The 110,038-nt window shown below is 35.0% G+C and overlaps 9 protein-coding genes, 2 long non-coding RNA genes and 1 other non-coding gene across 17 annotated transcripts; 6 read left to right on the forward strand and 6 right to left on the reverse strand.

Annotated features, from left to right (window-relative positions):
- The first annotated feature begins 891 nt into the window (after positions 1-891).
- On the forward strand, positions 892-2,382 carry LOC133882095 (uncharacterized). Its single transcript, XM_062321199.1, has one exon. It carries the CDS (start codon positions 1,027-1,029, stop codon positions 2,152-2,154), a length of 1,128 nt encoding a protein of 375 aa, XP_062177183.1. The 5' UTR covers positions 892-1,026; the 3' UTR covers positions 2,155-2,382.
- Positions 2,383-11,934: 9,552 nt separating this feature from the next.
- Positions 11,935-13,806, forward strand: LOC133881335 (uncharacterized). Its single transcript, XM_062320258.1, has 2 exons — positions 11,935-12,730; positions 12,878-13,806. Exons 1-2 carry the CDS (start codon positions 12,010-12,012, stop codon positions 13,804-13,806), a joined length of 1,650 nt encoding a protein of 549 aa, XP_062176242.1. The 5' UTR covers positions 11,935-12,009.
- A 13-nt stretch (positions 13,807-13,819) lies between these two features.
- LOC133881865 (uncharacterized) lies at positions 13,820-23,069 on the forward strand. 5 transcript variants are annotated; one of them, XM_062320912.1, is made up of 3 exons: positions 13,825-15,810; positions 19,974-20,500; positions 22,282-23,069. In XM_062320912.1, exons 2-3 carry the CDS (start codon positions 20,342-20,344, stop codon positions 22,630-22,632), a joined length of 510 nt encoding a protein of 169 aa, XP_062176896.1. In that variant the 5' UTR covers positions 13,825-15,810; positions 19,974-20,341; the 3' UTR covers positions 22,633-23,069. The 5 variants fall into 5 exon arrangements, with proteins under 5 accessions (XP_062176900.1, XP_062176896.1, XP_062176897.1 ...); XM_062320913.1 differs by lacking the exon at positions 13,825-15,810 and adding an exon at positions 15,883-16,454; XM_062320914.1 differs by lacking the exon at positions 13,825-15,810 and adding an exon at positions 17,933-18,454.
- A 6,297-nt stretch (positions 23,070-29,366) lies between these two features.
- On the reverse strand, positions 29,367-31,293 carry LOC133880921 (uncharacterized). Its single transcript, XR_009902465.1, has 3 exons — positions 30,912-31,293; positions 30,728-30,778; positions 29,367-29,897 (listed from the first exon to the last, which is right to left on the reverse strand). It is a non-coding gene; the product is annotated as an uncharacterized LOC133880921 (long non-coding RNA).
- On the forward strand, positions 29,472-99,980 carry LOC133880920 (uncharacterized). Of its 2 annotated transcripts, none has more exons than XR_009902464.1 (3): positions 29,472-29,481; positions 98,300-98,397; positions 99,695-99,980. It is a non-coding gene; the product is annotated as an uncharacterized LOC133880920 (long non-coding RNA). The 2 variants fall into 2 exon arrangements; XR_009902463.1 differs by lacking the exon at positions 29,472-29,481 and adding an exon at positions 96,690-96,864.
- Positions 31,135-31,235, reverse strand: LOC133882960 (U6 spliceosomal RNA). Its single transcript, XR_009902776.1, has one exon. It is a non-coding gene; the product is annotated as a U6 spliceosomal RNA (small nuclear RNA).
- LOC133880919 (shaggy-related protein kinase kappa) lies at positions 33,901-41,409 on the reverse strand. Its single transcript, XM_062319882.1, has 13 exons — positions 41,209-41,409; positions 39,600-39,839; positions 39,225-39,317; positions 39,059-39,118; positions 38,692-38,964; positions 37,968-38,042; positions 37,578-37,634; positions 37,355-37,495; positions 37,206-37,256; positions 36,590-36,686; positions 35,600-35,682; positions 35,416-35,518; positions 33,901-34,331 (listed from the first exon to the last, which is right to left on the reverse strand). Exons 2-13 carry the CDS (start codon positions 39,744-39,746, stop codon positions 34,243-34,245), a joined length of 1,269 nt encoding a protein of 422 aa, XP_062175866.1. The 5' UTR covers positions 39,747-39,839; positions 41,209-41,409; the 3' UTR covers positions 33,901-34,242.
- On the reverse strand, positions 51,805-60,710 carry LOC133882449 (prolycopene isomerase, chloroplastic). The gene is made up of 9 exons (XM_062321634.1): positions 60,426-60,710; positions 59,445-59,668; positions 57,833-57,943; positions 56,457-56,510; positions 55,790-56,077; positions 54,863-55,054; positions 54,614-54,772; positions 53,739-53,975; positions 51,805-52,236 (listed from the first exon to the last, which is right to left on the reverse strand). The coding sequence occupies exons 1-9, from the start codon at positions 60,592-60,594 to the stop codon at positions 51,922-51,924; spliced, it is 1,749 nt and encodes a 582-aa protein (XP_062177618.1). The 5' UTR covers positions 60,595-60,710; the 3' UTR covers positions 51,805-51,921.
- LOC133881613 (regulator of nonsense transcripts UPF3-like) lies at positions 62,324-73,424 on the reverse strand. Its single transcript, XM_062320575.1, has 13 exons — positions 73,057-73,424; positions 71,759-71,865; positions 71,375-71,470; positions 71,103-71,201; positions 70,850-70,929; positions 70,278-70,391; positions 69,083-69,230; positions 68,033-68,106; positions 64,400-64,856; positions 64,054-64,152; positions 63,818-63,936; positions 63,665-63,716; positions 62,324-62,905 (listed from the first exon to the last, which is right to left on the reverse strand). The coding sequence occupies exons 1-12, from the start codon at positions 73,197-73,199 to the stop codon at positions 63,678-63,680; spliced, it is 1,575 nt and encodes a 524-aa protein (XP_062176559.1). The 5' UTR covers positions 73,200-73,424; the 3' UTR covers positions 62,324-62,905; positions 63,665-63,677.
- LOC133882219 (KH domain-containing protein At1g09660/At1g09670) lies at positions 79,337-85,258 on the forward strand. The gene is made up of 8 exons (XM_062321338.1): positions 79,337-79,510; positions 79,895-80,009; positions 81,348-81,433; positions 81,781-81,920; positions 82,562-82,696; positions 82,777-82,893; positions 84,482-84,625; positions 84,747-85,258. The coding sequence occupies exons 2-8, from the start codon at positions 79,909-79,911 to the stop codon at positions 84,903-84,905; spliced, it is 882 nt and encodes a 293-aa protein (XP_062177322.1). The 5' UTR covers positions 79,337-79,510; positions 79,895-79,908; the 3' UTR covers positions 84,906-85,258.
- A 2,944-nt stretch (positions 99,981-102,924) lies between the features above and the next one.
- LOC133881336 (G-type lectin S-receptor-like serine/threonine-protein kinase LECRK3) lies at positions 102,925-105,442 on the forward strand. The gene has a single exon (XM_062320259.1). The coding sequence runs from the start codon at positions 102,933-102,935 to the stop codon at positions 105,372-105,374; it is 2,442 nt and encodes an 813-aa protein (XP_062176243.1). The 5' UTR covers positions 102,925-102,932; the 3' UTR covers positions 105,375-105,442.
- Positions 105,443-105,799: 357 nt separating this feature from the next.
- LOC133882482 (probable ribosome biogenesis protein RLP24) lies at positions 105,800-106,585 on the reverse strand. Its single transcript, XM_062321669.1, has 3 exons — positions 106,448-106,585; positions 106,178-106,314; positions 105,800-106,089 (listed from the first exon to the last, which is right to left on the reverse strand). The coding sequence occupies exons 1-3, from the start codon at positions 106,517-106,519 to the stop codon at positions 105,921-105,923; spliced, it is 378 nt and encodes a 125-aa protein (XP_062177653.1). The 5' UTR covers positions 106,520-106,585; the 3' UTR covers positions 105,800-105,920.
- Between the last annotated feature and the right edge of the window lie 3,453 nt (positions 106,586-110,038).

The raw sequence follows: 110,038 nt of genomic DNA on the forward strand, positions 1-110,038 counted from the left end.
CAGAGTACAGTTGCTTGAGTGTGAATATATATAGCACAGTATAGAAGAACTACAAGTACTGCTCATCTCTAACAACAGTGTCGCTGTATGTAGTATTAAAATTTCACCATTTATTTGATGGCGTGAAGCTTTCGGTAAAGGTTTTTGAGGTTTGGCAAACCTCAAAACACAGCTGTTTTGTTTCTATCAAATTCAAATAAAAATCCTAATCGGTTAAGGGATTGATACATGGGGCTTATACATGCAAATCTCTTAATATACTTAATATACATTTGTTGTAATTTTAGCATTTTTCATCAGTTAAACGGGACCCATATCTCAATCGACAATCGTGAAGTGATGCGCGTACACGTCAGAGTTTAGTAGCCGTTGCTCGGGGGCCATGACTGGCGAGTCAGAAATGAAAGCGACAAATTACTCGTCGCGCTATCAGCAGCGTGTATCTAAAAGAGGAAAAGGCCCACGCGATTTCTCAGAAAGAAAAGTGTTTAGTTTACTATTATTTTACCTAATCAGGCAAGAATATCATGATTAATTATACAAACATCATTTGGAGTAATCTTCTGCACATTTTTCACTGCCCATTTTTGAAGGGTATTGATGTGTATTTAGCTTCTGCACATTTTTCCTTTTTAATTTTTGTAAGTAATCTTCTGGAATCTGGCTATGCGTAATTGTAATGATAAAATAAATCTGATTTCCTTGCTACGTGGATTTCATAGCGGCATCAAGGCTATTTATTGGTGGGGCGGCTGTCGGCAACCGACCTAGCGAATCTGATCGATTCGCGTGCAGACCACGGATGACTTTTTTTCTTTTCTTTTTTTAATTTTTAATTTTTATAAATATAAGTCAGATTACAACAAAAGAGAAAAAAATATATGACAGTTTTTGTGCAGAACAAAAACAGCTGGCATGCACTACTTAATTCGTAGAATATTTCATAGTGCGTGAACACACTCTCTCTTTCTCTATCTCTCTTTCTCTCCAGCAGTTCAACTATTCATTAACAACAAAAATTCAGCCATGGCTGAGCAAGTCCAAGAAACATCGCTACAAGTGGTGAACAAGAATACGAGATTGGGAGAGACGGACGTCCAAGATTGCAGGCTATGGCATCACTTGATCTTCTGCCAAGAGATCGAAAACGATGACCAGAAACAAGCTCTTTGCTGGCTGTGCAACGAACCAGCATCGGGAAGTCCCGCCTACAAATGCTTGAAATGCAACTTCCGCCAACATAAATCATGCATTGACAGACCACACGGCGTAGATCTTGAAATCGAACATAAATATTGGTGGAAACGACATCACTTGATGTTCATAGCCATAGACATCACAATTCACGTTGTTTGCTCAGGATGCAAGGAACCAGTATTCGGTCCCGCGTATAAATGCTCCATACCCGAATGCGCCTTCCTTCTCCACAAATCGTGCGGCGAACTATCCAACGCGATCCAGCACCCTATCCACCCAGACCACACCCTTCTTCTCCAAGAGCCATCAGCGGGTGATGACTGTTCTCTTTGCCACAAAAATTGCAGCGGGTCCTTCTTTTACCGTTGCCGCCTCTGTTCTTTCAACCTCGACGTCGTATGTGCTTCGCGCTGGAGAACCAACGCCGACGATTGCCTCAAACACGCACTTGTCCCCTTGCGGAAGGGGATACAGTTCACTTGCGAATCTTGTGGCGAGAAAGCCATGGATGGCGGCTACATGTGTAGCGAATGTCGAGTCTTGATTCATGGTAAGTGTGATCTATTTCCACACACCATCAACACTAAGACACATGATCACTCTCTCGTTCGCACCTATTCTCTAGTTTGTCAAGTCGAGAAACAGGACAACGTGTTCTGTAAACTGTGTTATAAAAAGGTGAAAACAAAGTATGCAGCTTACTTTTGCCGGGATTGTGGCTATGTTGCACATTTGGAATGTGCAAAACAGCACCAAAGCTCTAGTGGAGCCAGTAATTCCGTTGACTACTTAACTCATTTGGTTCATTTGGTTGAGGGAATCAGTCTAGTGGAAGACCAAAAGGTTAGTCTTCAGGAGATCAATCATTTCAGTCATCCACAACATAACTTAATCCTCGGCGATGAAAAGCTCTTAGACGACATGCGTTGTGAGGGGGTGCATGCATATGATCTTTGACGCCCCGTTTTATGTATGTGTCCGATGCAATTTCTTTCTTCATAATAGATGTGCTAAACTACCCTTAAAGATTAAGCGAGGGCTATTCCATGAACATTCACTCACCCTGGCCTCCTCTCTCAGGCACCATACAAGGGTGGATTGTTATGGTGTAATGCTTGTAATCGTGGTCGGCATGGCATCACCAATATATGTGATGAATGTGAATGGTACAACTTAGACATTTAATGCTGTTTAATTCCGGAAACCCTTAAACATGAAGATCACCAACTTACTTGCAATTCCTAGACCGGTGGTATTAATTGGGCAAATACTTACAATTTCAGCAACATATTGGTAAACTGACAAACTAAGCTGATCACATAAGATGTCTAAGCAAAACAAGGAGATCGTAGTTGTTGAAACATATTATCGATCTACTACTCAAAATTTTAGATTTATAGGTGAAGATCAAAGAAAATTATTTGTTCGTTATATATGCCTTTTCTTTTTTAGCTTGTTTCCTTTCACAGTTTAATAGGAGTGTTATTGTTTAAGCTTTTTTTAAAAAAAATAAAAAATAAAAATTATCAGAGATCAAGCCTGTATACAATCCTTGGCAAAGGCAAAACTAATTTCATTACATTCTTGATTCGGACGCATCAAATCAACATAAAATAAAAATAGAAAACCCTTAATTTAAAGGCTAATGGAGTCTATTTTATATGTATAAGACACAAGATATTTATGCTCCGTTTGTTTCGACGTAAAATGATTTCGACGAAATTATTTTCAGAAAAAATAATTTTCTTGAAAATATTTTTCGGTGTTTGGTTCGCACGAAAAAATTACGAAATGAAAAAATCAGAGTTTGGCAAATGTCGCCAGAATCCGGCAACGTCCGGTCGCCGTCGCCGGATTCCGGCGAAAAATTAACCGGATTTCGGCCGTAATCTTTCGGATCCGGTCATGTCCGGCCGGATCCCGGCCATTTTGGCCAGATCCGGCCGGATCAATGGCCGGATCCAGGCCGTTTTGGCCAGATCCGGCTGGCTTGGCCGGAAACCGGTAAATTCCGGCCGGAATTTGGTCATCCCGTGGCCGGATTCCGGCGCCGGCACATTTCCAGCAACCGGATGTTCTCGGACTCCGGCGCCGACTGGATTCCGACGACCGGATGTTGTCGGACTCCGACACCGACCGAATTCCGACGACCGATAATTGTTAAATTCTGACGATCGGATATCAAACATGCGTGTAAGGACGAAGAGTTTCATTTCGGAAAACGATTTACAGTTTTAAAAATCGTAAATCGTTTTTCGAAAATTAAAGAAGCTTTTATGGTCAAACCGAAAATAATTTTCGTTGACCATTATTTTCGCCCCTATCAAATACCGGAAAATGCCGAAATCGTTTTCCAAAAATCATTTTACGCCGAAACAAACGGAGCATTAATTTTGTACCCATATGGATTGGGTAAATTGTTGCCGTTGTATTAGATCAAAAAATACTTCTCAGTCAGACAAATCTAAAAATAACAGGAAAACTAACTATAATGAGTTATATACTGGAACAGATCCTCTCTAATTAAAACTAGCTGAAGAGGGAGTCGATCCTTTATAAGTAGAGGGCAAAATTATCTTTTTACGTTTTATTTAACAATTTTGTCATTCACTTATAAAGGATCGGCTCTTCTCCCGTTGGTTTCAACCAGAGAGGATCCAAATCTTTATATACCAAGAGGTAGTTTCATTTTTCTTTTGTCGGAGTTTTATTTATTTATTTATTTATTTTTTTGGCAAAAGTTACAGGTATAGTGTCTTTTATTTTATTAGAAAAACTTCACTTCCTCTGATTTTTCATCACTTTTGTAATTATACTCTTAAACGTTAAGTGTCAATGCACCGAAGAATTGTGTGACATAATGCTGATGTGGATTTCAACTATAGGGAAAATTGTAACAGTGCAGAGTAACTTGTTTCAAATGCTTTCTTGATAAAATACAAGTCCGTGTGTGTTTAATTGGTAAATAGTTTTGAGAGGAGAAATAAGAGAAGTGTTACACTTTTAAAAAAAATTCTTTCAAATTTACTTCCAAAATGATGTAAGATTGTGATATATCATTTGAGAAGGAAGTTTGGGAGATAAATTTTGAGTTAAAATCTACGATGGGTCTCAGTCTAGCAATCTCGATCCAATAAACTAATAGTACATATTCCAAGGTCTCTTAATTCTAAGGGGAATGCTAGGCTTACAAAATATTTTACCCAAAAAACTCTTCCAAAGTGATGTGGCACCACATGATTGAGTTTTTCAAAATTTGAATTCATCTCCTTGTCAATCATGTTGGGCCACATCACTTTGGAAGAGTTTTTTTGGTAAAATATTTTGTAAGCCTAGCATTCCTCTAATTCTAATACTCAAACTCAGATTTTCTCTCTCCCACTGAATGAAACATGCCAAATCTTTAGGAAGAGCAATTACAGACAACATAAAATAGATCATATGACAAAGTCAACGAAGACCGTGGTCTCCCAAAAATCCTACCTTATTTTATAAATACACTTCGTTGACTCTAAATATTATGCTAACTTCAGCATTAGAGTTTCTCCGATCCTTTTGATAACCGGCGGATTAAATGATAATTTTCTCTATTTTTCAAGTAGCCCATTGCTGGTTCAACCGTAAGAAAAATTGCATCGACAAATAAAATCCTTGTGTATTTTTTTTCTTCAATTTTTTACATGTCTTGTATAAATTTGGAACTGTTTCTTCTATATATATATATATATATATATATATATTATTTGCTTTCTTTCTTCTTAATCTTAATCCTACATCGTGCCCATCATGGGCATTAATAATGATTTCTATAGGGTCCTTAAAATAACAGGATTATTGTACTGTTGGTCCCTGTAGTATGCCATAATTATTTTTCACTCCCTATGGTTTAAAAAGTTCATGGGAGGTCCTTGTGATAAGCAATAATTACAAATCGACCCCTAGCGTCAAATTCTATTAAATTTTTTAACAGATTCCGTCAAATGCCACGCCAGCGCCACGTGTCGCCAATAAGATGGCGACACGTGTCCATCTTAATAAAAAAAATTATTAAAAAATAAATAAAAATACTTAATTTTTTTTAAAAAAAAAAAAAAAAAGAAAAGAAAGAAAGAAAAACGGGAAGCAAAGAGGTGGCTGGGGGGTGGCCGCGCGCCACCCCCAATGGCCGGGGGTGGCCATCGGGCCACCCCTTGCTTCCCGTTTTTCTTTTTTCTTTTTCTTTTTTTTTTTTAAAAAAAAAGTATTTTTATTTATTTTTTAATAAATTTTTATTTTTTTATTAATATGGACACGTGCCACCATTTTATTGGCAACGGAATTTGACGTTAGGGATCGATTTGTAATTATTGCTTACCACAAGGACTTCTCATGAACTTTTTAAACCATAGGGAGTGAAAAATAATTATGGCATACCACAGGGACCAACGGTGTAATTTTTCCTAAAATAACATCATTTGGTGATGAAGTGGCGGGTGAGTGAAAATGTTGTTTGAAATTCCTAGCTTGATGAACATAAAACACCATCGTGACTGGTCAGGATCATCCTAGTGTTACAAAATTGTGAAACTTTGGATAGACATCCTAATATATATTATTAAATTGAGATTAAAAAATATTTCAGAATGAAAGACAAAAGTGCTAATTACAAGATGAAAAATTCAATAATTCATAACAACAAGATTAAAAGAACAGAATATAAAAATAACAACGTTACCATTAATTATAAAATTAATTTAAAAATTGATCACAACCAGAATAGGACAACCAACAATAAAGAAAAGATAGGCAATTTACCTGATCAGAACTTATCGCCCTAATAAAAAAAATACTCCTGTAATAGGTCATGTTTCTAGTAAAAAAATAGCGACGTCACATTTCTTAATCTTTTCCCAAACCCCGCTACTAAAAAAGATGTTTAATTCTTACCCTTCACATCCTAAGACTATCGACAACTTGATGAATTTGCCCAATATACCCCCGTGGTAAACTGATCACATAAGCTGTCAAAGCAAAACAAGGAGATAATAGTAGTTGAAACAAATGATCATACGACTCAATTTTTTTAGATTTATAGCTGAAGATCAAAGAAAATGATTAGTTGGTTATATTATATGCCTTTTCTTTTTTAGTTTAACCTTTTTTTTCTTCCAAATCTTTATACAATCCTTGAAATAGGCAAAACCAACATAAAGTAGAAAAGAGGAGGAAAAAAACGTAATTTAAGGGGTAAGAGCACTTCCGATTAATGGATTATCTATTTGTAACTTTAAGCTAAAATAGATAATAAAAGTGCTAAAAAGAGACTCTATCAACTTATGTATTCCAACTCTAGAATATAATTTTCGTAATTCCATAAATAGTGCAATTCTATAAGTAGAGTTATACTATTCACTTATCTATTTTTTTTTTTTTAATTTTTTATCTCCACCTTTTTAGCTTTGTTTTTTTCCTTTTTCCCTCCTCCACCCCACGTTCTTCATTTTTTTTCTTTCTTTCTTTATAGTGGAGATCTAAGGGAAAGTGTGTAAAGTAGTGGAATTATCAAGCGGGACCCATGTGAAAAAAAAAATACTATAATGAAAAAAATTAATGAAAAATAATATAGAGTTAAGAATAGATAATATGATGTATAATGCATTTTAAAACTTATTAGCTAAACTAGATAAAATAGATTTTGATTAGCTATTCTAGATTGAAAAATGAGAAATGTTTGGTTGTACACTTTTATCCTACTCCTATCCCACCCTTGTCTACGTGGACCAATAATGTGAGTCATAGTAGAGAGAGTGTAGTGGGACCCTGCATTTTTTAACAGGGAAATGCTACAATTCCCACCACTATCCCACCCCAATCCCATCACTCCTAAGTGTATGAAGTTGAAAATTGATTTATTAAATAAAAAAGTAAAATCACTTTAGTGTTGGTGGGATTGGGGTGGGATGGTGGTGGGAATTGTAGCATTTCCCTTTTTAACAACATTATTGGTCCACGAAGACAAGGGTGGGATAAGAGTGGGATGAGAGTGTACAACCAAGCATTTCTCAAATTTTAAGAAAGTTACAAAAACCCCTCCACAACAACTTTCCTAAAATTTTCATTTCCTTAAGAAGTGAATAATACTTCCGAATATATTTAGAAAGCGCTAAGAACATTCATAGCAGCTTCTCTATAACGGTCATATTCCCTAAATTTTATTTTTTTTAAAAAAAAAAGTCATAAAAACCAACAGCTGCTTTCCTAAAAATTTTTATTTCTTGAAAAATGAACGGTGCTTTCTGGTGCAATGGAAGATTGGGAAGCACCGTTTATTTACCAACCATTATTATAATCATAATAAAAAGTCATCTCTCTCCTCTCACATCCTTCCAGAGTTCCAGTTGCTTTCATCTCCTTTCTTCTTCTTCATTTGTTTTTCTTCATCCAAACCCACATGACCGTTTCTTCTTTTTCTCCACGAGATTGATGAATGAGGAAGCCTGGTTGCTGGAAAAACGAATCAGGAGTTCTCTCCGTGTCGCCTCAACTGAAATACGAGTTACACATGACTCGTACCCCTCTGTTTTACTATTTCATCGAGAAAGAGGGGGACCCCATAGACGACCCTGTTTTGCTCTGGTATAGTGGTGGCCATGGTTGCTCTGCTTTCAAAGGTCTTATTTATGAAAATGGTACATTTTCCATTCCTGATGCTAAACTCAAAAATATGTTTGAGAGAGTGAGAGGAGGACGATATGTCCACGACGGCACCACCAGGCCCACCCCTTTCGTCCTTCCCAAGAAATCTGCTGGCAAATATCATTGAGTTTCATCGTAGCCATGGCCACTGGAGAAGACTAAGTGAGCTGGGAAGAAGAGAGAAGAAAAGAAATTAAAAAAAAAAAAAAAAAAGTATAAATTAAGATTTTAACGATATAGGGGACAGTGAAGGAAAGCTGCTGGAGTTTTTTTAATTGGGAAATAAAAAAGTGCTTTTTATACCTATACATAGAGGAAAAAAAGGTGGAAAAGCAACACAAGCCACTAGAAATGCCCTAATAGAGGTTTTTTTTTTTTTTTTTAATAACATCTTTAATGAAATAAAAAAGAAGAAACCTTATTTTAGAAAAAGAAACACCATTTAAAAAGTGTCAATCCACCGAAGAATTGCATGATACTGATGTGAACTTTAACTATAGGGGAAATTGTAACAGTCCATAGTAACTTGTTTCAAACCCTTTTCTAACAAAATACAAGTCTCAAATTTGAAATAAAAGAAGAAGAAGAAAAAAACCTAGCCACCTCTCTTTGAAGCACTTGTTCTCTCATTCATATAGAGTCGGTTTCTTTCAAAAAATTTCGTTGGGGGAGGGAGGTTTCATGCCTCCCTCCTCCCCATGGTGGTTACCTCCTAGCTTTTTTAAGGCTATGGAGTGTTTTTTGTCCCTCTCTGGTGTAAACTAGTGATGGTTAAGTCTCTCCCAACCATTAGGGCTGTGAAGTTTTGTTCTCCCAGTAGATCCGGTAGTAGTTGATCTTCCCCTAGCCCTCTCAAGACTATGGTGGTTTATGTTTGTTTGCTTTTCGTTGTATTTTCTTTTGTTCAGATAGGAAGCTTCAAGACAACTTGTAGGGGAGAGGCTGATCTGGTCTGTGTCGTTGGCGGAATGCATGGCCGAACTTTCACCTTCATTTATAATTTTGATGCCAAATCTACTGATGTCCGTCGTCTTCTGAGAGACACGCGTCAATTTTTTGGCTAAGACAGTCCCTGCAACCGACTGAAATTGGGTTCTTCTATTTGTTTTGTGTTTTTCTTTTGTTTCTTGTCACAGTCTGCTTTGTATTGCTCAAATTTTACTGAAATATTTGTTGGCTTATAGCTAGATTATCCCTCTTTTTCTTTTAGAGTGTGCGTTATTGTAAAGAGAGGCTCAAATGTTATTCTTGTAGGGTTTGTGTTTCTGCCTAAGCAGCTATTTTTTAAGTCAAATCTTTTTTGCTTAGAGTGTAGGGGGGTCTTGTCCCTCTGTTCTCAAGATGTATGTCTTCGGACTTTTTCAGTATTAATAATAATAGCACATGCTATTTGTTCAAAAAAAAAAAAAAAAAAAAACAAAACAAAAACAAAATACAAGTCTCGGTGTGTTTAATTGGTAAATAGTTTTGAGATGAGAAATAAGGGAAATGTTACACTTTTCAAAAAGATTCTCTTAAACTTGCATCCTAAATGATATGTTATCATCTTATGTAATTTATTATTTTAAAAAATGTATTATTATTTCATAAGATTGTGTTACATCATTTGAGAAATAAGTTTGAGAGATAAATTTTGAAAAACATTGCATTTTTCAAGAAAGAATGAAAGAGTTAATTAACCTGATATAAAGTATAAATAAATTTTTAGGTTTTTTTTAGGGAAAATTATAGTTTAACTCTCCAAATTACCACTCATTTTGCGCTTAGCCCCACAAACTGCCAACACTCCAACTCTGGCCTACCAAACTACCAAAACCTTTGAAAAATGCTCATTTGGCGAAATATCTCCATATTACTCCTGCTACGTGTTATTTTTCAATTAAAAATAAAAAATAAAAACTAAAAAAAAATAAAAACTAAAATCTAAAAAAACTAAATTTTTATTTATTTTTTTCTTTTTTAAAAAAGAAAAGAAAATGTGGGGTGGCTGCCGAGCCACCCCCTTGGGGAGTGGGGTGGCCTGCGAGCCACCCCAGAGGTGGTGCCGGCCACCCCCGAGCCCTAGGGGTGGCTTACGGGCCACCCCGAAGTCCATTTGGTTTTTAGGTTTTTTTTTAATTGAAAAATGACACGTGGCAGGAGTAATATGGAGATATTTCGCCAAATGGGACCTTTTTCAAAGGTTTGGTAGGCTGGAGTCGGAGTGTTGACAGTTTGTGGGGCTAAGCGCAAAACGAATGGTAAAAAAACGGATGGTAATTTGGGAGGCTAAACTATAATTTTTCCTTTGTTTTAGAAAAAAGTGGAGAGTTCTTAAATTAGAATATTTTTAAATTATTTGACAAAATTTAAAAAAATTTAAGCAAGTGATGATAAAAAAAACTACTTATAAAATTTACCTACCCAAAATAAAATTAATTAAGCTGTAGAATAATTTATATGATCAAGTAAATTTTATAGTATAATCACATTAAATTCTCGAATATTTGGAGGAATCCTCGTCCAAATTTGTTTATCAAACATAGCACAATATTTTGTCTTTTTTTTTTTTTTTTTCCCCAATATTTAATCAGATCATACAGCTGGCGCCAACGGAAACTTGGTGCAGTATTTGATGGCGTGAAGCTTTCCGTACAGGTTTTGAAAGTTTGGCTACCCTCGTGCAGACAAAAAAACAGCTGGCACGCACCACTTCGTACCATATTTCATTGGTTTTGAGGTTTGTCTATCCTAGCTCGTGCAGAACAAAAATTCAGCCATGGCTGAGCAAATCCAAGAAACATCGCCAAAAGGGGTGAACAAGAACAAGAGATTGGGAGAGACGGACGTCCACGATTGCAGTCTATCGCATCGCTTGATCTTCCTCCAAGAGCCGGAAATTGACGACCATAAAGATATTCTTTGCTGGCTGTGCAATTGCTGGCTGTGCAACGAACCAGCGTCGGGAAGTCCCGCCTACAAATGCTTAAAATGCAACTTCACAGTTCACAGTTCACACACTGACGATGACTCATCTCGTTGGAAGAGCCATCTTTTACGCTTTTCAAGTACCATCTTCTTCTTTTCGCCAACCGTTCGATCTCTCAGCCACTTCTTCGTGCCAACCAAAGCCTGATTCATTTTGAAATTATTTGACAGAATTTTATATATATACCATCTACGATCACAAAAACAGAATTTTATTCACCATTACAACAACCCACGTACAACTTCTTACAAACCAAACCAGAAACTTTTTTTTAGATGCAAAAAAAAAAAAAAAAAAAAACAGAAACTTCGATAACAAAGTTAACAACAAACGGAGTACAGTTGCTTGAGTGTATATATAGCACAGTATAGAAGAACTACAAGTACTGCTCATCTCTAACAACAGTGTCGTTGTATGTAGTATTAAAATTTCACCATTTATTTGATGGCGTGAAGCTTTCGGTAAAGGTTTTTGAGGTTAGCCAAACCTCAAAACACAGCTGATTTGTTTCTATCAATTTCAAATAAAAATCCTAATCGGTTAATGGATTGATGCATGCAATATAAGTGTACAATTTCAAAGCAAATTAGAATGGGGCTCATATATGCAAATCTTTTATTATATTTTAGAATACATTTATTGTAATTTTAGCATTTTTCATCGGTTAAACGGGATCCGTATCTCAATCGACAATCGTTCAGTGATGCGCTTACACGTCAGAATTTAGTAGCCGTTGCTCGGGGGCCATGACTGGCTGGTGAGTCAGAAATGAAAGCGACAATTTACTCATCGCGCAATCAGCAGCGTGTATCTAAAAGAGGAAAAGGCCCACGGGATTTCTCAGAAAGTAAAGTGTTTAGTTTACTATTCTTTTACCTAATCAGGCAATTATTGGTGGGGCGGCTGTCGGCAACCGCTCTAGCGAATCTGATCGCCTCACGTGCAGACCACGTATGACTTTTTTTCTTTTCTTTTTTTAATTTTTAATTTTTATAAATATAAGTCAGATTACTACAAAAGATATGACTGTTTTTGTGAAGAACAAAAACAGCTGGCACGCACTCTACTTAATTCGTAGCATATTTCATAGTGCGTGAACACACTCTCTCTTTCTCTATCTCTCTTTCTCTCTAGCAGTTCAACTATTCATTAGCAACAAAAATTCAGCCATGGCTGAGCAAGTCCAAGAAACATCGCTACAAGTGGTGAACAAGAATACGAGATTGGGAGAGACGGACGTCCAAGATTGCAGTCTATGGCATCACTTGATCTTCCGCCAAGAGCTGGAAATCGATGACCAGAAACAAGATCTTTGCTGGCTGTGCAACGAACCAGCATCGGGAAGTCCCGCCTACAAATGCTTGAAATGCAACTTCCGCCAACATAAATCATGCATTGACAGACCACACGGCGTAGATCTTGAAATAGAACATAAATATTGGTGGAAACGACATCACTTGATGCTCATAGCCATAGACATCACTATTAACGTTGTTTGCTCGGGATGCAAGGAACCAGTATTCGGTCCCGCCTATAAATGCTCCATACCCGAATGCGCCTTCCTTCTCCACAAATCGTGCGGCGAACTATCCAACGCGATCCACCACCCTATCCACCCAGACCACACCCTTCTTCTCCAAGAGCCATCAGCGGGTGATGACTGTTCTGTTTGCCACAAAAATTGCAGCGGGTCCTTCTTTTACCGTTGCCGCCTCTGTTCTTTCAACCTCGACGTCGTATGTGCTTCGCGCTGGAGAACCAACGCCGACGATTGCCTCAAACACGCACTTGTCCCCTTGCGGAAGGGGATACAGTTCACTTGCGAATCTTGTGGCGAGGAAGCCATGGATGGCGGCTACATGTGTAGCGAATGTCGAGTCTTGATTCATGGTAAGTGCGATCTATTTCCACACACCATTAACACTAAGACACATGATCACTCTCTGGTTCGCACCTATTCTCTAATTTGTCAAGTCGAGAAACAGGACAACGTGTTCTGTAAACTCTGTTATAACAAGGTGAAAACAAAATATGCAGTTTACTTTTGCCGGGAATGTGGCTATGTTGCCCACTTGCAATGTGCAAAGGAGCACCAAAGCTCTAGTGGAGCCACTAATTCCGTTGACTACTTAACTCATTTGGTTCATTTGGTCGAGGGAATCAGTCTAATGGAAGACCAAAAGGTTGGTCCAATGGAAATTAATCATTTCAGTCATCCCCAACATAATTTAATTCTCACCCATGAAAAGCTCATGGATGACATGCGTTGTGAGGCGTGCATGCATTTAATCTTTGGCGCCCCGTTTTACGGATGTGTCCAATGTAATTTCTTTCTTCATAATAAATGTGCTAAACTACCCTTAAAGATTAAGCGAGGCATATTTCATGAACATTCACTCACCCTCCTCTCTCAGACACCATACAAGGATGGATTGTTTTGGTGTGATGCCTGTAATCGTGGTCGCCACGGCTTCACCTATATATGTGACGAATGTGAATGGTACAATTTGGACGTTCAATGTTGTTTAATTCCGGAAACTCTTAAACATGAAGGTCATCAACACTCTCTCTTCCTTGCTATAAGATCTTTTGAAACTTGCAATGCTTGTGGTGAAAAGAGTGATAGTAATGTGATCTTTGTGTGCACAGATTGCAAGTTCACATTGTGTATTAGATGTACAACTCTTCCACTTGTAGGTAAATATCTATATGATACACATCTCCTAAAACTTTCTTATAGACGTGAAGGCAATTCTGAAGAGTATTATTGTTTGATTTGTGAAGAAGAAAGAGATCATCCAAATTACTGGTTCTATTACTGTGATAAATGTAAGTTTACTGCTCATCCCCGATGTATTATTGAAGATTATCCGTGCATGAAGTTTGGAAGTATTTACATAAATAAAGATCACCAACATCCTCTCACTTACAATATATGGGACGAGGGTGGTATCTCTAACAAGTGAACACTTGGTGTAAAGACCAAGAAAAATTAATAAGAATTTAACATTTAATAAATTGTATTTATTAAATGATGGGACTAATAATTATGTTTTAGGCGATAGTATCTATGTTAAGAAAATAAAATAAGTTTAAAATAAATAGTAGAATTATAATAATTATTATAGTGGGTCCTAGTTGCATAAATATTCAATTACATTAATTAAAGTGTGGTTTAAATATATGTAGGGTCAAATGTTAATTGTTAAATGATAGAGTTTTAATAAAATGATGTCCTATTGTAATTTTTATAAGCCAGTGGTTTTTAAAATAGAGGTAATCTCTTATGAGTGCCAAATATTGCATATGTGGACCCCTTAATTTGCGTTTACTAAACCTTTAGCTTTATTATTTTCTAATATTTTTGGTTAGTTTTGATATTTTAGTATTTTGCAGGTCATTGAGAGAAAATAATAGCTTTAAGGTGAAAAATGCAAAGTTTGTAATAAAGCATACTTTGAGAAGACCTAAATGATGTGGTTATGTTCAACCAAATCAAGAAGATGACTAAATTGGAATTTCTCTAATTGAAGTCCAAATCGGATTGAATTAAATTTCAGATTTTGCACATGTCATAGTTTTTTTGCTATAACTTTCTGCTCAAGAATCGGATTAAAGTGAAACCAACAGCATTGGAAAGCTAACTCAAAGTACTACAAATCAATGTGAAATAGAATTTTTTCACTTCGGACGTTTGCTATGCCAAACGTGTCCCGCAATAAAAAATCGTCAATCTGAACGAATTTGGAATCATTTTCCTTCTTGGATGGAGTTTTCAGTCTCCTACTCAAACTAGAAGACTAACCTCCGATTTTTCTAGAATATCTAGGACTTATAGGGCTTGTTTTGTCCCTATAAATAAACCTCTAAGCCTCAAGAAAGAAGGGGAGAAGCTAGAAGCCAAATATATTTTCTTCTTTTTAGTTTAGTTTTTCTTTAGGGTAGGTTTTTATTTTCAATAATCATATGTAGTTGGATTTTCAACTAAGGTTGAGGATGAAACCTCACCATTGAAGAACAACAATATTTTTATGTAAGTTTATATTATCCGATTTTATGAGTTTTTTATTTTTAATTGTTCTACTTCAATTCAATTATTGAGATGATTCTTGGATATATATTGTGATTTACGGATACATGTAATGATTTGAGATAGTTTCATTTAATTGATTGCTTGGGTTTTTATTTATCAAAATGTTGGATATTCATTGTGTTTCGTTCTTCGGGAACATTTGATGATTTGATTTAAATCGGATATCTTTTGTAATTTATACAAAGAATTGATTCATAAATTTTAGTGAGTTTTTGAAGCATAGTAGAACATTGTTGGAGAAATAATCAGCTCCAAAGACACGTGGGCCTATGGTAGTATCGGGGGCCGAGCCCATCGGGTTGGCCCGGCCAGATCAGACCTAAGTACAAGACCATTCGTTATCTCCAAAAAGACGGATATTCAGAATATATCAAAATAGGCTTCTATCCCATCAAATATGGGATAAAGGTACCTAATAGAATGACATTAGCTAAAGGGGTAATGTCCTATCCAGTTTGGACTCTACTACCCAATTCAAATTCTATGAAGATAAAATTAAAGACTATGTGATCTAGGACTCAGACTCCAAATCAGATTATGCTCCAAGTATTTTAGCAGTTTTATAACTGTGAGCCTATAAATAAGACTACTACGCCAGGTATTAAAAAACAGATTCTCTGAACTCTTGAGATTACTGATATTCTTCAGAAAATAAGTTTGAACTGACTTAGGCATCGGAGTGGGGGTCCGGTCGGCACCCCCGACGAGCCGTTTGTTATTTTGCAGATTACGAGGAGAACGAACATCGAGGAAGGCAACGAATCACAAGGCAACACGTCACCGTACCGGAAACTGTACCAACAAACATACATAAGATTTGTGTGGTGAGAACTTCGAATGTGTATTGATGAACATGAGAATATGTTGCTATGATTTGGTGAGTATGGATTTCAAAACCTTAGTATATTTTCTTTTGTTTTATTTTACTTTATTTAGTTTATGTTTCTTTTTTTTTTTTATCAAAAATCAAATTTTCAAGTTTTTTGGAACTAGGTTAAGATTTAATTAGTTTTAAAAAAAAATTGTTCTTAAAAAACACAATTCCCTGGGAGATCAACCTCGCACTTACAATCCATTAACTGCGAACGATTTGTGTACTTGCGAGTATAATTAAAATCTACATCAATCTCCATTTGACACGTGTTGCTACTCGATTGGCCGTAGTGGATTTCATTATCTCCTCCCAACCACTCATCTTGTGCTACGTGTCCCTCACATTATCCATTTTCTTTCTTTTTCTCACTCCCCCTCACCTGCACGTCACTCCTCTCTTCTTCTTTCTTTTCTTTACATCTTTCTCCCTCACGCCCGACACAGGCCCCCCTCTCTCGGCTTCTCTTCTCACACGAACCCCTCTCCCCCCTTCTTTATTTCTTCTTTCTCCACAGCAACCCAATGCCTTTTTCTCATCCCTTTCCTTTTCTTCTCTTTGATTTGCATCTGCTGGCCGTGTGTGAGCTGCTGCCGAGAGTGGGATTTCTGCATAAAGTTATTGTTGGCCGAAAATGCTTAGAAGCCAAGGTGAGATTTTCTCTTCTCTCTTGCATTTGATTTCACTTTTATCCCTTTGAATTTCTGGAAAAACTGAGTGGGTCACTTTGGGGTTTGATCTAGGTTTAATCCTAGGGTTTTCTTTTTATGGGTGATTGTTTGTATTCATATTTTAGGATTTATGCTAGATGAAAATAGAGTTTGATTTGAGTTTTATTTAAGAAGAAAACTTCGGATTTCCTAGATATTCTCTGTTGATGGCCGGATGATGGGTTCCTTGCTTGGGTTTCGGTTTTGGTGGGTGTATTGTGGTGAAATATGGGGCTTGTTTGGCAAAGACATGTACAGAACAGAACAGAACAGAGTAGTGGGTTGTTAATTTTAGAATTAGTAAAAGTTGATGATGTGATATAAAAAGGTGAAAAAGTTTTGTTTTGTAGTGAATTTTTTTATTTGAATAGTAATAAAAAATTATTTATGTGATATAAAAAGTGAAAAAAGTGAGAATGTTTTGATGTTGATTGGTAGTAAGAAATATAAAAAAGTAAAAAAAAAGTGCATAAACAGTACACGCATTACTGTGTACTGTTCTGTAACTTAACAAACAAGGCCATGAAATTGGGGATGTTTGTGGTGGATGATTCCATGTTTTTGGAGGTTATGGCCGAATGGGTATTGTTTTTATTTGGGTTTTGAGATTTTGGTATTTACTGTTTTGGCTTCAAATTGGGGTTGTGTATTGGAATAAATTGGCATTTGTTGGTGATGGATTTTGATGGGTGTTTTACAAGGATTTGGATTGGTGATTCTTGATTGGAATGGGTTGTGTGATTCTTGGATGTGGATGGCCGAATGGGGTGATTGTTAAGCTAGGTTTCAGAATGTTTTTGAGAATGTTTTTGAGTGTGATTTTGAGTTATGGTTAGAGTGATTGATGATGTTGGTTGAAATTATGGAATTGAGTTCTTGATGGAATCCAAAATTAGAATTGATTTTGGGGTTCCTTTCTTTTGTAGCCGTATATGTGTATTGAAATGGTGGATTTATGGTGTTTTTAGTTGTTTGATTTCCATTGAATATTTGAGGTTGCTTAGATTGGTTGGATTCTTGTGTTGTTTCACTTTTAGTCTTTGGGTTAATTTTCTATTGTGATTGATGTTTGTGGTTAGTTGATTGGCATTTTGATGTTTATTTTGGGTGACTCTTAAGTGCTATAGCCATATGATATTTGGGTTGGAGTTTTTGGGCTTTGCTTGGTAGATGCTAGGTTAAGGTCTTGGAATGTGTCTTTGGAAACTGGATGGGCTAATTTGGGGAGATTACGATGGTGTTGAATTGTTGAATGTTGTTTATATGCTAGTTAGAAATTCTGGATTTTTGAAGTTAAAACTAATTAGGTTTGTTTTGCATAGAAATTTTCTATGACCAAATGGATGAATATTATTTGTCGGTTGGCCTGGTTGATTAAACTATGGTTTGTGGATTTTATAAAGAGCTGAATATGGTAAGGTTATGTTGGGGTGAATGTCAATAACAAAATGCACAGCGGAAATTATCTACCCCTCTTTGTGCAAATTAAATAGTCAATCTAACTAGCACCATAATATCAACTCATCCAAAAACAATGCAGAAAAATAAATCCAGCAACCACCACAAGCAAGACACCAAAATTTTTACGTGGAAAACCCTCCGGTGTGAAGGAAAAAACCACGGGACCTAATCCAGTTAAAACTTCCACTATCAACAATAATGGGCTTACAAATTGTCTTCTCTAGAACAATATCTAGAGGTTATCACCACATCAAGAATACACACATTCTTGGATTAAAACATAAATTCATCACTTCAAAAGTGAATTCCAATCAACAACAAAGAAAGGTCTCACCAAGTGGGGATGAACAACCAAGCAACTGGAGAGGAAGTCCAACGATCGACACCAGTCAATGCGTAGCCCTCGTTGTCAGGAACAACATATTGAAATTTCATCAAGATCGGACCATAAATGACCCTCTAATCTCTGACGGAAATGGGTATGTGTAAAACACTATTTTTCTCTCCTCCCTCACTGTTTGCTCGAGCTTGTTTTCAAAAACGAAGTGCTTCCCTCTCTGTTTTAGGCTTGAAAAAAACTGCAAGCCTTTTTTTCTTTTTCTTTCTTCTTCTTCTTTGGTCGCAAGTCACACACTGTGCGTGACTTGCTTGCTGCCAATAGAAACAAGGGTTGTCTCCCCTGTTTCTTTGGCCTGGGTTGGTCCCCCTCGTAGGAGGGACCACCCAACAGGTTAGAATATGAGCTTAGGTGTTTGATTTACTATAATGATTGAGTCTTTAGATAATATAGTTTTAGGTATATTGACTTGTCATGGGTTATTGTTTCAATGTCGATTGTAAGACTAATAGAGGAGTTGATTTTAATATGAAAATTAGGATTTCAAAGTATTTGTGGGAGTAAAGTTGAGTTGATTCTAGAATGGATGTAAAAAGTATTTCTATGTGATTTTGCGGAAAGTCTATGGGTGTCCCCTTAAGAACAATGAGTTCATTTGGATGTCTAGGAAATGGATTGTGAATTAATGGTTTTATCCCTCATTATGATTTCATTGGTATGTTGACTATGAAATTGTATTAGGTTATGGTGATAAATGATAAGCTTTTAGTTTTGTACTAATTTGGCGATAAGAAACAAAGTAATAAAGTTTAGGGGCCTAAAATGTATACCAAGTGAACAAGTAATTAAACAACCAATGCATTTATTCTTATTGAGTAAAGTAGTTGTGTATTAATGGATTAGGCTTAAGTGTTGCATGTGTATACATATACATGTATATAGTTTAAGTACAAATATTGTTAACTTAGTAAGTAAATGACAAGCTATAAAAGGATTAACAGTAATTTTGTAATACAACAATAATAGATAAGTAAATGGAAATAGTAAATACATCTTTGTATTAATAAACAAAGATCATATGACCCTAAACCTAAATGATATCCTAATAATAGTTTAGGATACCTAACTATCTTTAGAAGCGTGTAATGCAACGTGTGAGCAAGTAGATAATTTATGTGTCATAGAGTATAGAGTTCAATAGCAGAGTCTAACATTATAATTGTTTGCAGTGTCATGTCATAATTGGAGACTTTAATGGGTTCTTCATTGTTGAGTTCGAGTCGTGAGTCTAATGCAGCCAATGTGATATTTTACTCACTGAAAAACTATTATTTTCATATATTATAGAATTGCAAAATATATATATTGTTTTGTAAATCCGAACCAACTGTATGTTAAATATATCTGTTTTGTTTGATTTGAGTACTTTAGAGTATGTTCAAATATATCAATGATAGTTTCAAAATATAGTATAGTGTGTTGCATGTTTTGAATGAAATATTAAAATGTTTAGAAATGTATTATTTATCAGCATAATAGTAAGGCAATACTTACTAGTCAAGCACATAACTTTTTTTCCCGCTAATTTTTTTTTTTCCTACCGCTAAGCATATTTTCACTCAGTTTGAAAGTCTAACGTGCGCTTCACATGACCATGACAGAAGGAGCCGTTCTTCACGCCATCAACCAAAATCCTCACCGATCTCACTCATCTCCAGTCTGTTCTTCTTCTCTCTTATGATCTCTCATCTCCTTTCTCTCTAGTCGGTTTTGTCGCAGGCAAATAAAGGAAAAGGCTATAAGAGATTTTTTCGAACCAAGGAACATCATCTCGCCATGCCCAGAGTTTCAGACAAGGGGCAGACATTTTTGTATAGTTACCCATCAATTTTTCCCCTCCTTTCTTACCTCTCTCCATTATTACCCCAACCACCAACTGTATCGTCCCCTTCACTTAATTCGACAAAAATCCAAGAAGGATCTCCCCCATCACTTCTCTCTATTTTTCTTAACCAACTTTCAACCATCCATGAGCAAGCAAAGGGGTTGGAAATCTACATCCGTTTGCAAGAGAGAGGATGCACTAAGAAGTTGTTGCCATCTAGGACGAGTAACCAATGTGAGGCAAGGGCAACATTGGCTAGAGACTGTGCACTTCACAGGTCCACTAACTAGATCAAAGAGCAAGGTTAGTTGCCTTATTATGTAGGGGTTATGTTCCTAGATTTATGCTACCGTTGAAATTTGTGTATGGTTGATGCATTAGCTGAATTTGAGTGTTTTATGCAACCTATTTGGCGTGATATGTGAAGTTTTGTTGGTGTAATGATGGGTAATTTAGGGTGAATGGGTAATTTTGATCATGCATCATCTTGCTAATTTGAGGTAGTATTTCAAACTCAATCAAGGTGAAGAAAAATGGCCTTAAACTTCTTGTAGAAACTAGATCATATTATTTGGTCTGGGTTATCAAAAGTTTAACCTACATATTAAGCTTAAAGGTCATATTATTTCAATTCTAGGAGCTTGATTCTGTTTATTTTGGAACATCCCTCTCTTTCAATATTAATTCTAGGTTTTCATTCCATTTTAAGAAGAGTCGTATATCAGATATAGCAACAAATTTAGGATTATATGAGGAATAGTTTTCGAAGCTCTTACGTAGATCTTGATGCCTTATTTCAAGAATTTGGACCATCGTTTTACAATGATTCTTTACGAAATTGGATAGTTCTGAAAGTTGTCAGAATATTAGTCCTGACATGCATTTAAAAAGCTTGTTTGAGTTCATTGTTTCAATATGGACGTGCTTATTAAAAAGTATTAGTCCTAAATGGTGCTCGTCTAGGCTTTTTATTTCTCTTCGTTACAAATATTGCTTTATTGGCATGGGCTGACAAGATTAGAATTTTGTAACTGGCATCCATTCTTATTTTGATAGCAATTTATAATAGAGAGATTTATGCTTTTACATGGACTTTGTAAAAGAGGATGAAACATGTGAATGTATGATTTCAACTTGAAAGTTACCCATATGTTCTTTATGGTAAACTGTATGTCATGTATGCCCTCATAATTCTATCCTCGGTCTCATCTTCATGGGCAAAGAATATTAGTGATGGGTGGTGGAAGAGCAGTAGGTTTTTCTACAATTCAGATTTCTATAGCTTGGAAAACTGAGTCCAAAAATTAGATATTGATGCCAAAATTAGTCTTTTAAGGTTAGTAATTATTTAGAGGTAACAAAATTAACCACAATAGATACATTTTAGACTAAGTAGTTGATTTGTGCACTATAGCATCCGGACATGTATGTGCAACATCCTAGGGTTAGATCATATAGCCTATGCTTTGCTATAACTTAGAAAGATTGTACTGTTTGTTAAGTCTAAAATCATTATGTTTGTCTTGCTATTAAGTTAATACATATTTATGCCTTCTTACATTTAATAATAAGTACAAGTGTTAAGTGCTATATATAGGTTAGACTTTATTTAGATGTACAATATCGGGACACCTAAGAAATCGCCAAGGAAGCAACCTAATAGTGGTGCGGACAAGAACAAGGCTCCCACCGCAAGTTGGCCCCTAGCAAATGAAGAACACTTGGTCTTCACTTCGCTTTCGCTGGTCCAAAAAGGGGTTACATCCCCATTTGGCCCTCACTTGCAGAAAATTACTAATGAATTGTATGGTCATATTGGTCGGATACAATACACCAAACTTCAAGTGAAACCTAAAATAGATCACTTGAAAGTCAACTATAAAGATTTTACTATGCTACTAAGCAGTAAGGTGGGTACTAGCTTCGGATGGGACCACACCACAAACACGGTCACGAATAGTGATGACAACTGGGAGTAGCTAAAAAATTTAAGCAACAATTCAAAATCTTATTCTTCTTATAATTTTAGTAATCCTTATTTCTAGCTAACTTACATTGTTTATTGTTTTATATTTTTTTGGTAGAACTTTGGGCTTCACAAATATTACAGATTCAAGTCTGGTCTGCCATCCCACTTCCCACTGCTATCCATCATATTCATCGATACCTATGCTACGGGTGACATGGCCGACGCTAGCACACAAGACCTGCTAGACACCCCTCCAAAAGAGCGTGGCATTGAGGACCCTTACATTGACTTGAACTCGCCATGCAACATCATTGAAGTGGAAGAGAGCGAAAATCTTAGTCCTTCGAGACAGATTCCACAAGGTAAGGGTAAGAGGTGTGCCACACCGATGCAATCCTCCTGGAGCAGCAAGTGGACTGCCACTGGTGATGCAGCAGCTGAAATTGACCGAATGACGGGCGAATAGTCCGAAATGAAGATGGTTTGGGAGCAGAAGCAGCGCAAAGAGGTGGCTTCAAGTTGTGGACCAGATACGGTGCTTGATGCGATGGTGGTCCTCAACGAAGTTGCCGCGGAGCATCCTGTGATGGAAGTCAACTATTGGAAGGCTGCCATACATTCCAAGACCGAGCTAAAGCCAAGATCTTCATTGGGATGGAGCCTAGTAAGAGGGAGGGATGGCTGCTTAGAGGGATTAACATGGACTGGTGATTTTCGGTTGTACTATTTAGGAAGGTGGGATGGTACTATTTTCGGTCTTACCATTTAGGAGCTGAGTTTGGGCAGCCAATTTTCCCAGTTTAAGTATCTCAGTAGGAGAAGTACTATGGTTGTTTGAATTATTGAACTTGTTTATTTCTAACATTTATTTCCCAATTTAATATTACTAAGTGTTGCTTCTAATTTACATGGTTTACTAACTTTGATTGTTTTAATTATTAAACTTGTTTATTTCTAACATTTATTTCTCAGTTCAATATTATAATGCCTTAATTAGTATTCACTAATGATGAGTTCATAGGTCACATAAAATGGCTGCTGCTAGACCGTCAACTACAGCCTCTGAAAACTGGGAGGATGAACTGGAGGCATGTTCGGATTCCGAAACCTCATGGGGAGACGAGGATGATTTTGACAAAGAATCCATTGCATCGTCGCTTGCCAACGACGACGTGTTCAGCAAACCAAACGTTGCAGAGGTTGAATTAGACCTTATGCGAATGTACATTACACTAAAGGAGTAGAAGCACCAAATTATAAAAATACGACAGGACCCTATACCCTAGAGAACATCAAAATTAACGAGCCCTATGTGGCTTCACTGGGTGTTATACAATCCCAATCCTAATACATGCTACGTGCACTTTTGTATGTGGCCTGATGCTCTTATTGCTCTTTGTGACACTTTGATGAAGAATGGCTTCCTACGTAGCAATCGTTACGTGACGATAACGGAGTAGGTGGCCGTATTTTGCCTACTAATGGTCCACAATTGGTCGCAGAGAGACGTGGTTGACAAGCTCCAACGATCACTACATACTGTCAGTGTATACTGTAAAAGGGCGTGCAAAGCCATTTGTCGGTTGGTTAAAACCATCATCCAACCCACTCAGACGCAGATGCCACACCCATTCGTCGCTCGAAATGGCAACTATTACCCGTGGTTTACAATGAGCATCGCTTTCCTAATTAAAATATTACAATGTGTTCCAAACTATAGTTGTTTACAGTACGTATCGTTCTATACTTTTAACACATTATTGAATCGCAGCAATGTATTGATGCTATTGATGGGACACACATCCATGTGAAGGTGCCCGGGGCGAATAACATGAAGTACCGAGGTAGGAAGCAAACAACCACTCAATACGTAATGTGTATAACGGACATGGATCTATGCTTAACTTTTGTATATGCTTGTTGGGAGGGAAGTGCACACGACTCCAGCATTTTTGCAATGTGTGTTAATGATCCAACACTATACTTTCCAATGCCTAAAGAAGGTATTATAACAAAAAAATAATTTATGTGTAGTGTAGGCTGTGTCATCCTCGTTATTTTAGTTTGCTTAAATTGTTTTTTCAATTTTTACTTGCGATGTAGGATTCTTCTACCTCGTGGATTCCGGATATGGTTGCTATGGGGCTTCTTACCACCATTCCGTCGTGAATGGTACCACTTGCAAACCTTTCAACATGGACAAGAACTTCCAAGGACACTGAGGGAGCTGTTTAACTATAGGCACTCATCTCTACGGTCCGTGGTTGAACACTCTTTTGTGGTATTGAAGAATCGATTTCCAGTTTTATACAAAATGCCCCCGTACCCACTACGGTACCAGCGGCTCTTTGTCATTGCATGTTGTACTTTACACAACTTCATCAGGAAGTTTTCCGGGACGGAGGATCCATTTTTTAAAGAGGCATTGAAGAGACTAAACCCTTGGGTTAATCAAGATGATTGGCTGGAACAAGACATGGCCTCAAACGTGTCACCAAATGAGCGACCAGACCAATCAAAAGTAGTTCGGTCTTTATGGGGCAAGTAAGGGAAGCAATGGCCATCAGTATGTGGAATCTTTCAAATGGGACGTAAAGCAAGACTTTTTGTGGAATACCAATCACTAACGAATTGCATGGTCATATTCTTGGCCGTTTTAGCATTGTAATTTTCATTTAAGTGTATTTTCATTTAACTCTTCTAATCCTTGTAGCATCATAACATTTTGATGGTGATGGATCAAATACAACATTTTATCTCCAATGTGTAGTAATTATGAGCATAAATAATGTTTGCATAGTTCTAAATGTAAAGGATTTGGCCTCATTTTTTTCTTTCTTTTAATTTGTTGGCAGAACTTGAAAACCTTTCCATTCAAGAGAGCAGATTAGATGAGCAAATAAGGTTACTTAGCTATGCTTTTCCTAGTGTTGCTCTATTACACTGTTTTGTTTATTTTTTAACCGTTGATGTGCTGAGGCTTCTAATCTGTTGCAGGGAAATGCTACAAAATGATTAATAATAAGGTATTATACAAAATTCAAAGTGCCCTAGAGCCGATAACTAATAGGGTAGCATTCTTTGATTAACACATCAAGGTGCTATAAGAATACAAATCAATATGACCACAAGTCCCACGCATAAGGCCCATAACGCTTTCAGTTCCAAATGTAACCGACTATCGTTTGAGGCTTTAGTACGCAGTTCGGTTTCCAACCGGATATTCCTTGCCCACAAGTCCGGTATGACTTGGCGGCTACGTGCATCTACTTTTCCTTTGTCAACCCATTCAAAGAACTTGCAGTGGGTTCTATATCTAAAGTTTGGGCAGCCAAAGTACCTTCTGTCAAGGTTTTTCTCTGTCCATGAGGTCTTCATGTAAGACGTCAACCCACAGTAACATGTGCGGGTCAAACCATAATTTGGAGTGGAGGAGGATGTCGAAATCTCTGACATTTATGATGGACGAGGACGGGGCAAACGGGCAAAACATTAAATATCATAAATAGAAGCATGAATATCAAACTGTAAAAAAGGCCGAAATTGATAAAGCAGGCATTATAATTATTCAAATTCTGATCCAAAAATATTTCTTTACCCATGAATAATTACTACTAGTGCATAAGCCTTTATTCCTAGCTATTAATTACTCATGCTACTACATCTAAAAGAAATAGGCATGCATCTAACTTATGTCCCTACAATCTTCAAACTAAAGCTTATGTAGTAGGAAAGTGACCCTCTCACATCAAACAACATATTAGTTTATTTGATTTCAATCACAACTTGACTAGGTTGAGAGATAAACAGATTTGTCTTGCTTACTTTCCTGATCAACCAACCAAGCCACATGATCTACTCTTACAAGGGCCAGTATTCAGTGACTTATGACCATGAGCTCTAAACAAGTGGTATGTAGTTTTGTCAATTTGTTGTGTTTGCCTGTAATCTAATCCTCCATTAATTGCACACTACATATCAATGTCACATGATTCATACCATGAACTAAATTGTTAGAACGCTCAAGTATGAAACTGAAAGAACACCCAAACAGACTTAATGGCTTGCCAAATAGACTCTTAATATACCCCTCCAGTCGGCCAACAACAACCAACAAAGTCAACCCAAATCTTCGAACAACAATTTAAGGTACTGAATTTCCAAACAACAAACTCAATCCAAATATCAAAAAGCACATCAAAAACCCCTCTTAAATTTCGGCCTCCAACATATACATCAAACGAAATCAATACCCAAGTTCCACTAAAATTCAAAATCAATAGTATCGACCCATCATAACAAAAATTTCACTAGCTATAAACCGATTGGGTACCTCAAGAACACAAGGGAAGAAAAACAAAGAGTCTTTCCTCATTTTGTCATCTCTCTAGGCCACATCCCGAGTTGAAGACACCCACTCCTTTCACCTCCTCCTCCTTCTTCTTCTCCTGCTTCTTCTTCTTAGACTCTTGGCTCTCTCCCTTGTGCTCTCTCTCTCTCTCTCTGGTGCAATGGGACGCAGAGGCCGGGAGGGGGATGGGTTGTGCGACTAAGAACTAGGTTCACTTGAAGAGAGAGGGTTGATGGCGTGTCGGTGAGGAGGTGGATTGATGGCATGAAGAAGCTTAAATCCAAATGGTTGAAGTGCGCGTTAAAGATATGGTGAAGTGTACATGATATGCTGCATATAGTTTCCTTTTCCTTTATTCGCTTGCTACAGAACCGACTGGAGAGAAAGGTGATGAGAGATCAGAAGAGAGAAGAAGAATAGACTGGAGAGAGAGAATCAATCGAAGAGTGGAGATGGGAGATCTGTGGAGATGCGTGCGATCAGTGAGGGTTTTGGTTGATGGCGTGAAGAACGGCTCCTTCTATCATGGTCATGTGAGGCGCATGTTAGACTTTCAAACTGAGTGAAAATATGCTGAACGGCAGGAACAAAAAATCAACAGGAAAAAAAGTTCAAACTGAGCATGGCGTGAGACTTTAATAGAGATGTCACATGGATTTATTGTAGATGATAGCAAAAAAGGCGATGAAGGGTGCTAGGAATTGCTTGGCAAACAGGCTAACCTTCTTTCTTGGCAGAGAGGAGCTGGAAAAAATGTTTGCTGCCATGCTTGCAGTATGCCAGTATTTACAAGGATGCTTGGAAAAAATGCCTGCATTATTTAATGTTATAAAATGAAGCATAGCACCATGTAAAAAGGGACTCTAGGTCTCTTTTACTGATAGTCCATCATCGATCCAGTCGTATGAAAAATTGAATCAACAGTTTGACGGCGTATGTGAAAACCAATAGTTCCTTAATTATTTTTTTTGAAGGTGAGGCTAAGACTGATTGATGAGTTTCCTTCTCCAAGTTTTTGAACATCTGTAGATCTATTGAATCAACAATTTGTCGAGATATGTATCTTTTTGAAGGTGAGGCTAAGACTGATTGATGAGTTTTCTTCTCTAGATTTTTGATTGTCTGCAGATCTATAGAATCAACAGTTTGACGACGTATGTGAAAACCGATAGTTCCTTATCTTTTTGAAGGTGAGGCTAAGACTGATTGATGAGTTTTCTTCTCCAAATTTTTGAATCTACATATCCATTGAATCAATAGTTTGATGGCGTATGTGAAAACTGATAGTTCCTTATCTTTTTGAAGGTGAGGCTAGAACTGATTGATGAGTTTCCTTCTCTAAATTTTTGAACGTATGCAGATCCACAGTCGTCTATAGCAGATCTGCATAGACTTATATTCCTACGTGTTTTCCTTCCTAAACAAATGCATTTGGCAATTTTTATTCATATCTACTCTTGGCGACATCCAATATCCTTTTTGTTTAATAAAATGGATATTGAGGAGTTGTTGTCAGATTTTGTGAGTTTTAAATTCATTGCTTTTGCAATCTCGAAAATAGTAAGAAATCTATACAAGAATACAAGTCTGTCTGAACAGGAGAGTTGAACTTTTGAATTGATATTTTATTTTTTTATTTAGAAGTTGTTAAAAGTGATTAATGTCATATATATATATATATATATAAAATTGACATATATATAAAAAAATAATAATAATAAAAAAAAAAATGATGAAAAGCATGCATATGGGAAAATGTGGCTATAGTGGCATTCTTCTTCCCCGCTTTTCTAACATCATGATTAATAGTGTTCATCCACAATAGAAAGGCATGTACTTGGCTTTAAACATACAACGAGGGCTATAATTGTGCCAAACCGAATATTTAAGTTTGGTTTGTTTATTTATTTTTTATTTTTTAACACGAGTTGAGCTTAAGGTTATTATTGAACTAAATAATCTATTCAAATTCTGTTCATTTATTTTTAAAACGAACTCGACATTGTTTCACGAGTTAATTAATTTAGTCATTTCATATATAAAATAAATGTCGTTGACAAATAACAATTCTCATTTGAATAAGGAAGCAAAAAATAATTTAGCTCATTAAATTTAAATAAAAATAAATAAAAACTGTTGCGAGTGGGTACGCAGGTGATTTTGTGGAGATTTTATATATATATATATATATATAGGTAAAGGGACAGATTTAGCTTAACGTGAGAATTGGAAGACACCTCGTGTCCGCCTTTCCTTTTTGTATTTGGCCACCATACTCAAAAGTAGGGCGTCAAATTAAAATACTAGTACCAGCTTCCCTTTGAATTTTCCTAAATTTAGGGAACAAAACTACTTTTTAATTCTTATCCAAATACACTTCAAAATTACCTGTTTTTTTTCTTTCTTTTTTTCTTTTTTCTTTTTGTGTACCGTTAAAATATTATTTCTTTACAAAAAACAACTTTTCTACCTATCTTCACATTTTTTACAAAAACCTAACACAATCCCAAATGAAAGGTAAAAATATGAGAGATGAGAGAGACGATATATATTTTATGTTAAAATAATATATCGGGAAGTATTCTAACATTCTCAATGTTTAGGGAAACTGCTGAGTAACAAACACGTGTCTGAGGCTACCTTTTCAGAGTTCAAATTGTTTTTCAAGTTAATATGTAGAACGTGCAAGGAAAAGGAAGAAAAAAAGGGCAGAGGATGGAGATAAACAATAAAAAAAAAAAAATAATAATAATAATAATAATAATAATAATAATAAGATATGTGAACAGTATAACGCTACATGTAGAGTTGCACTGTTCACAAATCTAAGAAAAATATATTCTAGCTTTTGTTTACTTAATTTAATGGAGTATGTTTTTAACCTTTTGTTTACCTACTTTAGCCTAAAGTTGCAAATAGCTAATCCATTGGGAAAACTCTAACTTAAGCATCAGGATATCTCCGGTCCTCTCGGAGACCGGCAAACCAGATGACAATTTTCTCTATTTTCCAGGTAGCCCATTGCCGGTTCAGTCGTACGAAAAATTGTATTGACAAATAAAATTCTTGTGTATTTTTTTTTTTTTTCAATTTTTTACATGTCTTGTATAAATTTGGAACTATTTCTTCTATACATATTATTTGCACTAGTTTCTATGTCTACCTTTGAACATTTTTAGAGAAATCTTGCTTCACCTTTCCAAGCATTCCTGCTAGTTGTTTTGGCTTGGCAGATCAAAATAGCTTTTGCTTTCTTTCTTCTTAATCTTCATCTTACAACTTGACCATCATGGGCATCAAGGACTTCTATGGGGTCCTTAAAATAACATCCATCATCTGGTGATGAAGTGGTGGGTGACTGAATATGTGGTTTGAAATTCCTAGCATGATGAACATAAAACATCATGGTGACTGGTCAGGATCATCCTAGTGTTACAAAATTGTGAAACTTGGATAGACAGCCCAATATATATTATGAATTGAGATTAAAAAATACTTCAGAATGAAAGACAAAAGTGCTAATTACAAGATGAAATTCATAACAACAAGATTAAAAGAACAGAATATAAAATAACAACATTACCAATAATTATAAAATTAATTTGAAAATGATCACAATTAGAATAGGACAACCAACCATAAAGAAAAGATAAGCAATCTGTCTTTTCAAAACTTTCGCCCTAATTAAAAAAATATTCTTGTAATAGGTCATGTTCCTGGTCAAAAATATAGTCAAATCACCTTTCCTATTCTTTCCCCAAATCCCACTACTAAGAAAGATGTTCAATTCTTACCCTTCACATCCTAAGACTATCGACAACTTCATGAATTTGCCCAATATTTCCCCTTGGTAAACTGATCACATAAGCTGCCTAAGCAAAACAAGGAGATAATAGTAGTTGAAACAAATGATCATACTACCCAATTTTTTTAGATTTATAGCTGAAGATCAAAGAAAATGATTAGTTGGTTATATTATATGCCTTTTCTTTCTTAGTTTAACCTTTTTTTCTTCCTAATCTTTATATATATATATATATCAGAGATCATAAATTAGAAAAGAGGAGGAAAAACTTAATTTAAGGGCTAATAGAGTCTTTTTTTCTAAATAACATCTTTAATGAAATAAAAAAGAAGAAACATTATTTTAAAAAAAGAAACTCAGTTGGACGATGCTGAAAAAGAAGTGAGTTTTTACCAGGAAACTCACCTTGATGATCTCAACTAGTTGGTCAACTCCACTTTCACTAGCAAACAAAGGCTGAAAGAGAGAAGTTGGATGAAAAACATGAGTGACAGAATATACAAAGCAACAGTTAAAACAGGTCTAAGTATCCATATAAATTCGAATAATGGCTTGAACAGATATAAGAAACGTTGTGTTCTGTTTTCACCTGATAAAATGCAAACCCAGTTCAGTAGAAATAAGATTCGAGATTCTCACACCCATTTCGTCAAACAGGTGCTATGTTTGCCATGGGTTCCAAATAAGCAAGAGTTGCAGGCAGTCACAGTGCCATCAGGGCTCAAAATTGGACAGAAACCTCGCAAAACAACGAAAATTTTGATCGAGAAAACAAAACCCAGAACCATACCTTGGTTGATTTTGAAGGAAAAAAAAATTTGGACCATTTCTCGATTTATGCGTGTCATCCTTGCGCAGGGGCCATGCTAATCTTCTCTGTATCGTTCCAATTTTATCGGATGTCCCGAAGGACGATCTCCTCTGCTCTGCTTCGCTATATAAATTCGTCTCTAGTCTTGCAACTGAACGATGTGGTACTAGCGGGTTCAGAACTAAAAGGGTACTTCTTACTTGGGCCGGTATAAGCCTTAAATTAGGCCTGGCTCAAGTATTCAAGATTTGGGCCTCTATAGCTTCATTCAAATTACTCTTCAGGATATATCCATTAAGATATAAATTTTCTGGGTCTTTATTTTATTTTATATTTTGATATTTGTAGTGATACTAATTTATCATTCCCAAAACTACTAATCACTCCCAACAGCCTCACCGCTTTAACCAAAAAAAAAAATTTCCTTTTTTCTTTCATTTTCTTCTCTCATCTCCCATCTTTCTCACACGATGTCCTTATTTTATGGACATGAAGGTTTCTTTGTCCCTGACATAAATTTTGTGGTTCTTTCATTTATCTTTTCTTTCTCTCTTTCTTGAATTTAGTTGAGAAGCAAATGAAAACTTATGTGAATTTCTTAGCAATGATTTAATTTCAAGATGAAGGTGTATGGTAGCTTGTTGTATAAAAAAATTAAATAGAAAAATAATAAAGAAATCTGAAAATATATTATTTCAAAAGGAATAATATTATTTAATGAATTTCTTTCTTTCTTTCTTTATTGAATTTAGTTGAGAAGTAAATAAAAACTTCTTTGAATTTCTTAGCAATAATCTAATCTCAAGATGAAGGTGTATGGTTGCTTGTTGTATAAAAAAATTAAATAGAATAGTGATAGTGAATAATTAAAATGATGAGGCTGCTGGGAGAATTTTAAAAAAGTAGCTCACTAGAATAGAGAAAAGTGATTTTTAGTTACTTTGGTGAGTAAAATTTAATGAGGCTACTAGGAATGCTCTAATATGAGTTATAGTTTAACCCTTTTTTCTTCCAAATCTTTTTTCTTTTTTCTTTTTTTAAAAAAAATTAGAGATCAAGCCTATATACAATGACTAAAGCTGTAATTTTTAACATAATTTGCGAATTCGATACAAACTCAACATAAAATTAATGTGTTAAAGTTGAAGGGTCTAACACGTTTAATTAAATAGGTCAAATTAAGGTTGAGCTATAATGCTATATAATTTTATACTCATACTTCAATACAATCTAAATTCAACACGTGACATTTACGACTGATAGTTTTTTACACGACGTAACACCCAATTGACAATGCCCCCAAACTTTCAATTGCGACAATGTCTTCCCATACTATAATAAAAAATAAAAAAATGATTAATGTTCGTCAAGTAATAAAAATACTCATAATGAAATAAAAATATTTTTGAAAAAAACAAAAATCCGAAGGGTTGCCGAACCACCGTGGCCACATCCTCTCCATCACAAATCAGCACCATTTCCTGGCCCCATGCTCAACTTCCATTTTCTATTCCTCTGTCAATGGAAAAGAAAGTATATCTACCAAGTTAGTCATGTGGAGTGCACATCAGAAGTGCCGCTGGATTGAAAAACAAGTATCCTGACGTTGAATTGCAGCAATAAGAACCCCATTAAACAAACATGAGCAGCGAGCTCATGGTGAAAACAGGGATTGCAACCCCATTCGCCCGAGGTGCCATCAGTTGCTTGCAATCCCATTTGGGACCGGTCTCTTTTATATAAAATATATATATGTGGTTTTTTTTTTCTCAAATTAATGGGGGTATTTTAGTCTTATCTTTGAGGGGGACATTGATAATTTTTTAGTAGTTTGAACAGGAAATTGTCGTAATTGAAACTTTGGAAAAAACATTATCAATTGGATAATAGTTTGAAGAGAGTATGATTTGACTTTTTTTTTTTTCTTTAAGAAAAAAAAAAAAAAAAAAAAAAAAAAAAAAAAAAACTCTCTTCTATGATAATTTTCATAAATAGCCTATTTTATGAAATAAAAATGAAACTCTTTTGGACAATGATAAAAAAGAACAGAATAACCTGACTAAAGAGTTATATACCGAGAGAGTTTCTTTTGGTCATAATTTTCTTTATTTTTTGGCAAAAATTGCAGGTATAATGCCTTTATTTAATATGATTCTTTTGTTAAGTTTCAAGATCAATTGTCCTAATCACATGCAATTTGAGCAGTCCCACACAGAGGGGTTGCGAGGCCCGAGGCAAGCAGGTCATGCAACCGAACAGGGATTGGCTACAATTCTCAAATTGCAGCCAATCTCTATAGTTAATAAAAGCAATCCATGATTGGGTCTACCTGCCAAAGGAAGTGAGCCCCATACCTTGGGATATTCGGGTACATGTCGGACAAGTGGATCCCATTAAGGCCCTCTCTCATGAAAAATGCTACACCATACACTTTTACCCCTCTTCGATCACACCCATCCCGCGTGGGATAGGCAAGGAATAAAAGGGGATGGTGTAGCATTTCTCCACTCTCATTAGCCGCCTGAATTGGCTAACTACAATCGAGTTGGTGAATTGCAGCCGGTCCCGATTCCCTGCACCACTCTGTGGAGACTACCCGAATTGCATGGAATTTAGGCAACCAACTAAGTGCAAGGGATCTTTATTCCAAGTTTCATGCCCACGTAGGACTTCAAGATTAGATGCAGCCAACCAAAACTATAATTTTTCATATCCAAATCTTTGTCTGTCTCTAAGAACAGACAAAGGTAAGAACGCTCATGAGAAGAGAAGCTAAAAAGAAAAATACTTTTTAACATAGGGTATACATACATATATGCTGATACCTTTAACCTTACTAAAATCCCCTGCAATAGGGGTCACAAAAAATATACAAGGAGTTATAGGGGTCTAGGAATAAAACTTCAAAAGCACCTCCTAAAGCAAGCAAACTCAAAGCCTCAGGTTTCCTATATTAATTGTCCTAGCAATTCCTTGTACAACACTCTTTCTCACAGGACGCAAGAGATGGTGATTAACAGGAAAGGCGAGGGACTCTGATAGATGCCAACACATGACCAAATGTGGCGTGGGGATGGCAACCAGAAGTAAAAGAGATTCATAACAGTTGCTAAGTGTGCAAAGCCATAAACAAGTTCTGCTTCCGAGCATGTTCTGGAATAAGTTTATTGATGATATCGGGTGGAATGCCGGAGAGCTCTGTCAATAAGAATAAAATATAAACATTGGGAGGCATGAGAAGCCAGGGCAAAACCAAATTGAAATAACTTCAACAGGTTAAAGAATGCATACATGAGCACTACAACATCAAAGAACAGATTGTTAAAAATTGAAAGTGCCAATATGCTTCCTACCATCAATGACATTAAGATGAAAAAATCATAAGCACTCTTGTAAAAGTTCATTCCTACAACATGATTTTATAAAAATGCTTCAGGTGATGATGATGAAAGATGTAGTAGAATAAGAGTGGGATAGGTGAACTTCTACTAAAACCCTTTCTTTTTATGAGTAAGAAATTTTCATTAAAAGCGTAAGGCGCCCTTAACTACACAGGAGCAACTCAGCTAGCCCACATGAAAAACCCATGAAAACCCACAAGAAACTACATACCCACAACACCCAAAACCCACATGAAACCCAAAATACAAAAGAAGCCCCCAACAAACACCCAAGATACAATAGAAACCCCCCATCAAACACCCAAGACACAAAGTAACCCCCATAATACAATAAAACCCAAGATACAATAATAACCCCCCCATCAAACACCCAAGATACAAAGTAACCCCCTATAATACAATAAAACCCAAGATTCAATAGAAACCCCCCATCAAACACCCAAGATACATAGAACCCCCCATAGTACAAGAAAAACCCCCCAAGAATCTACTAAAACCCTAATGAATACACAAAAGGGAAAAAGGATTAGCCAATGCAAGATCAGAAAGTATAAGGTTATATACTGTCTGCATTTCTGTACTACTTGACTTCTCTTTTTCTCTTAAGTGATCTTTTTTTTTTGTCCCTTTGCTTTCTGTTATATTCATAAATTATGTTCATGCTATTTCGAGGCTTATATGTTGGTGAATTTCAAATAAAGCTTTTCCCACAATCAAGCCACTTTTATATTTTTTTCTTCAATTTTTTTTTTTTTAAAAAAAAATCATAAAAAAAAGTGAAATTCAGAGAATTAACCACCCAAAGGAGGCAATTTTATTTTCGTTCAAAGAAAGCACCAGCACTATGATGGTGTGATATGCTTATTTTATTTGGTATTTACCCGGTGGTTTAAAATTAAACAGAGGAGGAAGAGGGCGGCCATTAGGAAGTCGACTGTTTGGGTCCCTCAGTTCATCGAAGAAGGGGTGAATGCAAGCTTCCAACTGCAGTACCACAACAGAAAAAAGGGTGAGATTGAGTAATACTTCTGGCCATGGGCAAATAAAACAATGAAATTTACTTACCGCAGTGCATCGCAAATTGGGAGAGTACTGAAAAAACCTACAAACAAGGTCCACTGCTTCTGGGGGCAAACGTTTTTGGAAGACCTGTTGGATGAGAATGATGTCAGTCCCACAGAAACGAACTTCCATGTTGTAAAGATCCGTTGTTAGCAAATGCTAATTACTAACTAGATGCATATTATAAGTTCAAAAGACAATACAAAAGAACAAAAAAAAAAACAACTTTACATATGCATATACATGAATAAACAGTGGGACTCCGTGAAAGGTTTCACTAAGTTTTGCATGAGAAAAAGAACAAATTTAGATAAAGAAGAAAATAAGGGAACAGGCTCATTCTTCAATTAAATGAAGCAGATAATACGTATGGGTTAACATGAGCATCCATAGAAATCAAACGCTATCTTTAATTAATCATCAAATTTCTTCCAGGAGAACAACCCATAAGAATCCCCTAGACTAGCTACAGCAAGCCTTGCCCTATGCAAAACTGATTCAACCTTTGAAGTTAAATGTTATGACCCACAAAAAATATATACTATCTGCTTCTCTCCCCATGCCGATGGCCAAGCCCCATTATGCATTTAAGATGCCTCCTAGACTTCTTAACAGTCTCAACCCATCGCACTCTACACCTGCTCTTTTTTCTTTTTAAAGTGCACTGCACCTGATTACCTGCGAATGCACAGGCAATTCAGGAGAGTTGAAACTGAGGCCTCTGATTCCCGAGCCAGCACCTTCCACAACTGTTCTACCAGTAAAATTTTCCTATGCACTTATTATACATGTGGGATCTTGGTCATACAAAATGTCCTCAACTCCTCAGACCACGCCAGTCCAATATATTATGTCTGATCTTAACACTTTAACCACTTAAGCATCCTCCAACAACTGAGCAACTTAGACAGTCCACTAAAAAAAGCACCAAGAAACAAAGGAAACTGATGACATTGTGAACATGCTATGAACAAGGAAAAGGAAAGAGGCATTCCTTGTGCCATGGATGAGGCTTTATCTGTGGGAATTTAAATTCAGTATAATTTGGATTCATGCACTTTATCTCCTCTCTGGTTGGAGTTCCCAAAACCTGCACAAAAGTTTAAATTTCATGAGATAATAATTTAGGACATTCTTAGGGCCTAAATACTTGTCTGCAAAACTTTTCAAAAAGAGAAATAATATATGACGTATCATAAGGAAAACAGGTGATTTGGATCTTTTTTTTAACAATAAAAGTGTATTTTATAGTTTCATAATGGAGAAAGCACTTGTAATCCTTTGTTTCCTGTTTCCATATGCCATAAACATAAAGCCTTTAGCTAAAATTACAAGAGTTGGATCAGCAAACACCAATCATCTCTATTTTTGTTAAAACAAAAATTTATCTACATAAAACATTAGACTTCCTGAATCAATGGATCCCAGGATGGCCCAATTCAACAGAAATATAAAGTCTAAGAATTAGTTCAAAACCAAGTGCTTATATTTTTGTTTGACAAGTTTGGAATTTTTATATCAAAGAGTAGCCAAAATCAGAATTCCAACATGTGCATAGTAAATAGTATATTCACAAAGACAGGTGGAAAAATAATAAAATTAATCTCACCTTTATGATCTCAACTAGTTGGTCAACTCCACTTTCACCAGGAAACAAAGGCTGAAAGAGAAGTCGGATTTAAAACATTAGTGACAGAATATACAAGGAAACAGAAAAAACCGGTCTACGTATCCATATAAATTCGAGTATCAACCCACCTGTCCAAGAAGTAATTCAGCCATCACACAACCTGTAGACCATATATCTATTGCAGTTGTGTATTCAGTGGCACCAAATATGAGCTCTGGAGCGCGATAATATCTTGAACAGATGTAAGAAACGTTGGGTTCTCCTTTCACCTAATAAAATGCAAACAGGACTCGGCAAATGCAAATAAACAAGTCGCAGCCATCGATAACCAGAGTGGCATGAAAAGCTTACCAATACTTTTGCACTCCCAAAATCACAAAGTTTCAGCTGATGAGTATGGGGATTAACCTGAGCAATGAACAATTAGCATTGAAGCAGGGACAATGAAAGGAAAAGAAATATCTTGAATGTATGTAAACAAAGTCATCAAGAAAGACAACTAAGTCTATATCATCAACATATAAGTGGAATTCATCGTTGGGATGATAGCAAACAACAATCTTCTTATAAGCCAATTTTTCAAAGATGGTTCAGAGCCATCAAAGCCCCAGAAGTAAGTTAAAAAGAGAGAACTCTATTGTGCATGCATTTCCACTTTATTATAAATAATCGAATTTTAGCCATGAGATTATCAAATATTTGGAGAGAACAAAACTTTTAAACCATAACATAGGCTCTTACTAGTAAGTTTTGAGGCTTGATGTCACGGTGACAGATACCAATACAGTTATGTATATAGGCAAGTGCCCTGCAGATCTGCACCCAGAACAGTTAAATAATATTAGCAACAACCAAAAAGCCCAATAAATGAGAAACCGATAAAAATTTTAGCTTTTAGCTTATACAGTTTTCTTTTTTATAATTTTTGAGTATTTTTGCAGTCTTTAATGGCAAGACTCCATTAAGAATTCTCGCAGGTGAGACTTCTAAAAGGCTTTTGTGAAATTCTGAGACTTGCTTCTTCCTTATTTTATTCCCAAACTGCTGGGTAAGCTTTATAAGCACAGCACATCCATCAGTTAGACCAATCTCATTCTTGAAACCCTTTGCCTTTAGTTAAAACCTCAACCAATTCAGTAGAGAATAAACAGTCATAAAATCATAATAAGAATGCTTGCTTATGGCATTGCAAAGTTAGATAGGCACTGTTTAGTAAGCATCCCAAAATGTGCCACTCCCAATTGCACATACAGACGTACACTGTAAAAGATTATGCTTTCTATGTAATGACTTATAATTCCTTCAAATCATAAAATTGCAGTTGCCATATCCCATATATTCAATAATGAAGGCATGATCCATGCAACAGAATTTTATTGTTGAAAAAAATACCAATGTAGTTAAAGATCAAAAGAAATACACCAAAACAGAAAGAACTATGGAATCCAGACAAGTTCTTACAAACCTGGTAGGTATAAAGTTTAACATATATTAAGGGCATTCGCTGGTTGATCCTGCTATAATTTCTTGCAATACGGTTAACAGTTTCAGGGACAAACTCAAGTACAAGATTCAGGTAAAGCTCTTCTTTGTCTGTAGTTGAATAGAAATAATGTTTAAGGGCAACAATATTTGGGTGATCCAACATCTGCATTATCTGCAATTCCCGATTCTTATAACGCTTGTCTTGGAGAACCTTCTTTATAGCAACAATCTCTCCAGTTTCTCTACACTTTGCCTGCATAAAGACAACATAATTATTTCAAAAAAGTGAAACAATGTTAAAATAAGTAGAACGTAGATTAACAGCAATATAATAGCGTACAACTTACTTGGAAAACAACACCAAAAGAACCAGTCCCAACCACATGTTCTGCAATATAACTCACCGTCTGTCAACCCAAACACAACACGTGTTGTGAAAAATGTAAGATACTCAATGACTTATCACATCATCACATGAAACTTTCATATTCAACAATTAGATTTACTTCCAACCTGCCTAGATTGACCATTTCGACCACCAATAGTGGTTCGTATTACATGTCCCGTTTCAGCACCAACACCATCAATTACATCTGGTTCACTATCCTGCAACAGATTAAAAAGTAAGGAATAGCACTAGGTAGAGCAAAAAAAAATACTAAATACAAAGGTCTCAAAACATTTTCATAGCTTGAAGAAAGGATCCAATCATGCAGTGTCCCCTTGCAAATATCAAACCATTTCAGTACCACTTTTCCGACATGCTGCTAATTGTAGTGGATACTTAAAAGGACTAGAAGCGAACCATTGGATATTTGCAATAATTGACAGGGAACAGAAGACTTTTAAACATCAAAAGATAAAGAACTCTAATTTATAGAAGCTTACTCTGTCCTCATCATGGTCCACTTTATCCCTCAGTCTCATCTCAAGCATCTCTCTCCCCAGCCAGTCAACTGAACTAGATGAACCCTTGAAGCCATTAACAGACCTGGAACTGCCCACTCCACCATTTCCTAGGCTGGCAGAAGCCATAAATGCGCCTGGCGAATGTTAAAGATGCTAGTATGTGCTAATCTCGTGATACTTGGTAATTTTGCCTCCCACACCATCCAAGAACCTATCTTCCTAAAAGAATTAATTGCACAATCTTAAAGCCAGAAACGAATATTAAACATACAAAACATGATAGATACGTGTAATCGTGTTGATTTTAGAAAGCTTTAAATGTCTAATTGAATGTTGTCATCAAGCACTTCATCTAAATTACAAATTTCTAACCAATATGTTTTTTTGCTCTGATAAGTGAGCACATGGTCATGCCATTGTAAAAAAAAATTCCCTAAAAGAAACATTTAGGGATTCACCATCAAGCATTAAGATGAAAAACAAAAGAAACATTTACAATGATTTTAAAGGGATTCAACAATCGCGCAATCATGTAAACAGATAGCATTATTATAGAAGTGTCTTAGAATGACTATAGAAAATTATAGCATTATCATTCTGAACTAAATGTACATTCAATGATCACTATAAAGCATGACGAAGGAGAAAAACACAAAAACGACTGCAGAGAAATCATTTTTCCTCTCCTCTTTACACATATCATGATGAAGGTTCTGCATCAATTGCAGCCAAACCTCGACGACAAAAAAAGAGGATGAAACCAAGTAAGAAATGTATAATAGGAGAAGTTTTGCACATGCAACAAAATCACAGCAATTGAAGCACCAATTAGGTCGAAAATTAAAAAGGAAAAAAAAAAAAAAAAAACCTTTGGTTGAACCCTTATTATGAAAACACATTCTTTGATTTTCCATGTTAAAATTGCAGAGCTCCTAAACCAACATACCCAAGCAGGGTAAAGAATTAAAAGGCAATGTAAACAAAATGCTGCGCCGGCTCAATGATATACCCCAACAGCACCCCCAGCTCTAAGCATGAAGCACATGGATATCTAAAACAGTGTGTAAAGAAAGTAAGTCAAGAAATTGATTTGTTCAAATGCTTACGTACATGTGCTGGAAGATTAGCAGATTAAATTACATTAATATATAATACCCTATTTACAAGCATTTAAAGAATAACCCCACTTTGTTCTTACAATTTTGCATTACCACAAATCACCAATTTGTGCCAAAAGCAAGGAAACAAACAAGCTCCGGCTCAATTCCTATCGGTTTTGCACTGAGATAGTGAGATTCATTGCAAAATCTACCAAGAGCATTTCAAAGCAAAATTAAACATATAAATTGCCCCACAAAATTTACAAATCCAACAAACAAAATCAATCAGATCTAGACCTAAATCGCACCAATCATTCGAGGCCACAAAAAATCCACAACACAACCAAAATCAACAAAGAATTTTCCCAAGAAAAAAGCATCAAGCTGTCAAAAACCATAACATATTCACAGAAATCCACAAAAAGTCTCATGTTTCCAGAGAACCAAACAGATCGTCGAGAATTCTCTTCTTTCTGTCACAAACTCACCTGCAAGTGTCTCGAAGCGAAGAATTCGAATCGGAGCTTGAGCATTTTACTCAGATTTTTCGACTTCGAACTAATTCTGAATATATTTTTTTTCTTTTTCAGTTTCTCTCTCTCTCTCTCTCTCTCTCTCTCTCTCCGGTGTGAGAAGTAACAGTGGAGTGGATTGCTCTTCCCAATGACTTTTCTGTCAGTTTTTCTGACAAGCTTCATTCACATACATATATCTCCTTCCTTATTTGGCTTTGTATTCTCTACTGTAGACAAGGTACATACACTCCCGTGTATTTTGGAAATATTTTCTGAAAAATCCCAATCAATATTATTTTTAAATTATATATTGATATTCAATTTTGAAATAATGAGTTGATAAATAAATACAAATATATTACTATTAATAATAGAAAATGCTTCGGATACTTAACTTTGATGGTTAGAATATTAATTCATAATTAAATCATTCATTTTTTATCCGCTTACATTTTTTAATAAATGACGATTTAACATGGTATTAGAACTAATATCCTTAATTTGAACTTGTTTTTATCATTTACCTCTCATTTTCATTAAGTATTATCAGGTATTGGGCTTTACTTATTAACGAGTGATTTAACATGGTATTAAACCAAATGTCTTGAATTCGAATATCATTAACCTTCCATTTCAATTAAATATTTTCACATGTTAGGCCTCACTTATTAAAAGGTAATTTTTTGTTTAGGTAATTAAGGGGTGATTGAAGCCGGCCTACACGTGACGGAGAATACACAAATATTAATTAAATTATTAGATTCATCACTTTCTATTTGCCTTTGAGATAAATGGTAATTAATTTAACATGGTATATGAACAACGATCATGAGTTCGAACTTTGTCTATGTAATTTCATTTTCCATTTCAATTCAATTAAATATGAGATAACTTTACAAAAGAGTATTGAATTATACGTCGTTTTGAGATAAGAGTACTAAACTTGGAAACATCTCAAACTAGTGTATCCAGGTTTCCAAACGTCTCACTTAAGGGTACTCCATTATGATTTGTTGTTAAATTCTAGCGGAGTAGCCAAAATACCCCTATTTTTTTAGGAAAAAACAAAATAAAAAAAATGCTAAGATCTAGGTGTTGGTCAGAATTTAACGGAATTTGCAAAAATACTCATACCTGAATCTTTGAAAAAATTTATAATTTTTTTTAAAAAAATAAATACAAGGGTATTTTGAGAATGTTCGCAATATTTAACAGCAAATCATAACGGAGTACCCTTAAGTAAGACGTTTGAAAACTTTGATATCATAATTTGAGACGTTTGTTATTTCAGTACCCTTATCTCAAAACGGCGTATAATTAGATATCCTTTTATGAAGTTATCTCATTAAATATTCTACGTGCCACTTGAACAGTGTAAGAGAATTATAGAAAAAAGTTGTGGTGACTCAGACAACACTCCTTAATAAATGTTAATATGATAAAATCTCAATCATTTTAACTTAGAATGAATGATTAAGATTTAAAAAATATATACATAACAGAATATTTTTAAAAAAATATATAGATGATTCTATTCTTTGGACCTACCTTTATTATTCGTGGTAGTAAATACTTTATTGTTTAAGAGATCTCTTTGTTGATTCCATGCATGCATGGTTGGCAAGACATTGAATGGATTAGGTCATATCACATCTTAGTTTAATGCAAGACCATGCATGTTAATTATAAACAAATTCATAAAATAATTATGAGAAGAGTTTATTCATTATTAAATTAAGTAGTAGATTAGCTACTATTATCTCCAATAATGGATAACTTAAATCACTTGTTAATCTATGAATCAAAAAACCCATATAATTAAGCGTTTTTTTGCTGAAATTCTCACCATAAAATTGCAATAAATAAGATGTGGAGCAACTGAATAGCTTATAGTCACAAACCTTTGAAATCTTTGAGTTTTTCTTTGCAGCCAAAGATAATTTCTAATAGAGTTTATTGGAGGTATTTAAATTACTCATATGAACCCCATTATTAATTTTTTTTTTTTCCCATTTGTTACACTCATTTGATGTTAAGGGTCTAACTATTGATCAAAAAGCTATAAGACTATTAGATATTAATTTGGTTAAACCCTTAACCTTTATAATTATAATATTACACCATGCTTTCGAATATAACATCCACGGCAGCCCACTCTATGGGCACTGATATGATAATAACCATTTTTTTTTAACAACTCCACTCACCTATCAGTACCCAATAACTTAAATATATAATATTAAAACACTTTAATCCAACCTATAGTATGAAGTAGTGTTTACTCTTTATACTAATTATTAAAAGGCATAACCATATATTGATCCAAAAGCCTTAAATCTTAACCCTGAAAATCGATCATAACATTCACAAATGAGAGGACTCTCATTCCATTTAAATATCTTATATTTTGTTCATTGGAGTTTAGGGTTTAGACTATTATAAATGAACAGGAACGAGTGCAATACAAACAAATAATGTAAGAAAACAAGTGATCAGCTCTATTTGCTCGGACATGTGTTCGAGCAATGAAGCACACATGCATATCTCTCACACGAATTGTTTGTAGTATATATAATACGGAAAGCTCATTGCACTCAATTTAAATCGACCCTATTTAAATCGACCGCAAACAACAATAAATTGTTATGAATTAATTCTCTCAAAATTAATTCCCAAGAATATAAAAAAGGATGATGTGAACCAAAACCTACTTTAGTAGGAAAGAGAAAAAGGAAGCATTGATTAAGGATGAACCAAGAGGCAAGTGAAAGGGAAATTTGGGGCATATAAATGGGGGATAAGGGTGAGGGTAGGGCTCAACAGCTACAGAATCATGAGGGTGACATTTTTATTCTCTTGTGTGGAGTCTTTTCCAGAGTTTGAAAACACAGGGCCGGGTTGATTAAGGCATGTATGGTGACCTCTCGTCATCATCCCTAACAAAACAATCATGCATGAGTTTCCATGCCATGGAGTCGACATGTGGCAGACGAATATATCGTAGAGGACCACTTCAACATGTACGTAATGGGACAAAATCTATACCATTCTTGACCTTTTCTCACTTAAACCATCCATTCCTAGCTATCTTTCTTAGCTAGAGCCTAGACTATTATTATTAATATTATTGGTTTTTTTTTAAAATAAAAAAAAAATTATAATGGATGCATCCAATTATTAGATGAAGAAGTGCATGGATCAAATACTCTAATAATTGGGTTCATGCATTAGATTTAGGATTTGTTTTACACTGCGATTTGTAGATAAAAATTAGAATCATAAAAGATAAATCGTTTGAAATTGCATTTTTAAAAAATTGTGATTTGAAAAACTCATAAAATATATTTTTTCAAATCGTAGCCAATGGATATTTTTTTAAAGAGTAATGATTCAATACCACCTAAATATACAACTTTTCACCACCTTTCCTATGTGGCAAGGTGGTCCCCACCTTAATTTATTTTTAAAAAATAAAAAAACTCAAAAAGTAATGAGGGACGACCTTGCCACATAGGCAAGATGGTGAAAAGTTGTATCTTTAGGTGGCATTGAATCATTACTCTTTTTTAAAACACATAATTCTAAAGGCAAACTGCGATTTTGCCAAACGCTTAATTGCGTTTTTAAAAATTAAGTTTTCAAGTCACATTTTTTAAAATCGCAAACCCAAAAGAACCTTTAGGAAAAAAGTTCTAAACCTTCCAAAATTTGTGCTTAAAATGAATCCTACTTTAAAGAGTAATATTGCTATATAATACTTACCATACTTTTATCCTACTTTTATTTTACGTTGCTAATATTGTCAATAAGCCATTAGATTCTTTTTTTCTTTTTTCTTTTTTTTAACAGTGGACAATGCCACACCTGCAAAGTGAGATAAAAATATGGTTTATAGCGTTTCTCTAATTTAAATATAGGTTAATGATATAAACTATATTTTTATCTCATCAGTATCCCACCCTACTAATGTAGCAGTGTTATTAAGCTTTTAGATCAACCATTGTTAAGATAAGTGGAAAAAAGAAAAAAGAAAAACAATGCATGATTGATACTGCCAGGTCAACATAGTGAGGTAATCGAATAATAAAAGTATGGTTTCTAGCAGAGTAATTCTAAATGTACATTAAAGGTCCATCAAAAAATGAAATAGCTTTTAAAATAATCATTTGATCAAAATCATCATTTGATTAATCACGCGCCCAGTGATAATTTCAAAAGCTATATCATTTTTTTTATGAACACTTAATGTACATGTAAAATTACTCGTTTTAACATTACTCTTAAATCTAAGATTCGACACTAACTAATATATTTCACAATGTTTTTTCTTTTATACTATTATGTCCAAAAACTCATAATAAAACACACAAAAAATAAAAAAAAAATAAAAAAAAAAATTAAAAGGAAGAAGAAGAAGAAGTTGGTTTGCATAAATAAAGATGATTTGAATGGATAAAGTTTTCCGTCATGCATGTTAATAATGTAAAGGAGAACCACATACATTCTGTAATCCTATAAAAAATGCATATGAAAATTACATATTCTAACGACCGATGTAGTTTAATAACCCGAATTGAAGAAATTTTCTCCTATTATCTGTTTTGAATTGAATTAGATTTCAATTTAATTCTTACTTTGTAGATAACCCTTTTGCATTGTTACCCATATTCCATAACATGAGATTTATGTATCTTGAAGTTTGAACCGACAAACCAAATCCTAAAATTGGATTATGATTGATCCAAGGACGGCATGATTCTTGAGATGTCTCACCAAATATTGGGTCCATGTATCATGTTATTCTTGTAATGACAAATGTAAGTATTGTACTAATTTAATAAATAAGTTTTTCATATAAAGTGATTTAAAAGTTTTTGAAATAAATGACGATTTGTTTGATTAAAGATTGTTAAATGAATTATCCTATGTCGCTAATACTATATTAAATTACTAATTATTTCAAAAGCTTGTTTGATTAAAGTTTTTTTTTTTTTTTGTTAGATTTAGTATTTGTGTTATAATCAGAGATAGCAAATGTGAGGTTCTAGTAACCTTTTTTGAACATAAGGATCATATCATTGCACTTGAGATTGCAAAGGTAATGGCAGCTTTAAGGGTTGTAAACTTTAATCACAAATTGAGTTTCTATAAGGTTATTTTGGAAGGTGATGCTCTCCGAATAGTACAGGCATTGAGAAAAGAGGGTAGTAATTGGTGCATATATGACCATCTAATTGAGGAAACAATGGGGGCATTGCACAGTATGCAGAGCTGGAAGGTCCATCATCTTAGGCATAATCTAAATGATGCAGCTCATCGACTTGTAAATGTAGCTTTATCTCTGAGTGAGGCTCATGTTTGTCTTTAGGAAACTCCCCACTGTATTTTTGATATTATTGTTGTTAAGCGATGTACTTAATCTGTCTATTTATACGACATGCTTGATTCCATCCAAAAAAGAAGCTTAATTTTTTTTTTTTCTCATAATAACATGTTAAATCACAACTTATTTTAAAAAGCTTAAGTTTATAGGAAATAGCGAATTTAATCATTAAATTTTCTATAAACTTAAACTTTTAAAAATAAATAAATTTAATTATTTAATTAATATTATAAGAAATACAACATACATCTATATTTGAATTGCACAAATAGTTGTTAAATGAATTATCATGTGTCTCAATTTGAGACCATGTAAATTACTAATTATTTTAAAAGCTTACGTTTTTTCTGATTACATGTTAAATCACCGTTTATTTTAAAAGCTTAAGCTTATAAGAATGAGTGAATTTAATCATTTAATTTTTTATGAATTTAAATTTTTAAAAATAAATAAATTTAATTATTTAATTAATATTTTTACAAAAAATAGACAGTAGCATGTTACATGGCCCGGCATGCTGCAGCTGGTTGGCCCCTTGAAATTTTGAAACCTTCCCTTAATAATTAATATCGATGGTTTTCTTTATTCCACTCCCACAAAACTATGGATGGCCCATTGGGATTTTTTAATTTGTTTTCTTATTCATAATATCATTTATTTGCAATATTTCTTTTTATAATTTAAAAATATAATTTTTCCTAATCAAAGTATATAACCTTGTATTTTAAATTAAGCATATTTTTAAATTTACTCCTTTTTTTTTTTTTTTCTCTCAAACTATTGATATCATTTTTATTTATTCTATTTAAACATTATATTATGTCCTTAAAACCGTTATATCAATATAAAATGATAGTCAATTACTAATCAAATTAGTATATAGTGCTGATCACTTTCAAACTTATGAGACCATTATCTAAATATATGCCCTGGCCCTCCCTAATTTATTATTATTATTATAATTTTCTGGTCCTACCAGTGCCATGAGAAGTCTAACAAAAAGCTCCCATAGTAATCAATAATACACTGAAGGATAGATACAGGGAGAGAAAAATGGCTTATCTTTGATCTTATAGTCAGCGAGTTTGCCTTACAACCGAACCCATTGAGATTAGGACATGTATCGCATAATATGACACAAGAAAAACAATTAGAATTAGACCCGAGCCAAATTCAGTGTAACATTAGACATGTTAATCGTTTTAATTAAAAAAAACTCTTTCAAACGCTATATGCACTTTACATCGAGAGTAATTTTAACTGTCACATGAAAAAACGTGCACTTGAAAGTAAGCACTCGAAAATACATTTAGTTTTTCTCGGAATAAAAATACTCGGAAACACATTAACAAACAATAAATGCATTCAAAAATATATTTGGACCAAAAAAAAAAAAAAAGTTGATTTTAGGCATATGTATTTGGACCCATGTGAAGTTCAGTTGAGCCATCATATACTTGGACCAAAAAAAAGTTGATTTTGTCTAGACGCTTCATGGGTACATTTTTGCAGAGGGCTTGCTAAGTATCGTGTCATAATTATGGCGATTAGGTGGACCTCCGCTTGATTGGTCTCAATCAATACTAGTGCTCAACAATTTTAGTTTCACAAAATTCAAGGCCTGCTGGGCTGGTACCATATTTAGTGGGATCCCCTTTTCTTTTTCTCTTTCTTTTTTTTCTTTTTTTTTTTTTTTTTTTTTTTTTTTTTTTTTTATGAATATATGAGAGCTAAACAAGGGTCTTTTTGATAAGACCGACTTTTGTCTTATTTTTATTTGGTTAGATAAATTTTATAAGTAATTTTTTATAATTATTTATTCAAATTCTCTTACATTTAAGCAGATAATTTAAGAGAATAAGTATCTTTTATTGTATATAGTGGTCCACCGACGAGACAAAAGAATTTGATATTGAAAAATGGGGAAAAAGAGAAGGATAAGATAAAAGAAAAGGTGGTACAAATGATTGTAAAGCTAAAAAAGCATATGATCAAAATCCGAGAGTGCATTTCAAGTGCATAAAGGAGGGGGCCTGTTGACATGTCTTTCCCTCTATTTGTGCGCCTACGCATGCGCTATGTGCATGCGCGAGAGCCTGCAAATGAAAAATAGCTCTTCAATATATCACCTAACTCAACTTCTTAAACAACCCTCAACAATTTTTATTTTTTATTTATATATATATATAATAAAAAAAATTCTCCATCATCTTTAAAAGAAAAGAAAAGACAAAGAAAAATTTCACTTATTCCTCGAACTTCATGACTTTTACAATATTATTATCAAATTATCAAAAGTTGCAATATGAGTGTTCGATATTTCAGTCTCTTTCAATCTCCCATTTTATTAAGATTTTTTGTCATTATCCCACTTCCAATTATGGGTTTGGCCGCCCTTTTCTTTAGTTTTTATTTCTAACTTTTATTTTTGGATTTTTTTTTTTTAAAAAAAAAATTATACCCAAACGGTAGAAGGGATTGAAACATCGAACATCCACATTACAACTTTTGATTGTTTGGAGACAATATTACAAAAGTGATGACAGTTCGATGGAAGTAAGTGAAGTTTTCTCAAATAAAAAAATTACATCTTATTAGCCTAATTTCCTCCCGTCACGCAGGGTGGCTGAACCACTTCTAGTGGCCTTAGGGGTGGTTCAACCACCCTTGAGTGGTCTTTGAGGGTGGCCAAACCCGTTAGGCCATTAAGGGTGGTTTAGTCGCCTTGAATGAGAGGACAAAGATGGGAAAGCTGGCGAAATAGAAGTTTGATGATGGTAGAGAGGTGGCAGAGGAGCAAAGGGAGAGGCAGCGGTGGGTGAAGAGGTGGGGAAATTAAGCTGATGAATTAATGCACAACTTTTTTTAAATAACATGCCAATTTTTTAGATATTCATTTAAAATAAACCCCCCAAATTAGAGCCCGGGATCTCTTGTTTTTTTCTCTAATTACATGCTTTGTTTTTTTCTCTAAAATCACATGCCATCTGTTCTCTCAATCCAAGAAGTACACACCATTTACAGTCCTATTGAGAGGATTCTTCAACTGTACACAAAACATATAGTAAGGGGATTAAATCTTAGTGAATACATTAATCTATTGATGGTTCATTCTTAGTGAATACATTATGAAATATATTTTATATCTAAAAAAATTTATGTGTATTTAATTGAAAGATTTACGTCTATCAAAGTTAATCCAAAATTTTGAAGTAAAAGGAGAAAAGTTTTGTCTTAAACTGGTTAGATACAGAGAAGTCAACTAATTTATAAGGAATCCTTCTCACTTAACAATAAATTGAGTGATGGATAAGAGAGCTAGCCATTTCATATGCGAACTTAAAGAAATTTGAACATTTTGATTAGTTTGCCATTTAAGGTGTCCTAAGCTGGATTTGGTGGTTACGATTTGTGACCATTGAATCAAATTAGATGTACGTGTCCAAAATCACTATAAATATGACCCTTTGGTCATATGCAAAGACACACATCATATGGAGGAGAATAGAGAGAATAGCTTGATGGAAAGAAACAACATATTCCGGTACATTGTTACTCATTGTATCTTGAGAACTATTTTGTCAAATTCCTTGACACTTAGAAATGGGACAAAATACGTTCTAAAGATATTGTCATTACGATCGAGCCTTGAAGTTCCGGTTTTATTTTGCATTCATATTTTTCCTCTTAATTCCATGATTTTTTCAACGGGTCCTTTCCAATGCCTCGGTAAGAATCCTCATTGATGGGGTTAGCGATCGAAAGAGCTATTAACAAAACTAGTTGTAGCACCTAGCTATAGTCTACCATAATTATTTGATGGTTATCCTAAGGAAACAAGTGACATGCATATATCATAAGATGACTGTCTTGTTCTAAAGCATCAAAGCTAATGCCTAGATATAGTCTACCAAATGATATACCACTGCTTTGGCTTGTTTTGACTGGTAAAAATGCTGCTGCTGCAATTGAATTCCAAAACAAATCATGGACATGGAAATCATGAGACCTCGAAAAAGAACATAAGATCCTTTGACCATTTGGGTGTACGGGTTCGGACCATCCCAATAATGTACCAAGACAATCATTATTCACATCGTCCTCCCACCAAAAAAGACAGCAACTGGATGCATCATCAACTTTGCCTTGTAATGTAAATCACATGATGCTTCAACAAGTGCATCACTATCATTATTGTCAAAGAGCTCCTGTAAGACCCATCTGTTCAAAAAAGAAGGCAGTCTATTTCGAGATCTGTTCAAACAAATAGACTCTATAAAAACTCTCTCATTTGCTAAAGATCTTTATTTGAAAGAATAAGGCTTAATGCGTAAACCAAGCACAACAAATTCTTTTTAAAAGTCGGTATGTGCATGAGATTGCATACGTTGTACACTTGACATAGTCATTTTATAGGCTAGTGCTATTAGGGTACTACAACTTTTATTACAAATCTCTTATAAACTGACGTGACAGTTCTTATGACATTTACCACATAGTAACTAAATAATTTTACTCTTTTTTTTTAACAAAGTAGAATCTCTAAAAACAATACTGATCCCAGAAAATGATCTAGGGAGAGAAACTTTCCCTAAGTACAACATGCAAAATGAAACTAGGTATCTCTTCAAGCCATAAAGAATCTATCTCATTAGTAGAGGCCTCCTTAATTAAACAATGAGTAACATTATTGGCCTCTCTGCCCACATGGACCATGAAAGCATATCTTAGACCTTGTAGCTCTGCTTTTATCCCTTCAACAAAATGGCCCGCAGCATTTAGATTTGGGATTACGGAATTTACATCATCAATCACTTGTTTTGCATCCTCTTCCAAAATTACCCCCAAAAAACCTGCTGCCTTACTAAACAGAACAGCCTCTAAAGCCGCCATAGCTTCCGCAACTTTGGGTGCTGCCACAATGGGTTTTGTAACAGCCCTTGCACTCATATAGATTGTCACCTTGGTTTGTAAGGAAATTATAGTAAAAATTGTAGTAGCCCAAAGAGAACAATGGCGGTAATCATTTCCTAATTTCAGTATTTAAGGTAAAGAACATAAGGAATTTCTAATGAATTGAACTCCTTTTTGGTATTTCCTTTTCTATATGTAACATATCAGAACTCAACCAATGAGTTTGTGTACTAGCGTTACAAGATTTAAAGCAAAATGCTAGAAGACCAGAGTATTTAATTGCGCAGGGAATAATATATATCAATGAACAATTACAATCAGATTATGGGAAAAATTGAGGAGAAATAAGAAAAAGGGGTGAAAAAAAAAGAAGAAGCTCAGTAGAACATTCAAATACCAATCGCATCAAGAAGTTGGGAGTGTTGAGAAACAGAAACCAGTGAGTTGGCCACAATAGCACCACTAGCAGCAACTGCAGGGACTCCAATGCCAGGAAAGGTAGAATCTCCACAACAATAAAGCTGTGGGATAGGAGTTGAATGCCCAGGAAAGGAGCCTTTACCAGCTTGTATAGCTGGGCCATATGTTCCTCTATTCCTTCGAAGAAACCTTTGATGTGTCAACGGAGTCCCAACTAACTTCACCTCACACTTCTCACGGCTGAAGCCGGCACCAAGCGCACGCTCCACAGCTCTCCACATAACCTGGCATATAAAAAATGCTAGAGAATAACTAAATCGGACAGTCGGCTTGCCAACATTCTTGTTTGAATAATAATAACAAAGTATTGATGTAACAACTCAGAAAAAGCACTAGCCACATCTGTATCATCACTCCAAAAGGACTAGTCAAGTTACAAGCAGAACTTCCTAGAATCACTTTGTAAAACCCTGACGAGCACGTCAAGGTCTGATCCATGCAGTGCCTAACCGCCACAAAGTGTTACTAGGTTGTTCTGATATCATTTGTAATGATATTGGGAAAACGTTAGCCACATTTGAGCTATCACTCTAAAAGGTCAAGTAGTAATTGGAGCTTTCTAAAATCGCTTATAAAGCTCAATCACACCTAGTAAATAACCAACGTTAGACTTGGCACCTATCAACACCTTTATAATCTACCCACTCAATGTGGATAATTCATCTTCCCAATATGGGACTTCATGGGTTGTCACAAGTGATATAAGGGCTATGTGATGACATGTAAAGATTGACACTTAAGAAACAGACAGAAAATCAGGTAAAATAGTTGGATTTTACCAGAAACTCTAGGGGGATTGTGAATCAAGTACTAATTCTATTGACTTTACATTTTGCATTGAAAACTTGGACTATTAAAAAAGGGAACTCATGAAAAAAAAATTCTAAGCTTTTATGGGAAAAGAAGAACTAAAAAATAATTCATGTACAATAGCATTGTACATGGTAAATTAATTCATTTTAATTACTGAAATGGTCATAGTTATTCTATGATCATTGCCAAAGCCCAAAAAGTCAGTTTTTCTAGCAGTGCTCAACACACATGCGGAGAGAGAGATGCAGGGAGATACTTAGACAATCACTCACATGATAAACAGAACAAAGCAACAAGGAAAGAAGATAAAAGAATGAATGGAAATAAGGTTTAGTTTTGATACAACACGCATTGCTTGAAGTGCTGCTAAACATTAGTGTAAAAAAAAAAAGGGAAAAAAAAACCTCGATTCTATTCCAGTTACTAGTACTTCTTCTTTACTTGTTTATCTTTCCAAGTATAAACTAAAATTATTTCTCTTGGATAAGTGAAGTAAACTGATTTTTTTCTATCTTGCTTAATCTAGAGCAGATTAGGCTCTCACTTATCTTATAATAGATAAGAGTTAGGTAAGAGCTGATCAGTAAAACTTGAAAGAGTCAAGTTTGTTCAAATGCGCTCAGCTTCCACATAATAAAGTGAGACAAACATGTCATGTGCTAATGCTCAAGATGATCGGTCTCAGTTGTTTCCTTCAGTCAGTTCAACACAGTTTTAAGAGCCTGAATAAATAGTTTCCACTTGGGTTTTTTTTTCTCTCTCTCTTTTCATGTATAAATCGGTACATCATAAGCAAGTTGAATCAATTGTTAGTCCAACATTTAGTGAAATTAAGTTTTCAAGTTACAATGTCATCATCATTAGTAGCAGCACAAAAATGTCCATTGACAAGAAATGTAAGTATTTTAAATACCTCCGATCGTTCTGCTTTGAGCTTTTTGTATTCAGAGCTTCTACGATCAAGTCCTTCCCACAGTCCATAGGGTTCAGTTCCTGGTGTATAAGCATGTAATACATGTTTCCCAGGGGGTGCTAGATCTGGACTAAGTACACTAGGTACAGATATCAAGACAACATTCTGATCAGCATCAACTCCTCTATCCCAATCATTTACAACTATATGATGAATTCCCAAGTCCTCGCGTATGCCCTGGTCAATAAGACATACTTTGAACACAGTTGTTTTGATGCAACAAGAAGAATTTGAAGCAGTGGAAGGTGCATCAAGTTCAAAGGTTACTGAATTGAGGAACTAGAAGAGAATATATATATATATATATAAAAAGAACATGCCACCATGGCGGAATTAAAAAGCCACCTACAAACGCTTTACGTCCAATCAAAAAGTTGAATATTGCATGGAGCATTAAATGCTGTTACTATAGATCTACTCATAATGGAAGCCAAATATTTATATCTATATCCAAACTTCACTTAATAGGACAAGTTTTGAATCATAATTCATAAAAACAACTACTGTTACTTCCCTTCCTCCCTTTTTTTTTTTTTTCATTCATGAGGTAAGAAAATTTACAGGATGTCGTTGTTGAAGTAAAGCAAAATGGATGGAGTTGAAGGCACTTCTGTTATAATTTCATCAAGCCCGTTAAGAAATCAAAGAGAAAATGTTACACTAACAAGACCAGCCATTTAAAAAAGATAAAGTTGTGCTAAAATAATTTCTTTCTTTTTTCTTTGCTTTGTGTGTGTTTACATAAAAGAAAAATATAAAAGAACTCAGTATAAATTCCCAAAGAAACCATTCTATAAATTTATGTCACTATTCACCTCTTTGTCAAATCCCAAGTGGAGATGCATGAATGATTCACATTGCTCTGTCATGTTTGTCCTGTCCAGGTATGACTTTGGAACAACTTCCTTAGGTAACAGCTTTAAAGTGTCCCACATACTTGCATTGCTGACAACAGCCTTTTTAGCTCGTATAAACTGCAGTGTTCATAAATGCTCTTCAACCAATGAAATTAACGTGCATATAATTCCATTTAAATGAACTTCAAACTCTCTCAAGTTACTCACTTGACCGCTTCTTAGCTTGACACCGGTGGCTCGATCATTTTCAACAACAATGTTTTCCACATGACTTCCAAGAGAGAGCTGTCCACCAAACTTCTTCATTCCTCGGACAAGAGCATCAACAAGAGCCCCAGTTCCATGAAGAGGGTACTCAAGACAGCAACCTGGCTTGTACCATTCTGCAAACATGTAAACCTGAAAAAAAAAATGGAGAACAAAGAATCATGTTATCTGTAAAAGCAATTTTACAGGCTGAAGTATATAACTGGATTTGACTTGAAGGGCCATGATATCATGTAATAGAGGATCACAATGAAAGAAGGAATGATGGAAGGTAGTGGCAGTTTATACTTTCAACAGAAACTTTCTTGCTTGAATTTTTTTTTGAAAAAACAAGAGTGCATCGTTCGTTTTGTACAAAATTAAATTACTGTTAAGACATATCAGTGCTATGCTACAACCTCTTAAGCTTGTTGTTTTGGCTGCTAATAAAAAAATTAGAATCATGGAATAGGCAAAGCTATAATAAACCAATCAACTGGCCATTCATTACAGTAAAGTATGCAAGATCTTACTCATGATCTATTGTATTTTTACAAAAAGCAATTTTAACTAGGCCACTGCAGATTGTGATCCACATACTTTAACTTTTGTCATGTCTGTTTGAATATCACAGATTATGCAGCTTAGGCAATCGTGGCATCAATATAATGATGCTATATGTGTTATCCAGACTTTTACAATAACTTTAACTGGTAAAAACTATTAATCATTAGTTAGCTTATTGGTATGTTTACATTATTCTTTTGCTATTTGCATATGTTATATATTGGTCGCATATCAAGCACAGAATTCAAAACAAGCATCTCTAAAGCATATGCTAAGAATAATTTGAAAGAATGTCTCTAAGACTTAATGCATAATAGTTACCATCTCTGCTGAGAGTATACCATTAGTTTTCACCCCAGCAAGCAAGAAAGACAATAGGTCTACCCAATTCCGTATAAAAACGTCTTTCAGTTCCAATGAGTCAATGATTTCTGAGAAAGGCCTGAGAAGCTTTGTGGCACCAAGAGCTCCCTGTGGTCCCATTTGGACAAACGATTTCAAGAGAGAGGGGGCATATCTAGCTGCAGCAGTGGAAAGAACTCCAAAATCGCCTCTAATAGATAGAGGAGGCAGAGCCATTGCAGCAGCAGACAATGGAAGAACTGCATCCTGAAGGTGAATTACATTTTTCATATGGGAGATGATTACGTGAAAGTGAAGAATTGTGGAAACAAGAAAATGTACATATCTTGCAAAATTATATATCTTAGTATGTATTTCGAAAAGATCAAACAAATTGGCCAATTTGCTGATCAGTAACTTTTTTTTGCTTTGATGATAATTTTCAGAGATGTAAAGAAGATTTTTTTTTTTTTTGTTGGTTTGATCTTCTTAACAGGAAAGATTATTTGTAAAAAATATGGTTGAGATTCTCAAACACAAAAGGGATGAAAGAGGTTAACTTATTTGTCAATTTTTGGAAGTATAAAATCACAATTAAAAACAATTATCTTTCCAAAGAAAAACAAAAAACATTCATAGCACGCACAAGAAGTTTTTGCCATTCTCGAACAGCATTTGGACTTGCATACTTCTCAAGGTCCTGAAGGAAAAAACAAAAAGCCCCACTGAGTAAAAGCCCATAATAGTTTACCACTGCAGTATTGACACTATACTTACCCAAAAAGTAGGAATAACACTACAAAATATGCGAAAACAATCTACTAACATACATGATTATTAATTAAGGATAGCTATTAATAATTCTTTGCTACGGGCGTAACTTAATTATCATGGTTATGAGCCTCCATCCTCATAAAATCCATAGAAATCATCCCAACATGAGTATCATTATTTCACAAATTAAATTATTAATTGGTAATTTGTCTGTCATTGAGAAATTTTTAAATTATCAATGATTTTTCAAGTTCTTATATCACACAGTGGGTCTCAATAACACATTCATCATTGCCTAGGTTTAATATCAAAGAACTTAAAACAATGGGTTGAAGAAGAATCTTCAACCATGATTTTATTCCCGACTGCCTAAAAGTCAGAAGCATTGATTCTCAAGCATATACTTGACAGAAGATACAAGCATTGTTGACGCCCACTATAAGATAGCCTGAGTGAAAACAACATCAAATGCCAAAAATTAATCAATTTGGATTTAATGCATCTTAACTTCAAAAGTGTTCTCTAACATTTCTTTAGGGAAAAAAAAACTTATTCGTCAAATAAATCGGAGAAACTATATAATACATAATCATCTTATCATTCTAATAATTTATTATTATTTTTTCACCATGTTGTGTCTTGAGAGTATATCACAAAAGATACTCCAACCTTTGGTTTTCTAGTCATGCCAGATAGGAAATGCATAGCAAAGGAGAAGAAAGGTGCATGAGAAAAAAGGATAGCTGAATAAAAGGAAAAGTGCCCAGCAATCTCCAGACTTGGCTCTACTGGGCACCACCTATCTAAACAAACTAAACAGATATAGTTTAGATCATGTGCTTATAGAGGTCAGTCATCTTAAGAAGAAAATTCAAGATTTTCCTCTAAAGCTGATAAATATACTTATGATGGTATGCAGGTAATCTTGAGTTTGACGTTGGATATAATTATAAAAATTGCAATAGACTTTCATCTCTGACAGCTAGGACTCTGAACTTTATTTTATTTCTTAAAACCGCAAGGTAACTGGGGCTGAACCACAAAGGGAAAAGTTGAATCTTGGTCTAGTCTATGTTTATGCAAAAGTTCATTTTTGTTTCATTTCTCTCTCCCCTTTAGATTAAATACCTAATGCATGCATATTGTAGATATCCTCTGCTTAAAAAGGATTAACAGATGAAAGAAACAATATCACAATAATCAACCTCATTATATCAAGACATTTAATAATAAGTAACTACACACCACCTTGAAAAATTCTGTGGGGCCAATGCGCGACAAGAATTCACCTTCAGGTAAGTAGACCATCCATGAATCATAATTGACACATGGCAGAGACTCACCCAATGCATCAAGAACCTGAAAATCATAAAGGATGTGGCCATTGGACTCATGTTACATGGAATTATGAAAGAGAAATCATGAGAAATTGACTTGCAGTACCATCTAAGTTGAACTATTGGTAAGGGGCAATGATTCTGTTTTAATCATCACTTCCTAAAGTCACAGTAAAAGCACTAGAGTTAAATGACATAAATGGTTAAAAAGTCAATGTTGATTATCCAAGCAAAATGTTTAGAGTAACATGGTTATATATTTCGATGCAATCATCAATAAGAGAGATTTCAAACCAGGAATTAGATTTCAAAGAGAAGATAGGACTACCTACTGAAGGAAAAAGAGTTAAACTAGTGGTATTTGTCAGAAACATTATACTGTACTAAAAGAGTAAGGTAGTAAATGGACAACTCTCCATGATTAAATGATTATCTATAGCCCTATTGCCCCTTGTCAGTGTAAGCCAATTGTGATTAGTTACGTGATGCATGAAATCCAACAATTTCTAACACTGTCAACATGGTACATAAACGAGCAAGGGTGATATAAGATAGATAGGACAGGATGAATCGATCATGATATGGTGACTAGCAGAAATACGCATATTGCTGGTCTTACAACAGCACCAGAGGTGGCAGTTGGATTTATTAAAATATTTTTGTAATTGCAAATTCTTCTATGAGTTCCATTTTCTTGGTTGAGAATATTTAGTACTATAAGAAAACATGTTCTAATGGACCAGACACCCTGACTAGTTTTGGCGTTTGATCATATATTACCATGTTCACTCCCTCGATATGCAGTTACCACCATTATCATTCTCATGATTGACCCACTATTGTCGAAAGAAAATTTAATAGTATAAACTATTAATTTTCTTTACTTTGACTCATTTTCTATTAAATGTAAGCATATGTTGAGCTCCGGATTTCTTATCAGTATTTTGATTTCCTTCGTATCAAATTTTTGGGATTTGGAGAGCTAAGAGCTTCTTACTACATCTTCTCCATGGAACTTACTTCCAATCATTTACATGCCAATAATCCAGCATTGTCAAATTTACATTATCAAAAATCAAACCAACACATTCAAAAATGAAACACAATTGGCATTTATGAAGTGATAATGGAAATGGGTTTAACAATCTTCTGTTCTTCATGTATGGTATCATCGAAAGTTAAAGTAAGTTAACATAGAATAAGAAACACTGAAAAACCATGCTCAAAAGCAATTGTTTGGCATCAGAATGGAAAGATGAAAGCAAAGCAGTTACGATCGGCTGCTGTAGGAATATGACAAATTCTGAAGTATTTCGTCAGTTACTGTTGCTTGCCATGTACAAGTGGATCATTTTCCAGAATGATTGTTACCTAGATTTGACATATGAAAATCAAGCTCTTTTTCATCTTCTACATGGGCCAATTCTAGCACTAAATTGCGGGTCTTAAAGAGTTGACTGAGGCAATCCACAGGTTTAGATCACACTACATTAGAAGCAATATAAAAAAGAAAAAAAAATTACTTGTGCAAGAGGATTCGCCTGAGGACCTCTTGACTGAAAACCAGAGAACAATGACGGACCAGAGTCAAATTTGTAGCCTTTGATCTCGAACGAGTGAGCAGCCCCACCAGGTAGGTCATGACTTTCCAATACAAGAACATCTTGCCCATACCTCGCCAAAAGCCCAGCGCAGCACAGTCCAGCAATACCACTCCCAATTACAACAACATCAGCCTCTTGTTTCCCTGCATGTTTCATCACAGTAACATAAAAAAATGTCACAGTAACATACAAAAAATGTCATCTTAGGCCTTGCACAAAACGGAAAACGGCATTAAGAAAAGTGTTGGCAGTTTAAACTATCACAATATGTTCCTAAAGAAAATGAAGCTAGTCTTCTGGTCACAAACCATACAATTTAAATTCGAAAGACGCTATTTTCAACAGTAGCTTAAACAAAAAAAAAATCATATCAAAGGTTCAGTTATGTGAAAGTGAAGACCAAAAGAATGCAATGTTAATTAAATGATTTAATTCATCAATTCCTATTAGCTTAAGCTTTTGAGAAAAGTGATAATTTAACATAGTATTAGAGCTATTGGCTAATGCCCATCTTCGATCCCGAATGGTGATGTGGTAATTTAACATGCAGCACTAAGTAACACTGAGTAAATCACACCAAATGGGGGGGCAGCAAGAAAAAACACTGTTTGCTTAATAAGGGTAACCCAAACAAAAAAAAAAAAAAAAAAAAAGAATGAAACAAAATAGCAATAAAGCTCAAAATCTCAGATATCATCATTTTGGAGGTTGTGAAAACAAAATTTTCCACACCACTGTGCCTAATTAACAATTTGGTCTAGTTTGAGGTGAGTACATCATTCAGTGGATAAAGGGGTTGCATTGAAGGCAAAATATAAGCAACTAATTCATACACAAGCTTCAACTTCCAGCACATCGACCTTGAAAACCATAAACAGAATATGAACAATTAGAGAATACCTGGGAAGGTTTTGTTTTCTTTGACAGCAAGGGAACCAGTGGAAGAGGGCTCTTGACCGTTGGAGCTTCGCGCCAAAACGGTTTTTCTGACCGTTGAGGGCTTGAAACTGGGTGAAAGAGTCTGGTGATGAAACTGAACAGAACTTGGGAAAACACGACCCAGTGCCATGGAAAGTACGTATATGTACTGAAAAATGTGAACTTTGAAGCCCCCAACAACAAATTTGAGAAAGATATGGCTGTAAAGGTCTGTAGTGAAGATTGCCACTACACTCTGTTTCCTCTGCCAACATGACATGTAGTTTCGAAACTGCCACGTTGTACACTTTTTTTTATCCTATTCTCTTCTATGAATTGTTTTTGTTTTTGTTTTTGTTTTTTTTTTAATTTCTTTTTTATGAAGTTTACCTAGAATTAGGGTGGAGAAAATTCTTTCAAATCAGTCTATTAAACTGGCAATTATTCTTAGAACATACAACTCTCACATGCATTTTAAAAATACACGTGATAATCACATTCTTTTAAAAATGCATATAACAATTAAAAATGTAAGTAAGAATCATATGCTATAATACATATATCAGTTTAAAAAACTAAATTAAGAGAATTTTCTTCCACCCAACTTTTTTTTTAGTTCATCTTTTTCTTTTTAAAGTAATGTCCATTTGTTTATGTCTGAATAGGACAGAAACCAGGACAAACACACATCTATCTTGACTTTTGTTTTTTGTATCATGTTAGACATTCATCTCTAATTATCTTCGTATAACAAAGTTTCAAATTCATTATTGAATTCGTATAAATCTAATAATAAATTTAAAAATGAGATAAATGAGAATTAGGTTAGGAATGAATTTGTAATTTCTCCTCGAGAAATGATATAGAGGGGACACTTGACCGTCCCATCTCCTATTCTTTTCATTAAAAAAATGAATTTTAATAAAAAAAAGTACACTCATTTATCATTTTTTTTATTAATTTTTTATTTTTAATGAAAAGAGGGGGAGAGGGAACGATCAAGTGTCCCATCTGTATCATTTCTCTTTCTCCTCATGTTTTCCTAACCAAATGAACAGAAGTAATGATAGATAGGGGACCTTTAGCCGTCCCTTGTCAGTCACTTGCCTCAAGGAAAATGTATTTTATTAAAAAAAAAAAATGAAAGAATACACTTTCTTTGTGGAAAGTGACGGAAAGGGGATCTGGGACGGCTAAAAGTCCTCTATCTATCATTACGCGTGAATTATTGAAGCGTTTCCCTTATTTGATAGTAAAAGTAAATAAAAAAGCTCTATGTAAAAATTATTATAACCAACAAATTCATAATGGATAATTGGCGAAAACTTCAAGAACAATTTAAAATTAGTCTAGATTTGCAATTGAGTAATGCTATACGGAAGATCTATGATTTTCTTTCTTTTTTTGTCCTAAAATTAGTATGACTTTTAAAATCACCATTAGATTTGTAATAGATTATAATTAAATTTTAATTTAATGGTATTTTTAAATTTTAAAAGCTACATCAATTTTGAGATTAAAAAAAAATAATAATAAAAGGGTCTCTTTATTTTGGGGAGGTAAAATGAGTTTGGATTTTATTTTGTGACTCCGACTCCGTTCCACCCCCTATCCTTTGTCATAAGTCACTGTCAAGAATTTTGTTTTTGGAAATTTCAAAGAAAGCATTCTTTAGAAAAAAAAAAAATAAATACAACCTCTTGGTACATAAAATGATGACTTCCGAGGAAATAATAAACTTGTTTGATAACACTTTCTGTTCCTTTTATTTTTCTCTTTTCAAAACAAACACGTTAACAACAATAATAATAATAAAATAATAATAATAATAAAAAAGAAAAAAAGAAAAAGAAAAGGCCAATTCAAACATTTTGTGTAGATTATGAATGTTGAAACTTCCGCAAGTCGTACTGTATTATTGCTGTATATGCTTAACTGCTGCAAAATCAAATGGCAGTCACAGCAAAGGAAGAAAAGTCTCAAAACACATTAGGATGCTTTCATGGATAGGGATATAAGCAAGCGGACAATAAAGATCGCTCTGAGATTATATTTACATCTCCATAAAACCACAATACCGTGATATCTAGTCTAGTCAAAAGCAACAGTGAGGACTTCCATAGCTTCGATGACAAGCAGAGCCCCAAAGAGGAGCACCCAGATGAAAAACTGTGTAACAAAACAATTATAACAATGACATCTATTTGCTTTCTTTTCTCCTCCTACTCCGAGCCGTCTTTGTCCGAGTAAAATCCGGATTTTTTCAGCCATCCAAGTATTTACTTACATCGGTATCGGCATCATTCAGATAACTCTACTTTGCTCTAGGGCTTTTCCAAAAAGAACCATTGCTGATACTGAGACTTTATTTACACCTGATCATCTGTCTAGTAAAAAGGGGCAGCCCCCAGCCACTAGCAAATGCAGGCTCCAAAATTGTATGACACCAACCAAGCATTAAACTGCCAAATAATGAAACAGGTAACAATTAGAAAAATATAAAATCTTGATAAAAGCCTGCTAAAGACAGTCATGATAATTGGCAACTTCAGCAAGACATTCTGCAGTTAGTCTTGCTAAGGCACAAGAGATACAACTTAAAGTGAATTTGCCAAGGGCATCTTCATCCAACTGCATTTTTCCCTCTTCTTCGTTCATCTCCCTAGGTACTAGTAAAATGAGTCTGCCTTATCATCAGAGTAAAAGCAACCGGAACTCTATGAAAAACCTATAGTAAGGAAGAAGAAAAAATAGCAAGACATATCTTGATCTTCCACCCTAAATGCAAACTGGATTTTGTGTCAAACTTGAGACTATCCAACTTCTTCAGAGTACTTAAAAGTGGATGCCAACTGCCAAGTTACAAATCCCTACTTGCATTCATTTCAAACTCACCGAACCTTACAACAGCTAAGAAGGTCAATCGAAATTCTAGGCATCACCAGAGACATTTCCACCAATACATACGTTGATTTTCATATTATGGATTCAGATTAGCCTCTATCAGTCACCAATGTAACTGTCACCTTTCCTTCGAATCAAGTAAATATACTTAAAGAGTGCAAAAAATTCCAAGATATTCAAAAGTCAAGGTTCTATATCAATCTATGAATGTGATGATGGTTTAGATGCATCTATTTTGGCCTATAGAACTAGAATTATAAATCTATGTTTCTCAGTCCATATATAAAAGAAAAGAAGATGTTCAAAAAAAAGTTCACCTTTCCAATAAAATTACGGACCAGAACCTGATTTTTGAACCCAAACTTGCTTCTGCAGATTCATCAAGAAAAACCTTTAAATAATTAGCACTTAGAGTGAAAACATAGAAAATTGTGGGCAAAATTAGCATCCAAACATTTAAGTCCAACCACCTCATGGGAATTATAGCCAGCGCCTCTCCTCGAATGCTTCCCCTCGCTTATAACTGATGAGCCATCAACATCCTTCACACCATGTGTTGGCCCACGGCGACCAAAATGCTTATGGGAACCTGCATGTAACACAAACACTCAAGTTGTGGTATACAAAAACACAAGAATACACAAACACGCACGTATCTAAATTCAGAAGTCTTATTGAAGAGAAGAGTTTCCAAACCAAAATCTACCATTATCTAAAGAAGAATGACCAGTACGTCCAGTTCCAAGGTTTTTAACTTCCCCACTCTTAGCATTTGCCATGTCAACTTTCATATCCCCATGACATCCTGCAAAATCAAATACAGAAGAAATAGAAAGTAAATTCCTTGAGTTCTAAAAAAACAATCTCATAAGCACTTTCAGGCTTCCTTCAACAAGACAATGACTTCTCCTCTGTTTATTAGTCTGTACATATGAGTTGAAGTGTTTGGAGGCATGGTAAAATGATGATTCCAAATTAAGAGTGCTATCGCTGACAACCACAAGTCCTGTACATTACTAACCCCAAGAATTACATGTTGAAAATAGTCGCACCTTCCGTAGAATCTTCAAGTGACAGTATCGGTTGAGAAGCAGAGGATGACAAAGACTCGTCACTAGCATGGGATCCATCTGACCGTCGAAGAGATGTCCATATACCACGATCCGGCTTATCCTTATTCCTTGAACGTTTCTCCTGCTTCTCACTACAGAAACCGTGCAAGTCATTACCAACCACCTTATCATCTGGAGCTGGATTTGTATCCTTAGAAACCAATTGTCCATGTGAGGGTCGAGGAGGTCGCTTGTCCTTTTCTAAATTTGAAGTCTGGACTTGATGCTCAGACTGGCCCACAAAAGATTGATTTTGACGTGAATCCTTGTTTAAAAGTATTCTTTTGACGATCCTTCCACTACCTTGGCGTTGCTGGTTCTGCTTGAGAGCACCTGAACCAATAATATTTCTAACCGATGATGTTATACCCTGCTGCTGTGACAAGGTGCCAGACACCTGAACAAAGAGTAGCATAAAGCAATTTAACATTGTGCAGCACTTCAACTAAAAAGTCACATTGCTTCCTGGGAAAAAAAAATGGAGACAAAACTTTATGCAATGAGACAAATCTTATTAGGAATTGCAAGGACGCAAAGAGATCAACAATCAACATACAAGAGCACACAAAAAAATGTGATTTGGCAGTTGCCTACACCAATGGTTGAAGAGAAGACCTGCTTGCTTTACAAACAGTAAAGAATATTTCCTAAAAAAAATAAAAAAAAATCCTTGCACCCAGTTACGCGCAGACTCTTTCTTTCTAAATGCAACCTTGGAACTCAGCGTGCACCATCACAACGTTTAAAAACAAATTGTGTTTTGTGCCATCTGGTTAGGTGAGACAAATTACTTGATGTTATAGCCAATTAAAAGAAATTGGGAATCTTGAAAGGATTTTAAATGAAATGAGGATATAACTTTACTTTGTGCCCACTTCATGCCACTTCCTGTGATGATGGTCAATGGTCTCTTGAGAATCTTTTGGAGAAAAGCGACAGTTACAGATTATATCAGAAATCCATTGTCTCATAAGGTTGCATCATAGTTGACCATAACTAAAGTCTCTTACCTTTCTTTTGATAAGTAAGTCTCTTACCTTTCCTACCCAATAGTTCTTTTTTTGTTACAAGAGCTGCAGCTGCTGACACAATCATGACATGGTGGTAGTGATAATAGTAGCGGTAGGAATAACTTTTTTTCTTATAAGTAATTGGCTCCAAGGGGAAGTAGCAGTAGGAATAACACAATAGTTTCTTTACAGTATTAGAAATTTTTGTTATGAGAATTAAAACGGTTGGCTTCAACCACATCCCACAAAGCGATGTCACATGTTCGACTCTTACCATCGGAGCCAACCCATAGGATTTTCCTAAGTTTTGTCTGGCATGTGTGGGTGGGGCATAAGTGCTTGCTCAAGTAATTAGTCTCATTTAAGGGTGTACGGACATCCTTCTTATCCACAAGAAACTATTTTATGAATTTGAATAAAGATAGAATGGTTGAGGCAATGCATCTATGGAGATGGAAGTTATAATAATGGAAACAACCGTAACCAAATTTGTGAGCAGTAAGAGTGTTGAAGACAACAATGTTTGAGAGGGTGGCTACAAGTAGGGTAGGTGGTGATGACACTTGCAATGAGGGGTGCTAAGCGATTTCAATGTTTCCTTTTCTCGTGGAGAGAGGTCGGTCACTAGTTTTGGTTTGTAAGGAATTTACTTTCTATGTGTTTTACTTATCAAAAAAAAAGGAATAATACTTACGGTAGCAAAAGAAGTAGTTTTCCAATTTTTCACTTTAAAAGTTGTGAAAAATAACTTCTTTGTCATGCCGCCCCATATTTGTAAAGATGACTACTCTCTCTCTTTTTTTGCAATATAAATCCTTTTGACCGTCATCAAGATTGACCAAAGTGCAATTTAATACTGCAAAATAAGCATGCTTGAAGGCAATGTTTGTCCCACAATATTTCTACAGATATCAGAAGCCAGCAACAAGTCTAATCTGAAAACTTATTCTACATATTTTCTCCCCTACTACTTTAATTTGAAATAGGAGCATTTGTCTAAGGTTGGCAGGGTTACGCTTATTAAGAACACACTTCCCAATTTATCTATGTACTTCATGCCCCTCTTTTCTCTCCTTGCGAGTATTGCAAACCGTATTGAGAAGTTTCAACGTGATTTTCTTATGGGGTGGGCTAGACGAAGAGTTCAAATACCACTTGATAAGCTGGTCCAAGGTTTGTTTTCGATCTCTGAGGGAGGGTTGGGGGTCTGGAACTTGGCGATGTTCAATCACGATCTTTTAGGAAAATGGCTTTAGCGCTATGTGCATGAGAGGGAGGCTTGATGGAGAGTTATGATGGAATCTAAATTTGGTAGTTTGTGGAGTGGATAATGTTTTAATGAGCCTAATGGGAAGTATGGGGTGGGGTTATGGAAGAATATAAGAAGGGGTTGGGGGAAGTTCTCTAGTCATACAAGATTTGAGGTGGGAGATAAGGTTAGCTTCTAACATGAATTATGATGTGGGGCTATGGCTCTTAAGGAAGCTTTTTCAAATTTAGATGGCATTACTTGTGCAAAGGATGGTCTTGTTGTGACTCACTTGGAGCTTTCGTGTGGCTCCAATCAATGAAATGTAAGCTTTGCTAGAGCAATTCATGACTGGAAGGTGAAGGTATTTGCATCGTTCTGCAGGATGTTGCATTCAGTTTAAGTGAGACGGGAGGGCAAAGATAAGCTTTGATGGTTTCCCTCCAAAAGAGGTTTGTTCATTGTTAGATCATTCTACAGTGTCTTGGTTCACAATGATGGCCTTCGTTTTCCTAGGAAGAGTGCTTGGTGGACTAAGGCTCCGTTGAGGGCGGCCTTTTTTGCTTGGTCGACAGCCCTAGAAAAGATCCATACCATGGACAACCTGATGAAAAAGGATGTTATCGTGGTTGATAGGTAATGTATGTAAAAAAAAAAAGGGGGAATCCATGGATCATCTTCTTGTCTCCTTATGTGGATGTTTTCTTTAGCCAATTTGGGCTGTCTTGGGTTATGCCTAGACAAGTAGTCGACTTATATGCGTGTCGGTGGACTGTTGGTAGCGCTCAGAATGCTGTTGTGGAAGATAGTGCATCCATACCTTTTGAAGTGTCTATGGACGGAAAGGAATAACAGGAGTTTTGAGGGCTGTGAGAGGATTTAGAGGAGATACTTTATTTTTCTAGACTATATCTTTAGATAACTACTTTTATTTCTCCTTTGGTGATTAGTTATTATGATTTTCTTGTTCTTTTTTCTCCTTATAGTTAGGTGTTTCCTCATGTATACCCCTTGTATACCTGGGGCGCCTTATGCTTTTAATAATTTCTCAATTCCTTATCAAAAAATTATCACCACAAGGTTGAAGAAATATAAAACCAGTACTCTCCAATTAACACAGAAAATAACTTAGAATGAGGAAAAAGTAAATGATCTGCTAATCTGCGATTGTATGCTTTCTTTCACTTGCACTGTTTATGGACCTACATCAAGGAAAAAAAAACTCTCCATGCATAGAAATAACGGAAAATAGATATGTAATTAGAAAGTGCCATACGTAATACATGGGATTGGTAAGAACTAAAAAAAACTTACATGAGAAATCTCCCTCTCTTTCCCTTTCAGAAGCAGGATTTTCTTTTTCCCAGATTCATTAGTTCCAGAAACTCCTGAAAGAACAAATAAGAAGTGAACAAACTGAGAAGAATAGAAATAATATTAGCTTGCCCACAGAAAAGAATAAAGATTCACAAAAACAGAAAGTGAACTGATACAAGAGGAACAATGAAGAAAAAAAAAGAGACCAAATTTATCGATTCCAATGAATACTCCAACACCATAGGACCCCCAACATGACAATGTGAACATAAAAGATGTTTAGATGTATAGTATATTGAGAGAACACACACACACACACAAATCAATTGTGTCGGCTACATAAATCCTTCCACTCTGGAAAACTATCCACTACGTCAAAAGAGGGCCTACAATACATAGCCAGGTTTTTTGATAAGTTACAATACGTAGCCAGGTTAACAAAATAAAATGTCACCGGAAAAAGCATTGAATTATACGAATCTAAAAAAGAGGTAGGAGCTGTAAAATTTTGCAAAATGTCAACCAATGAGAATCTAGCAGGGTATATATCTCAGTAATGACTGAATCAAGCACATGAAGACCTCTATGATACTTTCAAACAATGTCAACAAAAACACTTTATGCTGGAAAAAGCGCAAAAAACTTTTAGCCTAAGAAAACATCACCAGTCACAATCCAACTCCTTTGTTACTGAAAACAGAAAATTAATTTTCCAAAACAGAACCAAACACATCTGTATGACTATTGAATAGCTACCAGAGAAAACATTTTTAATTCTGGTGTGACTAGACGCTCATCATAAAAATATAAGCATCAGAAAAATAATTAGCATGTGACAAAGGGAAGTGAGAAAAGAAAATGGATAATGCAAGGCAACAGAGATCTAAATTTTACATGCAATCTACAGCAACTAATTAAGTAGTCCATGTCCACACTGATGTCCTGAAGTCTGAGTGCACCCTGTTTAGGTCTAGAAATCTCGAACAGATGGAAGTTAAAATGTCAAATGATTAATGTGCGCTCGGTTATTCAGTTTTTCAGCCATACCACTTTCCTCTTCCAGTACTTCAGTCCCAGTTGCAGGAGCCAAAGTAACAGACTTGTCAGAAAGCTGCTCATCATCTCGCTTTGGAACCAGAATGTATGTTGACTTGTCTTTGGCACTCATGTTCTTTGCACCGTCCCTTAAAACATACTGCCCATCAGACAGCAATAAGTATTAATAAACCCCAAACTTCCAACATCTTGCCTAGAAATCAAGTATGGATGTCTAGATGGTCAAAAACACAAATAAACATATATAGAATTTATCTCAAACTTTGATCCATACAAGCACAATGATGCAGTGCAAAAGCCACGTATTAGATAACCCCAGCTGTAAGAAATCAACCTATTTAAGTCCTATACTGAAACAACATATTTCCACTCAAATACTTTACTTATAAAGTCTATTAAAATATTTTTTTTAATATTCTTCCACTCACTATTAAGCCTTAGTCTGCTAACAAGGGTCAAAATCCAAGAAATCTGTACTGCATGTTCAAATTTTTAATCCATAAACCAAACATTTAAAACATCTAAAAAGAGTGCAACTCTCTAACATTTTAACTGGCTATATGCATGGATTACTATGTAATATGATAAACAAAATTATCATACAAAATTTCTTCAGTTTATTGTAGTCAAATCAGCTTCGACCACAAATATCATTAAAACCCAAGGTGAGGAACCTTTATGTTTCTTCTTATAATGAGGCATTGACAGGGCATACCAGTACAATACGTGTAACATGGTATGGGTCTAAGCAGATTCTCAAACCTGTGATCATTAAATCCATGTCACAGGAGTGAGGTTATTCCGGCTGCAGTTCCACATGTATAATGTGGACAATGTAGCATGAGAGGAATAATAATACTGGTAATGGTTTTGAGCTCAACAGGAACTCCACATTCAAAATTCATAATACTGTGTGCCTTGGCGGGTAGTGGCTAGTCTAATACTTAGTTGGGTCCTTTTGTAGTTTGTTTTTGGTTTTTTCGTTCTCTGGGACATTGGTGTTGCGGGTTTTTGCGGGTTAGATTTGGTTGTTCCTGTGTACTTAGGGGCACCTTACACTTTCTTTAATAAAGTTTTCTTACTTATCAAAAAAAAAAAATACTGTGACTTGTTACAGAATATACATCACCACAGCATAAACTAGTCATTAATTTCATTTAAGAAGTATATATAGAAAGACGTATACCATTGTGGAGGAAATCCTTCTCCTCTCAGAACCTCGTTTAGACGAGGCTGAACTAGGACTTCCAGTTGATGATCCAGCAATTCTTCTGCTCAGTTTCCCATTAGACAAAGATCGCTGTCATCAGATAAGATAAATTCAGGATTCCAGTGATAAACGGCTCTTCGATAACATATAGAATGACCAATAGTAAAATTCGAGAGCATGTTTTATCTGGAAAGTACCATATAATCACAAAACTGAACTATTCAAGTGAACTAAACATAATGAACTTATATTCATGTATAATCATGATAAGAGACTGAACAAAAAGCATGTGTGTGCGCGAACACACAGAGCATGACCGAAACACACGAAGTATCCTCAGCTAGATTTGAAACATGTCTACCACAAAATCAAACATAACAACAAAAAGTATCTATTCATAACAGAAAAGTATCAATAACCAGAAATTAAACAATTTAGACACTGCTAGTATAACCCAATTAAATACAGTAGAATGGGAAATAAAAATTATTTACATTTTTTTTAACTGCTTAGTTCTTAAACTTATCTCTAGTGGATTAGAAAGATACCCGAGAACCACCCTTAGCAGCTCTTTTCTGACGTACAAAGTCCATTAATGGTGTAACTATGGGAGCATCTTTGGCAGCACCTGCAAAAGCAAGATTGGAGAAAATCATTCAAAAAACACTTTTCCTAACATCTCCCAAACACAATGAACGATTTTGTCATTCTATTTGCATTATTGTGAATTCATTTTACCTTTTCTTATAGTATTTATTCAGAATGCAGTATTGTCTACAATCTAAGATCTTTCTTACTTACCCATTCGATCTGCTTCTCTTCTCTCCAATTGTATCTCTGCGCTGGGAAGATTTTCGACAGGCTTCGCAAGATATTCAAGAAACTCCAGATACTCGGGATCTAGATGTTCATCAAGCAAATACTTGTATTTACGACAAAGCAAATAATCGCATGCATAAGCCACAGGTTAATGATTGCACATATACATTGACATGCATTAAATATACTTGTTAGATTTTTTACTTTAAAAATTTAAAAAAAAAAAAAAAAAAAAAAAAAAAAAAAAAAGGTACCTTTTAATATGCTTCCTTCACGGCTGTCTTTTTTAGACCACTGCTTTGGAACGCGTTGAGAAGGAGCATACTCAACAATAGTTTTAAACTGAGTGCCTGAAAAAACAAGTTTAGTTAAAACTCCATGTAAATATTATATCCTGCAATGTATCTTAGTCAAAGAAAGGACAAAAGAAAAAGAAAGACATGAGAAGCCCAAATTAATTTTTTTCAAAAAATACCCAGCAACTCAATAATTTTCTGAGCTGTTACTAACTGAAGAGAAAGAGCTTTATTACCCCATATGAATAAAACCATGGTGCGAATTAAAAGACAGTCACACAAATTCTGGCAACAAGATTGATGTGCCAATCAATCTCTTCAAAAGTTATGCACAAAGATTACCCTTCTCATTAACAAACAAATGCCCATCGAAAAACTCGGCGAACTCAATAACATCCTCAGGTTTCTTGAAGTCAATATAGGCTCTAGAATAAGATTGATGCTTCAGGCTGCAAAACCATTTCAAGAAACAATAAATATGTAAATGTCCTTAGCAGATGACTACCTCAAATCATAAAAACTAGACTACTGCGACATGTATTTATACATCAATAGAGTTAACCCCGCAAAAAAATAAAAAAAATAAAAAAATTGTTTCCTTGTACAAATTCAGGAAGCACATAAAATCAGTCTTTCAAAACACCAGCATACTGTGAAACCAGCGTTGCAAGCATGATTGGAAGATTGACCAAAATAAAGCTTTAGTATAAGCAATTAAATAAATAAAAAAATCCGAGAATATGTCAACTCAGATCCTGGAGAAAAGGACATGGTGTATCAGTTGATCTGATGCAGGGAAGCCCAACCCTTTCCTATCAATCACTCAACAGGAAGCAGTAGATAATGAATCATCTTATGAAATAAATAGACCCTATGGTGGTCATGTAAGTATTACACATTTAAATAGGCTTTCAATTGTTTGTCCCCAGTTCGTTCACCTATTTCATTTAATATCGTCCCACCTTAACAGCTAATTGCGTCATTTATGACGAGGTCAACAAAAAAAAAAAAAGGAAGACCCCCGGATCATTCCACTTGCATATTTGCAACAACTTAAACCTCTCAACTAGAACTTACTCGTGCAGTCATGCATGATACCTATTGAGTGCTACATACTGAGCCTACTCCATTGCAAAAACCAATTATGAATAATCTGGAGCTTATTCAAAGCAAAAAGCTTCAAAACCCAGAAACAAACACATTCATACTCCATAAACCTCAATTCAACGGTTGCGACTAATGAAAAATTTAAGCCCCTCCTACTTGTCCCTAAGCAAATAAACCCTAGCTTGCACACATATTACCAATTTGACAGATTATCAAGATATTTCCGCACAATTAATCGAACACACCAACAATATAACCGCAAAATTAGATTCGAAAGTCCTAAAACCTTCACAAACCCAAGGATTATATAGCGGACAACTAACAAAACTACCAAGCTTAACCCACTTGCTTCAGAGCCATTAACCTAGCATGCATACATATATATACATACACACACTTTCACATTGCCAATTGATCACGTAATCCAAAAATTGAAGCGTATCGAAGTAAACCCATTTCCAAATACAAACTAAAAATAAGGCTTTCACCAAAAGGAAAACTGGGCAAAAATGACAAACCCTACAAACCCTAACCTTGATTTCCCTGGACGGAAAGCGACCCAGTGGTAGCGACCGGCGAAGGCGGCGTCGATCTGGTCCATGAGCGTGGCCTGCGAAATCGCCGGCGGCAAGTGCCGCAGCACCACCTTCGTCCGATCCGACGACGACCCTTTCATTTCACAAACAGAAAACCCTAGGAAAAAAAAAATCAAGTTGAAAACTTTCCGAACTGTACGCTTCAAATTGCTTGCAAAGGGAGACAATCCCCGTTGGATTACATCTTCTCCGCCAGAAATCGAGGTCGATTCCTTGCCCTAGTTCCCAATTTCATTTCCAATCGGCCATGAGAGAGAGAGAAAACTGAAAAGGGGTTTTAAGCGTGTGAAACCGTGTCTCTTACGGTATTGTAATTTATACGTTGGGAGTGTCTATGAGTGAGTGTACGTTGGTGTTGGTGCACGCCAATTGCCATGGGGACAAAGAAAATACACTGCTCCTCTTTTTTCTTTTCTTTTTTTCCTTTTTCTGATTTTTTTTTTTTTTTTTACTTTCTTTTTTCTAAGCATACGATTCAACATATAAATGGTTAAATATGAATGAAGCTCAATATATTTGGAGTAAATACACTCCTCTTCTAATTTTTATTTTCCTCTTTTTTTAACTTTTTTTTTTTCTTTCTTAGCATATGATTGAACGTATAAATGGTTAAATATTGTTGATCGTCAAATGTGAAAAATATGAATGAAACTTAATATATGTTGAAGAATTCAGCTTGAGTTTAGTTTCAGTTAAAATTAGACTTATAAATTGGGATACGTATTTAATGTCTCATGTCCCAATAAATCTAATTACAATTAAAATTAAACTCAAATCAAACCATATTTTTAAGTATAGATCTATTTGGTTTAATTGTATGATGTTGAATCGATTGTTTTATACATTTTTCTTATCGTCCGGACATTAGGCTTGTTTGACAATATTTTTTATGACAGTCTTTTATTTTTAGCAAAAAAATAAAAGCATTTAAAAAGAACTTAAAATATAAAATACTTGCAAATTATTTTCACATTTATGTCGCGTCGCAACTAAAAAATAAAAAAGCATAACCTAAAAAGTTTGGCAACACTTTTTGGACTACATGCCTTTTGGTCAATGATAAGAAATAACAATCACATTCTTGTTTGATCAGGGAGGGGGCAAATGGCTCTTGGCATATCTACAAATATTGAAAAACTAAATGATATTTAATAAATAAACGACCCCTCAATATAAAAAATGAAATATGATTCAACAAAGGGAAGATTGGGTTCCAAACATCATGTCCTCATGTTATGTTTGGTTCCCTTTCCAACAATTGAAAAGATGAAAACAATAAAGAAAATATATATTGCTTAATTTTCCCCAAAATTTTTTTAAAAAAAATATATATACAAAAGAATTTCCATATTATAACTCATTATAAAACTTATAAGACGAGGGAAAATGTATTCTAAATATGCAAACAAATTAGTTTGTCCATGCATTGTTCAATATGCGAAGCATAAATAACAAATAACATAAAATATGATATAAAAATAAAAGATAAGATAAGATATTTGAAAATAATAAAATATGATAATGTTGAATTAATTATTTATTTCATCAATTATATTCTTTAATAATCATATTTTTCAACTATGTATTTCAATATTACTCCATGTAAATCAAAATTCTGGTTCTGCCACTATTTATATAGTTATATATAATCCGGTAGAAAAAACTAATATAAGATTGTAGGCCTAAGACAACTAAAAAATAAAAATTTTGGATTAAAACCCACTTCTAAATTTTGCATGACTTGTTCACAAGTATAGAAAATAATCAAGCCTTAACTTACCCACAATCTTCCTAAGAACATGTTATCTAATTGTGATTAATAAGACTCAAATATTTATGACTTATACTTTATTATAGAGAGATGGGGTGCAATTAGTTAGTTGTTCAACCTAACAAAGAAGGCAAGTGTGTGGGCCACCTACTTAGGCAAGTAGGCCTTGAACTTTGGATTGCTTAGGACAAATGAGTCATGCACTTTCCTCTCTATTAAGCTATTTGTATTGCTTGATTGCACCCTGATGGTTTTCCCACTTCATCATCGAATACGATCATCTTTATTTCAAGTGAAATGGGTAGGTTAATAGGAGCCATTTCATTTTTAATTTTTTATTTTATTTTGAAACTTTACTTAACTTATTTAAACTTTTATCACTTTTGCAGTCTTTTTTAGAACTATAAAACTTTCAATTTAATGTATCGACCTTTAAAAAAATTGCAATCTCACCCGTCTGTTAAGATTTTCTGTTAAATCATAACAGATAGATGAAAAATTTTCAAGATACTCTCATTAAAATAAAAAATAAATAAAATTTAAAAAAAAAAAAAAAAAAAAAAAAAAACTTCACTTTGAGGTCCAAATTCCTTCTAAGAACTTACCCAACTGGGATTACTAATTTGAGCGCGAAGCCTGCTTTCCGGGCTTTATAATTTCCCATGCGCTTTGCTTATTGAGCCAAAAAATTATAGAGAATTATTATCCTAACACTCTCACCATGTACTTGACCAATGCCACCATTACTCTCCAAAGCCATCTAATTCCTTTGAGCCATAGGTATCCATATTGAACCAGCTTGACCATTAACAATAAAAGCTTCATATATATTTTTTTTCCACAAATTAATATTGTTGGGTGAGTGAAAAAGGACAAAATTTTTTCCTTTAAAGTTGGTTGAAAGAAAAAATTAAACTCAATTTATTGAATTGATATTTATGCTTGAAGCATATAATTTTTACGTGCATTTTTAATAGAACACATGCCGTGTTTTAAAGGGAAGTATCGATTTAATAGGCTAAATTTAACGGATTTATCATTGACAAAATAGAAAGAAGTGAAGTTGATTGGATAGGGCCATTATTTATGTAGGGCCAGGACATTTATCAAGGCAGCATCACACGTGATAAAGACCACCAACAATTCAAATCCATGACTTTGATATTTTTCCCATTATTTTGCATGGTTTGATTATGAGCCAAATTGGGGTAATTGAGTTAGGTGAATTAATTAATTTGTTTATATTATTATTTTTAGTGGTGATGATAGCACGTTTGAACTCATGTGGAGTAAAAAACTGTTAAATATCAAGTTATCACATACTAAACTGGCATGCATTTTCTCAAGCTTATTTAATTGTATGCATAGATTTGGGGTTTATGGTAGTGCTGGGGTAAGTGGAATCTATAACTTTGACAGCTATTAAGAATATTGTGCCAACAATTAGGTCTAAATTTGTGATACACCAGTTGGCAGCAATCTAATAAGGAGAATGTCTAGAAATTTCTCTATCTTACCTAAAATAAAATTGCAGCGTTTAGATCAGTTAGTCTGGGAAAGATAAGCGAATGGTTATTTTTTTAAAGTTTTGAAAGTAGTATTAGAGCAATCAGCTTTGTTGACCCTAGGAATAGATTTACTATTAGAGTAGCGGAAATGAATTTGGTTAATTATAGGAGTTGTTTTACACCAAAGCAATAGCTTAAGATTAAGAGAGAAATTTTCGAATTCTTAAAGTTAAAAAAGTGGTATCAGAGCAATCGGCCTTGCCAACCCTAATAATAGATTTACTATTAGAGCAGTGGAAATAAATTTGGTTGATTATGTGAGTTGTTTTACACCAGAGCAATAGGTGAAGATTCATAGATAAATTTTTGAGTTTTTAAAGCTAGGAAAGTGGTATCAGAGCAATCGACTTGCCAACCCTAAGAATAGATTTACTATTAGAGCATAGGAAATGAATTCCATTGATTCTAAGAGTTGTTTTACACCATAGCAATACGTTAAGTTTCATAGATAAATTTTCGAATAAGTTAGGAATGTGGTATCAGAGTAATCGGTCTTGCCGACCCTAAAAATTGATTTACTATTAGGGCAATGAAAATGAATTTGGTTGATTATAGGAGTTGTTTTTCACCAAAGTAATAAGTTAAGATTCATAGATAAATTTTTGAGTTTTTAAAACTAGGAAACTAATATCAGAGCAATTGGCATTGCCAACCCTAAGAATAGATTTGCTATTAAAGCAGCGGAAATGAATTTCGTTGATTCTAAGAGTTGTTTTACACTAGAGCAATAGGTTAAGATTCATAAATAAATTTTCAAATTCTTAAAAGTTAGGAAGGTGGTACTAGAGCAATCGGTCTTGCCGACCCTAAGAATCGATTTACTATTAGAGCAATGAAAATGAATTCGGCTGATTATAAGAGTTGTTTTACACTAGAGCAATAGGTTAAGACTGATTGAACTTTCATGATAGTGAAATTTTTGAATAAAGATCATGTTGTAGCCACAAGCCTTAGTACAACAAATAAATTGCTTGCTTAATTTTATATAGTGATACTTTAAGAATCGGTCTCTCTAGTGGTTGGTAGAAGAGGGGTGTTTTATGTTTCTCTAAAGAATAGCCTAAGTACAAAGGATTTCCATGTAGTAATACTTTAAGAATCGAATCGGCCTCTCTAGTGAATGATTATTTTATTAAAGTTAGGAAGGTGGAATTGGACCATAAAAGGATTTCCATTGTGAATTTTTAAGAGAACATGTATATTGTAAGGGCGGTTAAGCCTTAATGATGATTGAGGGATGTTATTAAGCCTAATTTAGTCTATACATAAGGTTTAAAATCAAAAGCTCAATAAAATTAATATGCGAAGAGATGAGTGTAATTTTGGGAATTCATTTCATGAATGTTAGAATTAGAGTCATAAAAGTAAATGACATGTTAAACATCCATCTTCATACAATCAAGTTTCAAATTTACTATTAGATTTGTGGAACCTAAAAATTTAATAATGAATTTAAAAATGAGATGGGTAGAACGTAAGTAGGGGATGAATTTATATCATGGTAGTTGTGCACTCAATATAATTTTATAAGAGTTATTAATTGGAGGAGTTATAGAATCTTTATATCCTAAAATAGAATCTTGAATTAAAGTTTTAAAATGAGTTCTTAAAACTTCAACTCAATGATATATATATATTTTTAAAAGAGAGAATGTGAAGCCACCTACACAACATGCGAGATGCATGGCGGCATGGCGCATGTCCGCCATCCTAGACCTATAGGGGTGATCGTGTGGCCACCAATGTCTTGTTGGGGTATTCGCGTGGCTACTCATGACTAGGACAATGATAGTATTGGCAAATGCATTGCTACTTTTCTTTATTATTATTATTATTTTTAAAGTAATAAGTTAGCCTCTACGCTTTGTGTTTTTTTAAGCAGTTAGCCTCTACACTCGAAAAATAAGCATACCTATTACCAGAATATTCATGAAAGAAGGTGCGAGAAGTTTTTATAAAAAGTATGTTTGTAATTTATTTTCTACTTTTTTTTTTTTTTTTTTTTTTTTTTTTTTGTTTAAAGAGGGATAATAAGCTAATTTACAAAGAAAAAAAACAGAACAATTGACTCTTACGAGGCTTGCAAATGAAAAATAGAGTTATTAGTGAACAAGTTTTTTACTCCCAATTTTCTTGGGATTAATTTAGTTATGTTTTAGCACAGAAACAACAAAATAACTTTGAGTTTTACCATATATGATGAATTGGAGCTTTGACATATATATTTTATCAAATGATATATATCCTTAAAAATTCTCACGTGTATTTTTAATATTAATAGAGCATATAATTTGTATTTTTTTTTTTTTTTAAAAATACATGTGAGAATCAAGTGTAAATATCAACAATTTTTTATTTTTTAATAGAAAACGACCCCCCATTCTCTTAAATCTCATTTCTTAAACTTATTCAACCATAATTAATTAATTAATTAATTAAATGATAACCAAATTTCTCACAAGTACCATCACAACCCACCAATAATAGATTGGCCCATGAAGATACGTAAACACAGTAATTTAGAGTACCAATCACCGCAATACATATACACCCATACACGCATAAGATTACAACTCATATGCATTGATTCCACAACTCATACACAGTAATTTTTTCCTGTTTATTTTTGTTTGTTTGTTAAATAACTGGAAAATACCAATAAGAATGAAGTTGATTGACTGTTGATATTGTCTATCGAGGAAGGATATTTATCATGGCTACATCGTCTGATAAAGACCACCGAAATTTGAGTTCCATGTCCTTTCTTTTTTGTTCTTATCAAAGGAAAAAAATTTATTTTTTTAATTTTTGGGAGGTAAAAGATTCAATGAGATTGATGTTGATTGAGTATGTATACAGCAAAGCAAAAGGATCCATAAAAGAGTCCTATTTTAGTAGGGCTTTTGTCTCCTCCCACTCTGCCCATTCATTCACTCTCACTACCCAATAAGGGGCAGAATAGACTTGAATCTCTCTGCCCCCTACTCCCCTCACCTCCCAGTCTCCCACCCACCTCCCTCTCTATCGTTCTCTTGCTCTCTGGTTCCATCAAGTAAGCCCCCCTTTCTCTATTTGTATGTGTATGTGTCTGATCAAATACATGTGGGTGTATCTAAAATCTGTCTTCGGTGCTTTCCTTGCTGGGTTTTGTGAATATATTGGTGTACTGCGCGTTTTTCCTTACTGGGTCTTCTTGTATATATTGGTTGTTTACTGGGTTACGCTTGTTTGTTGGATTGTTGGGTTTTTTTTCATCTGGATTTTGTTGTGTATATTGGTTGAATTTTGTTTCTTTGTTTCACTTTTTTAATGTTACTGGGTTTGTTTATAAAATTGGTGTGTTGGGTTGTTGGCTTACTGGGTTTTGTGTGTTTATATGATAGTTTATTGGGTGTTTGACTAACTGGATTTAGTTTCTTGGTATTGAACTGCGCAGTAAGTCTTTGTGTGATGGGAGAGAGAATCCCACCTGGGAGTTACTTCCAGTATCCTCCTCCTGCAGTCCCTGCTTCTCCTATTAGGTCTAGTTCACTCCCTTCAGATCGAGAAAGGTTGGTTCAGCACTTAGAACTCTCTGTTTTCTCTGCTATTCCTTTTGTATTTGTTATTCATCGATACATGTAAAAGCTAGGTGCTTTTACCCTTGAAATTCCGGTGTTGGTCAGGGTGTCCTAATAGTATGTTTTGTGGTTTTTGATGGATTTTACTTTTCTAGTTTCGTTTTTTTTTTTTAATAAAAAAATTGGTATGTGTTTTGCTCCAATTTATATGTATAATTTCCTCTAATTTTGATTGTCTTTTTGGTGTGCTACGGCCATGTTTTATTATATTTTTCAAGACGTTCTACCACTTCCAGGATCGAAGAAAAAGAATAATCAAGTTGTAAACATTTTTGGAAGCTTGTCTGCAAATACAATTTCCGGACTTCTTTAAATTGACCCTTTATGCCCAAATTTTATGTGCTTAACTTCGATATTTTTAGTTGTTGTTTTTGGGTTTGCGAAACAATGAATTAAGTCAATTGTCTTTTCACACTTTTTGTGAAATTTCAACAAACAGTAGTTGAGAATGAAACCAAAGATCCAACTTGTTGTCCACTGTGGTGCAAGTTGGAGATTTAACTGCAGAAACTCTTGGTTCATTCAAACATGAAGCATTCGAAAGAGAAACGCCACAACTTTTCTTGCAAAGCCTCATTTACGTGGCACTGGAGGCCTGAGTATGAAATCTGTCTTTCATTATAACTTGTTGAACATCTAATCAGTATGAAAAGAAAAAGGAAAAGAACAAACAGAAAGGAAAATGATGATGACTTGAGCAGAATGTAGAAGTTTGAATTTAATCTGCTTCCTCTTATTTCAAGACCATGGAGGGTGACTTGTTTTTTTTATTTTTTATTTTGCTGTTGTCATGCCAGATCTTTTTTTTGTCCTCCTTTCATTTAATCCCTGTTTTGTTTCAAGAAATAAGCAACATAACATAAAAAATTTTGGGGCCATGTTTTCTTCTCTAAAGTCTAAAAAAAATATTGTTCTTCTTTCCATCATTAGTGGGGTTTTTCTCTTGTATACGTCATGTATAGTAGGGTTGCGCCCAATTTCACTTATTAATGAATTGCATTACTTATAAAAAAAAGTCTGCACACCCGCAAGTGAGGGTATTTGAGCATGCTGCTTAAAAGCATGACCACCTACAGAGGGGAGCATATATATTAGGATTTTCAACTGTAGAATTACCATTCATTAAATATTACAGTTTTTTTTTGTAATGTTAACTCGCCAATAACACACTTTAGAAGATTGTTATCTACTGTGGTGCAACTTGTTAGGCTTTTAATTATGGGGTATGATAGGACATAATACATGATTTTGCTTGCATGACAATGGCAGATACTTGGCTGAATTACTAGCAGAGAAGCAAAAGTTGGGACCATTTCTGCAAGTTCTGCCCTTATGTAGCAGGCTTTTAAACCAAGGTCAGTGAATCTGCAATCTATTGTTGACACAACGTATGCTCCATTCTTCAGTTGTTTGCTCGAATCATCACATCTTCTGTTGTCTCCTCAATGAACAAAAATAGCATATAAATGGTGATTCTGTAAAAAGATTTTGAGAGATGAGAATAAGCTTGGGCAATACTGACATGTACTGTGCCTGCCAAAAGATTTATTATTATCATCTTATCTTGTGCTTAAAACTATGTAAATGTTGGTTGGAAGCAGATTTGTTTAAAAATGTTCTTGACCATATGTAAATCACACTGTTAAAATTTTTCACACTGCGTTGTGCACCCAACATGATTTGTTCGTTCAACTCACTGCAGAAATCAGACGGTTTTCTGGCTTCAATCAAAGTTTTCTGGATCACGAAAGACTTGAGCATGAGAGCCCACTTAGGCCATTAGCTCAACCCCCCAATGGTAGAGCGATGGATTTGGAAGGATGGCCCCCGATGCAAATGGAGGTATTTTAGTATATAACCATGATGGGTGTTTATATTGTTGAGGATTTTATGTTTAGTTGGTGTGTAATTCATGGTTAAGCATCACTTGGGCACCGCTTTCTTAATGATATGATTTAATCAGTGTATCATGTAATGGTATACCATTTACAATATAGAAAATGGTTATACTACATGCTTGTTTTTGATGATAAGATACATGATTCTACCACCCAGCCTCAGGTGGCCAAAATTCCTGCTCTACAACTTTCCAGAGATAGGAAGAAGTATAGAGCCTGATATCAAAATTATGAAGTATTCATGTGTTAGCTAAAGGTTGCTCACCATAGCCATATGCGCTGCAAAAAAAAAAAAAAAAAGTTTTGTTGGTGAAACTGAATTGGGTTATAATGCTTTCTATAAGACTAGCATTCACAACCGAGCCTTTGGCTGTGAGTTGAGAGCATCATTTCCATTTGCTAATGTATGAAGAGAGAGGAATGGGGAAAGTGCTAATCACATTTGAAAACTTTGATACTCAGCTGAATAAGACACTATCAACTGGCGGAGCTTTAATGAAACATGGTAGAAAATGTTTGGATCTAAAATTGTGATTTGTGGTTGAATCATGTGAACTTTTCTTGATGTTAATTTTCTTCCTGCAGGAAAATGGACATATACAAAGAATGGCCCCATTTCAAGCTCCTCCGATGGGTTGGCCTGGGGCGCAAGGAATTCCAACCACTCCTATTGTAAAGAGAGTTCTTAGACTTGATGTTCCTGTGGACAAATATCCAAGTGTAAGTAAATATGTCCCTGTGGAGTTGATTTTGACCTTTTTCTTCCAGTTTGTAGTAGTTCCTAAAATAAAGCTTGGCAGTATAATTTTGTCGGGCGAATTTTGGGACCACGTGGAAACTCACTGAAAAGAGTTGAAGCCATGACAGAATGTAGGGTGTACATAAGAGGCAGAGGCTCTGTTAAGGATTCTGTAAAGGTATTCTGAAATGTTTTCCTTTCTCTCTCTCTCCCCCCCCCCCCCCCCCCCCCGCTTTTTTGTTACTACATAGTGTGGTAAAGCAGTTTAAAGTTTAATTGACAATGGACTTAAGTTGAAGTGTTAGTTAATACTTGGCACTATAATATGGAACTTTGTCAGTCTGAACTTGCTTGTTGCTTCCTTATAGATTTTGTGTAGCTATATATTGAGTATTGTTCTCTGGTTAAATTGTTGGGTGTGCTCATCGTTGTGATCCATTCATTAGGTGGATTATCATTTTTAGTTTTCCTATCTGTCCTATCTTCTAAATAAGGACTTTTTAAATTGTAGGTGATGCACCAATAGCCCTTCACGTTTATCTAGTGGTGATGTGCGTCTTCCTATGCATATCTATATCAAAACTTCCAATGTTCTCAATTTTGTCCCCAAATGGGGGAGCTATAATCACTTAATTGGCACCAATGTATGTATTTTCGTCTGAGTTCTGCAATATTAGATCTTTTGGATTAAGATTTGCAATATTATATATTTTGGATTCATTCATTTGTGTTATTCTTTTCTTTTGTTTGGGTGGCAACGGGCCCGGGGGGGGGGGGGGGGGGTGGGGAAGGGAGGGGTAGAACTTGGATTCATCAGAGTGGTTGAACTCTAATGATGCTTGTGGTTTAAAGAGTAAACCATATTCATGATCTCTGGGTATGAATTTTATTTGATAAAGACTGTCAATTAAGCTTGGGAACATACTTATGAATATCAAAAAGAACCAGCATCATCAATCAGTCAACCCTCCATAGCGCCTTTTAGGTTGCATTTTTCAGTTGCCTCAGACCAGGATAATAAGAATCTTGCCTACACCAAGGAATGGAGGGAATAAAGGATCAGAGATGGCTACCTCCAGTTGTTTAGTGCTAGGAGAGTGAGAGGTTAGAATGGAGGGAATAAAGGATGGGGGATGGCTACCTTCTGTTGTGTAGTGCCAGGAGCGGGAGATGTAAGAAAATTTACCAACTTGACCCTTAGAATGGAGAGAAGACCTTAGGTAGCTCAATCGGATGGGGTCACGCCTTATGAAGTGGATGTCATTAGTTCGAATCTTACCTTCCCTCTTAGAGCAAAAAGGGTGATGAACATTCTATGGCATGAGCATTTCAGAATGGTAGAAGGTGCTTTTCTATTGGAATGATATTAGTAAAACACACTTCCCAAAAAGGAAGACGTGACATTGTGTGGACTGGGAGAAGAATAGTGCTTTCTCTTCTGTGTGACTAAGAAATTAATTATTTTGTGATCCCATGATCTTTTTTAAGTTTTATTATTGCATTGACTGCTTTATTAAGCTCAAAGGTGTTTCCAGTAAAGTGAATTGGACTCGAAGTAAAAAGTGGTCTTATTGTTGCTTGCCATATCACTTTTGAATGACTATGAGGTTGATTTTACTTTGAGAAAGTCAATATTTGTTTACAGCAAAAAGGTTACGTTCTGGATGCTCATGGTTCCTGGTAATGATATGCATTTTCTGTGATACCAATTGGGTTCTTGGGTTATACTTTTTCTCATTCTCCTATGGACCTCTGCTTTTCTTTAGGAAGATAAACTGAAGGATAAACCTGGATATGAGCACCTTAACGAGCCGCTGCACGTGTTGGTGGAGGCTGAATTTCCCGAGGATATTATAAATGCTCGCTTGGAGTATGCAGTGACAATATTAGAAAATCTTTTGAAGCCTGTGGTATAAGCTGGAACAAACTTATTACTTTCACCTTTACTTACCCGGTTGTTTGCACTTGTTAAAACCTCTCTGTCTCTGTCTCTGTCTCTGTCTCTGTGTGTGTGTGTGTGTGTGTGTGTAGGATGAATCCTTGGATCATTATAAGAAGCAACAACTCAGGGAACTGGCTATGCTGAATGGTACACTAAGGGAAGAAAGCCCCAGTATGAGCCCTAGCATGAGCCCGAGCATGTCGCCCTTCAACAGTACAGGAATGAAAAGAGCGAAGACGGGAAGATAACACTACAATGTGGATGTTGCGCCATTGTTTGATTTGCTGAATCATTGGCATGTGATTGGTTAATGACCTGCTGGCAGAACCTTGGGACGCAATGTTTACAACTGGCTACTTGAACTCCTGAGGTAATTTTGGGCTCTGATTGCTTGGCATTGCAGAGGGATTAACTGCTTCATTGATTCTTGAACATTTGCGTCACATACACTATTATTTATATTCTTTCATGTATCACTAATTTTAAACATTGAAGACCTTCTTCATTATTTAACTTGTAACCACCCCCCTCTATTCAATTAATCTGTATTCTGCTAGCTGCTGAGTCGTGTAACTCAAATGTACTTGCAGATTCTTTTTCATTGACATTTCTATTATATTGTCATGCCTATGCTGATATAGGCATACTCTTCTTGAATATGAAAAGTGTTCCACTATTGTGTAGTGAATTCAATTTTTTTTTTTGGGTGCCTGTGCTTGTTTTACAGCCAATTGATACTCGTACGGCCTCTTTGCAAGATTATGGTAGGTGCTTCTACCTTCAATGAGGCAAATTTATTATTTCTTCATGGTTTGGTCGGTGAAGAAGGCTGAAACACTTGCCGATCAAATTTATTAAATTGACATGTTTTTAGAACATGTGATTTTCACATGCATTTTGCAAGAATTACATGTTCTGTTAATAATGTTAAGTGAGAATTATATGCTTTGTTACTAATTAGTATATGTACCAATTACCACAAATAATCACAACTTGTTAAACCCCCACTTTCATGTTAGATTGTTGCATCTCTTAAGTCGGCAATAACTAATTTATACTTCGATTCTTTGAAAGAGCAAAACTTTACAATGCAATTATAGGGGTGTAAATTTGGGCCAGTTATAACCGGCTGGGAGACCGACTCCGAAAAACTAGAAAATCGAAAAATCAGATTGTTACTTGATTATTTATAATTGGATATCCAGAGCCGGAGCCGGGCATTGGTTTTCAAAAAATCCGGTTATAATCGGGTAATTGGCTCTGGGTCTAGTAATTTATTAAAAAAAAATAAAGAAAATTACCTCCTACCCTTTTGCCCTAATGTTACACAGCTAACCCAAGGAACATTTTCGCCTTTTTCACACTTTTGCCCTAATTTTTCTACATTTTTTCTGTCTTCTTCTTTAGGGCTGAGCATGGGGCGGGGGAAAGGGGGCGCGGGGATGGGGTTTTTTTGACCCCACCCCGCAGGGGTGCGGGTTCCCTTTTGGGGAACCTGCAACCCGTGAAAAACCTACTGAAACCGTGTGGGGCGGGGATAAACGAAGAGAGGGATCCCCGTGGGTTAATACAGAACAAGACTAGAGGCACACATTCCTCCGGTGATAATTTCCCATGGATATAAACACATGCCATGAAATTCGCATTCTGTCGTTACAACAAGCTTTTTTCTTTTATATTTCTGTGTGCATGTCATTGCAAGAAGTTACAAAAACCAGTTCAAAACATTCATAGAAGACAATATCCATACCCAATACGATCAAAACCTCAGAAAATACATACATGCAGACATGAATAACAGAGAAATCCCACAATTGTCAGAATCTGAATTACATCAAACACCAAATACAAGATTGGTAATGCAAATTCGAAGAAGAGGAAGAATAAACAAATCCCATCGTTAATCGCAAACCCACCTAACATTCATTGAAAATCCCCAATCTTTTCAGCAAAAAACCAACTAGTTTACACTCACACCCATCCAAGAAAGAAACCAACTGCAGGCCGTGAGTCCGTGACGTGAGGGCCGGTGTGGCGAGTGGGGACCGCAGGGTGCTGCAGGGCCGCCGTGCGGTGCTTTGCTGCAGTGATAGGGTGTTAGGGAAAACTTAGGGTTAGAAGTAGAACTGAAGGACCGAAGGAAAGGAGGGTAAGAAAAGAATAAAGAAAGTGAAGTTCCTCGACCAAAATGTGTCTTGTTTCGTGTTTTTTTTTTTTTAAAAAAAAAGATTTGTAGGGCAGGACGGGGCGGGGACCCGCTAAATTTCAAGGGCTCCCCCCGCAATCCGCCCCACACCGTGCAGGGGGCCCAAATAAGGCCCCGTGGCCCGCACCATAGGTGCTGGTTTTAGTCTTTACGGAGCGGGGCGGGGCGGGGCGGGGCGGGGCGGGGATGGCGGGAATTGCGGGGATTTGCTCACTCCTATTCTTTCTTCACACCCTCTTCTTCAGTTCTTCTTGCCTTCTTCTTCAGTTCTTCTTTTCACTTCTTCAGTTCTTCGTCTTCAGTTAGGTAGTTACGAATCTGCTTTTCCATTCTCTCTCAAGACCCAATTTTCCTGCTGAGGAGCAAAGAAGACCCCGATGCTAAAGATTTTCCCACAGGTACTTTCTCATTGACCCATGAAAGAATTATCCCGGGACATTCTGAGTATAATTTTAGTTCAAAACATAGTTTACATTACCACAATTTTGTCTTCTGTGTTTGTGTGGAGCTTTCAAAACGGTTTCAGATTCTCGTTTACAGGAAGGACAGCTTAGTTCGGGAATTTTTCCATGTGATTTTGTGAAAATAATTCATGGATTAATGGCTTTTATATATATATATATATATATATATATATATATATATATATATATATAGTGAAAGACATAGAAACTAATGTATTAAGCTGTTGTGTTTTTGTGAATTCAGCTAAAGTTTCTGGTTTGATACTTGTGCAAAATTTCAGTCTTTTTCATTTAGTTTAGTATTTGAGCAACCCGGTCCGGATAATTGGTTTCTACCCGGGTAACCGAGTAAAAATTGGATATCCGGGGTCTCCGGTTCTTGGGCCGATTGTTAAAAATCAATAACTGGAGACCTCAGAGCCAGTTCCCGGTTATTACCCAATAACCAGGAATCGACTTCGGGTTTACATCCTTATGCAATGAGGCTATTAGGAGCAAAACTGCATTGAAAAGAAGATGCATTTCATTATTTGCAATCTTGTCACCAACAATTGACAAATAGAGTTGTAAACAAACTGAAACCGAGTCGAGCATTAAGGTGTTTAAACTTGATTTGTATGGCTCAACATGCTGTAATAATTGGCAATTTTTTTAGGGTAATTATATTTTCTCCCATTAACTATCGGTCATTGTGAACATACCACCATGAACTGACATCTCGACCAAAAGAGAGAATGAAATTACCATTTTCATATCGTTACTCCATTTTCCGTCGGTCAAATTTGTGAAAAAACTCAAATACTCTAATTTAAAGTCAAAATTTACATAAAAACACCCTCAAAATTCAACAAAAAAATAATTAAAAAAAATTACTATTTGAGGGCATTTATGTCTTTAAACAAAATTTAACGTCTAAAAATGAAATATTCTGTCCGATTTAATGAGATTTCCTAATGGAATGTGGGTAATGGTATGAAAATGGTAATTTCATGCTCTCTTTTGGTTGAGGTGTCAGTTCGTGGTGGCATGTTGACAATGACCAGTAGTTGATAGGGGAAAAATGTAATTACTTCTAATTTTTTTTCTCTAATGAACATATAAATGTCAAACAATTTTAATTATATTTTATGTTGAAAGTGGACCACAGTGTGAATACTCAAATAGAGTAATGCTATACACCAAACACACATTTATCTTACTGTGCTGACGTAGTAGGGTTTAGTAGTTATTAGATTTTTCTTTTTCAATTAGAAATTGATTTAATGACTACTAAACCGTGTCACGTAAGCAAAATAAATATATAACATTTCTGTGTGTGTGTATATATATATATATAGAGCCCTTCTACACATCTTCCACTCTTCCCCCCTTCATCACCCTTTTATAATAAAAAAATTGATTTTTATTAAAAAGTTGTCTCTGATGTGACATCAGAGACAACTTTTTAATAAAAATCAATTTTTTTAAGAAAAAGAGGGTGATGAAGGGGGGATGAGTGGAAGATGTTTAGTATTTCCCATATATATAACAGGCTGAAGGTTGATATCACTAGTTGAAGATGAGAATAATTGGAGGGGGGATGACATGGGACTGCATCTACTTAGAACAGTTGAGGAAGGCATTAGCAACGTCGCGTGGTTAGGTGTATGGCTCATATCACAGCATGCCGACCGTGTCATTAGAGGTTTATCTTTGTTCTATTGAAGAGTGACATTATTCTATGCTCTATTATTTGCAAATTCCATTGCTACACCTTGATATGATTCATTTTACATGAGCATAGTTTTTTTTTTTTTTTTTTTGCTTGGCCTTAGTTAGATGACGTTTCAAATAATCCCCCTCTCCCCCTTCTTTTAAGTAATCCCTTTTGATACCTGAACAAACTGTAGCGAATTGTTTAAAGTTTGTACTTTTTAGGGCATGTTTGATATGCGGAATGACTATTTCATTAGGAAAAATAATTTTTATTACTGATAAAGAAATGTGGAATATAATAGCTATTTATATTCCTTAGTTTAGTGACAACACACATGTTTTAATGAGGACTGTATCAAAACGACTAATATATATATGATCATAATTTTTATTAAAAAAAAAAAAAAAAAAATCTTTGGTGGTCGACCACCTCAAAGGGTGATTGGTTACTAAGGCAGAAGGCGAACAAACGTTAATGTTGTGTTTGGTAATAGAATTCTAAAAAATGAATATGATTCTAATTTTTTTTTTCTTTTTTTTTTTAAAAAAATCAAATCATATTTTATTCAACTTTTTTAAAAAGTCAAATCTCAAAATTTGTGCACCAAATAAAAATTGAATTTTGATTTAAAAAATCTAACATTCAAACTCACCATAAATGCTACAACGAAAGTTCTTTGAAGTCTCTTTCGTATTTTTTTTTTTTATAAAAAATTTTTTTGTTAGTATTTTTTTTTTATTTGAAGGCATTTTCGTGATTTCATAAAAAAAAAAAAAATGCATGTTATGTGGTTTTTCTGTCAAATTTAATGATCTGCCCTAACTGAAGGGCTTTTTTTTTGTTTTTTTTGTTGGCCAAAAAATAATAGTTTAAAGCGATTAAGTGTGACCAGTAGTAATTTGTAAGCCTTTCAAAAAAAAAAAAAAGAAAAAAAAGTAGTAATTTGTAAGGGCAATATGTAAATATCGGGTAGTTGAAGAACTAATTGTAATAACCTATTTAATTATTTTGACTAATATTTTAACAATTTGTTGGCCTTTTTGAGATATCTTCAAACACGTTACCATGGTCAATATATCACTTACTTATTCTACATCACAATCACATAGCCAACAACTATAACATGTTTGACAATACCATGAAACTTATAAGTTATATAACCTATGGTCAACAAATACAATTCTAATTAAGTTATGTTAAATTACAATTTATTCAAAAAGTTTAAATTGATTATTTGTTTTTTTTTTTTTTAATTTAATGATAAAAAATATGATGAATTTAATTATTTAATTAATATTTTAGTACTCACGCTCATTAAGCGAGGCCCAATACATGTAATATCAAGGAAAAAATACACATAACCCCCTCAAATTACCATTCAATTGTCAATGTATCCCCCAAACTACCAATTGTGTTAATGTCCCTCCTTAAACTACCAAAAAAATGTCAATGTCCTCCCTAAGACCAACAAAAAGACAAAAATGTCCTCATAAATTCAAAAAATTAAAACTAAACCTAAAAAATAAAAAACTTTTAAAAAAATTATTTTTAAAATATTAAATAAAAAACGAAAAAAAATATTAAAAAAAGAAACAAAAACTGAAAAAAAAATTCCTTAAAAAAAAAAAAGCAAACCAAAAATAACTGAAATTTATTTTATTTTATTTTATTTTAAAAAAAACAAATGAAAAAAAGAAAAAGGCAAACCAGTTTTTATTAAATTAAATAACGAAAAAGAACAATTTTTTTAAAAGAAAAATAAAAAAAAAATAACTGAAATTTATTTATTTATTTCTTTATTTAAAAAAAATAAAAATAAATAAATAAAAAACAGTTTTTATTAAAATAAAAAAAAATAAAAAAGAACAATTTTTTTTAAAAAAAAAACTGAAAATTATTTTTTTAAAAATAAATAAATAACAGTTTTATATTTTTTATTATTTTTTGGAATAAATTTTTGTTATTTTATATTTTTTTTAATAATTTTTTTTTTTAGTTTTATTTTTTTTTAATAATTTTATGAAGGGCATTTTTGTCATTAGGGGGACATTGACATTTTTTGGTAGTTTAGGGGGAAAAATTGACACAATTGGTAGTTTGGAGGGTAAATTGACAATGATGTAGTAGTTTGAGGGGGTTATGTGTACTTTTCCCTAATATCAAATTAAAATGAGAGATAAATTATAAAGATAATGCTTGAACTTAAGATTTTTGTTTTAACACCATGTTAAATTTATAATTATCTCAAAAGTTTAACTTCATAAAAAAAAGTCGAATTTAATCATTTAATTAATATTCTAATAAAATCATATGTATATTGAATCGGTCTAAACTTAAAAGTTATGTTTTTGATGTCATATTTCTTTTTTTATTTTTTATGACATGTTTTCTTAAAGGTGCATTCTGTGGTGGGTAAGTGCATCTCGTGAAGGTAGAAACTAGAAAACTTAGCATAAGACAATCAGAAAAACCAAGACACACCAAAATATATATATATATATATATATATAATAGGGGAATCCCCATGCCCCTTAAACACACCGTTTTAATAAATTCGTTGGATTGTTTGTGGCCTTGTGGGCCACTGCCTAGCTTCTTTCTTTCATTTGTTTATGTTTTTTTTTTTTTTTTTTTTGTTAGTTGCGTTAGTGGGCTTACAGAAAGAAAAAACATCTGTGGGTGGGCCAATGGTTTGCGCTGACTTAAAAACAAAAGGCACAAAATAATGGTGTGTCTAAAGTCTAAAGTATATACTAAATAAAAAAATAAAAATAAAAAAGGAGAAAAAGAAAGAAAAAAAAAGAAAAAGAGCAAATAGTATATTAAGACTTAAATCTAGAAGGAAAAGCTGAGGAAGAGATAAGGTCATTGACATTGAAAAACAAATTTGCAAATTGAAAATTGCGATTTAGACTTTTTCAAAATTCTAAAGTTTTTATTTTAATTTGCCAATTCCTTTTTATTCAAGCCTTTAACAATTTAAATCAATTTTTAAATTTTTTTTTTCCATTTCTTAAAAAATTTCAAGTATGTAATCAAAATTTAATTTTGATTAATCTTTTAAATTTAGATTGCTCAATTAAATTAATTGTTATGAATATATATAGATTTTCCTACATATTTTAATTGTATGAAATATATAATGGTAGTTACATGAAATTAAGAAGAATAACAATAATTTCATTATACTCCATTCAAATTCTAAATGAGCTCGTGCCGAGGTAGATTTAACAAATATAAAAACATTCATTTGCTTAATAATTTTTTTTTATTACCATCTCAGTGCTAGAGACTAAATTCAAATGACATATTTATAAAAATAAATAAATAAAAAACCTTGCCAACCAATTATGAAAACTCATCAAAGATAATTGAATAAAGTAACAGGCTAGGTTAGACGTGATAGAATAAATTGTATGTTACATTTATACGTTTTAAAAAATAATTGAATTTTTTGAGTTACATATTTTTAATATTTTTAATTGATTTTTATTTAACATTATTTTTTTTTCTTTCATAAAAAAATATATAAAAATAAAAAATAAAAATCTTGACCCCCCTCAACCAGAATTCTGGTTCCGCCACTGCATGAAAATATTTATAATAATATGAATTTCCCAAAGGATGATACATGGACGTCGACCCATCAAACGCTGCCTCCCTCTGATTGCGGAAAAATATTGGAGAATTATCAACGCTATATTGGGCAGAATTATCAACGATAATTTGGAATAACGAATAGCTATTTGGAATGGTGTGCAACTAATAAAAAAGAAATTAATAGAAATTGCAGAATAAGAGTCATATATGATGAAGCAAGGGATAATGTGGCACCTGGAGATTGCGAGAACATAAGGTTGCTTTGAATATAATGAAACATAAAATTGTTAAACAGGATGAAAATGACATTCCAAGAACAGAACGACTCCCAAAGTGGGTTATGTTTGATTTTTTAACATTAGGTAAAAGGAAGTAAGGTTAAATCAAAGAAAAGAAGCACAGTACAAAATTATTTATTTTCATGAAAAAAGCTCCAAAGTTCAGTACGAGGAGGAAATTCCTCCAATACAATCTTTTATTGCTGATATGAAAAGAGGATTTTACCTAGACAAATGAGAGGCCCTCTTCTTCTTGTGGAAACATCTCCACCAATATGTAATACGTTTGTTGGAAGTGAGAATGCCTCCAAGTGTGAATATCAATAAGATAATATGGTTGTAAATCTTTCCTTGATGTTGTTATGGTTGAGTGTAGAAGTGCTTTTCCAATATTTAAATGGTATTAGCAAAACACACATTAAAAGAAAAAAATGAAGGTGAGAGAATGACATGCTCTGCAAATTTCAGGGCTCATAATTCGTGTTAGTGTAATGGGTTGACTCGCAAGTCAATTCGTTTAGGGTTAACGCTGACACTACCCATTTAATTAAATGGGTCAAACTCGTCAATGCTCATAGTTTCTTCATTTGAGTTATTGGTACCCAGAGGAGAAGTATACAATGAGGGGCGTGGGGGCCGGCACATGAACATCAACCACTCCCTCGAGCATTTGTGTAACCTTTTTGATCATGGGCCTCGAAGGATCCTCTTGAATGCACCAAATTGCCACAATCACTAGCCTCTCTAGCCTCTTCATGTCATTCCTTGCCTCCTCATCTTTTTCCAACAACTTTTCTAATCCTTTTTCTTTGTAGCATCCACAAGCCCAATCTATCGACTATCATTGCCTCCTCTTCGTCTCCCATTGCAAATGATACTAAGCTGGACTTGCAGCAAATAATCTCAAGCAACAGTGGAAACAGTGGAAAGGAGAGGAAGAAGCACAAGAAGCAAGAGAGAACAAAAATGAGGACAAGTTAGAGAAGCCATTGCAATAGTATGGGTTATGTGTGAGAAAGAACCCACGACAGCATTTATAGAAGGATAAGGGACATAGAGATTAATACGAGTGCTAGTATAGTGGTCAGTTGGCGGAGCATTGCGAGGGACGATTAGGTTGTGGGATTGCAGGGCATTGCCCTACGGTATAGTACAAGGTATTTTTGAATTTTCATATCTGCATATACAATAGAGTTTTATAATAAAGATGTTAAGCTGTAACCCTAAATTATTTGTTGAAAATAGCTGCACTCCTGTAAACATAGGCATATTATCTGTTAGAAGAATAGGAGTCTAATAGCCTATTATAGTTATTTCTAGACTATTAGAGTTTATTTTGAATGTTATCCACGTCGAGTATATCTCCGTGAGTATTAAGCTTGTGTTTTATTATTTGAGTAGGAATCTATCACTATGGTTTAGTTATCGTGTTAGTTGATAGCCGATTAGTAGGACTCATTTGATAATTAGTTTGAGTGGATGTTTATCCCCACTTAGTTGAGTCCCAATAGGAATTGTACCGGGCTATGGTTCAATCCTACAATGCTATGTTATCTATTTAAAGAGAAGAAGTCATGAATAAAAGGCATCAAAAGAAAATTAATCCAAACCTTGTGTTTGAAAAGGTCTAGGTTCCCTCAGAATCTAAAAGGTCTAGATTCCCTTCAACGAATTTAAAGGGTTTAGGTTCCTTCAAAACCTAACAAATTATCCCGTTACATGTTTGCGAAAACATTCTTGTTACATTATCTAACCATGTAAATTTGTGACTTGATTTTTTCTTGCTCTCTCTTTTTTCAATTCTATAACACATGTTTTAAACTTACTTTTCCAGGCAGTTCTTCAAATGTTGTGATAGAAATTTCTAAGATCCTGCATTATCTTCATGTTCTGACTTTTCCAGATATTTGAGCAAACGAAATCAAATTGTTAGAAAAAGTTCAACTAAAAAGGGAAAAATCAAAGTTGGTTACTACTGCATCCAATCTTCCAATATATATATATCAATTGTTTTGAACTTTCTACTTTGGGAGAGGAATATTAATGGAATCGCGAATAGGATCAAACCTTATCCAATAGTATTTACATAAGATTTCTCTTTCTGTTTATTAAGCTGGTCACAAGGGTGCATAGTTGATACATGATTTGTGTTTCGTCTTTTATTTGTTTCGATAAATATATCAATCAATTCCGATTCTTCTTTTTCTCTATATAGATCCTATAAAGTAACACTTCATGAAGCCTCACAAAATTGAGAAATAATCAAAACACTCACAATGTACAACAATGGTACAACAACAAGACACATTGGGGTGGGACCCAGTGAGTCCCACCCCAATGTGTCTTGTTGTTGTACCATTGTTGTACTCCAAGAGTGCAAGGATCATTTCCCCACAAAATTTGACTGAGATATCTATTCTTTTTTCACACGTGGAAGAAGATAAATTACATTTAGAAAACAACCAACACAAAGTTACTTTACTCCTAATTGCATCCAAGGTTTTAATGCGATTTCAATTTAATATTTGGGTTTCTAATTTTGATAGCTACGTACTTGAAGTTTTTCTACTGTTTCAAATAGATTCTTACGTCAACATGCTATATCCAATTGATTAACGGTATACCATGCCAGACTAACTAGATGATGTCATGCGACTATTATTTAACACGTCATGTGTCAACTATACATATGGTGTGGCATATTTAATTGAAATTATAAACATGCCCTTAATAAAAAAAATGTAAAACAAAATTTAGAGAGAGAGAGAGAGGTAATGACGTCCAGTTAACACATGGCGTTTTAAACCAAAGTCATATGGCACCAATTGATTTGTTTGACGTGACACTAATAATTAATTTATTGGATGATATAGATGATGGAGAGAGCTATCTGAAACCGAAACGAAATCTAATAACTTAATTGTCAAAATTGAAAATCCAATGATTAAATTAAAATCACATAAAAACCTAATTGTAGTGCTTTTTTTTTTTTTTTGACCAACAAAATTGTAGAACTTTTCATTTTAGCTTATTTCTGAATCATGGCAATAACACCACGGTTGTGAAGACCAAGAAAAATTAATAGGAATTTAGCATTTAATAAATTGTATTTATTAAATGGTGAGACTAATGATTGTATTTTAGGTGATATTTATATTACCAAAATAAAATAAGCCTAAGATAAAATAATAAGAATATAATTATAGTTATCATAGTGGGTCCTAATTGAATGAGTAATTAATTACATTAACAAAGGTGTGGTTTAAAAAAAATGTGGGGGTCAAATGTTAATTAATAAATGATATGGTTTTAATAAAATGGGGTCCTTCTTTAATTTATATAAGTAGGGGGGGCTTTAAATAAAAGGAAATCCCTCCCAACCATTCACAAGGCGCCACGTGTCCCTTATCATTTGCTTTTCTTTCTTTTCCTCTCTCTTCCTCCCTCACGCACAGATCCTTCTCCTTCTTCCTTCTCTTTTCCTTCTTCCTTCTCTTTTCTTCTTCTTCTCCAGCAACGCACGCCTCTGTTCCACGCAACACGCCTGGCTCCCCTTCCCTTTTTCCTCTTCTCTTTGGCTCATCTAGTGAACAACCAAGTGGGACCCAACTAGTGGGTCGACGGCGGCAGAACCAGACGACATCGGCGGGGCTGAGGGCGCGATCTCCGGTGAGGCCAAGAACCAGAGATGACCCGGGTGAGAGAGAACCCAAAATCCGTGCAACCCGTGTCCCAGTGATTCGTGACCCACAACCCGTGAAACCCGACTTGCTAGAACCAATTTTCCGGCGAAGACCCGTGAGACCCGTAACCCAGAACCCCTCAGACCCGTGACCTGCTGAACCTGAGAGGAAATCCGGTTCCCCAAGTGCGATGTCCGGCGGTCCAGTGTGTGTTTTCCTGCGATTCACCCCTGTGACCGATCTCCCTGTTTTTGATGGATTTTTGTGAAAATCCCCAAAGGTAAATCCCAATGATTTTATGATTTGGGGGTTTTCATTTAGTTGTAATTTGTTGTGTGTGTGTGTGGTCGGTTGTGTAGGCGGTGGGGTGATTTTAGTTGAGGCTTGTTTCGGCCGAATGGGTCTTTCTTTTGAGGTTGATATAGCTACCAGTTAATGTTTGTTGGAGTGGGTGTTTGAAGCTCGAATTTATTTTCATGTTTTGGTTGCTGGAATTGATTGGGGATTTTGCAATGTTGATGATCGTTGGATGTTAACCGATTAGGGCTTGAATGGTTGAGTTTATGTGTTAACCGTGAGGGTATTGTACTAGGAACTAGAATTATTTCGGATGTGCTATTCCAAATGGATTGGTTTATTTGGTAGGCCGTGGTTTATTGAAATGGTGAATTCTTGATGAATGAGGTTTGAATGTAGGTTGTTAGAAAAGAATTGAAGAGTTGAAGTTAAAGCGTTCAGGTTATTGGAGTGTCTAATAGAATAAATTGAGAATGTAATAGTTAAGTAAAAGAATAGGTGGATTAAGTAAATAAATAAATGGATATGAAAGAAATACGAGAATCAATAAATAAGTAAATCAAATGAGTATAGATAACAATTTGAATATCTTAATGGACATAATTAACATCAAAGTTGAATTTGTAAAAGTTATGGATTAATAACAAAATGATTCTAGGTATAATACCTACCTTAGAAATTTATGTAGGTGCCTCTAGCTATCTTTAGTAAACGGATATGTTATATAATGGATTATAACCTAATCTAATATGAGTTGTAAGGTTAATGTGTTAAGTAAGATTAGGGTCCCATAACCTAAGTTACTTGGATGGCTAAGAACTAATAAAAAAAAATAGAAGTGTGAAATGTGTTAGTAATTGTATTTAAAGGATAAGAAACGAATTAAGACATAAACATAGAGTCTAAGGTTAATATCATAGGGGGCAACTATTATGATGTTAATTACGTAAATAACACTAAGTTTGTAAATATGAGCTAATAAGCCTATAGAAACACATAAATACACTATAGATCCATTATGTGACTATTTAGTAGCTAACTCACCTATCCCTTTATCCAAAGCACTTAAGTGTATCATTGGATTATGTTTAAGTGTTATATATGTATATGTATATACATATGCATGAACACATGTTAAATATATATTGTTAACTTAGTAGATAAGCAACAAACCATTAATGGATTCACAATGATAATGTATTGTAATAATAATATGTAGGCAAATAAATTAGTAAATGCATCTCCTAATTAATAAGCAAAATGTAATAATAACCTATAACCAACGATTAACTTAATAATAGTTTAGGATACCTAGCTAGCTTTAGAAGCGAATGATGTGACGTGTGAGCACGCGGGTAGTTAGGATGTCATAGAGTATGTGATTCAATAGCATAGTCTAATGCTACCAATGTTTGCAGGATCATGTTCGGATTGGAGACTTTAATTGGTTCTCCAATGTAGAGTCCAAGTGACTAGAGTCCAAGGAGTGTTCGAGTTGGAGTCTAATGCAGCCAAGGTGGGTATTCCACTCACTGAGAAGATATATATTTTTATATGTATTGGATTGATAAAAATATATATATTGTTTATGAAACCGAACCAACCATATGATAAAATGTATATGCTTTGAGATGATTTGTTTAGTTTCGATTATGTTTAAACTATATCAATGATGTTAAAGAGATAGTGTATGAGTGAAAAGTATTGAATAGATTTAAAGTGTTAAGTTCTGAGGTTGAGATTTAAATTATGCAAATTGTTTGAGAACATGTCATGTTGAAACTGCGTAGATTTGATAAAGAAATTAAGTTTTGAATGATTTCAAAGTGTTGGATTAAATGCTGGATTTGTTTTGTTTTGAGAGGACGTGATTTAAAAAACTGCATGATTTGAGCATGATACAGTAGTGAAATATATACTGGTCAAGCACGGAACATTGAGCATGTAGTATAGAGCATACATCAACAGTAGTACAGCAGTAAAGGAACAGGATACACAGTAAAACAGCAGTTATCAGCATCGTGGGGGACCGAAGCCCCAGTAGACCCAGTCATGCATATCATGTGTAGCATTGTTTAATGAGTGATGTTTTTATATTATGAGTAGATTTTACTAGACGTGTTGGTATGCATAAGTGTCTTAAATGAAAAGCGCTTATGTATATTTCTATCGGATAGTCATGTGTTAATAACATACATTGAACTTGAAAGTACATGGATACATGATTGCCCAGGCGCGAGTAATGGCATGTCTATGAGTAAGAAGGTTGACTGTTCTTGTTCTTCAGGAAAGATGTGTTAGCATGATTGAGTTTAACTCTAGTGCTCTCATGATCTACTGACGTTCAAGGCATGAAGCTGAAATACGATTAGGGATGGTGTTGCGAGTGTACCGTTGACGGATGTTGTCCTAGTATGGAAGAGTAAGATGCCATGTTCTTTGCTTAAGACTTATGGGTATACGTGATATCTGTGATGGAGTGATCGTGTGCACATATGTCCAAGCGACTGGTGAAAAGTATTATTATAGAGGAGTCTATATGTAGAATCTTCCAAGCGGTAGATTGGAACTTCTACATATGTTCACAGCTATATAGTATGTTTTAAATGATTTCTGAATAGTCGGTGTTTGCTGCATTAGCTGTTGGTAAATTGTGGCTAATATAGTGCTCGCACGACTAAAATAATATAAAGGTTGGTTCTTTGTGAAAACTCAGTTAGTCTTATACCACTGAGGTCTTAGTATGAGGTATACTAAGGCGGTGAACTCATTCTTTCACCTATGCGGATGTGGATACCACCACAACCGTGTAGATGATGTTTCTTTGGCTGCAGGTACTTCGGTATAGTCGATGGGTCGGTAGCAGTGTGCTTGGGATATTATGACTGAAGCTCACCGCGACGGTTGTAATTGTCGGACCACGGGTTGTCCACTATTTTATAGGTTTGGTATGGCTTGTGACGTTTGTGTCACTTATTCTTTGTTAAGCCATTATTGTTATAGTGTTAATAAGACTCAAACAGATAGATGTTAAATGGCTCTTTGTTGTAATTAATTTGTGATAGATGTATAAGTTGTAATTTCCGCTATTCAGATTTATGTTTTCCGCTGTATAGATAGATATATGTTATACTCTGATTATCAGGTACATGTTATGGGGCATGTGCCATATGTTGGCTGAGCGACACATAGTCGTGCCACTGCGATGACTCGTTTTATGTTTGTATAAAAAAAAAAAAAACGGGTCGTCACAACGGTTCACTGACTTTTCCATGCATGTATGTCTTGTTTTTCTGATTGTCTTATGCTAAGTTTTCTACCTTCACATCCCCCCACAGAATGCACCCTTGACAAGTCTCGAACTTTTTTTTTTCTCTAATTAAACGGGAAAAAAGGATTACAAGGAGATTTTTTTTACTCTTGATCCGAATGCAAGAGAGAACGAGAGATCCAGTAAGAATTTGAACCGTTTTAACATACGAAGTTATTTCTAGACTTGAGAATATCAAACTTTGACCGAGTTTGGAAAATAAATTCCCTCCCTCCCCCCCCCCCCCCCCCCCCCCCCCCCCGCGTGAGAATTTGAACCGTTTTAACATACGAAGTTATTTCTAGACTTGAGAATGTCAAACTTTGACCGAGTTTGGAAAAGAAATTCCCTCCCTCCCCCCCCGTGAGAATTTGAACCGTTTTAACATACGAAGTTATTTCTAGACTTGAGAATGTCAAACTTTGACCGAGTTTGGAAAAGAAATTCCCTCCCTCCCCCCCCCCGTGAGAATTTGAACCGTTTTAACATACGAAGTTATTTCTAGACTTGAGAATGTCAAACTTTGACCGAGTTTGGAAAAGAAATTCCCTCCCTCCCACCCCAGTGAGAATTTGAACCATTTTAACATACGAAGTTATTTCTAGACTTGAGAATGTCAAACTTTAACCGAGTTTGGAAAAGAAATTCCCTCCCTCCCACCCCAGTGAGAATTTGAACCGTTTTAACATACGAAGTTATTTCTAGACTTGAGAATGTCAAACTTTGACCGAGTTTGGAAAAGAAATTCCCTCCCTCCCACCCCAGTGAGAATTTGAACCGTTTTAACATACGAAGTTATTTCTAGACTTGAGAATGTTAAACTTTGACCGAGTTTGGAAAAGAAATTCCCTCCCCCCCCCCCCCCCCCCCCCCCCTCATTTTTCTTTTAAATAACTATTGAACCAATCCAACAATGATTTACGTCGGAAAGTGTGAGAGTAAAAATGTGTGTAGCGTTACTCTTGTAAAACATTGTATTGTTGTTAGCTATGTGATCTAAAAAAGTCAGTGATAGATTGATCATCGTAACGTGTTGCAGAACAAGCTAAATACGCCACCAAATTGTTAAAAATAAAAAATAATAATAAAAAAAAAACAAAAAGGGGTGCTTAGCTAATGCCACCACTAGGGGTGGCTCAACGACCCCCAACACTTAGGGGAGTGGTCTGTAATTTGGGGTGGTTCTTAAGAGAAGGCAGAGCCACCTCCAAACACTCTTAGGGGCAGCTCAACTACGAAAGAAAAGATAAACAAATAGGAAAATAATGACAATAGCAAAAATAAAATAAAATAGAGACAAACAATTTTACGTGATTCAGTCCAGGAGTTGAGCTACTAAGGCCCAAGGTTTTTCCAAAAAAAAAAATCTAAAAAAAATTAAAATTTTACCCCTAAATTTTTTATTTTTTTAGTTGTCCCCCTAATTTTTTATTTTTTTTATTTTTTTATTTTTTTTCCGATTTTGCCACTCCAAATCCAAAATGCTAAATTTTATTTATGCTAGATTCACGTATCAAGAGGATTTATTTTCCACAATCAATGAGAATTTGAGATTCTCACATCTAGAAACAACTTTTCATATAGAAACTGTCCAAATTTGTCAAGGGTGCATTCTGTGGTGGGAAATGCATATCGTAGAAAACTTAGCACAAGACAATCAGAAAAACTATTAAAAAAAAAGAAAAAAAAGAAAAAAAAAAAAAGAAAAAAAAAAGAAGAAGTCAAAAAAGCTCGCGCTAGAAAATTGCACATTAATGGGTCGTCAAGTTATTTGGAGAAAAATCAAATTTAGCCTTTAGGTTTATACGCGCTTTCAATTTAATCTTTAAGTTTTTAATTTTGACAATTAGATTCTCAAGTTTTCTTTCGATTTTAAATAGATCTTTTTATAAACTTATCGTTAAATTAATTAATAAGGTGTCATGTCAGAATAATTAATTGGAGCGACATGACTCTCTTTTGACACATCATGTGTCAACTTGTGGTCGCTATTCTCTAGGAGGGGTAGCCTCTCCTTACGAATGGTGGCTTCCTCCCTCTCTCTCTCTCTCTCAATTTTGGTTTTAAGGGTATACTTGCAATTTAAATTAAATATGAGGTGTAATACAAGCACATAACATGTTAAATGATAGTCACATGACATTAATTGATTGGTTTGTCAGGATTGTTAATTAATTGGACAGTAGGATAATGGAAGGTCCTATTTGAAACCACATAAAAACTAAAATAACCTAACTGTCAAAGTTCGAAGCCCAAAGTTTAAATTGAAATTGCATAAGAACCTAGGAACTAAATTTAATCCCTTTGATTTTTTCCTTATTAGTGAAGACTTTTTCAAGCAAAGCAAATTTGGTTTATTCAACTATTTGGAAAGCTCAACACGTGAAGATAATGCAAGTTCTTAGAAATTTCAATCACAAGATTTGGGAATTAAGATCCCCTCAAATTCTTTGCCCGGATTTGATAAAATCCGGGCAGGTAGTTGTGAGTGAGCATTTATGAGACCCACCTGACCAAATAAAAGTTGGGCTGCCCAACTGCTTATCCGGTCAGGTGAATCTCATAAATGCTTACTCACAAAAACCTGCCCGAATTGTATCAAATTCGGACAAAGAATTTGAGGGGATCGGCCGGATTGCCTGGAAAACGCAAGTTTTGAAAACCTGCCAAACAATTCCTTATATAAATGACGTTCTGGGTTCTTTCTTGCTCATAAATCCATCCAGCCATACTCATACAATATGGCTTCTCCAACTTGTCCTCATTTTTGTTCTCTCTTGCTTCTACATGTTCTTCTTCCTCTCCTTCCCCCTGTTTTCACCTACAGCGAAGTCGACTGTCAGCCGCTTAAATCACTTGTACTTAAACAGAATAAACCTCCAGAACCATGGCTGTCCCCTTCACGTGAATTTGCCTTGGGATTCCATCCTGTTGATGGAAGTCCAAACTTCTTGCTTGCTGTCTGGTTTTATAAAATAAAAGATGATCAAACAATAGTTTGGTCTGCAAATGGCAATAAACCAGCACCCCCATCGTCTGAATTTAAGCTGACTAATGATGGTGAGTTTGTACTCGTCGATCCCGACGGTGGTCAGTTATGGAAGGCTCAAACAAATGGAAGCAAATCCACTTGTGCAGCTATGCTGGATAATGGGAACTTTGTGATTCTAGATGAGAATTATAGTCCTATATGGGAGAGCTTCAAAGAGCCTACTGACACAATTTTGCCGGGCCAAATACTGGGCATGCCTAGCATCCTCCAGTCTCGCAAATCCGAGACAGATTATGCTGATGGGTGCTACCAGCTCAGTTTGCAGGAGGACGGCAATCTAGTACTTTATCTTATATCTCTGACAACTATAAAAGTTGTTTCCACTTATTGGGCGACCGGGAGGACAATGAACTGGAAATCACAGTTGGTCTTTGATGAGGCCGGCCGAATTTACATCAAAGATGGGAACACATCAACCACCTACAACCTTACCAGCGACGACCAAGGTTCAAACCAACTGTATTACTTCCTTGCTAGAGTCGATCATGATGGAGTCTTCACATTATACAAACACCCCAAAAATGAGAACAAGGCAAGTAATGGAAGCTGCCGTTTATCTTGGACTCTGGTGCAAGAGATTCCTGATGATAGTTGTATGTTAACCGCCAATAATGCTAATAGCATCGGGTGGTGCGGGTATAACAGCATTTGTGAGAAAATCGGTAGACGCCCGGCAGGTTGCCGCTGTCCTGACAGATACTCTTTTTTGAACCCATCTGAACCCTGGAAAGGGTGCAAACCAGATTTTCCACTGCCCAGCTGCCAGACTGATGGATGGGAAGCAGATAAAGAGCAAGTAGATTTTATAGAATTTCCCTACGTCGACTGGCCGCTCTCTGATTACGATCTTAAGGATGGACATGGGGTTGACAAGGCGGCGTGTCAAAAATTATGCCTTGATGATTGCTTCTGTTCAGCGGCCATTTATGAAGAAAAAGGTGGGCTTTGTTGGAGCAAGAAGTTTCCAATGTCCAACGGAAGAAGCGGCCTAAATATCACTAACATAGTTCTCCTCAAGGTACCTAAAGGTAATGTAACTAATGTTACAAATAAGAAAGAAAAGTCGACTCTGGTACTTGTCTTGGCAGTGCTCCTTGGCAGCTCCACGTTTCTCAATATCCTTCTCCTGATAGCTATTTCTGCAGCTCTTTTCTACTTGTACCATAAAAAGCTGAATTCGGCAAGCATTGCAAGCACATCTGCCACAAACATGAGAAGCTATACATACGAAGAGCTTGAAAAAGCAACTGGTGGATTCAAGCAAACATTGGGTAGAGGAGCTTTCGGAACAGTTTATAAAGGGGTCGTTGCATCGGATCCTAGGAGATTTGTCGCGGTCAAGAAGTTAGAAAAGGTAGTAGGCGAAGGGGAGAAGGAGTTCAAAACAGAGGTGAGTGTGATATGCCAGACTCACCACAAGAATTTAGTCCGCTTGCTTGGCTATTGTGATGAGGGGGAGCACCGGCTTCTGGTGTACGAGTACATGAGTAATGGCTCTCTTGCTAGCTTTCTTTTTGGGATATCCAGGCCTCATTGGAACCAAAGAGTGCAAATTGCTTTTGGAATTGCAAGAGGTTTGATGTACTTGCATGAAGAGTGTAGAACCCAGATCATCCATTGTGACATAAAGCCTCAAAACATACTCTTGGACGAGTACTTCACGCCTAGGATTTCTGATTTTGGATTAGCAAAGCTTCTGTTGGCTGAGCAAAGCAAAGCACATACACAAAGAAGAGGGACTGTTGGGTACTTTGCACCAGAATGGTTTAGTAAGGCATCCATTTCGGTTAAAGTTGATGTTTACAGCTTTGGTGTGATGTTGCTTGAGATCATTTGCTGCAAGTCTAGCGTCTCGTTTGCAATGGGAGACGAAGAGGAGGCTTCGATAGATTGGGCTTATGAATGCTACATAGAAAAAAGACTAGAAAAGTTGGTGGAAAACGATGAGGAGGCAAGGAATGACATGAAGAGCCTAGAGAGGCTAGTGATTGTGGCAATTTGGTGCATTCAAGAGGATCCTTCGCTAAGACCCACGATGAAAAAGGTTACACAAATGCTTGAGGGAGTGGTTGATGTTTATGTGCCCCCACGCCCTTCATTGTATACTTCTCCTCCGCCCATAATTTCTTAATTAGAGATTTCTGTGCCGATAGGTAATACATGGCAATTTGCATTATATATATAAATTTCTTATAAATTGAGTTGTAAGAATTCCTCCAACCCTGTCTCTAAAAGTGTTATTCAATTAGATAAATCTCAAAAAATAAATAATGCTAAAGCTGATGATCATCCAGCTAAAGATCACGTCGTAGTTTTCAATTTGTTTTTTCTCAACTAAATTGGAGGAATATCCCCGAGTCATCTATTGTTTGAGTGCTCAAGATTTACTTGTACATTAAAATAACATAATCTTATATGATTAATTATCTTATGAGTAACAAACTAATTAGAATAGCTGAACTTGCAATACTACTAAAAAATTACATCCATTCAAAACTAATTTAAGTCTTTTCCATTCTCAGATGAAGCATTTGTTAAAGAGCAAAAACAAAAAAAAAAAAAACAAAAAACAAAAGAGAGAGAGAGAGAGAGAGAGAAAATATGTTTTTTTTCTTTCTTCTTTTTCTTTTTCAACAACACGAGATCCACTGATCAGAAACATCACTGGACAGAGGACTCATTCTTCCATGCGTTGGCTCTCCTGTGGTTGGGATGCCTTGACCATGATCTTTGGAAGAGTAAGAGATGGATCCTCGCTGAGGACAGCTGGGGCTTTGACTAAGTTGATGCTCTGCGCTAGCTCCTTTACTGCCTCTCTCATCAGCTGCCCCTTCTTTCCTTTCTTTCTGCAAAAATTTAAAAGTTACAAGTGAGATGATGCTCATCACCCTATTATGCTTTTGAACACATAAACCGGAAGGGGAAAAAAATAACCTCCTCTCAATGTGTTTGGCTTCCCTCCTTGATCTGACTTTGTCAATCGTCTTAATGGCCTTCAGCGTGTTTTCTGTGACATTCCTGTCGCATCGCTCCGGCCTATTACGCTTCCTCTCAAACTCAAAGGTAGAATCCTGCAAAATGTGGGGAAAAATAAAAATTTAAAAACCAGATATCCACTTGATCTTTTCTCATCAAACCAATGGGCGTCGGGAAATATCACAAAAAAAAATTAGATGAAAGATAAACTAAACCAAGCATGCTTACCTGCGTCATGTCCTTTCCATGCAACCTCCTATAGGCCTTAGTCCATTTCACCTTGCGGGGATTCCTCTTCATCTTGAAGTTCTTGTGGCATTTTGATCTACAAAAGCGAAATATCTGCTGAAGGATCACTAGTCAGGGGCTAGAGGCAAAAAATAATAGTTTGAACCAATGGAGGATATGCTACCAAATGATTGGCTAATGCATTTTAGAAGGAATGCAGCTTATATTTGACAAAATAAATATATAATTTCAAGTTTTCATTTACTCAAACTGTAAATTTTCATGAAGCGCAACATATAAAACTTTTTATTTTTTATTTTTTAATAAGTAAATCAAGTCATATTGAAAGTGTAAGGCACCTCTAAGTACACCGAAAGTATACAAAAGGAAACACCTAACTAGGAAGAGAAAAATAAGCAAGGAAATCGACAAAACTAAGCGATAGAGGGGTCATAAAAGTCACCATCCAAAGATACGGAGTATGAAAGAACAAAGCTAAAATATCCACCATGAAACTCTCCACGTCCTCAAAATACTTGAGATTTATTCCTTTCACACACCAAAAAAATGCATATTGGCACCATCTTCCGAATCTCAACACTCCTCAGCCTTCCAGATTTTCATCAACAGGCAAACAAGTCGATAACTCTCCTAAGCATAACCCAAGATAGACCAAATCGAGTGAAGAGAGAATTACATAAAGCGGAAGCCACATCGCAATGAAGAAGAAGGTGGTGAAGAAGAAGGTGGTCCACTGATTCCATATTTCTCTTGCACAAGCAATATCTATCCACTATGACATCATGCCTCTCCTAGAGATTATCCACGATAAGGATCTTGCCTAGGGCTGCCGACCACGCAAAAAAAGCCTCCATTAAAGGAGCCTGAGTCCGTCACACTCTTTCAAGTGAAGCAACTATATTCCGAGCAAGCCAGGGAGCTAAAGAATGACTTGACATTTAATAGGCTCTCTTGGAAAAGACCCACCAAAGCCTATATGCACGACCTCTACTCACAATGGCTGAGTGCAACTCTTGGAAGTAAGAAGCAAAGACATCCATTTCCCAATCATGCGCTTCTCTTAAAAAGTTCACGTTCCACTAAGTAGAACCACCCAAAATCTCCATATTATTCGCAACTGAGACATCCTTCGCACGAGCAATACCAAAGAGAACAAGAAACACTTCCTTCAAAACCACGTAAATTTGTGCCTTGATTTTTTCTTGCTCTCTCTTTTTTCAATTCTATATTATTAATCATTGTTGTCCATAGTAACAGCACATGTTTTAAACTTACTTTTCCAGGCAGTTCTTCAAATGTTGTGATAGAAATTTCTAAGAACCTGCATTATCTTCATGTTCTGACTTTTCCAGATATTTGAGCAAACGAAATCAAATTGTTAGAAAAAGTTCAACTAAAAAGGGAAAAAATAAAATTTGGTTACTACTGCATCCAATCTTCCAAAAAAAGAAAGAAAAAAATATCAATTGTTATGAACTTTCTACTTTGGGAGAGGAATATTTATGGAATCGTGAATAGGATCAAACCTTCTCCAATAGTATTTACATAAGATTTCACTTTCTTTTTATTAAGCTGGTCACAAGGGTGCTTAATTGATACATGATTTACATTTCGACTTTTATTTGTTTCGATAAATATATTAGGGGTAATTGCACCGTTGGTCCCTGTGGTATGCCATAATTATTTTTCACTCCCTATGGTTTAAAAAATTCATGGGAGGTCCATGTGCTATGCAATAATTACGTTTTACTCCCTGGGTCGATTTTTCATTCACCATTTTGACGGAATCTGTTAGCTCTACACATCAGCGCTACGTGTCGCCAATAAGATGGCGACACGTGTCCATCTTAAAAAAAAAAATTATTAAAAAAAAATAAAAATACTTTTTTTTTTTAAAAAAAAAAAAAAGAAAAACGTGAAGCAAGGGGTGGCCTGGCCGCCCCCTGTGGCCTCCGGGGGTGGCCGCGCGCCACCCCTGGCGGCCACTGGGGGTGGCACGCGGCCAGCCCCATTGGCTGGGCCCCCCCTTGCTGTTTTTTTTTTTTTTTTTTTTTTTTTTTTTTTTTTGAATTTTAATTTTTTTTTTAAAAAAATAAGTTTATTTATTTATTTTTTAATAAATTTATATTTTTTATTAAGATGGACATGTGTTACCATCTTATTGGCGACACGTGGCGCTGACGTGGCATTTGATGGAATCTGTTAAAAAATTTAACAGAATTTGACGCTAGAGATCAATTTGTAATTATTGCATAGCACATGGACCTTCCATGAACTTTTTAAATCATAGGGAGTAAAAAATAATTTTGGCATACCACAAGGACCAACGGTGCAATTATCCGAATATATTAATCAATTCCGATTCTTCTTTTTCTCTATATAGATCCTATAAAGTAGCACTTCATGAAGCCTCACAAAATTTGATTGGGATATCTATTCTTTTTTCACATGTGAAAGAAGATAAATTACATTTAGAAAACAACCAACACAAAGTTACTTTACTCCTAATTGCATCCAGGTTTTTATGCGATTTCAATTTAATTTTTGGGTTTCTAATTTTGATAGCTACGTTCTTGAAGTTTTTCTACTATTTCAAATAGGTTCTTACGTCAACCTGCTATATCCAATTGATTAACGGTATACCATGCCAGACTAACTAGATGATGTCATGTGACTATTGTTTGACACGTCATGTGTCAACTATGCATATGATGTGGCATATTTAATTGAAATTATAAACATGACCTTAATAAAAAAAAATGAAAAACAAAATTTAGAGAGAGAGAGGTAATTAATGACGTCCAGTTAACACATGACGTTTCAAACCAGAGTCATATGGCACCAATTGATTGGTTTGACGTGACACTGATAATTAATTTATTGGATGATATAGATGATGGAGAGAGCTATCTGAAACCGAAAAGAAATCTAATAACTTAATTGCCAAAATTGAAAATCCAATTATTAAATTAAAATCACATAAAAACCTAATTGTAGTACTTTTTTTTTTTTTTTTGACCAACAAAATTGTAGAACTTTTCATTTTAGCTTATTTCTGAATCATGGCAACAACACCACGGTTCACTGACTTCTCCATGCATGTATGTCTTGTTTTTCTGATTGTCTTATGCTAAGTTTTCTACCTTCACGTCCCCTCCGCAGAATATTAATGCACCCTTGACAAGTTTCGACCTTTTTTTTTTCTCTAATTAAAAGGAAAAAAAAAAAAAAAAAGGATTACAGAGTGATTTTTTTTACTCTTGATCCGGATAAAAAAGAGAATGAGAGATCTAGTGAGAATTTGGACCGTTTTAACATACGGAGTTATTTCTAGACTTGAGAATGTCAAACTTTGACCGAGTTTGGAAAAGAAATTCCCTCCCTCCCCTCATTTTTCTTTTAAATCACTATTGAACCAATCCAACAATGATTTACGGTCGGAAAGTGTGAGAGTAAAAACGTGTGTAACATTACTCTTGTAACACATTATATTGCCGTTAGCTATGTTCCCTAAAAAAGTGAGTGATAGATTGACCATCGTAACGTGTTGGAGAACAAGCACATGGCAAA

Source organism: Alnus glutinosa, chromosome 11 (genome assembly GCF_958979055.1).
Source record: "Alnus glutinosa chromosome 11, dhAlnGlut1.1, whole genome shotgun sequence".
Classification (NCBI taxonomy): domain Eukaryota; kingdom Viridiplantae; phylum Streptophyta; class Magnoliopsida; order Fagales; family Betulaceae; genus Alnus; species Alnus glutinosa.

What these genes read in the sequence shown, in the direction of transcription:
- LOC133881336 (XM_062320259.1), top strand. Translation starts at nt 102,933, where the DNA reads ATGGCTTCTCCAACTTGTCCTCATTTTTGTTCTCTCTTGCTTCTACAT.
- LOC133882449 (XM_062321634.1), bottom strand. Translation starts at nt 60,594, where the DNA reads ATGGCACTGGGTCGTGTTTTCCCAAGTTCTGTTCAGTTTCATCACCAG. An exon ending in AGGCGAATCCTCTTGCACAA is followed by an intron (nt 57,944 to 59,444) that starts GTAATTTTTTTT and finishes TATGATTTTCAG; the next exon opens with GTTCTTGATGCATTGGGTGA. An exon ending in GTATACTCTCAGCAGAGATG is followed by an intron (nt 55,055 to 55,789) that starts GTAACTATTATG and finishes TTTTTTTTTCAG; the next exon opens with GTTTACATGTTTGCAGAATG.
- LOC133882219 (XM_062321338.1), top strand. Translation starts at nt 79,909, where the DNA reads ATGGGAGAGAGAATCCCACCTGGGAGTTACTTCCAGTATCCTCCTCCT. An exon ending in CTCCCTTCAGATCGAGAAAG is followed by an intron (nt 80,010 to 81,347) that starts GTTGGTTCAGCA and finishes TGACAATGGCAG; the next exon opens with ATACTTGGCTGAATTACTAG. An exon ending in CTGTGGACAAATATCCAAGT is followed by an intron (nt 82,697 to 82,776) that starts GTAAGTAAATAT and finishes AAAGCTTGGCAG; the next exon opens with TATAATTTTGTCGGGCGAAT.
- LOC133880919 (XM_062319882.1), bottom strand. Translation starts at nt 39,746, where the DNA reads ATGGCTTCTGCCAGCCTAGGAAATGGTGGAGTGGGCAGTTCCAGGTCT. An exon ending in CTTTTGGTGTTGTTTTCCAA is followed by an intron (nt 38,965 to 39,058) that starts GTAAGTTGTACG and finishes GTCTTTATGCAG; the next exon opens with GCAAAGTGTAGAGAAACTGG. An exon ending in CTGAATTACTTCTTGGACAG is followed by an intron (nt 37,257 to 37,354) that starts GTGGGTTGATAC and finishes CTTCTCTTTCAG; the next exon opens with CCTTTGTTTCCTGGTGAAAG.
- LOC133882482 (XM_062321669.1), bottom strand. Translation starts at nt 106,519, where the DNA reads ATGAAGAGGAATCCCCGCAAGGTGAAATGGACTAAGGCCTATAGGAGG. An exon ending in ATGGAAAGGACATGACGCAG is followed by an intron (nt 106,315 to 106,447) that starts GTAAGCATGCTT and finishes CACATTTTGCAG; the next exon opens with GATTCTACCTTTGAGTTTGA. An exon ending in GCCAAACACATTGAGAGGAG is followed by an intron (nt 106,090 to 106,177) that starts GTTATTTTTTTC and finishes AAATTTTTGCAG; the next exon opens with AAAGAAAGGAAAGAAGGGGC.
- LOC133881335 (XM_062320258.1), top strand. Translation starts at nt 12,010, where the DNA reads ATGGCTGAGCAAGTCCAAGAAACATCGCTACAAGTGGTGAACAAGAAT. An exon ending in ATGTCGAGTCTTGATTCATG is followed by an intron (nt 12,731 to 12,877) that starts GTAAGTGCGATC and finishes CAAAATATGCAG; the next exon opens with TTTACTTTTGCCGGGAATGT.
- LOC133882095 (XM_062321199.1), top strand. Translation starts at nt 1,027, where the DNA reads ATGGCTGAGCAAGTCCAAGAAACATCGCTACAAGTGGTGAACAAGAAT.
- LOC133881865 (XM_062320912.1), top strand. Translation starts at nt 20,342, where the DNA reads ATGAGCAAGCAAAGGGGTTGGAAATCTACATCCGTTTGCAAGAGAGAG. An exon ending in TAACTAGATCAAAGAGCAAG is followed by an intron (nt 20,501 to 22,281) that starts GTTAGTTGCCTT and finishes TTTTTTTGGTAG; the next exon opens with AACTTTGGGCTTCACAAATA.
- LOC133881613 (XM_062320575.1), bottom strand. Translation starts at nt 73,199, where the DNA reads ATGAAAGGGTCGTCGTCGGATCGGACGAAGGTGGTGCTGCGGCACTTG. An exon ending in AAGAGAAGCAGATCGAATGG is followed by an intron (nt 70,930 to 71,102) that starts GTAAGTAAGAAA and finishes TTGCTTTTGCAG; the next exon opens with GTGCTGCCAAAGATGCTCCC. An exon ending in CTGCTAAGGGTGGTTCTCGG is followed by an intron (nt 70,392 to 70,849) that starts GTATCTTTCTAA and finishes ATCTGATGACAG; the next exon opens with CGATCTTTGTCTAATGGGAA.